The sequence below is a fragment of the Ornithodoros turicata genome, chromosome 1, assembly GCF_037126465.1.
Source record: "Ornithodoros turicata isolate Travis chromosome 1, ASM3712646v1, whole genome shotgun sequence".
NCBI classification, from domain to species: Eukaryota; Metazoa; Arthropoda; class Arachnida; order Ixodida; family Argasidae; genus Ornithodoros; species Ornithodoros turicata.
The window spans coordinates 72,556,194-72,700,372 of record NC_088201.1 but is presented as its reverse complement, the minus strand read 5'-3'; the positions used below and the strand labels follow the sequence as shown (position 1 = coordinate 72,700,372).

The following is a 144,179-nucleotide window of genomic DNA, read 5'->3' as shown; positions in this document are numbered from 1 at the left end:
CATTCGTTGCTTCACGTGCTTACAGTCGCTTGCCGTATCAGTCATTTCATCCTGCCGAACACGGCTCTTGCCCTTCCCTGGTACAATAAGCGCTCATATCTATAGTGGTGAAGCGCAAAGCTCACTGCAAAAAAAAAAAAAAAAAGAACAAAACAAAACAAAGATCGTGAAACATTACGTTTTTCGGTGACGCTAAATGAGGGCGGAGATATTAGAGAGTTTTAGTAGTTCGCACGCTATCGCCTTTGCGTACGTAAGAGATAGCTTTGCTGGTTCTGCGCACGCCCATAGCAGAAAGAGAGCTTCTGCGCAGTGCGCAGAACCGCCAGCGCAATCTATTACATACGCTATCGCCTTTGCGTACGATGCATTGTACGATGTACTAAAACTCTCTATTGACGTCACCGTCGCTCTTTTGGAAGGTGCGCAACAAACGGCGCAGCTCAAATAATTAGTTCTGTGGCGCGCGCTGCGATTACTGCCATATTTCGTCAGTGGTTCGAGTGCATCGTGCGAAACTCAGGCTTTAATATTACAATTGCAATGTGCTCCCTAAAGTCATTAATTAAAAGTTTATTAAAATATCTCTGTTAATTAGTTCCCTAACTGAGAATAAATACGGCTTCAGCCCCGTGGAGTAATCCAATGGCGAAAGTAAAAGCGTCCTAAGGCAACTCCCCTTTTTATGAAAATTTGTTGCAGATAAAAGGAAACACCCGTATTATACATATATAAAAAGAAAATTTATTACATTAATGAATCCCACGAATTTCGTAAGCTAAGCATGCCACACTTCTGCTTAGTTTTGAAAACAAACAAACAAACAAAAACACAGAGTCGTGCGTACACGGAAGCCACACAATGCGATTCGGTGCAAATATGCGAAGACGGCCATATGGGCTAGAAAATACTTACGTTTCCATTAGATATGCGTCCAGTGTTTGCGTCAACACAATAGCTGACAGTAATACAAACATGAGCGTCGTGTTATTCATTTAAGACGTGCGTGTGCTTCTCAGGTCAGATTGGTCTTGAAAAGGCACAAAGACACGTAAACGTTTCTTTTTCCGCAGTGTGGCTTTCCGTGAGGGCAGTAAAATGTGTTCCTTCTTTTCCAGCAGCTGCGTGATCATCCTCGCATGGTGGCAGTTTCAAGGCACGCTTTAAGCGCAGCGTGCGATAATTTAAAGAGGTTGCAGTCGTTTAAAGATACCGTAAAGCATTGGACAGACAGGTTATGTTGGAGGCGTAGTTTAACAGCTTGTTGCTTGTAAACTTAGCAACAACAAGTTGCACATGTTGACTGGGAACGTTAAATATCTTTAATTTGTGAGTAAAATTGCGGTAAAACTGCTCGGGGCGACGTCTGGTGGGAGATAATCCTTTATTTGTCTAGCAACAGTGATCAATGTTCACGACTGCACTCTTAAAACAGACGTGGTGGTGGTGGTATAGTGCTAGTGAAACAGAGCTTAAAACAGAACTTCATGGCATAGCACGCTCTTAGCCAACCATCATCCCGAATGACATCGTTCTCCCCACTGATTTGCTGGAAACGGGAGGCGTACGCCATTTTTGTGACAACTGAGAACTCCATAAGTGTCACAAAAAGGCGTACACTTTCAGCTTTCAAGAAATCAGGGGAGAGAATGATATCCTTCGGGATGATGTTGGCTAAGACTGTGCTATGCGGTGAAGTTCTTCGTGTGTTAGCAGGCTACTGGAAAGAATTGTTCAAAGGAGGCTGACATGGGCTTTAGAGCAAGGTCACCATTTCCCTAAACATATTGCAGCCTTCAGGAAAGGCTGAAGTACATCGGACGCAATGCTGAAGTGGCCACTGGACTAAGGCAGGCGAGAGAGTCAAATTCATTCGCCCTTGCCCTGTTCTTAGATGTGAAGAAAGCGTAAGATCCTGTAAAGTACTGAGCCTGTTTATCGACGCTAACTGAAGCCAGGGTCACTGGGCGTCTCCTGAGATTCATTGTAAACTTTTTTTGAGACAAAGTTTGACGTGTCTGTTAGCGACCTCATTAGTTCCACAAAATCTTTTCAGTGAGCTCTCGCAGGGCAGTGTACTGTCCCCCACGCTGTTCAACTTAATCATGACTGGGATCCACAAACGAATGCGTCCTACACCATATGCGCCACAACTGACCATATACGCCGATGCTACTTCTCTCTAGGTGGGGCAAAGAGGTGATAGAAATCAGCTCATTTTAAACAGGAGGAGTGTAGTTCGTGCCACATTCAGCCGCAACCGACGAAGCAACGACTCCTCGGTGCACGGTATGTGGCCAGGTACAGCATAAGTCATTAGCGGGTGAATGGATTTAAGGAAGACATTGGTGCGCCTAGCTTCTTGCTGATAGTGCTGCGTGCAGTTGGCAATAAAGCGGCGGATTTTCACCTGGCACATAGGGAACGTAAGGGGAAAAACAGTTGACTGCTCAGTGTGGTGGCAATGCCGACCGAGAGCGTCGGCACGATAATTCCCAGAAAGTCTGACGTTGCTCGGAATCCACTGGAATACCACGCCGTGTCCCAAGGATACAAGTTCGGAGTGCAGGGCGATGATCGTTGTGCAGGTGTCAGTGATGACTACTGTAGAGCAAGAGGCCAGCGCCTCTAGAGCCACTTTACTGTTGGTCAGGATCGTCCAGGCCCTGGGCGCCAACGATGATGGAACCTGCCTCAAAGCGGCCAGTATTGCGAATGCCTCGGCCTCGGCAGATGACATAAGAGGGAGTTCAAATCACTGCCTAATTCCATCCTCTTGGATGCAGAAGGCAGCAGACGACCGAACTAGAGAGACTGAAGCATCAGTGTGTACTTGGGTTCGATGCTGGTGGTGGCTGTGGAGGTGGTGCAGGGTCAGTTGGCAAACCACAACTGTTGGCACAGGATTATTTTTCCTAAGACCCGTAATGGACGTTTGTACAGCAGGGTAATGAAGTGTCCACATGAGTGGTGCATAGGAGGCCTGAGCCAAAAATGAGGGGATGTTGCACCGCAAACGAAAAATATGGGGGGGGGGGATATGGTTATTAAGAAAAAAGAAAAGAAAGGTCAGCCAGACGGAGGTCGAGGCAGGCAGATGGCATACAGTTCTGCCTCAGTAGAGGACACAGGATAGGGCAACGTGTAGGCTTGTTCGTGGTCCGTATCTGTGACGTAAAAGGCTGCCCCTGATGTGTCACGCACCACAGATGCATCTGTGAAGATTTGACGACATCAAGGGTAGGTGGAGTTGATATGTGTCAAGGAGAGCAGATGGGCTACTACTGGAGGAGCTTCGTGTTTTCCAGGAAGGCCAGGGATTGCAGGTTGAATGACAGGACGTTCAAGGGTCCACATAGCTGGCGCAAAGGAGGGAGTAGGTGTCGTGGGCGGGAGATAATCCCTTAGGCGGACAATGGCAGTACCGAAGGCGGAAGCAGGGCGCTTTCTGCAATCTGACAAAGGGGATGGGAAGGGTGGGTCAGACACCGGGCGTATATGCGCAGGGTGATTGAGTCCCGTAGAGTAGGAATAGGATGTTCTCTAGCTTCTGCGAGGACGAAGTAGGTCTCCGTTGTCCGAGGAACCCCTAGGCAGCCACGGAGGCTGCGGGCTTGAAGGCTATCGGTCTTGGTTGGGACTGATTCCATGGAGGATAGGGAGGCTATACCGTAGCGTGCACAAGAGAAGAGCCGTATGGACTCGGTGGAGGTCATGGCTGGAGGGGCCCCAGGACGCACCTGCGACACGCTTAAGGACGTTAACCAGGCTTGAAGCTTTGGCAACAAGTGTCTTCACGTGAGGAGACCATGCCAAGCCTCGGTCAACGGTAAAACCCAAGTAACGGCAGGTTGAGACAAATGTGATGGACGACCCAGCAAGGGATAATGGGTACTTGTGAAATGACTTCATTGAAAAGGCCATGGCTACAGTCTTGGCAGGTGAGATCGTTAGGTCTCGGTCGGCGAGATCATAACATATTGTGTCCAAGGAGCCCTGCAGACGACATTGGATCGCATCACGACGAAAGGCAGATGTCCAAATACAAGTATCTTCCGCAAAGAGTGTAACGTGAGTGTATTTTGGCAGCTGTGCTGAAAGGGAGGCCATGACGAGATTAAACAATAGGAGGCTGAGTACGCTACCCTGTGGGACACCTCGTGTGACGTGATGTGAAGCAGTATCCCCGTCCGTAGTGCGTACAAAGAGAGAACGGTCTGTGAGGAAGTCTCGCAGCCATGGCGAGAAGAGAACTCCTACGTTGGCATCTTGGAGTGCTCGCAAAATTGCCGTATGTTGCACACTGTCATACGCCTTGTTAACGTCTAGGAAAACAGCGGCGGACAGGAAGCCATCCGCACGAGCTTGTTGCACTTCACTGACGAGGGTAAGGCCACTATCAAGTGACGACCGGCCTGGGCGAAACCCCATCATTGTGACCGAAAAAAAAAAAAAAAACGGTACTCTCTAGGTACCAGCTGAGCCTGTTGAAGACCATTCGTTCGAGGGTCTTCCCCACACAGCTGGTAAGGGCTATCTGGCCGAAGGAATCCAGGTGGTGAAGAGATTGGCCGGGTTTCCATTGCTACCATTGCGGCTTTCCATTCCTCGGGAAATTGCCCTTGCCGCCAGCTGTCATTAAATGTGCGTAGGAAACATAGTCGCCCGGCATAGGGAAGATGCTCAAGTGCTTTGCGCGAGATCTGGTCCGCTCCTGGTGAGGTATGCTGTGGTGATGCACCTAGTGCAGCATCGAGCTCCATGAGAGTAAAAGACAGGTCTAGGGCTGCGTTGCTCGTACATTGCACTACTTCGGGAACAGCTTCGCTTGACGCAGGCAAAGCGGTGAGTCGGGCACAGAAGTCCTCTGCAATTTGCAGTTCCGTGCGCGACATGGCCAAACAGAGGGAGCGGAACGGGTGACGTTGTACTACAGGAGTCGAGAGTCCCTTGAGCACGCCCCAGATCCGAGACAGGGGGGTACGGAGCGAAAGGAGGGACGGCGTAAATCGACGCCGCGGTCCCGTGTGAGCATCTGCAGACGACGCGTATAGCTCTTTGTATACGTTTTGCGGCCTGCCGGTCTGCTGGAGAGTGCGTCGTGCCCGCCATTTGGCACGTCGTCGAAGGGCTCGGAGCCGCTCATATTCCGCATCAACGGCTGAAAATTGAAGGGGAACACGGTAGGTCCTGGTAGATGCTTGGGTTGCGCTGGATACAATGTGGCAGAAGTCCCGAGCATTGCCATATACATCACTTGAAAGGGTTGACTCGAGTGCCCCTGCGAAGTGATGCCAATTGGTCCGCTCGACGGAGTGTGAGATAGGCGAGCGGCGGGCGCGTGGGATGCCAACTAGCACAGGTAGGTGATCGCTGCCAAGAGTGTCCGCAGCGACACTCCAGCGGAGCCGGTGGGCTAGAGACGCCGACGCGACGGTGAGGTCGAGACAGGAGGAGAGGTAGGTTGAATGGATGAAGGTTGGCGAGCCGTCGTTTAACACGCAGATGTTTCTGTCCGCAAAAAGATCTGCAAGAAGCTGGCCGCGGGTATCCGTACGCGTGCTGCCCCAGACAGCATTGTGTGCATTAAAATCCCCGCAAAGCACGAAAGGTGTAGGGACGCTATTAATAAGTGATCCCAACTCGGCCACATTGTATCTGACTGCTGATGGAATGTATACAGAGACGATGGTGAGGTCAAGTGAACCGACACGAACCGAACAGCAGACGTAGTCACCGATCCCATCCATCTGCAGATTACGTTGGATCACTGGGAGGTCGACGCGGACAAAAAATCACGGCACGACTAGTCCGTCCACGAGGCTCAGACACAAAGGTAAGGTAGTTTGAGAGACAAAAGCCTGCCCTAATGCCACACTCTGAAATGCACAGTACCGGGAATTTATGGCGCCACACGAACCCTGGCGGAAGTCAGATAATTTCGAGGGCAAGCTGCGTGAATTCCGTTGAAAGATCGTGGTTGTCTGGTAGTGGGCTAGTGTAGTGCGACGGCGACCGCTATTCATTGTGCGTAGAAGGGGATGGGCCTTTGCGTAGGAGAGGTTCAAGGGCAAGCACAGCTTGGACCGCAGGTAAGTCTGCTGCTGCTGGGAGCTGCTGGACAATTGCTCTTAAGGCGCTGAAAAGCATTGTTACAATTGTACCAGATATGGTGTCCTGTCCCTCAGACATGCGGGGCGACTGTACGACAGAACCAGGAGTTCGTCGTCCAGTGACCTTGGGCAGTTGGCGTGCAGCTTGTGGTACGGGTTGCTTCACAGCAGAGGCAAAGGACTGCGTCGAGCCGTGATGAGCGTGTGCTGGTGGCGCTAGCCTGCCAGTCAGGCGCGGGAAATCGGCAGTTCTAGAGGTAAAGCCAGGAGTCGAGCAGCCATTTGATGGAGAAGTATTGAGTAATCGCCGTCGGTGTGCGGCCACTGCCGCTCTCGCGACGGTACAGGCACGGTGGTATTATGCTGACCACCACAGTTTGCGCACGTGGGATCGCGTCGCGAAGTGCATTGTCGCGCATTGTCGCGCATGGTCGCATTGTCCGCGACAGTCGCGAGCAATGTGACCAAACTTCTGACAGTTAAAACATTGAGTAGGCGGTTCAATGTATTCTGACACGGGGAAGTATGTGAACCCGAGAGGAATTTCCGCTGGCAGCGCGTAGCCAGGTTGAAAGGTTAAGAGCACACTAGACTTGACGATGGCTTTCGCGGAGCCGTCCCACTCCGAGAATAAGCTAGTTCTCGTTGAACCTCAGTGACACCACTTGAACAAAAGTGGTCAAGGAGCGGGGCCTCGCTGTAACGACGAGGGACGCAAGTGATTCTGCCGGTGATACGTAAGTAGGACTGTGGGATAGACGCTTGGACTGCAATTCCGGCGAGTACCGTAAGCCCCAGTAAGCGTTGTACGGAGTGCTCGGATGAGACATGGACGATGAGTGTGCCATATTTATTGATTCTGTGGCGGAGGACCTTCTCTTGCGTCGTAGTGAGCACTTCACGAGCTGTTAAGTCGGGGTTAACATTCCAGAACGAGTCCGACTCAGTGAGACATCTGAACACAACCGGGATCCCGTTTGGTCGGTTCTTCTTATACGTGATGAGCTGAAACAGCGACGCATCAGTCTCATGGGTAGGCTTGAGAAATGGGGGGGGGGGATATGTTTATTAAGAAAAAAAGAAAGGAAAGGTTAGCCTGGCAAAGAGCCGGCTTGCTATTCCGAAAAAAAAGGGGGAAGGGGCAAACGAAAAAGAAAAGGAAGGAAAAACAACAAAAGCAACAGAAAGAAAGGAAAGGGAAAGAAAACAAGAAACAGAACGAAAGGGAAGGAAAAGAAAAGAAACAAAAAGAAAGGAAAGGGAAAGAAAACAAGAAACAAAAAGAAAGGAAAGGAAAAGAAAAGGGAAACGAAAGGAAAGAAAGGAGAAACACAAAGAAAGAAAAGAGAAACGCAAAGAAAGAAAAGAGAAACAGAAAGAAAGAAAAGAGAAACAGAAAGAAAGAAAAGAGAAACAAAAAGAAAGAAGAGAATAAACACTAGCACAACGTTACAGGCAGTTCACGAGTCCTGAGACTCGGAGAAAACCGAGGAGAGCGGCAGTGACAGCCCACTGGTTGGGGTGCAAGACGGGGCCAAGAAGAGCGGCCAACGAAAAGTCGTTACAACCAATCTGGAGCAGACGGCAACGGAGGGTGTCCCTATGTTGAAGGTGCTGCTGGCAATACAGGAGTTGGTGTGGGATGTCCGCTTCCACTCCACAGACATTACAGTTTGGTGAATTTAGCCGACCCATCTTGAAGAGAAGTGAGGGTGTACGGGCAACATTGAGACGTAGGCGGTGGAGAAGGGATTCTTCTTTACGGCTGCGGTGGCAAGTGATGACGAACTCCATCAATGGGTCGATAGACCGTAGGAATGAGTTGTAAGTCGTTGTTTCGGCACGGAACTGCTGAGCACATGTGGCACACCGACGGCGTATGTATAGACGGCATGTTGAGGCTGTAAGCGGCAGAGGTACCAGGGCCGAAGTGTCATCAGACCCAGCGCGTCTTGCTACTGCGTCTGCTCGGGTATTTCCATACACGCCTACGTGGCCAGGGACCCATTGAAACGTGATGTTGTAACCAGTGGCGAAGAGTTCATTGAATTTTTGAAGCGTCATGGTATGCAAATCGCTTATTATACTGGGGCGAGATGACGACAACATATCTAGTGATGCCTTGCTGTCTGTAAGAATGACCCACGTTCCGTGGCCGGATTCTGTAATATGCTCCAGTGCTGCCAGGATACCAAACAGTTCGGCTTCTGTCGAGGACACTGTATAGGGGAGTTTGAAACCGTGGCCCAGGTCTTCATCCGGAATGTAGAAAGCCGCGCTCGAACTACCTTCGGTTATACCGAGCCATCTGTGTATATATGGCGACTTAGTCGATGTGTTGAGGCGAGGTGCTCCAGTGTGGGCTGGTGGGCCACGACTGTGGGGACGTCTTTCTTGCGTTGGAGTCCAGGGATGTTAGAGTGAATACAGGGTCTTTCAAGAGTCCACATCGCCGGTGCATAGGATGGTGTAGACGCGGGAGATGGAATGCTCCCTTTCAGGCGGGCAATGGCACTGCCGAAAGCAGACGCCGGGCAGTCCTCATCAATGCGACAAAGAGAGTGGAGCGGGTGCCGTGAGAAATGGGTTAGGCGGAACATCCATAGACTGAGTGTCACCATTCGTTCGCAGTGAGGACTCCCCCACATCTTGAGGGTCATCAAGAAGTTCCGTTTGCGATGTCCCTGGGGAAAGCAAACGGTCTTCACTTAAGCGTCGCCTGACCGGGGAGCGAGTCCTGTCACCCTCATTAGGCAGATCGGGTCGGGCCGGGTCAGGCGAGGCCTCAATGTCGCGGGCTCCAGGTGTACTGCGACACCGCCCGCTGCCTGTCATGGGTGCACCCCAGAAGTTGATAGAGGTTGAAGGTCACTGAGGAAAGGAAACCAAGGTAAATCGGAGAGCAGAAAGAATGCGTCCTTGCTGTTCGGCTTGATCGAATGCAGATGCGGGATAGCGTTGAGCAGTGTCACAGAGGTAATGAGCCGGATGGCAGGTAAGATAACGCGTGTACGCGGGTAAGGCAACGCTATCCCGAAGAATAAGCACTGATGGTTCCCGTGCCTCCGCAAAAACAAGGGTTCCGTAGTTTTCGGCAGTTTCAAACAGAGGCGGAGGCTTCTGGCCTAAATATTGAGCAGCTCCCGCTCGTGAGTGCTGGGGATCCCATACAGGACAGGCATGCTATAGCGCATAGTGCCAAGCAGTAGGGAACAACGCACACGGCGGAGGTCACCACAGGACAGGCCCCAGATGGATCCGCAGAGGTGCCGGAGCACTTTACTGTAGATGCGGGCGCTAGCAGAGAGAGATTTGATCTGCCACGACCATGTCAGTCTCTTATCAATGACGATGCCTAGGAACAACAGTGCGAGACGTATATAGTTCAGTCTAGAGCCACACTGTAAAAAAATACTGTGATTTTGACGGGCGCTTGCCAGGGGTTCACGACGGCGATCGTGAAAACGGCAAAAACAACGTAAAACTATGAAGAACGGGGCGTCACAATGCGGCCTGTCTACGAAACTCAACATGCACGACAGAATTACGGGCAAAAGTCTGTGAAATTGTAACGGACGAGACGCTTTCAGCCAATGGCCGATCGCTTCGAAGTAAGTGCATGTACGTACTACATAACATTTCAACTATAGGCTAAATCAAACATCGTGCAACAACAAAAGTACTGTCATTTCGCATTACCTGACTAGGCAACGCAGGGTCAATGATCGACGCTGTGATAGTACTAGTGGATGTAAATATATACTGGGCAGATAGTACGGCGACGAATTTAACGGATGTCCGGACATTGTAGCGCTATTGTCGTATATGCTTTCGCCACATCGAGGAAGACAACGGCTGTTAGGAGCCCATCAGACATCGCTTGCTGGATAGAGGAGACGAGATCGATGACATTGTCAATTGCAGACCGAGCTTGCCGGAGGCCAGCCATGGCCTCAGGAAAGAATCGGGTGTTCTCAAAATACTAGTTCAGTCGTGCAAATACCATCCGTTTCATAATGTTCCCGAGACAGCTGCACCAATGGCGTGTGGAGACTTGCCTGGCTTCAGGAGCAGCACTATCATCGCACTCTTCCATTCTGCTGGGAAAACCGCCAGCAAGCATTCTACAGCCTGAGGAGGCCGTGTCGGCCATGGAAGGGTAGATTTTGGAGCGCCTTGTGCGTACTACAGTCAGGTCCAGGAAAGGTGTGAGTAGGTGATATCCTTGGGGCAGCCTCTAACTTCATGAAGGAGAACGGAAGATCCACAGACTGCTCTTGTGAGGATTCCAAGACGACCGAGATGGCACGAGCTGACGACCCCTGTGACACCGAGGCACCCGAAGCTGTCGTTAGGTGTTCACAATATTCGTTTGCAACGTCGATTACCGAACGTGCGGTTGCTAGCGCGAGCACTTGAAAAGGGGGGCGTTGAGCAACAGGTATAGAGAGCGCCCTGAGCATGCTCGATATTCGGGAAAGTGGCGTACGCGGAGACAAAGAGGTCGCAAAGTGCGTCCAGCGGTTTCTGGCGAGGTTGGCCAGGTCTCTCTGTATGGCATTCTGAATGCGTCGCGCTTCAGCGATGTGACACGGGAAACCAGAACGTCAAACTTTCCATTCAGCCAGACAACGAATAGCAGGCAACCGGCCATACTCGGCCTCAATAACTGAGATGGCGATTGGGACACGGCGCATGATTTCATCTGCTACGACTTCAGCAGAGGAGAAAAAGGTCGCGTGCTCCAACTGCTGGTCTCTGAGGGCCGAATCTAGGGTGGACGAAATACATGTTCCAATCGGAGCTCTTGATGCAGCGTGTCAACGGAGAGCTCTGCACACCGTGAATATTAATCATCACAGGGAGATGGTCGCTGCCAAGGAGTTCAACACCAGCTTGCCACGAGACTACCGTAAGGTCCAAGCACGAAGACATGCGCATTGCCTGAATTTTTGAAGCGTGATGTGGGCAAGCTAACGCTTGTCCCATCCTACAGTTGGCGATACAACGCCTGAATAAATGAATAAATTGCCTGAATAAATGAATAAACGGTTTCATGATTTGCCACAGGTGGCGCTCTATTTTTGAAGTGTGATGTGGGCAAGCTTAGGCTTGTCCTATCCTACAGTTGGCAATACAAATGTTGGGGACCCATCGTTGAGGAGGCACAGATCTAAGCGCGCAAACAGAGACGCTAATTGCCTGCCCCTCGCATCAGAGCGCGTACTTCCCCAAATAACGTTGTGGGCATTAAAGTCCCCGCAGAGCACGTACGGAGGAGGAGGAGAAAGAGAGTTAAAGGGACAGTCGCATCGACCACAGATCGATTCCGAAACCGCAGTGGAATGAGATTCCCCGTCCTTCACAGACCATGACTCCGAAAGTCCCATCCCGATCGACGGAACACTTTTTGCATAATTCGTGTGTAAGCGGCGCTACAGCAGACGACGGATGCGGGCGTCAAGCGGAACTCCCTGCTGAGAATTTTTAGCAACGTCACAAGGAATTTGACCAATAAGAACGCGGCGAGCCAGAGGAGTCCCCGCGGCTTGCAGCTTGCATGAGCAAGGTCAGGGAGACGAAGGCTAAGGCACATAATGAGACGGCGGACTCGGAACGCGGAAGTGGCGAATCGTGCTGTTCAAATGCCTTTAGTAATAGCTCCCGTGACGAATATACATGTTTGATTACGGCCCATATTCGACTGATCCGCTTCTTCTGCAAGTCACTGGTGATGTACGTGCCGCAGCTGCGTTAGCGTAACAGAACGAGCCTCAGGACCACAGGTACGTTCATGATCGGAGTGCTCAATACTTAATCCCGTGACGCAGGAAACAATCCAAGTGTTTGTGCGGCGTCTGTGCTCCCCAGGAACCGGATGACTACCTATATGCTGCAGTGCTGGTGAAGGGGCAGAGTTGTGCAATGACGGCGAAGTACAGTGTAAGCACGCATTACACTTTCTTCCCAGCTCTCTGTCTTCGGCCAGAACTTCTGGTGGTGTATCCACCGCAGTATTGCAGCGACGATCACAGTCTTCGCCTACTGTACCCACCATAGATAGGCACGTTGAGCAATCCTTATTTTCGTAGTTGTCATCGTTGTTTGCACACACGACGAATGCCCGATGAAAGTTACGAAGGCTCTAACCAACTGTGCAACTCAAGGGCCGGGTTAGAATTAGAATGATTGTCAGGAAATTACTGTGCTACGTGTTTAGGAAAGTGTCCTTTCATTTTACAGCTACGTGAGGTTCACTGCTTATTGTGTGTTTACAAGCTGAATTTGGAGATTCCTTGGACCGAGAAACAGACGACAGATACATGGGTGTATCGTCCGCATGATTCGCCAACGTTTTTCCATCCCGGTCCTATCAGGACTATCATCTTAAAGCTTGATTCACACATGCGTTTTTTGAACGCGTTCCGCGTTCACGGCGCCGCGAAACGCGAGCCGCGGAGCGTTTCCAGCCGCTTTTCGAGAACCGCTCCCTGCTGCAGCTTCGGAGGGCAGAAACGCGAACGCTTTTCATCCAGCCAATCGGAGCGCTCGGAGGGGTGGAGGTGGCTTCCTTTTGGCGCCGGTGGTCAATGGCGGGCCTCCTGATACCGCGCTGGGATCTTTTGTCACTTGTGCGTGTGTATGTGTGTGGTGCTTCCGCGTGAGTAAATTCCTTGTCACCAATAGTTGTTTGGTGTCTGAGCTGTCAACGATTAGCTGGGAATTTGCGCAAACCACGGAATCGACGAAAATAAATACGACTTGTGTGTAACCGTGTGTTGGTCGTCGGTAGGTAAACATGTGTCTCGCTTCTTCTGCCGTTCTTTCTCTGCTATTGTGTCGCGTTTTTCATTCCAACGATTGATGATTCCAGCAGAAATGCTTCAAGATACTTTTAAAATGGAGAACATGCTTCACAATGTAAATTTTGAGGAAGAGAGCTGGAAGTGTCGGTATGATCTCGACGTAGCAACAACAACGTAGCGCGTTTTCAGGATGGCGGCTCGGCTATGTGTGACAGGCCCCTCTCGGCGGCGCCGCGAACGCTGAGACGGCGCCGCTTTTTGAAACGCATGTGTGAATGAGCCTTTAGTGTGCCTCATTTCCTGTTCACACCTACACCATAATAGACTTGCGTAGTTTCCAATTGAGAAGTGTGAAACAGAATCTGTGTTACCACAGTAATCCCGAGAAGTGCAAAGAAATAGGCAGGAGCAATAAACTACCTGGCCATAAGTGACAGTTATACTTTTAATGGTAGTGTAGTGCTTCTTATCGTTGGCAGTATTATGCATGTGAGGGATATAACACATCAAATAATTTCAGGTAACGTTTCATAACTCACTAATGGTACAGTTACACCTCATTATCATAGAAAGTGATACATCGGTCTGGGAATGTCCACAATTTGACATTCCCACGGAAGATTGTTCTGCCTTGATACAGCAAAACATATTTTGATGCCTGCCATTGATCCATTTTTTTTTTAGCACCACTGTTTTGAAAACAGCTTTCAAGACTGTAGCTTCAGTGATGCTTGGCAGAGCATTACCTCTTGTCTATGTATTATAATAATTATTATAATGACAGGCAATAAGTTACGCAAATGTGAATAAATCTTTGTGTTGACTTCGTGTTGTCCATTCAAGAGCCATTGCACAAGTCCACATCCAACTCTTCATGCACAGATATTTATTATTTGCTATGCACAGACAGTTATCAGCGTGCACCACACTGGCAATGTCCCTTGGGATCTGAAGCGGGGACTCACAAAAAAAAAAGAGAGAGAAAAAAAAAAAAAAACAGTTTCGTAAGTATATGGGTAGAAATCCAGCGAACCGGTAGAGATGTAGGAAGGGAGTTGCTTCAGGACAGAAGCCGCCGATATTTCGAACATTGGCATGGTATTTAAAGGGTTAGGTGTGACGTGTTTAAAGGTTCATGCGAATTGTGGGTCAACAGCCCGGAGGGAAGAAAGGTCCGTATGGGTTTTTACGGCGGGAGTGAATGGCTGCTTTGTTAGAGTGTGGAGGGGATTATGTGAACGTAGTGATCTAGGCTACAGACCGGTTGCAGAAAAATGGAAGGTTCACGAACACGTGGACGAAACGGGACAACAGGCAAGAATTCGCAAGCATAGCGAAAGATAAGGAGGTTAGTGGTTACGTGGGGAAAATTCCAGAACGAGCAAATTTTTTTTTTAAATATATATTTGTAATACAAAGTTGTGGCATGCAATAAAGATAGCAGAAAGCAGTAGCCATGCAGAACATAACAGATGATAATGGAGGTAGATGGGAAAAGCATATTTTATTTGTGAAGTGTTTCTAGGGTGCCTTGTGATTTGTTGATACCGGACGGGTGAAGAGCGTTGAACTTGTATATGAGATAAGACTCCCTATCACGTCTGTCACGTGTGGATCTAAACCCGGTTTCTAGAATATATAGTTTAATGTTGTCAAAATTGTGACCAGGAACGTTAAAGTGTTCGGCGACTGCTTTGGGGAGTTTGTTGGACGTGTCGGTTCTGTGTCCGGTAAGGCGGTTGTTCATTTGTTGGCCGGTTTCACCAATGTATTGCATACAGCAGTCGCCGCATTCAATGCAGTATATAACATTGAAGCTTGTGCATCTTGTGCAAGCTTGTGATCACTACGTTCACATAATCCCCTCCACACTCTAACAAAGCAGCCATTCACTCCCGCCGTAAAAACCCGTACGGACCTTTCTTCCCTCCGGGCTGTTGACCCACAATTCGCATGAACCTTTAAACACTTCACACCTAACCCTTTAAATACCATGCCAATGATGAGGACGGTGCCCAGAAGAAGAACAGTCTCTGTTCGAAATATCGGCGGCTTCTGTCCTGAGGCAACTCCCTTCCTAGTTTCGTAAGTATGTACTTCAATTGCAATGAAAATCTAGAATTCTGTGTTCCTTACATTTCTGGACGGTTTCATTATAACAGTGGTACACAGGAAAAAAACTCGGGGTGTTGGGGGGGATCTGGATCGATCTCTGGGCACAATCAATTGTAAAATTTTGGAAGGGCTGGTACATCCTGAAATTACCCTCATGCCTCAGACCCCACTACTCGAATTTGCACCTCCCTTTTACAGTAAGATGCCTCTTACTATCTACGGCATATCCTATCAAAGCTCACAGGACAGCAAATTTGGCCAATGCTTATGTGACAGTGCCTCGTAGAACATGCAGCTTTTCTGTTGAATTGACACTACATCTCTGGTAGACCCTTTAATGTCTGGAGGTAAGTGCATCATTTTACATTTAACAAGCAGTAATGTATAGCATTGTAAAAAAGGAAACAAGGGCTTAATCTCAACGCTGCATCAGCATCATTCATCATCTCACAATAACGTTGATGTTGTCAGCCTCTGCACAAAGATTTGGGTGGACCTGAAAATGACCTTTTTTTTTTCTTCTTTCAAGTTATTTTATCTTGGCATGTAGCTGTGAGATGTCAGTAGAAGCCATGAAGTCATTCTCTTTACTTCTTGAACTTGGATGAAGAAAGCACTGTTCTGGAAGATCCTAATTTGTCAGAGGCGTCGTAAAGGCATTAGTGTAAAAACCAGGTCTCTCAGCAAAATTGCCGTGCACGCACGTATATTTTTTTATGTCGTTTCATGGATGGATGGGACTTGGATCAGCAGCACCTGGTCCTTCCATAACACAGAACGTCAAAAGTGCACCTCAAGTTGGCTACGACAACCGCAAAAACCGCCGCCCTACAGCACACAAACAGTTCACAAAGAGCGAGAGAAAAGGAAACTGGGAAGTGGTTTATGGCGCTTATGTTACGGACAAAGGTACTGCTTGTATATAGTTCCTGTTTCTAACACCAGCACACAAACAGCGTCTGTTCTTCCTTTTAGTGATCGGGGTTCATAGTTTGCGAATTGTTCTGTGTCCAAAAATTGTAAACACATTATATGTATTTAAGTAATATACGTACCACTTGCGCTTGACCCTGTCGAGCTGCCTGCAGCTGTAATACACATAAAAACCAATCATGTCTACCACATTCCACAAAATCACAGGTTCAGTAACAGGGAAAGTTTTATGATAACGCGTCCGACAATGAGAAAAGCCAAACACGTTCATATGAATGACATCATGTTCTTTTAATTGTTTATTGTATTTTATTTATCTAGTTATTAATCATAGGTTAGGGGATACCTTACGTTGTACCGATTTCGTCTTTTACTGCTAAGTTACTCACGCGCAAGAGTGACAGGTCCGATTGGGAAACTATATGGACATTGTGACTTACTGTCGAAGTTGCTGGCTCGCTTTGTTCGTGGAACACTGTCGGAACGGCGTCAAGTTTCAATTCGTTCCTTTTTTGTGTCAATCCAAGTTGGACTTGCATGATGTTCTCAAACATGTACACATTATCGGTGAAATGCGAGGAGCATACACGGACAGCATGAACACTCCTTGCTTCATCTGGATACCCGCTAGTGATGTAGCTGCTTCCAACTTTCGCTTCGTCTGGGGTCTGGCTGTAGCTGTACCCTAGGCGTGCGAAATCAAACATCGAGGTTTTCGAAGGAACTTTTCCTGGAGTCAGGACCGCTGCGTCGGTTTCCAAACGACATCTCACGCGAAGGATGCAAGCGTAGAGATTCTCCCGATTCACAAAGAGTATCAGGTCTCGTGGAAATATTATTTGAGTGCAGCACTAAAGTATGAGAAGCACATATATAATGTTGCAATACGGTGCTGGTGCTTCTAAAAGAGCTCGCCGTTGTTGGCCTCACAGAGGAGGCAAGGTCACGACTAACGCTCTGGGGCGAATGTGCGTCCTGGGCCAACTTCTAAGGGAACTGTGCCAATATATGTCTGACAGGATGTGAGAAAAACCCAGGAAAAACCTAGGAAATGGTCGGAGAAAGCACATGGGGGATATATTTATTAGAACAAAGAAACAAAAAAGGGGAGGAAAAGTCAGGCAAATGACATGTCGGCTTGCTATTCCACAAAAAAAAAGAAACAAAAGAAGAAAATAAAACAAAGTAAAAGCACAAGAAAAAGAAAAGAGAACGATTGGGAAATAAAGGACAAACTAACAAAAGGTGAAAGCAAGATGAGATGACTTTAGAAGATGAGGGTAATGCGCATGAAGGTGCTAGGGGAGGGTGGGACACTGAAGAATGAGGACTTGAGTTCACAGGCTGTTCACGAGACCTATGTCGCGGAGGAACGTCAAAACTGCTTTTGTCACAGACCGCTGGGTGGGATGTCGTACTGGGCCGAGCAGAGTGGCTAGAGGAAAGCCTGTGCATCGCAGCTCGATTAGGTGTCATCTGAGCGCGGCTCGAGGGGTGCCGAATCTACGGCAGTCGAGGAGAAGATGTGCAATATCAGCTTCAACAGCGCAAGTGGGGCATTTGGGCGAGTGGAGAAGAGTCATGTTATAGAGAAGCAGAGGTGTCCTGGCGACATTAAGTCGTAGTCGGTGTAGAATGGACCTTCTCGACGCGAGCAGTGGTGCGTGGCAACGAAATCCATCGACGGGTCGATGGTCCGGAGATGATCGTTTAATCGGACAGCGCCCTCTTGAAGCTGCCGACTGCCGCAGTGGCGGATTCGGCGTATCTGTAACCGCCATGCTGAGGCGAAAAGCGGTAGTGGACAGTTATTGACGGGGACGTCCCCATGTGCTCGGCGTGCTAAGGCGTCTGCGCGGGTGTTTCCGTGCAGGCCGGTGTGACTGGGTGCCCATTGGAAACACAGGCTATGACCCGAGGATATCAGCCGGTTGTACGTTGCGACTATCATGGTGTCTTGGCCGTCGATTGTTCTGGTACAATAATTTGCCAGAGCCTCTTGCGCCGCCTTACTCTCTGTGAACACAGTCCACGCGCTGATCCCGCAATGTGGGTCAACGCGGTGAGTATGGGGAAAAGCTCTGACTAGGTAGATGATGTTTCGTAGGGGAGTCTCTGCGCCACTTGAAGGTTTTCATGTGGGATGTAAAACGCTGCCGTTGAACTGCCTTGAGACACTGATCCATCGGTGTACACAGGGCGTCGTTGAGAATAATCTGAGCTGAGGTGCTCCAGTGTAAGTTGATGAGTAACAACGGGAGGCACAGAGTTTTCTTCTTCTTTAGAAGAAGAAGAGGAATGTGGTCACATACAGGAGGTATGGCGGGCTAGCCTCCTTCTCCTTCTAGCTCCTTCTAGCCCGCCATACAGGAGGCCTGCGAAAAGACCGCATTGGCGGGGCATAGGAACGCACTGATGGTGTGGTGAGAAGGCACAGTTTTAGGCGGTCGACAGCGCTGCCAAAGCTAGAGTCCGGACAGTCAATATCGATTAGCCGAAACAGAGTCGACGAAGCAGCCAGTTTTTTACTGTCGTATCTTCATGACGTACTCGCGTGTCTAGGAAAATATGGCCCCGAAAAATCAGGTCCCGAAAACGCCTACGCGGCCAAATAAACAACGGTGTAGTTGCATATCGCCGATGAAGCACATCATAGCTGATAGGGTGTTATCATTCGATCTCCCGAGGTTGAGTTAGGGACTACACCCGAGCCCGACTACATCTGACGACACCCGCGACGGCGAGCGTGAACCTCAGGATAGTAGCATAAGCGTTTCATTTCATTGGTACGAATACAGAAGGTAACCTGCCATTTTGCTCATACCCTGTAGGATACTTCCTCTTATGAAAGAATGCGGCTACGTACAATGTAGCAGGACCATGATTAATCACCCGTGGTGAATAATCTCGTGTCATAGTCAAGATTTATTTGTTCTCCATCAGTCGCTTCCTAATCTTACCCTGTTTTCTGTACTCCGCAAAATAGAAGACAGCGAGAGAGAGAGGAACAGAAAGAAGACGCGCAATCCGCACAATACAAACAGTACAGCAAATCTAACCGCTTTTATGTTCCTCATTGAATGACCTGCATCTTTTATTGTTCATTAACATCAAGGTTAATCCTATAAAAAAGCCTGTCTCTCAATTTCAACAAATAATGAGGGTGAATGCTAGCACTTGATCGGCTATGATCAGCTGTTCAGAACGGCGCCCCTGTATTTTTCTGCGCACGGAACCCTGCTGGACCATTATTTCCGCCCACGACACCAGGGACCATTTTGTCCGGGACCAAATTTCTCGGGACCATTTTTTCCGGAACCCCGTGCTCGCTGATACTGTTCACAAAGTTCAATCAGCAAAGACCTCAAAAATCGATATCCTATCTTCGTAGTTTTTATTCTGCCATCATCATCAGCAGTAGCAGCAGCAACAACAAAAATCAAAGTTATCGTGCGGAATACGAACATTTTCTGTTTACTTCCGATCATGAACCATATCCGTATATCCTGTGCGAGTGAAGAGGCATTCGATGAAATTGTGTTCGATGAATTGGGCGGACATCGAATAGGAACTATGGAATCAAGCCGTGAGGATAGGCGAATACTGTGCTTTTCAATGTACGTCGTTGCTGAAGTACACACGAGATATGTAATGAAAATTGCAAAAAAAGAAGAGAGAAAGAAACGTGAAAAATATGATTAATTCGGCTTATTCAAGTCCAACTCTTCTTTCTCCTTGAAAGGTGAAACGCTGTCCAAACTTCTCTGGACAAACATGCTGATCATCTCACGAAGGCTCGCGATAAAATGATCCACTGAAATTATTCTCCGCCCAGAAACTGCATCGTCTTCCGTCCGCACTGAGGTGACGTGCTCTACAAGAAGGTTCGGAAGGTTGTAGCGCAACCCTTAGGTGTTTGCATAGCGGCAGCAATCTCTGTTGACGCGCAGGGTGTGCACCCCGAATACTGTACCCCGATCAACGGAAACACGCCATGGCAGCTATGTTGAGCTAGAAAGACTGGTGTGCCGTTCTACGGTTGTCACAGGTTCCCACCGATGTTCCTGCCGAGAGATGGCGGCAAGCGTATCTCGGCGCTATGCGATTGAACCGCCTCTTGCGACTTATTGCAGTGCAACTCGTCACATGATTACTTACCTGCCGTTAACCCATGAGCATGCCTTTTCTTTGCTCTGCATCCAAGATGCACCTTGAGTGTCATCTACAGCAGCAAACGAATGACACACTTAGATACCTGTTTTGATATTCCTGGGCGCGTCGCAATCAGAACTCTCAGCAATCTTAGGACATGTGTACTGTGGTAACAATAAAGACGTGTTGGAGCAACACCACCTAGATAATACAAGGCCTCTTCATGCACGCCGTGACGTCACGCCAGTTGTTCCTCCGCAGCTTCCCTCTGATACTTGGACGGTCGCCAGAGCGTGCCTAAGCAAGCGACGTCGCGCTCTTGTTGAAATCGATGTTTTAACGAACATAATGGAGTTCAGCATCAACTCCGGAACAAGGCCAACAGATGAATTAAGCACTTCTAAGGTTATATATTTATCCGAACGTTGAAAATACTACTTTACTCCTTCGAACACTTAAATGGTTACATAAAACATTAAGTGTGATGGTGGGTTGCTTTCAATGTGAAGAACATCATACACTTGTCGGTCACACTCATTGTCCAAAATTGGTGTTGGAGATGCCTCCTAACTTGCTTTCTAAGTCGTCATAGAAGACACTGAATTCTTCATCACTTCTTCTCTTCTGGTTCCTAGTGAATTTTCTAGGGCTTTCTGAAGGGTCGTGTTCTTCATCCTGACGCGTTCAGAAATCGTTGATTCACGACGAGCACGCGTAGATGACATGTAGGTCGGGCAGTTTGAATAAACTGAAGGCACAGCACCTGGGCACCAACCGTAGTCGATCGCTTTCGATTTCAGTCGTCTTCCCAGTGGCCCTGTGCGTGAGTTTCGCGACAATTCCTATTGCTGAAAATACAGTTCGCAGACCTGCGAGAGAACGAGGACGACCGTATTACAATCAACATGGAAGCAAGATCCCGCGGCGCATTTCAGCGACAGTGGCTTCAAGTTTACTTACATACCTTGGAGCGAATGCTCGGTTTAAAATCTGCGCGTGGAATCGCCTTCAGCTATGATTCCTTGAGAGCACACATGCACTATTGGGCCCTCGTCGTTGTTGTCTCGACAGCGAGGAACGCAGCACCGGCCCATGTGGAACTGGCTCACCAACATCGTTCCAGTTAACAGACACTGCCAATCTCCACATAGGGCGTTCCAAAAGCATACGTACCTGTCACTCGAGAAATCTGACACTGCAGTACGCGACGCACAGGCCAAAATCTCACGAAACAGACACTAGAAACATGGAGAGATGACCGGCAAGTTGCACAGCGCTTGCATCAGCATCGGGCCATCGGACTCGGCATCAGGCTCGGGCAACTAGCGTTACGTCACATGCCGCGAGAGCGAAGCATGAAGAGGCCTTGTGTTATCTAGGTGGTGTTGGTTGGAGCAGCCGGTTTTGCCTTTGTGTAGTGATATTTGTGATATGTGCTCATCTTTCCCTTCATCTGAGCGCCTTTTACCTTCTAGGTTGCGAGGTCCGCTAACAGGGAATTTTGAAATAACTGTTTAAGTCGGTGTTGGGGCTTTGAGCGTGATATGATATGAGCGTGATGTTAACTGCAGCTAACCAACAACAACCACAACAACAATAAATGGAGAAGTGATGATGTGCATGGGATGTTTCCCCGTGGTAGCCACAGGGCCCTACCCCACTTCACAGCGGTTAATATGAGAGGATGAATTATGATGAACGCGAAGCGACGACAGGTCGGAATTCTATTTAGAGCTCTTCGAGCTAACTAATGGAAGCGATAGCATTGCTGCAGTCTGCATATGAGCAGTCTGTAGAAGGAAAAAAATTGGCAAGACAAGAAGGACGACACAAAAAGACAACGATTTATTTATTTATTCGATATACTGCTGGTCCCATAAGGGGCCCTGGAAGGAGTGGGGAAGGTACATTAATAATAATATCCACATAATATGCACGTATATAGTGCCAACAATTCGAAAGAAACTCGAAAAACAGTCGCGGTAAAGAGGTCCCAAATTACCATTGTGTATGTGACCATCTGTAGCACGAGTATTCTACAGGGTGTCCCAGAAAACGTGTCATTGAATATAATAAAAAAAACTACACCACCTAGAGTCATGCGGTCAACGGCATTTGTTCTTATTAGGTTTTTGCCACCTTCTGATGTGAATGTCATGTATCGTAAATATAATTATGTAAATTTTTGCGACTTTAAGTCGGAAATTTGCCAAGTAAAGGTCACTTTTTTACCCCACCAATGTGAAGAGAGTGTCTAATTTACTCAAATCAACGATAATTGACAGGGATATTCAAGAGCTATCCCGTCAGAAAAAATAGCTGAACATCCTGCTCAACGAAGCTCCCACAGGATACCGCGCGATCAATTTTTCAGCGCAATCTTTGTCAGTCCGACGAATGGAGGTTGGAAACCCAGCCCACCCAGGCATCGCAGAAAGAGATAACACGGGCATGGCTTATCGCATACGACTTTCCCTGGGACAATGCATTCCCTCTCCCAATTTTAGGAACTGGGGTCGGATTCACAAACGTAAGATTCGCTACGATGTCGTAGTCTACAACCGTCGTAAGACATCGTCGCAATTCGCGCGGTTCGGTATTCACGAGAGGACCGTAAAGGCGAGGGAGGTTCATGATAGGCAGAACGAGCAAGAAAGAGCAGCTGACGTGCTTCCTGAAATGTGACCGTGGGATTAATGAGCGAGGGGGCCCGAGGGTATGTTATTGTTATAGCAACGACGTTAGCTCAACCAATGGGACCCGTTGCATCCTATGCCACATGCCACGGTGTTTGTCAACAAAATCACGCGGTATTTTCAGAAGTGTGTTCTAAAGTTGATATAGAAGACACTCATCGGGCCTCAAAGCGTGTCCACCGGTCGAATTTTACGGAGAGGGAGATAGAGACCCTCGTGAAAGGCTACAAAACAAACAAAAACGCTATCGACGCCAGTGGCCATGGAGCACACACACACACATATATTGGATGGTGATGGGGTGGGCGATTCACCGCCGCTGAGGCGGTACACTGCCCTATTTCACGTTGGGGGAGGATGAAGGGATGATGATGGGGCTTCCAAAGAGCCGTCGCCAGACCGGTGGAGCACAAGTACTCCGCCAGAAGACGAAGGCCCTGCGTCTGGTGGGCAGCGTTCGACCACGGACCGAGGATCTTGTCTAGGTTGAACGGCCGCTTTCAATGCGTTGCATAGAGAGTTCCATTAGGGCACGCTCGTGGTGGTACTGCCCACAAGCCAGGATGACGTGGCTGAGCAGAAGGAGCTAAAGACAAGCAAAAGGTTTCGAAGCACATCACTGCATCCCTCTTCGCGGTTTCGGGAGTTACACGGAACTTTGCAGAAGTAGAAGTGGACAGACTTTAAAAGCTCAAGCAAAAGAGAGGTACGATGTGGACGTTCGCAGGAACAGCACAATGGGAGAGTTCATTGGGAATTACGATAGTTGTTAGGGTGGATATGACAGAGAGGAAAGGAAAGGACGCGGTTATGAAATTTCTTAACATTCACAACTATATCAATTTCAAACGCCAGGAGCAAGTGTAGACAGCAGCGCAGCAGCTGACCGGTGACGTTACTGGAGGAAAGTGTGGTTGGGGCCATTGACCGAACTGCTATTCATGATATTCCTGGCAGTTTCGATATTGGCGTGTGTGTGTGAGGGGAGGGGAGTGAGTCCACTGTACATTCTCACCACAAATTTGTGTTAATTAATTCGCTGAGAATGCTGTGCTCAGCTCTGACTCAGCACAAGAACTCACCAATCCAGGCCCATCCCATCGACCATGTCCAACGACGCCCCTTTCAGGGAGTACGTTTTCTCCCATGTGTACTTGCCTCCAGAAAAAGCGACTGTGAATGATATCTATGTAGAGCCTGCTCAGCAGCCTCAGGCATCCGCCTCACGGTCAAGTAAGCACTCATGTTTGAGCAGGGGCATTCAGAGTAGAACCATGCGTAGAACCACAAGCATGCTGTACCTCCTCATGCTTCCTGACGTGCATTCACAGTGTACAGTCAGTTGAGTCAATAATTAGCTGCCTGTGTTCTCAGATTAGTGTGTGCATGGCATTTCATGAAGGCGTCAAGATGACAGCCGCCCCGGGGCAGAGGACGTTTTGGAGGCTCACAAGAACACTGAGAAACATTTAGCAGCCCTGCTAGTTCTGCAAAGGCGAATGCTTACCATAGAGCAGCATAAGTAAGAGGGGAACACATTGCCAGGCGGAAGCTTAAACCATGGCAACAGTGAATAGACTGCGTACATAAGTATGTGGAATCTTCATTTATTTAGTTCACTTCAGTTACGATATCAGTTACGAGTCACCCTTCCAAGTCCTGTGCGTTCTTTTTTCATTGTAGTTTGAAGCTTACCCAGGATCTCGCAGTACATCTGCATTTACTGTGATTGTGCGTGCGAGATAATCTACAAGTTGCACACAACGATAGTCCTAAAACATTGTCGGCATAGCCTTTCCAGACCAAAAAGCGAGTTTGACCTCCTTCAGAATGCTTTCACCAGGCACCCACCATGACTTCCTATGGTATTTTGTCTGAGCACTTGCATAATGCACCCACGTTTCATTAATAATAATTGTTCCAAGAAATTCATCTTGACCGTCTTGATACCATTGAAGGAAAATGCAAGCTGCATTCATTCGTTGCTCTTTACGAACGTTACCGAGCAAATGTGGCCCCCATCTCACATAACTTTTGTAGACCAAGCTGAAGGAAATTTGTTCCCATTAGTATCAGAGTGCAGTACCAGTGACCCGCCAGTCTCCGTTAACAATTCTCGGAATTTCAGAAAAGAAACGTTGTTTCGTGGTGTTATAGCTGATCTCCCACTGTACTGTTCATTGTGCAGATTTTCACGACCCTGTATAGAGGACACACCATTTCAATGCCTGTAAAGTGTTTTGTATAAACAGATGTTAACTGTCAGTGAATATTCTCTAAAGCACTCTTTTTTCCTTAACGAAAAGTAGGATAACTCTTACTTACTAGGATAGTCAGACGTACTCGGAAATATTACATCCATGCTTGAATGCGTGACACATAGGTGAACGGCACTCCATTAACCAACGTCTGCAGTGCCGGGATGTCACACCCAACTACTACACCATTCAGTTTGTCCTAGTGGTGTTTCCTTTGAATAATAAATATCGGGAAACTTATTTTTGGATGACCCTCCTAATTCCAGTTCTCTTTCTGCATTTGGCTACATTTTTTTGAGATTTCTTGTGGTGACTCTTGTGGACAGATACCAGCATGGAAGACTTAATAATAATTGGGGTTTACATTGCGAGACAACTGAGATCATGAGCGACGCCAGAGCAGTCGGTCTGTGGATTGCCCACCTGCCCTGTGCAATGAAAGCTCACCACACAACACACCGTATCTAATGTCCCTTGCGGAAGATGGCATGTCTAAGCAACTTGTATCCTGGCACTAAGTTGCTGGTGTTTTTTGGCCGGGTTCGAACCGGCGATCTCGGGATCAGAAGGTGAACACACTACAGACTCAGCCACCAAGGCCAGTTCATGGACAACTTGAACAACACAATTATGTTAACTCTGCCATCAAGTAATTCAGTTTCCTGCATATGTTTTGTAACAATTGAACTTTAGTTTTGTAAGCCTGAAGTCTAAGCTTAGAACCACCTCTTATAATTTAGTGACTCTATTTGATGTGTGAATGTGTTCACACTTCTTAAAAACCTAATAAGACAAAATCTTGATGATTTCTAATATGTGGTATATACGAGGACAGCTACAAGACGTCTACAATTAGATGTCAGTTACTAAATGTCTACCAGATGTCTAGTAAACCACTAATTTTAGACGTCTAAATAATAGTAAGACTTTTAGACGTCTAGTCAACGTCTAGTTTGGGCACTATCCCTAAAGTCTAGGGTTAGAACTGGTCTGGACGTCTAGTAGGCTACCATGTGTTCTTTGGGTTTCACGCTCAGTGCATTGAAACGTCTTCGTAGTAAAAAAAAAAAGATTATATAGGAAAGCTAAACTATCCAGAAATAATCACGCATGGGCGAGATATCATCAAGCCGAAACAGAATTTCGGACCAGTACTCAATCAGCCAAGAGCTCATTCTATCAGAGCACACTGCCTTCAATGCTACATGATAACCCCAGGAAATTCTCGAATATAGTTTGCCCAACTCAGCACGAGGTGATACGCGTATACGACTCGACTGGCTCTTTGGTAACTGATGAAGATTGCGCCATGGTACTGAACGATTATTTTGTATCCGTATTTTCTGTTGACGACAGCGCAAATGCTACCGGTGCAGTAGTGCCTGATTTCCAAGCCATGTGCAGCATTGATATATCGTACAATGGAATTATCAAGTTGATAGACAATCTGAAGATTAGTTCATCATGCGGCCACGATTGTATTAACTCTAAGATACTGAAAAACACCAAATCCATCAGTGCCGAATTTCTGTGCCTTATTCTAACCCAATCCCTTGTGAAAGGAGACATTCCTTCCGACTGGTTAATTGGAAAGATCATTCCAGTGCACAAAGGTGGTGACAAGCAAACGCCATGTAACTACCAGGCCAATCTCTCTCACAAGTATACCTTGCAAGTTCTTGGAGCACATCATAGTCTCTAACCTTGTAGGCTTCCTGGAAAATAACTCATTTTCCTTCGGGTACCAGCACGGTTTTCGAAAAGGTTTTTCGTGCGAAACGCAGCTAGCTGGTTTATCTAACGACATTTTATCTAGCTTGGGTATTGGTCTGCAAGTCGACGCTGTCTTTCTGGATTTAGCAAAGGCTTTTGATAAGGTTCCTCACACTAAAGTCTTTACTAAACTCACACGTCTTAATTTAGATCCGTTTGTGCTAGCATGGATAAAAAATTTTCTCAGCAATCGAAAACAGTACGTGTTTGCCAATTCCTCATCCTCACCGTTTTGTTCAGTAACGTCTGGTATACCTCAAGGCTCCGTCATTGGACCGCTTCTTTTCTTGATATATATTAACGATTTGCCCTTGGGTATCTCATCTAATACACGGTTATTTTCCGACGACTGTGTGCTCTACCGGACAGTAGCGGATTGTTTCGATGCCAGTAAGCTACAGAGCGATCTTGACATCGTCCTTTCTTGGTGCTCTACCTTCCAACTTCCAATCAATAACACTAAGAGCAAAGTCATGTCATTCACGCGGCGTCAACCCCAAGAGTTTACTTACCGCATTGGTTCTTCCGTTCTAGAGCATGTCGATACTTACAAATATCTGGGAGTTTACATTTCTAGCAACATGTTATGGACAGCTGACGTAGCGCATGTTGTGGGAAGCGCTAACAGGACGTTAAGCTACCTCCGACGACGACTTCGACAATCTAACTCAACAGTTAAAAAACGAGTGTACACAACGTTTGTCAGGCCGAAATTAGAATATGCGTCTCCAATATGGCACCCTTTTCAGAGCAGCTTATCACAATCCCTTGAATCAGTTCAAAACCGAGCGGCTCGTTTTATCTTCAGTGATTATTCTCCGTACAACAGTGTTTCCCTCATGAAGTAAAAGGCTGAGCTTGCTTTGCTGTCTGAGCGTCGCAAGATCGCGTCCATCACACTTTTTCACAACATTTTTCACAAGAAGGCATTACACACAGATATGCTACAGAGTGCATATTACAGTTCTTCGCGCCTTGACCATCCTAATAAAATAATGAGGCCATTTTGCAAGCACGACTTTTACCAGGAATCTTTCTTGCCTCGTTCAATACGACACTGGAATGATCTTGACCATGATATTGCAACCATTACTAATCCTGTTTCATTCAAAAAGAGAATTGTTGATTTAGTGGGTGACTTGAGCATTTAGTGTCCACAATGTCCTTTAGTTATACTGTATAATGTCCTTTGCTTGTTTATTTGTTGCTGTTCATATAAGTGTTTTTGCACTTTGCCCATAACTTATGCTTTGTACGTTGCTACTATGCAACCCTATTGCAGCCCTGCAACACGACTCCGTCATGTTATACCTATGGGCCTTTGTCGTATAATAAATAAATAAATAAATAAATAAAAATTAACTTATGACGATCTTACGACGCCCGCGCTTCGTGAATCCGCACTTTATCGCAACTTTGTCTTTCGACGGACTTGCGACAATTTTTGTCGTGAGAACTGTTTGTGAATCCGACCCCTTTTTCTACTATCACTCTGTGGGCTGGCTTTGGGACCTCCTTTCGTCGGACTGAGAGCAATTGCGCTCAAAAAGTCTTCGCGCGTTATGGTCCGGTTCTCCGAAAAGCATGATGTTCGGCTATTTTTTTCCGATGGGATAACTCGTGAATATCAATTTGAGTAAATTCGGCACGATCTTCACATTAGTGGGGTAAAAAAGTGACCTTTACTTGGCAAATTTCCGAGTTCAGTTCGCAAATATTTACATAATTGAACTTACGATACATGACATTCACATAAGGAGGTGACAAAAACCTAATAAGAACAAGTGCCGTTGACCGCATGATTCTAGGTGGCGTAGTTCTTTTATGATAATTCAATGACACGTTTTCTGGGACACCCTGTATATGACGGTAGTCTCACCTAAGCAGTAGCATTGTGCAACGTTCTTGAGAAAGAGCTTTCTCTTGACTCTAATGCCTATAAGCCACGTGCTATAAGCGCACAAGCGCACGTGAAAGTTCCATCTCAAATCGGACAGGATCATGACCCCAAGATATCTGTACTGGTGAATCTCCTTTACTAAACTACCTTTGCATGTATTATGATGTATGCAAAGCCTTTGTTCTACATATGTAACCGATATACATAGAGTAACATACATGCGACATATCAGCAAAGGCATAGTGAGCCATAAGCTAAGCACACCGAATACACACGCACACATGGTTCGCCACATCTTGAATACTAGCTGTTTTCCGTTGTGCGTCATTATGCTCCTGTTTTGCTCGACACTCAGAGTAATCATACGTCAAATTTTCTGTGGCGATCCAACAAAGAATGCAGGCCGTGGCTATAATATTTCGTTTTGTTATAGGTAAATTTATTGACGGTAACAATTTAATTTCGTTCTTTAGAACCTTTATCGAACCTGGAACCAAGGTTAGTTTACTTCGTCGTCTAATTTTGGTCATGCGACGTTTAAGATGCAAGATGTAGCAGTTATGCATGGTGTTCCGAGTGTAATGAGCGGAAGTCATCCCCATATCATCGTCATCATGTATTTCTCTCTCTCTCTCTCTCTCTCTCTCTCTCTCCGAGTGTAAACCTTGGGAGTCTTCTTGGGTACGAACTTTGTGATGCACATGCTTACAGTGGCCTTGAAAAATTTCCAGGCTACATTAACATTTCTTCCTACCACTCGCTGTGCTGTCTGAGGTTTTCGCTGGGCTTTCCGAAGACTTTCTAGACTAATGCCGGCACACTTCCCCCTGGCGTCAGCCTAGGACGCATACTAGCCCCCTGTCCCCTACTCCTTCCTGCTGTCCTCTTTCGATCTGTCCACATATGTACGCCGCTCATAGGCAGAGTTGTTCCGAGGCGCTAACACGGAATCAAAAATAACATTTTTTTTGTGGTGCTACAAATGTACAAGGATCTGCCCTAGGAAAATCGTAGAATGTCAGGATTTTAGGTCTATCATGCTTACGTAACTTTATATGGTGCGATTGAAAAAAGCCATCTTGTGATCTGAAAGTCCACCAAGTACTGGGCCGTCCCATTTCCAGTCAAAAGTGTGTGGATCGATCTTGTGATCAAGACGACGCAGACCATGAACTTTGATAACAACAGCGTGAACTGATAAGGATTCCGGAGTGCTCACACGCTTGCAAGCAGGGGGCGCTGGTGGCGCATGGGAGGGGGATATAAGCGAGTGGCGTGACAACGCAGGGGGGTCTTTTTCCTGGATATTGCCGGTTGCGGGCTGGGCTGTATTTCGCAAGCACTGAAGGTATGCAATAAATCCTCGTTTCTTGTTTGAACCTTTTCGTTTGCTGTGTCTTCCTTGGCGGACTGACGCCCCGAGGTTGTGGAAACACGGGTTTCCACAACTGGCGCCCAACGTTTGGGGTCACAGTTCGTCCGTTCGACAGTGGGGAGGACGCAGCACGCGTTGTTCATTTTTTTCGTTTGGTACGTTTTTTTCTTTTCTTTTCTTTCATTCAGGACTCCGCCGGTTTGCTTGTGTTCTTTTTCCGGGGTGTCATTTTTTTCCCTTGTTTGAGCTAGCGGTTTTGTTTTGAGTGTGTTTGCTTGTATTTGAGTGCTTTAGAGCTCCCATTCGGTGCCCGAGCCCGGTTCTGACTGGGTCGGGACTAACCTCTCCATATTTTTCTTTCTTTTCCAATCCAATCCAATCGGTGCCCGAGCCCCGGAGCCAATGCACTATTCGCCGCCAGGCCGATACGACCTCCGGAGCGGAAAGAAAGGCCTTGTACTGCAGCGGTCCCGTTCGCAGGAGACGCTGGTATCGGACACCTCGGAGCCTTCGGACCCGAAAGGACCAGCCGAGGACAAAGAGGTACATGCAGTGCCACAGTCCCAAGGTACGTTAAATACGGTACCTGCAGTGCCGCAGCTTGACTCCGCTATAACGACAGAACTATTGTCACGCATGACGGAGTTATGTTCTTTGGTGGCACAACGCCTTGATGCCAGGTCTGTTTCGCCGCCGCAGGCACAAGCGCCCCTGCGACTGAATTTACCGGTCCCTACCTTCTCAGGGTATAGCGATAAAAAGTCTGTCGCAGACTTCTTGGATGACCTCACAGCCTATCAGACTGGTATGGGAATCTCAGATGAGTTCCTGATACAACGCATCCTGCAGGTTGCTTTGACCGGAGACGCCGCTCGCTGGCTTCGGCTGCAGTTGAGGTTTACGTCCGTTCTGGACTTCCAGAAGCGGTTTAAGAGCGAATTTCTTCCCCCGGCGCTGGCGCAAGAGGCTCGCACAATTGAAGGAGACCTCTTAGGGGAACTCGAGTATCGGCCCCCGCTGCCGCCTGAATTGGCGGCAGCCGCGCTGCAAACCGCGGAATTGGCGGCAAACCGCGCTGTGCGTGGTCAGCGGGAGCAGCCTCGGTTGAGCGCCCACCTGCAGTGGGACTGGATGAGCACAACCGCAATTATTATGCGGAGCCATCACGCCGAGCACCTGATCCCTTCCGTTATGAACAGAGGGCGATCCCCGCAGGAATGAGCCTTGGCAGACCCGTCCTGTCCCATAATCATGGTCAACCCGGCTATTTAGCTGGCGAAACCCCAAGGAGGCCGCAGGAGCAGTGGCATGTTCCGCGGCAGCAACGCAGAATGCCCGCCGGCTGTTGGACGTGCGGCAGCCCTGACCACTTTTGTCGGGACTGTCCGCAGCAAAGACCAAACCCCCGTAATGTGCCGACGGGAAACGGTCGCAGCCGACGCCGGTAAACAATCGCTCAGCGACGTCGGCTATCTGCCGAAAGAGCGAACGAACGGTTGCAATCCGTGACCCTGATAATTCAGAAGCTGTCTTTGCAAGCAGCAAGAAAAAAGGAGACTCCTTGCTCTTTCCGTCCGAGATAACTTCGAGGACAAAGAACCAAACATCGCTGTTCGAATTTTGGGGAGAGATTACATCGCCCTTATCGACACGGGAGCTACGGTCTCCCTTATCGGCGATTGTGTTTATGAGCACTGCGTATCACGGAATGTGGAATTGCAATCCACAGATGTCACTTTACGTCTTGCTTCCAATGACGTGATTCCAGCACAAACTGCAGTTGTGCTCTGGCTTCGCTTTGATGGGAGACGACGAAAGCCGCGCTGCGTCCACCTTCCTGGTCTGGCAGTGCCAGTTATCCTGGGCAGAGACTTCATGATTCGGCAGAAATTTGTGCTGGACCTGCCCAATGGAGGATACGTCCACCACGGATCGTCAGGATTTTTTCCTTTCGCCGTGCCACAGGACAGCAGTTCAGCTAAGCAAGCTGCAGCGACGTCTATCGAACCGTCCCCGCTCCCGACTGTCTTGGGGTCATTCCATGGTCCGGAGGAGGAGCGCCGTCAGCTTGAACAAGTACCGCGGCAGTTTGACGGTGTGTTCACGGAGAAACCCGGTAAGTCGTCTATGTTACAGCATAGCATAGCATAGACACGGGAAACGCTAAGCCCTGGCGTTGTAATCCCAGACCACTGAGTGTGCAAAAGCGTGCTTTGTTAGACGCTGCTCTTGATGAAATCCTCCAAACCGGTGCAGTTCAAAGGTCCCAGAGCCCTTGGGCGTTTCCTGTCGTCCTGGCTCCGAAACGTGATGGTACGGCTAGGTTATGCGTCGACTACCGTCGACTTAACGTAGTAACTGTATGGCGGCAACCGCATGGAGCACTTTTGCCAACTGAATGGCAGCAGAACTTGAAAGGAACGGTGACCTACTAAGCGAACAATAGACGACGGACCGATGAGCCGGTTTCTGCTAAGGGTAGATATTTAGTCTGAGGAGAGGAAGTGACGCCACCTGACGGAACCATGTGCGCCAATGAAAACACGCTTCACAGGAAATGGCACAAGCACGTGACAAAGTCACCTGTAATCATGCCTATGACCGCTTTTTCTTTTCTTTTCTTCAAGAGGTGGCAAGGTGTGTGCAAGGCGAAGGTGACTAAATGAAACATCAAAATGTTATTTGTGGCACATGCAAAATCGGAAATGTGTGAGGAGATAACGGTAATAAAAATGCAGACTGATATTTCTTTAGTGAGCATTGCTAGAAACACTCATAAGCCAACATTCTCTTAGCGTCTCAATTTCTTGTAAACACCTGATTTCTAGATGTTATTAGCACCGTACTTTTTCAAGAACCGCTAAAATATCATTTATGTTACTAAATAATGCGTACAGCAGTTTACTACAATAAGCATTGCTACATCGCGTGCAACAAGCGGTGGTAAACGCTAGGCCGACGCTTCACCATGACAACCTCAACGTGGACATTCTGCTCCATGCGGTTGCGAGCTTCGATACCGTTCCGTTCACGCTGAGTTGGCGCTCCGTTGGCCCGATTCAGTTGGCAAAAGTTGCTCCATGCGGTTGCCGCCTAAGGGACTCTTACCCCTTTCCGTCCATCGAGTCTATTATGTATTCCCTGGGCAACGCTACAATGTTTTCAACGCTTGATTGTAGTAGAGGGTTTTTGCAAATCCAAGTTGCCCCAGAGGATGTCCCGAAAACAGCCTTTACCTGTCATAGGGGTTTGTTTGAGTTTGTACGGATGCCTTTCGGTCTGTCTAACTCTCCCGCCAGTTTCCAACGGCTAATGGATACCGTATTGGGAGATGCGAAGTATAACTTCGCGATGGCGTACATGGATGACGTCGTAGTGTTTTCCAGAAACTTTCAGGAACACTTGGAACACCTGTCAATCGTCCATGCAAGGATGAAGCAGGCGGGGCTAACCATCAACCCTCGCAAGGTGCAGCTGGCATCGCCTAGGATCAGCCTTCTCGGCTTTATGGTGCACGGAGGAACCATCAGTCCTAGCGATGACAAGCTAAAGGCGATCATGGAGTATCCGGTTCCAGGTAACGTAAAAGCCTTGCAGCGTTTCTTGGGCATGGTTGGTTTCTACAGACAATTCATTCCTAATTGCGCTGAGTTAGCGCAGCCGCTTAACCGGTTGTTGCGCAACGATACACCCTGGCAGTGGGGAGAGGAGCACGAACGATCATTTCGAGCTCTTTCTCACGCAATCGCTAATACGGCCAGGTTATATTTGCCTGACCTGAACAAACCGTTTTTAGTGCAAACAGATGCTAGCCATTATGGGGTTGGCGCAGTTCTCTTGCAGGAGCATGACGCTATTCTCTGTCCAGTGGCTTTTGCAAGTCTCACGCTGAATCCGGCAGAACGGAATTACTCCGTCACGGAAAACGAATGCTTGGCGATCATCTTCGCTCTCGGGAAGTTTGGATCTGTACCTGGACGGCACCACTTTCACCGTCCAGACTGACCACCAGGCACTTTCTTGGCTGCAGCGGCTCCGCAACCCATCTGGACGTCTTGCCAGGTGGGCCCTGACGCTACAAGGCTACTCCTTCAACGTAGAGAACAGGCGGCGCTTGACGAACGTGGTAGCAGACGCGCTTTCCCGTGCGCCTCTACCGGAGGGGGAGAGGAAGGCACCGAGGCGCCTTCTCAACTCCTGGCACCAGCACAAGTGGCACGAGACGTATCTTCGTCTTGGGGCACGGTCGTTAGCAGAGAGCAGCTCCTAGACGCTCAGAGAGCGGACGGCCTTTGTCAGCGGGTGTCTCAATGGTTAGCTAAGCAGGACTCTGCAGGCACCGGAACGACTGACGGACGGCACGACTCCTATCTGCTGGGCGAGGATGGCATCGTGTTCAGATACATACCCCAGGCGGATGACGATGACGGCTCATCCCCATTCAGAGTCGTGGTGCCACGGAAGTTGCGCAAGTCGTTCATACGTTACTTTCATGACTCAGCCTTGGCAGGTCACAGAAGTGGCAGGAAAACTTATGAAAAGTTATGTCATGTTGCGACATGGCCAGGAATGAGGCATGATGTCACTAAGTATGTTCGCACTTGTCCCGTATGCCAGAGAGCAAAACCTCGTGGTGGTTTACCCCTGGGCGCTTACAGCCTATTCAGAGTAATAGGCCCTGGCAGATAGTTGCTTGTGATGTGATGGGACCGTTTCCACGTAGTCCTGGAGGTAACCAGTATTTGTTTGTGGTTACTGATCATTTCACGAAATGGGTTGAGCTCTTTCCTCTCAGGACGCTGACTTCCCAGAGAGTGTGGGAAAGACCACTCGACACCTTTTGCCGGTTCGGGTTTCCTGCTCAGCTCATCACAGATAACGCTACCTACTTTACAAGTAAGGAGTTCTCAGATTATTGCGCTGTCTTAGGCATTCAGCACAAGAAGACTTCCCCATATCACCCTCTGGCTAACGTTACCGAACGTGTTAATCGGAACCTGAAAATGATGTTGGTTGCTTTTACTAGTCAGCACCACCGTGATTGGGATCTTCGCCTGGCTGAACTGGCGTTCGCTACACGGACAACAGTAAACAGATCTACAGGCTTCACACCGGCGTTCCTGAACTTGGGACGAGAGACACTTTTCCAGTGGAGAATGCTCTACACCTCCGGGATGGCAGTACCCAGCCTCCTTATTCAAGGTTCGCTGAGGAACTCCGGAGTCGACTGGACGATGCAGCTCTGACGGCTCGGGAGAATCTGGACGTCGCACGGTTGCACCAGGCTCGCCAGTACAACCGAGGTCGACGGAACCTCACCTACAGCGTCGGCGACCTCGTCCTTCGACGGACTCACCCGCTAAGTGATGCCGCACGCGGCTTTGCTGCTTCACTCGCAGATAGGTGGGATGGCCCCTTCGAGGTAAGTGCGTTCTCCTCCGGCATCACTTGCAGGCTTCGTCGTTGTGACATGGGCAAAGAAACTGGGCCAGTACACATCTCGGACCTGAAAACTTACCACCTCCGAGACCTCGAGGGTGAAGAAGCAGACGTTCAGCTTCCTCCTCTAGACCTGGACAAGGATCCCGTTCCCGGACCTTCCAGGCGCTACACTTTGCGTCCCCGCAGGCGGCGCATGCAGCTGCCACTATCTCCATCGCTAAACTTGGTGCTTGAGACTTAGTGTATAATGTCTTGTTCTGTGATTACCGTTTCTTTCACGACAGGTTTTCGGGGGCCTTTTCAGACCCTTGCCGTTAGGAGATGCCTCCTGACTGTTCCATTTGTGTTCGTTCTTTTTTTAGTTATGGGTCCTCAACCAAAGCATCAAGGAACGGCCCTCCGTTCTGCTCAACAGCAACACCGCCAGCCTGGGAGTTGCCGAAGTTCGCGGGTCGCCAGACCGCCTCCTCCCCCAGGCGCCCCTCCGTCGCGACGTGGACAGTTGTGGCTTTCAACCGGCCCGTTTCTTGGGCTTCCAGGGCTCGCTGGTCGAGCCAACCCAGCCCACTCCGTGGAGATCACTCCGACCAAGTCCCTCCTCCGTTCCGGGGACTGACACTTCTGGACAGGCATCCCGCGGACCCTCCGATTGATATGACGAAAGACGACTGCTGTGTCCGGTCTGCGGGGTGCCTGAAATTCACCGCTCCACTCATCGCCAGGGACGCTTTCACCGCGCCAAGATGGATGACTTGCGAGAGGCCAGAACAACAGGCTCTGATGTCGCTGCATTAGTCGCCCCTTTCTGCAACGCCACCGCCCGGACTTGTTGCGTGGACAGGACCCCCTCCACCACCTGCTGACCACATCATAGACATGCCCGACCATATTGAGGTCTAACGTGAGCCTTGGACATTGAATTTCTGTGAAGTGTGCCCCACAGTTTTGTGTGAGACTTACTCTGCGCAAAAACTTTTGATGGGGGGGGGGAGTGTGGATCGATCTTGTGATCAAGACGACGCAGACCATGAACTTTGATAACGACAGCGTGAACTGATAAGGATCCGGGGGTGCGCACAGGCTTGCAAGCAGGGGGCGCTGGTGGTGCATGGGAGTGGGATATAAGCGAGTGGCGTGACAACGCAGGGGAGTCTTTTTCCTGGATATTGCCGGTTGCGGGCTGGGCTTTATTTCGCAAGCACTGAAGTTATGCAATAAATCCTTGTTTGAACCTTTTCGTTTGCTGTGTCTTCCTTGGCGACGGAACGGGCGGACTGACGCCCCGAGGTTGTGGAAACACGGGTTTCCACAAGTGTTAGACACCATGAGCAGATCCATGTGCAGAAAATTCTTGAATTCCAGTGTAGCTCTTGACAGGGAGATCATAGCAAAATGAAATAACCACCGGCTGTGCTGTCTGAGGTTTAACCTGTGCTTTCCGAATGCTTTCCAGACGAATGTCGGCACAGTTCGCCCTGAAGTCTTCCCAGGACGCACACAAACCCCCGTGTCCCCCACTCCGTCTTGCTGTCCTCTCTGTCTGTACGCCGCTCACAGTCACAGTTGCTTCGCGGCGCTAACACGGAATAAAACAGGAGATATCCAGTCGTGCATTTCCATTCATAAAATCTCCAACTTCGGCTGAGGTTTCCTAATTTATGTTCGGCATGTTCAAATCATCCGCAAGGATACCTTTTTGATGATGTGTTAGTGTTGGAAACCATGTAACCATATATTGTGTTCAAGAACAAAGGGCATGCAACTGCTTGTCGTAGTCGGCCACGCTTCCGCGGGCAATGTGACGACTATCGCAAGGCGGGACTATACAGGGTGTCCATGCTAAGTGTTAATTTTGCAGATTTTTAAAAAATATATATAACACTTTTTCTAAGATAAAATCAATTGCAATATAGCATATGCTAAAGGGCACTCCCTAGCAGGGCATTAGCAAAGTCCAAAGGCAATGTCTTAATTAACTTTCATTCATTAACTTTTTAATTATAAAAGCTACAAAGTTGTCCCAATGAGAACATCGGTTCCTTTCGGTCACCTGATATCGTAGCCGTTTTCAGAACAAAAATCCGTTCGAGAGATCGCCCGCAAAAAATTCGTGAAGGAACGCGATTTTTTTCTTTATTTTGTTCATTGCGCTTCTTAGAAGACGCGTTTTTCTTTCACCCTCAATGTGAGAGGGAGAAAGAGCACACTATCTCCTCTCACGTCCTGGAAAAAGATTAAAAGGAAACAGAAAATGCAACCCAAGATAAGGCCAGTTCCGATAGAGTCACCCGATACATTTGTTTTTGTTTTGTTTCCGCGAGTTAAAGCTCATCTTCGACGCATGAGGCGGCACTGTGCTCCTTCCCCCTCTCCCGTTGGGGATGAAGGAAATACGCGTCGTCTAAGAAGCGCAATGAACAAAATAAAGAAAAAAATGGCGTTCCTTCACGATTTTTTTACGGGCGATCTATAGAACGAATTTTTGTTCTGAAGACGGCTACGATATCAGGTGACCGAAAGGAACAGATGTTCTCATTGGGACAACTTTGTAGCTTTTATAATTAAAAATTTAATTAATGAAAGTTAATTAAGGGTAGTTTCATTTTAAATCGAACAACGTGTGAAAGTCGTATTTTTTAATTCGCAGAGAAAAAATATATGTTAGATGACAGCTCAAACGACGCAAATCGCGCCACGTGCGACGCTCGTGCGTGGAGTAGTTTCCGCGTGGGAGAGGAGGAAAGTCTGAGGCTGCTTGAGCGCGCTTTCTTCTGGACCGACTTTGACGGGATCTAGCACGGCTGATTTTATGCCTAGGAACTGGAGGTTTTTTGTGGTTATAGGCTGCACCATAGACACTGTTGACAGCCACCCGCAGAACTCTAAGGGCCACAGATTTTCGGTTAAAAAATGCCAAACTTGGCGTAAACGTTCAAAAAGGCCAAACTTTGTTACCAATTTGCTTCATGACAGAACGTCTGAGGACATCAAGCATAGTGCCATTCGATAGGACGTTGAAAGAGCTTACGTGCTGTATAAAGTTCATTTTTCTCAGTCCAGTGCTTTCCGTGTTATTAGCTTGAGAATCGCACATGGTAGGCGAAAATTACCAATGTTGCATCTCAATTTTCTCAAAAATGCCATCTTCGATTTCCTTGATTATTTTTGAAAAGGTGGCGTCATGTCTCTACTTTAGACCCCAAGTGAGACAATCTTTTATTTTTACTTGAGAGACGCGCAGCGATTTTTTTGGTCAGATATGGTCCGCGAGACTGCAGCCTAGCGCGCCCCATCCACGAGGACACGACCTTCAACCTCTTCTTTGCTACAGGTCTCCCGCTGACGGAGTAATCAATGACCACTCTGCGTGAGCTTGTTGTAGTATACCCAGAGCATTACTTTACGTTTACCCAATGGTCTCCCAGTTCCGTCAGGCTCATTCAAACCGTGGGAGAGTACATGAGTTGCCTGTGCGCCCTTGACGAGAAGCCCCAGTCCGCGAACATACCGACGAAGTAGTGAGAAGAAACGAAGCGCTTCGTAAAGATCTTTATCCAGTGGTAATATCGTAGCTTTTGTTTCAGGTTGCCGCCAGTCCCCCAGGCAGTGTGAAAGTCACATCCATTCATTGGTAAAAGAACGTTGTGGAAGTTTCGAAAAACGTAAAATGTGCCAATTGCGAGACCCCTGCAGATCATGGCTGCCACCATTGGATTAGGATCAGCCGAAAGCTATACAGGACCTTTCACATGATATAAAGTGACTGGGTTCAGGCGCATCTTTCGTCCGCCTAGTATCGCAAAACCACGAGTGGTACGCGAAAATTTTGCATGTTCGATCTTAATTATTTCTAAAACCCCAGAATATTTTTCACGATTTATTCCACAAGGGCAGAATTATGCCTGTACTTTGCCCTGCTGGTAAGGTAGGTACCTTTTCTCTTTTTGATTGAGACCCTGGGCTACTTTTCCGTGGAGCCATTTTTCCACACAAAGGCGCTCCTCGTATGTCTACGAGCGCGCTTTGCTTCTTAGCCTTTGCTTTGTAATTTATTGCCCAGATGTTGCATTCTATACTTATTTTGCACTTATGGTACGTATGTTTATTTTTTACTTTGGAGACGCAGGGCAATACTTTCGTGGGCTGCTTGAACTTGCTATTACGCACTTTCCTGGGAGTCGCACGCACCACGTGTGCGTATGCACGTGGGCATATTCACTATTCTCCCGCACAGTGCTTGAGGCAATGCACATACGCACGCTATGAGGCTGTCGTGCGAGTTAATATAAGGAAGGCAGAACTACGGCCACAGGGGACAAAAAGTTACAACACGTGAGAATACAAATTTGTGGCCGCCTCTTAGCTTGGGCGCAATAAGTGATAGTTCCGAAGCTGTGCATCCTACCTTTAATTAGTTTTATGCCCCGTAGCGTTATTTCGGAACCACGACGAGTACTATATACAAAGCCCGTAAGACCACTGTGATGACAGTATTTTGCTGCTCTCAAGTATAACACGTTCGCCCTCCACGAGCTGTGTCAGTGCCACCGTGGGAATCAAAAATTCCGACAGAACAACGCACAACTAAAATCCTTCGTTTCCGGTAGCCGTACGTACCTTAAACCCTCGGTGTGGTCTTCAGTAATCCTTTTAGCATCCATGCGCTTGAACCCAGTCACTTTATATCATGTTAAAGGTCATATCTAAACATATCGGATGATGCTAATCCAGTGGTTGCATCCATCATCTGCAGGGGTCTCGCAATGGGCACATTTTACGTTTTGCGAAACTTCTACAACGTTCTTTTACCAATGAAAAGGATGTGACTTCCACACTGCCTGGGGGACTGGCGGCAACCTGAAACAAAAGCTACGATGTTACCACTGGATAAAGATCTTTACGAAGCGCTTCGTTTCTTCTCACTACTTTGTCGGTATGTTCGAGGACTGGGGCTTCTCGTCAAGGGCGCACAGGCAACTCATGTACTCTCCCACGGTTTGCATGAGCCTGGCGGAACTGGGAGACCATTGGGTAGACGTAAAGTGATGCTCTGGGGACACTACAACAAGCTCACGCAGTGTGGTCATTCATTTCTCCGTCAGCGGGAGACCTGTAGCAAAGAAGAGGTTGAAGGTCGCGTGCTCGTAGATGGGCCCTGCCTCGTGGACCCTGCCTGACAAAAAAAATCGCTGCGCGTCTCCCGGGTAAAAATAAAAGATTATCTCACTTGGCGTCTAAAGTAGAGGCATGACGCCACCTTTTCAAAAATAATCAAGGAAATCGAAGATGGCATTTTTGAAAAAATTGAGATGCAACATTGTCAATTTTCGCCTACCATGTGCGATTCTCAAGCTAATAACACAGAAAGCATTGGACTGACAAAAATGAACTTTATACAGCACGAAAGATCTTTCAACGTCCTATCGAATGACGCTAAGCTCGATGTCCTCAGACGTTCCGTCATGAAGCAAATTGGTAACAAAGTTTGGCCTTTTTGAACGTTTACGCCAAGTTTGGCATTTTTTAACAGAAAATCTGTGCCCTCAGAGTTCTATGGGTGGCTGTCGACAGTGTCTATGGTGCAGCCTATAATCACGAAAAACCTCCAGTTCCTAGGCATAAAATCAGCGGCGCTAGATCCCGTCAAAGTCGGTCCAGAAGAAAGCGCGCTCAAGCAGCCTCAGACTTTCCTCCTCTTCCTCGCGGAAACTACCCCACGCACGAGCGTCGCACGTGGTGCGATTTGCTTCGTGCGATTGTGCGATTTGTGCGATCGTGGTGCGATTTGCTATCCTCTAACATATATTTTTTCTGGGCGAATTAAAAATACGACTTTCATCCGTTGTTCGATTTAAAATGAAACTACCCTTAAGACATTGCCCTTGGACTTTGATAATGCCCTGCTAGGGAGTGCCCTTCAGCATATGCTATATTGCAATTGATTTCATCTTGGAAAAAGTGTTATATATATTTTTAAAAAATCTGTTCAACAATGGTGGCATTGTATTCAATGTTAATAGGTTCCATTTGGGGATTGGAATATGGGGATGTCAGCCGCGACCGTACCGGATTGGCTACGCCAGGACGCCTACAAGGGGTGAAAATACGAACAGGTGGATGTATGGTGAATGTGTTAACGTACAAAATGTAGGACAAAGGTTTCAGAAATCTAGTGAGGGTAGGATGACACATCAGAAGTAGTATCACTCGGCAGCGCCTTTTTTAATAAAGGAGGCGCTGCACTGGGGGAGTACGCCGAGCACACATTTAGCAAGTCATAGGGCAGACCTATATTAGGCTTTTCGACTTGAAGCTGTGTAATACCACGTTACGAGCGCTCTTCGGCCGCTTAAACGGTGGATAAAATGAATTTACCATGATGTTCTAGGACCCTTACTTTCGCATCAGTTCCATTCAAGCATTTTCGGTTAACAATATAAGTGTGACACTTATTTTTCTTTTTTACATATGACTCCGTTATTCTATTTAGCCACAGGGAGAGCGTGCATGCAAAGATAATACTACTGAGGAGCTACAAACACAGGGAAGGTTCTTGAGGGTCCACGTACGCCCTGTACACGCGAATGCCGCTACAGCACCAGTATACAATGAAATTTCATGTTTTACACCGTGTTATTTTATACGCGGTTAACTACACCAGGAGAGCAAAAGTATTACACAACAAATAAGACGTGTGGCGAAGTACACTGTATATAATGCGGCACAGTTTAGCTAAATGAAAATTTAGTTGAACTATCTACCATCGGTCTACGTTCTGTGACAAAATATTCCAAGCTTCCTCTACACAGCAATTCCATAATTTAGGTTGAAAGCGAAGAGTGAAAAGGAAAAAAAAACGACGAGGCAAGCTCTTGGAACCAGTAATCACTCTGTATTTTGTTTTTCCCCCGTCTGTCATCACCAACGAAGATAAGACATGAGGCCATGTGCTTGGCAACATTCCGATATATTTCCCTTGCAGGGATCGTCAGCTAGGCAGACGTGACGGCAGCAAATGCCACGTGATTTCGCTACAAACTGCGGATGCTAGTAAACGGTCAGTATAAACAAACCACAGCAGTGCTGGTCAAAATATGTTCGCCATAAAAATAGTCAAGCAAACATACACCGTCACACACAGGCCATGTTAGACTACGTAGTTCAAAGAGAACCCGTATGGTTCGCAGCGAGAGCATAGCGCCGGTGCTCAGGAGCTTGGCCTCAAAACAGGGGCATCGCACATTCTATGCACGAATTCTATGTATTGAGTGTCGCGCTAAGCACACCAGTCTTTTTAGCCCACCATATGGCAGCCGTCAGAAATCAGGTACTGGCAGTACAAGCTCATCATTCCTCAGTCAGCTTCCCGTTATTTTGGGCTCCACCTAGTACGAGACTCTGGCTGCGTTCCAATACCCCGGTTAGTCGACTGCCTAGCGGTCTAACCGGAAGTGCCGCCATGTTAAGTCTCGTTCCAAATCTCGCCATGTCCGCTATTCAGTCGGCTACCGCCTAGTGTGCATCGATGCAGTCTAGTTATACGCCTGACCATCTGACAGCCGGGATGGAGACGCGCGTTGACGGTACCAGCGTGCCCGCTGTTTCTGCTGGCTTTAAATGTAAAGTTGCACATAGTGGTATGTTTTTTAAAACTGCGTAGAGAGTTGCAACACATGTTTAGTTGTGAAGGTGACAGTTTATGCACGATGTCCTACAAACTTAGCGCATTAGAGTCCTTCTGCGCTTGCGCCGTACGCATTTCTTGCGTGAGCAACGAGATGGCGCCACAGGCGCCTCAGCTAGGCAAGCCTGTTCCAATAGTGACAAGCAAAGGGGTCTACTCAGCTGCCTAGTCAGGCGGCTTCGCGGGCGCGAGGTATTGGAACGCAGCCTCTGGCTGTGTTTCAATACTCGGCGCAGGAGAATCTGTGTGAGCGGACAGCTAGATAGACGCCTTATCGGCGGAGATTTGGAACAGACTTGCAGACTTGGCGCCGCTGTCGCCATCTGTCATGGCCCGTAGGAACATCAATTCCGCACTTTGTTTAAACGCCGCGTAATTCATTAATAAACGCTGAAATAATTCAGCTCACATGTCGATGCATTCTCCCTGCGTATCGTTATATTGCAGAACACCTAGTGACCTCAGTATCATTAGTTAGCAATGATCGGCAAAAATGCCGGCACGGCTCATTTCTATTACGGCGTACCCTTTCAAGAAATACGCGTTTCTTGTATTTTCTTGATGTGTTCATATCATTTGTATATGTCTCCCTTGCCTCAGTGTTCCTTGCATTTCGTTGTTCTTCACGTTTTGCAAAACTTCACTCCGCCATGTGTTAACCCTGGGTCCTTATGGTACTACAATAAATAAATTCAATAAAATATCACTTTTTGGACTTATTGTTGAACGCCGTAAACACGTCAGACCTAATCGTATCTATGTCGCAGACAAGTGTATTAATTTTCAAGGCTGCTGTCAATGACGACCACTCAGACGCATAGCTAGTCTGCATCGATGCAGACTAGACGAAAGACGCCTGAATAGCACTCTAGGCGGGACTGGAACGAAACTTAACATGGCGGCACTTCCGATTAGACCGCCAAGTAGTCGACTTACCGGAGTATTGAAACACAGCCTCTGGTGTTGCAGCTATGAGCGGTTGCAAGCTAGGACACTAGATGGCGCAGCAAATGGTAGACCAATTTCGTTTTCACTGACCTGGGCCAGATATGTTTCAGACGCCGTAACTTTGTTGTAAATATCTGGACTGTCCTGTAATTTTTAGGGATCGTTGCAGGCATAATTCTATATTTCCAGTGCACAGTTCGCCTGTAGCAGTATCGCAGAACAGCCAAAAACGACCAGCACATGAAATGCAGTTTTTCGTCTTTTTCACCAGAGCATTGTAAATTATCTATACGATATAGAAGATATACGGCCTTGTAGCGGCCTTTGCCTGTCATAGAACAACATGATCAAAAAACTAGATTGTGCTATTTTCTTCGGTTTTCGCTAAATCCTTTCTGAAACAGCACCAAATATCACGGTTATTGCCTTACTCTCGGCCTTATAGCACCGATGCAGAGCGATATATCGAAAAACACCTTCTGTAGCTAGGTTGGCAAAGAAACCAGCTTTCCAAAGGTGCCAATATCTTCAGGAACACACGCACAGGAGCGACGAAATCCTTTCTGGAATGTGGCCATTTTCAGGGGAGGGGTACCGCAGCCCTCCTTCGCTACGTGGGCTATAAAGGCAGCATTCTTCTGCTACTGCGATTCGCCGTTCTGTGAATTTAAGAACTCCCAAATGATTGCAGCTAACTTTACAAATTAAACTTGTAGACTAAACGTGCAACACGCTTTCCAAAACGTTAGTATAGTAAAAAAAAATATAGGACTGTTTTGCCCGTTATTTTGTTTTGCCATTTAGTATGCCGAGTCGTTCACTACTCGCAGACGACAGTGGCTGCCCATGCAGCTTACGGTGACTCGTCTCCATGGCTGCGACCGCTGAAAGGACGTTCGCATTTGGCTACGGCCGTCGAAAACACAGTCCTGATTGGCTTAATCTTAGTTGTTACATCACCTCGACGAGTAGGCTTTCACTATCTTGGTGGTGTTGGTGGGTCGCAGACGTTAATGCACATCCCAACTATTCCCGAACATCTCCGAGCAACATAACGCCACACTGGCAGGCACCACGGTGGGAAATAGCACCCTGCCACCACCACCAACTATTTAACCAAATAGCTCAAGAAGTGCCGTTATCCTTCACAGAATGTGCCATACTAATTAGCTGCCTCATACGCTATCGTCGTCCATGTGTGTCTCAAATGCGTCACGCAACACGTGGTACTTGCACACCGCCTCCCCCCGCTTCTCTCTGTGGACGTCTGCTGGTGCTGTGATCAGCAGGAGCGGTAAAAAGATCAATCTTGGAAATCCATTAGTAGGCTTATGCTTAAGGCCTGACTTTTTTCGGGGTAAACCCGATTATTCCCTCCCGAATCAGATTCGGACCAGTTCCGGTTAAACACGATTTCTCCCCGAATTCCAATCACGTATTACGTTACGTCACGTACACGATTTAGTAGTAATCTGTGCACAGGTCTCGCGGAAATATTATTTTAGTGCAGCAATAAAGTATGCGAAGCACATATATAATGCCGCCATATGGCGCCTCTCAAAGAGCTCACCCTTGTCGACCTCACAGAGGTGGGCAACGCGACGACTAATGCGCTAGGGGAATGTGCGTCCTGAGCCAACTTCTGTGTGAACTGTGCCGACGTACGTCTCACATCGTCCAAGGAAAACCGTGGAAAAACCACAGACAGCACAGGCGGCACCGAGATTCGAACCGGGTACCTTCCAGTCTCGACGTGACATGGCCAGCGGGCTAACTACTGAGCCACACGAGCTTTGTGGTGTTTTGTGACAATAATCAGAACGTGGAACCGAACCGGAACAGAAACCAAAAACCGAAATTAACCGTTATTTTTAGCTGGAACTGAACCGGAACCGAACCGATCTAAAAGCTTGGGTTACTGGTGCGGTTCGGGTTGGTGTGTACCCCCTGTTATCTACCCCATCGTCTGGTGGCGACATCCGTATAATACTCGAGATCGGGCGGTCCATTCGGTAGCGCGGGACATACAAGGCCAAGGGTGAAGGAAGTTGTCCTCTCGCCGCCGCTTATAGAAGAAACATGTTTCGTCATTCCTACCTTCGGAAGTTTGCAGCAGCAGTGCATTGTTACAGCATCATGTGGAACATTAAAAACGTCGCCAAAGAACCACTTTGTTCAATAAGGGGGGGGGGGAATATGTTTAATGCAAAGTAAAAAAAAGAGAAGGGAAAGCTTAGCCACGGTGTGGGCTTGCTATTCCCTAAAGCTTTCAAGCAAACAAAAGACGACACAAAGAGCTGGGATACAAAAAATTATGAAAAATACAGAAGAAACAGCTTCTTCACTAATCGTTGCGCATAGGGCGCATCAGAGAATGCCCAGGAGTTTAGATTCCCGAAGGAATCGTGTCAGCGCAGACGTGACTTCAGCGTGCTGGGTAGGGCCAAGTAGCACCGCGAGAGAAAGCTCGCGGTAGCTTAGATGAGCAAGGCGGCGCCGGAGACTCGATCAGTGATCTTCGTACCGCTGGCAGGCAATGAGGATGTGTGGCACATCTGCTTCTACGTTGCACGTTGGGCAAAGAGGTGATGGGTGCTGATTCACCTTAAATAGGAGGAGAGGAGTTCGTGCCACATTCAGTCGCAGCCGATGAAGCAACGATTCCTCGATGCGCGGGATGCGGCCAGGCACAGCATATGTGATTAAAGGGTCAATGGATTTAAGAAAGGCATTGGTTCGTATAGCTTCTTGCTGAAAGAGCTGTGTGCGGTTGGCAGTGAAGCGGCGGATTTTCAGCTGGCACATAGAGTACGCAAGGGGAAAGACAGTTGGATGCTCAGCGTAGTGGGCTTGCCGAGCAAGAGCGTCAGCACGATCATTGCCTGAAATTCCGACATGGCTCGGAATCCATTAGAACACCACTTCGTGTGCCAGTGATACAAGTTCAGAGTGCAGGGCGATGATCGTGGTGTAGGTGTCGCTGATGACTGCGGCAGAGTAAGAGGCCAGCGCCTCCAGAGCCCAATTTAATAAGGCTGCACTGCACTTCTGCTGCAAGTGTGCCGCGACTCGCCAGTCACAGCAGTTCAGTCCTTCTTTTGCAACTTGGAGGCGTACTTCTATAGTTTCGATTTTAAAGGTGTAGACGCTGGCCGAAGTTGTGCCAGTCTGTCAGACGCAGATACATAGAAGGCGAAAGGAAGCATGCGGAGCTGAATGCAAGTTTCGCTGAGTGAAGTCCCTCCAACTATGTATATGTTAGTGCATCAACCTAGTGACGCCGAAGAAGGCAAGTCTTGAGACTTCGATAGGACGTTGGAAGTTCTTTTGAGCAATAGTGACTAGTTCATTTGCTATATGAAGATGATACATAAAAAATACGTTCCACTTCCAGATGACCTGCTACCGTTATAATCTAGGCATATCGTTTTATTTTTGTTTTGTTTTTCGCAATTTAAATCATATCCGGGGGAGGGGGGGGGTGACATGGGATTTGAACGGTCTGCCTGCCTAGATTGGCGGCATGTTGCTCTGGGAAGGGATAAAAGGGGGTACTGTTGTTCGAAACACAGAAATAAATGCATAAAAAACGTAACTGAGAGATCTTGTATCATTTTTAGTGGCTACCTATAATTTTGTAGCATATTAGAACCTCGAATCGGTTCCGAACTAGTTTACAGCCTCTGAACCGGTTGATCGAACTGGTATTTGTGAACTTTCTTTCTATTTCTAATCTAATCTCTAATGTGAACTCCGGACCTGAACGGGAACCGAACCTTTATGGCCGAACCCGAAACAACCCGAAAAACGTTTCGGTTCGACGCGTGACGTGATGTGATAGAAAAAGAAAAAAATGGGGATTTAAGTCGCGACAAAGTCAGAGTGGCCACCCCAGACCACTTAGCCGCTCGACCAGTTCAACGCTCTGACAATAATTCGCGAGGAATGCATGTTTGACCAACCTGTGCCCCTTTGAAGTGACAGTCGCATCCGGAAACCGGTCTATCAAATTGATACCATAATGTTCAGTATCGTTCTTTGGTCTATTTGACCAATTTTCATGACAGGGAACTGCATAGATATTAAATAAACCAATTTCAAAGATCAGAGCCGCCTCCGCAGCCGCGGAGGCTCCAGCGGGCCCGACATCAATATGACGTATTTATCTAAGCGAACCAGAGGGCTGCGCTGGCTGGGAGCAGTCGACCGTGTTGTTATTGTCTCCAAGTTCGTCTGCTCTGCTTTCGACACTTGTGAATGACGGGAAATTCGCTGACATTGCTTTCACGTCTGGAAGCTCCGAAGTGATCATGTCAGGCGGTGCACGTTATACGGTCCTGGTTGTATGAAGACGCCCGCTCTTGTTCAGAGCAATATTCGATTATCACTGCCTAAAACAGTAGACTGCATAAAGCAACATCTCCGCTGTAGAATGTGACTAATCCCAATTATTATCATCATATTATCATCAATTGACGCCACATTACGATACAGTTACACATTTCAGAAACCCACAACTGTTTGCAACTTGCAGGTACTCAGACCCACTTCCTGATGCCAAGTAGGGCAAGCCTCTCACCTTCTAGCACCCTCCAACATAGTGTCAGTCGTTCTTGGGGTATGCAGAGACGAGCACAGCTGAAAGTGTGCAACTGGCATCCTTTGGCGATATCAGCTGTTCCACACCAGCACCTAGAGATCCTGATATAACAGCTGCGTCAACGTGGTATGGTGAAACGTATGTTGAAGAAGCATAATTATTTGGCGATATATACTGCTGATGTTTGAAGGGAATTGCCTCAGGACGAGAGCCGCTGATATTTCGAACAGAGACTGTTCTTCTGGGCACCATCCTTATCATTGGCGTGGTATTTAAAGGGTTAGGTAACCTTTAAATTCCATGCCAATGATCCGGAAGGTGCCTAGGAGAAATATCAGTGGCTCTCGTCTTGAGGCAATTCCCTTTATACTTCCTTATACTGGTTCGCTAGATTTGTACCAGTTTTCGTACTGGTTATGTTGTGCTGATGTTGTGTTATTTCGGAAAGGGGAAGCTCAGATCCTGAGGGTCAGTTGGGCTGCACCAAGGGAGATTAATTTGCTTTTGCCATGCTATACATGCCACAGCGATGTGACATGTATAGCATGACAAAAGCATGACCCTCAGGATCTGAGCTTCCCCCTTTCCGAAACAACAGGAGCTCAGATTCTGAAAACCAAGTGTAAGTCCTGTGCTGGTAGATCTCATATCTGAATACACCTTGTCTAGTGAGGAGTACAAAAAACAGTTACAGTCACAGCCTCGCGAAATCTCGTGTGCGTGTGATGTAGGACATACTTTCCACAGTATGCCCATAAGCTATACAGATGCTCATCCACATTTTAGATTAAATCCAAAAGAATGCTTGTATCTCATGGCTGAGTTGAGACATGTGCCGTTGGAGATAAGGAGGTGCAATAGTAAAATTTGGAGTTTTCTCACACAAAAATAAGATGAAATTGGCAATAGTGAAATAGATACAATTACATTATCTGACGCAGCAATTCAGCGTAACCTCTCTGCATCCAACCATTCTATCTGCCGTGCAGTAATATTTTGAAAGTTGACGAACCAGATTTTGTTTCCTTCTGAAGTGGAACACGACTATAGAACCCTTGTTGAAGGGCCCATCTTGCGCCAACAGCAATACTCACGTCAAAATAACAACAAGAGGCACATGGCTGAAGGCAACAACTGCCTGCAGTTGCGGCATCCAGAGCACATGGTCAAGCCAGCCTTGGGTAGAAAATAGGTCACTTGGAAGCACCCTCCTGTGCTCAGCCATTCTCTTTTATGGCATGAATGTTGCAAAGGCACTTCGCATGTTTGACGTATGGAAGTGTCTACCCAGACGAAATCCCAGTATTTAAAGGCACAAAGCAGCATTTCTTATTTCTTGCTGTGAACGACATGAGTGCATTAATGTGGTACAACTTTGGACAGTACAAGTCTCATGCTCGTAACTGTTTCTATCTCCTACATGTAATTAAGACTTATCACACTGAGAGGCGAAACTTTGATGGTGTCTTATGTGTCTTTTGTTGAGATGTTGTCATAATCTGCACAGGGCTTGTAATTCTAATTCTCCCATCATATTTGTTCTCAAGTCCTTCCATGCCCTTTAAATACCGTGGCAATGATGAGGACAGTGCACAGAAGGACAACAGTCAAAATATTGGTAGCTGTCCTCCAGAGGCACTTTCCTTCACAGTTCCTAACCAATTCGCTGGATTTTTTTACCAGTTTACATTTATGGACAAAGATGTCCAAAGTGGCATTAGGGAGAAATTGTTTCATAAACTACTTGTTATTGCGGACGTATTTTGTGTAAGCTAGTTGCTGTTTCATTTGCCTCTCCCTTGTACGGCTGTTGCAGTTCAGGGATGTGTTAGGTTGACCCTCCCCTGTGCACATCTGATGCCCATGCACCTTGGACCTCCGGGCTAGGCTGCTAGCTCTTGGTACATCAACCCATCCCACAAGCAAATGGGGACCCAGGGCCCTGCACCTGAATGCATCACTGATAAGTTGAACATGGTGGAGAACTCACAGGAACAAGTACAACAAACACACACAGCGTCCAACTAGCATCTGGTTTATTTGGACAAACACCCCGAGTCCAAATAAATCTGTTACTAGTTGAACACTCTCTGTTTGTTGTCTTTGTCCCTGTCCATTCTTCAGTATGTTAAGTCCAAGCAGACATGCTCTATAGTTGCACTGTAAAGTTTTCAAGATAAAGCAAAATTTCAGTCATGCTTTGCTTATCCTTTTATTGTGCAGTTCAATGTACATCTACACTACATTACAGAGCTGAAACAAGACATGGACAACAGGAATGAGACAGGTCTCAATGTTATGCTGCCTGACAGGAGTTACAACTGGAGTGATCAGAAAGATTTACTTGCAGCTTGTTAGTTTACAACAAAGGGATTGCTGTGGAGCAAAAGGATGCAAAGAGCAGCAATTTATGTGAAAGAAACCTGCATAAAATGGAATAAGTATGCAAACACATGTACGCTCACATAATTTTCATGTCCTACGAATACAGGCAATCAACTTCAACCAGCAAGAGACAGGGACACAAACATGTACAACAAGACTATCTACTTCACTATAGCAACTGCGTGACACAATACAACTAAGACATTTCTTTTAATTGAAGAAAAATTTAAGAACACAGGTGCAAGACCTGGAAAATCTGGGATCTCTTCTGGGAAAACTGTGAGCAGCTGCTTCTAGTAATCTTTTACTTAGTTGCTAGTGAAGCAGATTGTCTTGTTGTGCGTGTTCGTGTCCCTGTCTCTTCCGGTTGGAGGATGCTCGCTCAGTACAAACTACTCCACTTAGTAAGTTTGTTCCGAATACAGGCAAGTAGCAAAACTCGTAGTGTTAACAATATACTGCATTGTACAAAAATTGGTATCCATAGTAAGGTAAGTTATAACATGTAAATGGAATATGTTATCCTTCTGAATCTGTTAGTACCCTCATATGGCGATTTGACGAGCAACAGCACATCCAGGTGGCCCCAGATCCAGCTGGTGACTTATAGACACCTGTGAGAAAAAAAAATCCTTAAATCTACTGTGTCAATTAAAAAGGGTAAAAGCACTAAAATATACCTTGTGCCATGAAAGACAACCAAGCTAAACTCTACACAGGATATAAACATGAAGCAACATATATACAAGGTATGCCACCAAAGTGTGTTTGGTATGTGTGTGTGTGTGTGTGTGTGTGTGTCCCTTCTTAGTGTTTGTCCTGTACGGTTAACATCGTAGTTCAACATGCCCAACAAGATGTTTCACGTAATATAAAAAGCAGGGTGGGACCTGTTCAGATGAGATGCTTTTCTGAATGCAGGCGATAAAAAGTGGAGTGCTAGTCGTGGAGAAACATGCATTTCCTGTGAAATACAGCACAAAAGGAAGAGACAGACGCAAGATTTGATACGGAATTTGTAGTTCCTTTCACTTTTCGGCACAACTTTGACGTGGCACTGGTATAACTGTTCGATTACATCAGCGATGGCTGTGTGATTTCTAGCTATCTAGCTATCGTTTGAAAGTGATAACCAGTGCCCCTCAAAGAAATTGAAAAAAACCTTGTTACTGTACCTGTTGTCTGTTGGAGCAGGAAGTTGAAGCCGGTAGCATAGATCGGAGAAAAAGGAGGATGCTCCGTAATGCAATAGAACAATGTGCTAGTGCAGAGCGTCGCTACCGGGCCCACTGCACGGCAACACAAAACACGTTCGGCTCCTCTGATTGCAAAACCCGCAGAGGCAGCTGAATTGGGTTCTTGTTTTTGAAGTGGGCGACTGTCAAGCACTGAATCGAGAAGCTGCTCGTAACTGACGAACGGCGTATGATCGTCGCGACCATTTTCGTCTCGGTATCTCTCGTATACAGTGTCGTTGCAACGGATCCGTAGAATAAGGATCATTGTCCTCTATTACTGCATCACTGCTGCCCTCGCGAGGAAATCTCTGGATAGCGACGACAGGTAACATATGCTCGCGTCGGACACGTTGACATCCAAATGCCTTGCAGAGCTTGCAGACGACGGCGGATCAAAAGCGTCCCGGTCCAGATTCTGGAGGCCGCGCCCTGATTGGTTCTTAGATAAATACGTTTCCACACTTTTTGAGAGAGGGATTAGCGGAATACACACAACATCTGTCGTCTGCTCTTGTCGTGTATTCCATCGAATAACAGCCGAACAACGCCACTATTTGTTGTGGGGTTTTCGATGGCGTGCTCATCAGTCCATAAGGAATAAAATGACACTAACGTTTCGAAATCGCCCGAAACGGATGCGACTGTCACTTTAAACCACGGGCTGTTGCTGAGCTGACAGAAGAAATAATCCGATAACATCGGATTGTATCATTATAGCACCTGATTTCACCCAGAATTTCAGATTTGAAAATAGCACCCGATTCGCCCCCCCCCCCCCCCTTGAATTCGGGAAAGGCATTTAACCCGAAAAAGTCAGACCCTGCTTCGTGTATGTCATTACAAGCACCAATTTTATATCTTGGTACACTTATGCGGGTATTTGAAACATTCCTACAACGATTCATTCCCCGCTTCACCTCCAGCAATGGGGTAGAGTATCGCCCCAGGCGATGAAACTCCCCACCCGTCATCCTGAGATAAAGTTGTGTTGTTGTTTGTTCCTACAACGATTACCATGCCAAATAAAATTTTCTTAATGTTTCGCACAAGTAACGCATAGAAGTAAATGCGCAGGTGTCGCCACTGTGTGACAACGGCAATTATGGCTTTTGGATTTTTTTTTCTTTTGGGCCTGATTGGCAGTGTTCATGCTTTTTTTTTTAGGGGGGGGGGGGGAGTTGTAACATCTTTGGCGAGGCGTTAGGGGGTGCGGGGAGGATCCTTGGGATAGCAGTCCTGGTGAAGCAGCGTAATACCTGACGCCCAATTTGTGAAGTGGAGTCATGTGAAATAACGGGTTTATCGCCATGCTTCGAAGTTTTTCATGCTTTTTTTGCGTGTTGCCATTTTGCTCGCATTTCTGACCCAAAAACACACACACACACACACACAAAGAAGCAGTAGTCGTATCATTTCTTCTTATGTTGAGATTCAGCATTCAACACATTTTAATAAAGATCGTAGCAGATTATTTGAATCGAATTTAAGTAAATTATTTAATTGAACGGAAACTCAAGATTTTCCACCAGCTGTTCTTCGACAGTACGATTCTGCTGTATTCATTCTCTCGCGATTTAATTGCTCATAAGCAACCCGCTCGATCGAAGACATCCCGTAAGGCCGGGTCGTTACACGTTTCAATTAAAGCCTGAGGAATGGTGCCTGTGAGCACCTCGTGGAAAGTGTCTCTGGCCAGTTGAGCGATAGGAAACACGTACGCGTCAACATCCTTCTCCTCTATGGTCACGGTACCAATGTCCATATCCAAGTAGTGGCTGGCGTAAACATGCGTGTCTCTGGCTGTGTAATGTAGCCCTAATCCAAAGCGCACGTTTTTTGCCGCCACAATCAGATGCAGCCACATTCTGTCGCCGTCTGAGCTCTCGAAAAGGTCGTAGCTCCTCAATGCCAGCAGAGGTACTTCAAGATGAACCTGCAAGATAGCACGTGCGTTCTTTAGTGGCTGCTATAGCATATACGTCCTCAATGAGGAATTCCAATGGTTGAGGAGCGAACTCGCGAACACGACATGCTATAAATGAAACGGAATAGCCAACCACCGTTCCGAATGGAGGGGGGGGGTTGTTTAAACACTGAAAAGAAGGGGAAGGTTACCCATGATGTAGGCTTGCTACTACCAAAAACAACGGGAAGGGGGGGGGGGGGCGTAACAATTTGGCTACCCCAAAGTCTCTTTGGTCACTCTGCTCGGCCCAGCCCTGCACAACCAGGGGGCGGTTACGACTGTCCTCTTGAGCTTTCTTGATGCCTCCGGCCTCTCGGCAAACCTCTAAGGTCCCCCTTTTTTTGTGCGTGCGCCCGTGTGTGTGTGTGTGGTTTTTGTTTCCCTTGTTTTCTTTCTTAAAGGAATAGCAAGTCGGCCTACGCCTGACAATAAACCTTTTCCCCTTCCCCTTCATGATTTTCTGTGTCTCTGCTGCTTCATCTCCCTTTTGTTTGTTTGAGTATGTTTTTGGGAATAGCAAGCCCACATCATGGTTAACCTTTCCCTTCCTTTTTTTTCAGTATTAAGAATATCCCCCTCAAAAAAACACACACACAAATAAACAAAAGGAAGATGATCGATCGAAGCAGCTGAGACACAGAAAATTAGGAAGGAACATCCTGTTTTCAACGAACAGGGGACAGTATGACTGGGCATGATGGTGGTCGTGGTGCTTCTGAAAAAGCTCGCCGTTGTCTTCCTCACAGAGCTGGGCAACGTCTCGACTAACTCTATGGGGGAATGTGCGTCCTGGGCCGACTTCTAAGGGAACTGTGCCGGATATGTCTGACACACTCTGAACATGACCGCGTGGTACGCTGAAGGCCAACGAATGCACAAAACACTCTGAGGCAAAACACGGTAGGCGTACGCCTACCGTTTTCAACAAGTCAAGGCAGATAACGATATCATCCGAGATGATAGTTGGCTAGGAGCGTGCTTTGCGGTGAAGTTCATTTTTAAGAGTGAGTGACACCGTTATTACTCCCGATTTGTGGAAAGCGCAGAGCGTACTGCTCCGTAACTGCATGAATGTCACAAACAGGAGTACGCCTCCTGTTTTCAACAAATTAGGGGAGAGAACGATGTCATTCGAGATGATGGTTGGCTAGGTGCGTGCTGTGCAGCGAAGTTCGGTTTTAACAGTGTGAACATGATTTGCATAGCAAAGGCAGTGATGCGTATTGTACTTGCTCTCCTAATACGTATTTTCCGGTGCATAACGCGCGCATTACACAGTAAAAAAGTGGTCTGAAGAGGTCCTGCGTGTTATCTAACTGTGCGCGTTATACATGGAAGTATTTTCATATATACACTCTTAAAAATGAACTTCACCGCATAGCATGCTCCTAACCAACTCTCATCTCGAATGATATCGTTATTTGCCCTGATTTGTTGAAAACGAGAGGCGTTCGCCTTTTTTGTGACAATTATGAACAGCATAAGTGTCACAAGAAAGGCGTACGCCTACCGTTTTCAACAAATCGAGGCAGATAACGATATCATTCGAGATGATGCTTGGCTAGGAGCGTGCTATGCGGTGAAGTTAATTTTTAAGAGTGTATGGTCAGTTAACAAAGCCAGTGAAAGGGCGCTGGACTTCATAAAAATTAATGATGCTGATTAAGGATGCTACTGAGCAGTCAATAATACTGAATTCATGTCAGAAGGCTGGCGTGATTGAGAAGGGACGCGAAACTATGTTTCAAATAAAGCATACAGGGTGTCCCAGAAAATGTGTCATTGAATTATAATAAAAAAACTACGCCACCTAGAATCATGCGGTCAACAGCATTTGTTCTTATTAGGTTTTTGCCACCTCCTAATGTGAATGTCATGTACTCCAAGTTTAATTATGTAAATATTTGCGAACTGAACTCGGAAATTTGCCAAGTAAAGGTCACTTTTTTACCCCACCAATATGAAGAGCGTGCCGAATTCACACAAATTCGTGATAATTCACAGTGATATTCACGAGCTATCCCATCGGAAAAAATAGCTGAATATCGTGCTTTTCGGAGCACCGGACCATAGCGCGCGATGACTTTTTGAGCGCAATCGCTCTCAGTGCGACGAAAGGAGGTTCCGAAGCCAGCCCACAGAGTGATAGTAGAAAAAGTAACAGTTCCTAAAATTGGGAGAGGGAAAGCATTATCCCATCGGAAAGTCGGACGTGATAAGCCGTGCCTGTTTTATCTCTTTCTGCGATGTTGGGGAGGACTGGGTTTCCAACCTCCTTTCGTCGGACTGACAAAGACTGTGCTGAAAAATTCATCGTGCGCTATTCTGTGCGACCTCCGTTAAGCATGATGTTGGGCTATTTTTTCCGATGGGATAGCTCCTGAATATCCCTGTCAATTATCATTAATTTGACTAAATTAGACACGCTCTTCACATTGGTGGGGTAAAAAAGTGACCTTTACAAGGCAAATTTCCGACTTAAGCTCGCAAAAATTTACATAGTTAAACTTACGGGTCATTCAGCTCAAACGTCCCAATGGCGTGGCTCGACCATCGCCGATTTTCGTGAAAAAAATATGTGTCGTTCTCACTGACGTACATACGTTCTGTGTGAAATATTTCCTTTGGGATCCGCACGGAATCGCCGCTAGGGGGCTTCGAATTTCCGCTCCGAATCCAAAACCGTAATGCGTTTGAGCAGGCGCAGAGGGTGAACGGCTTTAGATATCTGAAAGAATTCAAACGGGACGCGCATCCGAAAAGTTCAAACAAGTTATCATCGGATTTGCAGTCCCCGCGAGTGGAGAAATAGCGAGCTACGCTTCCGCGAAAGAGGGGGAAAATCGAACGAATTCAACGTTTTTCTAAAAAAAACACCATGAGTAGAAATTGCTAAGTTATATTTTTTATTTGTAGGGGCCTACCAGTACATTCCACCAAAAAAGTTGGACGCCAGAAAATTAAACTTTTAGGCTGTAAAAAAATGCGAAAGTCTGTAGTTTTAGGAAAAATTGAAAACTTCGCCGAAGAAAAAGTGCCATTGGCGGACGTTTTAAAGGAACGAAATGTCCGCACAAATGTAGCATAGTTTCCCAGTTATAAGGACAAACAATTTCTCCAGGGTGTTTTTTGTTATACGACCGCGACGAATTTTTAAGTTCACCCTGGTGCGCCTCTCGCGACGCGACGCACGGGATGGGTTGCCTTGCGGCGCCCTTTTCATTCTGCACAAAACTCAGCGCAGAAACACTGGCCTTGACAAATTTCAAACCGTTACTGAACTCTGATGCACGATTAAGCATTTATGAGACTGACGGTGGTCCTGGCCTAGAAATAATAATAAAGCAAGCAAGGTTTCCCCAACACCCATTTGCGGCCCTCATAAAAGGGGCTTTGGAGCAAACCCGTTCCAAAGCTGCGGAGCGCTATCTCTCTTAGCCCACTCATAGGAAAATGAGCATTTTGCCTACTTGTCAGTCTCTACATACCATTAGTTCCGTAACTGTTCGTTGCTTCTTCATGTTTGCTTTGAGTAACATGATGTCGTAGAAGCCGATCACGCTTCCGTACTTCAAAGTGAGTGAGTTGCTGTTCATAGACTCCGTGTAGTCCCACACTGAGCAGTTCAACATCGTAGGCGCTTGGCTCAAGAAATGTACCAGGACTCTGCCACACCACTCGGCATTTTCGTCTGTTAAGAAGATAGATAAAGATTGACAAATAATGAATACGTTTGAGATGGCCTGACGTAATTTTCGCTGTTCAGTAAGGTATTCACGCAGTTTAGTCCATAGTATAACATCGTGTGCCATCGCGTTGTATTTTGTATAGCATGCCGCAATTCACTTCAGCTTTGCTGTTCAATTAAACTTAGCTTGAAAAGTAGAGTAATGTGTTGCCTTTTTTCCTTCCTAAAAGAAAGACAAAAATACGAAGAACATTATGTTCCACGCCAGTACACCATATCCCAAAAGTTTTCTCCAGAAAGTAGAAACCCCCGCCAATTAGCTTTTGCTTTTTAAGCATCGCGCTTGTCGAAGGCCTTTTCTCGGTACTTTCGCTTCTTATTCAGCGACGTTTCCGCACGCTACATTGTGCTCCAATAGCATCCGGAGGATGTCTCCCATCCGAACTAAGCCGTCCCGATAGATAAAGTATAAAAATGCCGTCAAGTCCACGAAGAGGATAGTACTGTGGTACTGGGGTAGTCAGACCGATTTAGTCGTGACTCATCTGCGCATTTTTTCTATCCATCATCATCATCATCATCATCATGAGGGAGCCATAGTAAAATTCAAACGGTTAGGGTAATCCAGAGATGGGCATATACATTCTTTTACTATTTAAATGTAAATACAAAATACTTTGTTGAAATGGGTATTTAAATAGTCCTTATAAATATTTCTCAACGTGAGTATTTCAATACAAAATATAAATACAGTATTTAAATACCGTAACTCCTACCATAAATATTGTGAGGAAAATGTCATCTGGAATTACAGACATAACGATGATCATAACAACAAATCAGTAACAAACAATAGCATTTATTTGTTAGATTATCGTGGCGATTTTGATATTAGAAGCTTCTCGGGGACTGTATCTTTTAGGCATCTTCTGTTCGGGCGTACAATCAGATTCGCAAAGGAGAACAGCATCTCCACATGTGCCGATGTGCTTGTATTAAATTTGACGAAGATTCTTTGTACAGCGAGGTAATTGGGTAGTCGCAACCGTTGTCCGCAACAACACAGACAGTCTCGAAGAACTACTTCACTCTCTTCCTCCTCCCTACGTGCTCTGCGGGGACTTTAATGCCCACAACGTTATCTGGGGAAGTACGCGCTCTGATGCGAGGGGCCGGCAGTTAGCGTATCTGTTTACGCGTTTGGATCTGTGCCTCCTCAATGATGGGTCACCAACATTCATTCAGGCAATGCGCCTGTCTTCGTGCTTGGACCTTACGGCAGTGTCTTCATCTATAGCGCGGCGCTTCTCGTGGCAAGTTGGTGCAGAACTCCTTGGCAGCGATCACCTCCCTGTGCTGATTAACATTCGTGGTGCGCAGCGCTCCCCACTTACACGCTGCATCAAGAGCTCCGACTGGAACGCCTTTCGGTCCACCCTTGAGTGGGCCTTCAGAGACCAGCAGCTAGAGCATCTGACTTCTTCCTCCTTTGCTGAAGTCGTAACCGACGCGGTGACTCGCACTACAACGGCGCGCCGTGTCCCCATCGCCTTCTCAGCTATTGATGCAGAGTATGAACGGTTGCGTGCTATTCGTCGTCGGGCTGAACGGAAGGCTCGTCGTTCCGGTCTCCCGTGTCACATCGCTGAAGCACGACGCATTCAGAAGGCCATACAGAGACACCTGGCCACCCTTGCAAGAAACCGCTGGCGGCGCTTTGCGGGCTCTTTATCTCCGCGGACGCCACTTTCCAGAATATGGAGCATACTCAGGGCACTCTCTACACCTGTTGCTCAACGGCGCCCCTTTCAAGCACTCGCTCTAGCAACCTCACGCTCGGAAATCGACGTTGCAAATGAATACTGTGCCCGTCTAACGTCAGCTTCGATGTCTCAGGGATCGTCAGCTCGTGCCATCCCGGTCGTCCTGGAATCCTCGCAGGAGCAATGTCTGGATGTCCCGTTCTCCTTCATGGAGTTGGAGGCTGCCCTAAGGAAATCACCCCCTCACACCTCTCCTGGGCCTGACTGTATTGCGTACAAGGCCCTCCAAAATCTACCCCTCCATGGCCGACACGCACTCCTTAAGCTCTACAATAATTGTTGGCGGGATGGTGTTTTCCCAGCAGAATGGAAGAATGCAATGATAGTGCCGCTCCTGAAGCCAGGCAAGTCTCCACACGCCATTGATGCCTTCCGCCCAATTGCCCTCACCAGCTGTGTCGGGAAGGTTATGGAACGGATGGTATCCGCACGATTGAACTGGTATTTTGAGAGCACCCGATTCTTTCCTGAAGCTATGGCTGGTTTCCGGCAAGCGCGGTCCGCGATTGACAATGTCATCGATCTCGTCTCCTCCATCCAGCAAGCAAAGTCTGATGGGCTCCTAACGGCCGCTGTCTTCCTGGATGTAGCGAAAGCATACGACAGTGTTCTCCATAATGTTGTAGTCGCGTCGCTTCAAGAAGCTGGTGTGGGTGGCTGTACCCTTACCTGGTTGCAAGCCTTCCTCTCTGACAGGTCTCTGTTCGTACGCACAGCAGATGGTGACAGTGCCAACTACTTTGTGCATCGTGGAGTTCCACAAGGGAGCGTCCTCAGCCCGCTCCTGTTCAATGTCATCCTGGCACATCTCCCTTCTCTTCTGCCCAAGCATACCAATATCACGATCTATGCCGATGACATTTGCATATGGACCTCTGCAGCGCGCCGTGATGCCATTCAGCGTCGTCTGCAACGTGCCTTAGACCTTCTTGTGGCACATCTTGCTGACCGTGGGTTGTCGGTCTCGCCGGCTAAGACAGTAGCTATGACATTCACGCGGCGCTCCTTCACCAAGTACCCCCTACTGCTAGCTGACTCTAGACTGAACTACGTCTCGCATTATCGGTATCTAGGCATCATCATTGATAGGGGACTGACATGGTCGCGGCAGATCAACTCCCTTTCTGCTAGCGCCCGCATCTACTGTAATGTGCTCCGGCACCTCTGTGGATCCACATGGGGCCCGTCCTGTGCTGACCTCCATCGTGTGCACTGCTCCCTGTTGCTTGGCGTTATGCGCTATAGCCTGCCTGTCCTTTATGGGCTCTCCAACACTTACGAGCGGGAGCTGCTCAATATTCAAGCCAGAAGTCTCCGTCTCTGTTTGGGAGTGCCAAAGACAACCGAAACCTTCTCTGTTTTGGCGGAGGCACGCGAGCCATCGGTGCTTATTATTCGCGATAGTGTCGCCTGTGGTATCGGCGAGGCATCGTCATGATGGCTCGAGGCGCGTGCAATAAAAGGTTTGGGAATGGAACGATGGAGTCAGGCTGCGTAACTGGGCTCTGCCCTGTACATTCGGTGTAAGACACCACACCATATTTTGGCGACGAGCGGGAACTACTTACAAGACGGGAACTACTTACGACTTGCTACAATGTCTGGTCTTCCGCCGCCACCATTCTTTCTTCAAAATCCTGGTAAGCCTCCGCAAACCTGGCTGTCATGGCGGAAATCGTTCCAGAATTACCTCATCGCAACTGGACTGGACAGTGAATCCGCAACGCGTCGCAAGGCGATTCTTTACCACTGCTTGGGAAGCGAAGGTCAACGGATCTTCGATTTGCTACCATCGGGTGATCCTTCAACTACATCATCAGGTTCGGGAGACTCTACTGGCCAACCGGATATTTTCGCAAAGGCTTTGCACACGTTGGACGTGCACTATGATGTCGCGACAAACGCAATCGCCGAACGGCATAATTTTCGACAACGTCGTCAACAATCTGGTGAAACGACGGACGACTACCTCATTGCACTTCGTCAGCTAGCTAACAGCTGCGATTTTGGATCCACATGCGACGCAATGCTCAGGGACCAAATTGTGGAGAGTACGAATGTTCCTCACCTCCGTGAGCGCTTGCTGCTCGAAGGCTCTGGCCTTACCTTGGATAGGACTCTGGCTCTCGCGCGTCAGTTTGAGCAAACACAGAAGGAAGTGAAACAATTCCACAAGTACGAAGAAGATTTCACTGTACAAGAAGTTGCCAAGCGACGATTCAAGCAGACTGCTAACAAGCAGTTCCGAACTGGTAACAGACCATCGGCACCGACGTCAGGCACACATTGCTTTCGTTGCGGGTCGGCGGATCATCTCGCGAACTCACCTTCATGCAGAGCAAGAAACAAAAAGTGTTTGGCTTGCAATAAGATAGGACACTTTCGGTCGGTCTGCCGATCTTCTGGCCGAGTTCGTACATTAGCTTCGGATCCGAGCACTTCTGGGTCGACCTCGCAAGACGACAGCCCAACAGTACTCCAACTTGCATCACCCGAAACGAGGCGCAAGACTGGAATATATCTTACAGTAAATGTTGAAGGCACCAACGTCGATTTCCTGTTGGATACAGGTTCGTCAGTATCCATTATTTCTGCAGCAATTTACAACAAGCACTTCTCTGGCATTACATTGAGGCCGACGTCCATCAACCTCTTCGACTACTCAAGAAGCCGCATCGCTATACTCGGTTGCTTCCCAGCATCGGTAACCCACAAGAACCGCACAGTGTCTGTGATCTTCTACGTCGTTTCGAGCGGTACAACTCTACTGGGCCTTGACGCGCTCACCGCACTGGAACTTAGGATCGACGGGCTCCACCTTACGTGCTCAAACACAGTATCTACTCCATTACCGTCAGTACTCGCTTCAGATTTCGAACACCTGTTTGATGGTACGCTAGGAATTGCAAAGAACTACGTGCACAAGGTGAAAGTGCGGTCGGAAGTCAAGCCCGTTACTGGTAAATTGCGACGGCTACCGCTCACAGTTCGCGAACAAGTTTCAGACGAACTGCGACGACTAGAAGAGCAAGATATAATAGAGAAGATTACTGCGTCGGAATGGGTATCACCAATCGTGGCGGTGAAAAAGAAAGATGGCTCCATCCGCCTTTGTGTGGACCTCCGGGAGCCAAACAAGGCAGTCATACCAGATTGTTTCCCCTTGCCCCATACAGATGAACTGTTAAATGCCCTGTCTGGAGCTACGCGTTTCTCCAAGCTCGATTTAGCTTCAGCATATCATCAAGTTCCTTTACATCCAGACAGCAGGGATCTAACAGCATTTATAACCCACGATGGCCTCTACCGTTTCAAACGTGTATGCTTTGGAATTGCATCCGCTCCGTCAGCGTTCCAGCTTATGATGTCACTCCTACTGCAAGGCTGTCAAGGAGTATTATTCTATATTGACGACATCATCGTGTACGGGCGAACTGAGCAGGAGCATATGGACAACCTTCGAGCAGTTCTACAACGACTTTCGCAAGAAGGCTTGCGGCTCAACCACAAGTGCATTTTTGACGTCCCCGAACTGACTTCCTTAGGACATACTGTGAGTGCTCGAGGGCTCTCACCTTTGCCATCGGCTACGGAAGCCATCGAGAAAGCCCCTCCGCCAACCGACATAAAATCTCTTCGGTCATTTCTTGGCCTTGTCGGTTATTATGGCAAATTTCTTCCGCATTATGCACAGGTCCTGGAGCCACTGAGGAAGCTCTTGAGAAGTGGAGAATCATTTTCCTGGACACAAGAAGCAGAAGAGTCTTTCATTCATATCAAATCAATGCTAGCTTCATGTCCCATTCTCCACATGTTCGACCCCCGTCTACCAGTCGTAGTAAGCACCGATGCTTCTTCTTGTGGTTTGGGTGCCGTTTTACAGCAGCTGCAGGATAACCACCTGCGCACTGTTGCTTTTGCATCCCGAACGCTGTCTGCCCAAGAAAGGAAGTATTCTGTAGGCGAACGGGAAGCATTGGCGTGCTTGTGGGCGTGCGAACACTGGCACGTATACCTATGGGGACGACCGTTTACACTACGCACCGACCACCAGGCTTTGGTCACACTCCTGGGTTCACAGGGAAGTGGACACCGGCCCCTTCGCATCTCACGGTGGACTGCTCGGCTCTTCTACTACAATTTCACCATCAAATACAAGAAAGGCGACCAAAATTGCGTCGCGGATGCCCTATCCAGGCTACCGTTGCCTGCTCAAGATAGCTTCGACGAGGAAGTTGTCTGCGTAGTTTCGTCTGCAGTATCAAAAAACGAAATGCAGGAAGCTTCACGAGTCGATCCTTCGATTACTGCTGTTGTCAAATTCATTGAAGACAACTCGTGGCCTTGCGCCAATTTACCGACATCACTGCTTCCGTTTTACCGTTGTCGAGATGAGCTTTCTTCCGTGGACGGACTACTACTACGAGGAGATCGCATTGTCGTTCCTCAGGCTGTGACTGACCGGCTCCTAGCATCTGCTCATGACACCCATTGTGGTATTGTCCGCACGAAGCAGAGGTTGCGAGAGTACTACTGGTGCCCAGGCAAGAATCTGGAGTGGGACCACTTCGAAGTGGATTATCGGACAGGAACCACTTGGAATGTGGAACCATTCAATGGCTGGGACCAGTTAAAAGTGGAACCAGTTTCACGGTGGTACCACTTGTAGTGGAACCAATGGAAATTATCCAGTGGTCCCCTCTGCTAAGTGGTCTCGGATCCGACCACTTAGCAGATGGGACCACTAAATGCATGACCGAAAGTAATGCGTAGAAAAGCACATACTGTTGAAGTAAATATTGTTTATTCTGCTATGAGCATACACTAAGGATAAAGAAATAATCGATACATCTCTCACGTACTAAGTCGCACACGGGTAATCACTCACTGCGTTCAGACGAGGCATGTGCTTGTGTTGAATTTGCGATGCACTCACGGACAACAGGGAACATGGCGTTTTGTTGACCACCTCACACCTGTATTTTCTCAGAGAAGATGACACCTCCGTCCATGTAGGTCGCGGCATGTACCATTTTCCTCTTCACCAAACGATCCTAATCTTTATACCCGTTTGGCGTTTCATCGTCCGGTTCTTCTGCGGACGCTGTGTCTTCCTAGCGTCGAAACTTCTCCGAGATATCGCCAATATGTTTGACATGACTCGTTATCATCACGTTGTCTTAGAAAACGCACTAAAACCGCTAAAACCACGTAAATAGTGCACAGGAGATGCCCGATATCTGCCACGGCAGCCGAAGAGAAAAAACGACCTCGCAACGACGCGTCAAGTTTCAACTGACGCGCTCTCTCTGCTCCCTCTCGCGGCCCGCCGTTAGAATTTGAATTGAAAGCCTCCCGCCGCACCGGAGCGCCCTCATAATTATTGCATCTGCTATGGGTCAGCCCGTGCAATTACCTCTTTGTTTTTAGTTCTTCTAATTATTGGGCGGAGTGTGTCATCTTTGGATTGTGTCTTTTGGCATTTTGCTGGTACATTTTATGACATTTGCCTTTAGATGAGAATATGAGCACGAATTGAAGTTACAGCATATATTTTATCGAAGACGTAAACTGATAAAAAACCCAGAAATATAGATCATACGTGTGCTAAAATACATCAAAATAATGGCTAAAAAAGAAAAAAAAACAGAAGGGTATATGGCAAGAGTGGACTCTTCTTCCCCTACCGGATCTCAAAGGGGGAAGCTGCCCAGCTTGGAATCTAAAGTGGTTCAATTGACCATTGTGGGAACTAAATGGTACCTGTGAGGCTCCCACTGTAAGTTGTGGAACCATTTGAGGCCAGAGTGGTACCACTGATTTCACCAATGTGGAACCAGCCACCCCACTTGCGAATCCAGCTGGGACCACCAAGATTCAACTGGAACCATTCCGGAACCATCCACATTCAAATGGAACCAGTCCAGATTCAAATGGAACCATTCTGGAACCAGTCCAGATTTTTGCCTGGGTGGCCAGGCATGGATTCTCACGTGGAAAAGATGGTACGATCATGCTCTGTCTGCCAGGCTTGCGATAAGTCCGCGAAGACCGCCCAGCAACCTCTTCATCCAGTACCATTCCCTAAAGCACCGTGGTCGAAGCTGGGATTGGACATCGTTGGACCATTTGAGCAGAACCCACAGCCGTATCGCTATGCACTTACTCTGGTGGATTATCACAGCAAATGGCCGGAAGTTTCTTTTTCATCCACCGTTACAGCGAGGACAGTAACTACGTTCTTGCAACATCTCTTTAGCCGTGAGGGATATCCGGAAGAAGTTGTCACAGACAACGGGCCACAATTCCTCGCAGTCGAATTTCAAGACTTTCTTCGCAGTTGTGGAATACGTCATACTCTGGTATCGATCTACTACCCGCAAGCCAACGGCCAAGTTGAGCGTTTTAACCGCGTCCTCAAGGACATCGTGCAAATCGCCGCTAATGAAAATAAGCCGCTTAGGACCACCGTGCTGGAGTATCTGACCGTGTACAGGTCGACACCCCATGCAACTACTGGAGTTTCACCGTCGCTGCTTCTACACGGCCGCAACCTAAGAACGAAACTGCAGCCGACTGGCATTCCTATCATCACGCCGAAACTCGACGTGCCCGCAATTCGGCGTCGTGTAGCAGCCCGACAAACCAAACAGAAAACAAACGAGGACAACAAGAGACGTGCCGTCAAGAAACGATTTCATCCAGGGGATTATGTGCGCGTTCGCCTGCCTGGTAGGCAAACCAAAGGCAATTCAAAGTATTCAGCTCCTCTTAGGATTGTAGCGCCCCGTGGTCCACTCTCGTACCTCCTCGAAGACGGGAGAGTGTGGCACTCATCAAAGTTTGCACGGGCTCAGCCACGAGAACCACCTGCGGGCGACAAAGTGGACACTTCGTCACGGCATGGCTGGTGGACTGTTTCAATTCCCGAAACGGAATCTGCGCCGGTAGAGCAACCCCAGGATGCCCTTGAAGCACCAGCACCACCACCACCGCCATTACGACGTAGCGCGAGAAGTCGTGCACCACCTGTGAGATACCCGAACAGCACTCCAGGAACATAAAGTGGACATGTCATTTCGCTGGACATATACATTGTGGAATGCTAGAGCATTTGCCGTCTTGTGTGCTAATTTGCAATTGACTTTGTTTTGGAAGTTTGTATGTCATGGGATTGTCTTTTTCAACAAAGGGGGATATGTGGTATCGGCGAGGCATCGTCATGATGGCTCGAGGCGCGTGCAATAAAAGGTTTGGGAATGGAACGATGGAGTCAGGCTGCGTAACTGGGCTCTGCCCTGTACATTCGGTGTAAGACACCACATCGCCTTACACGCGTACACACGTTATCTTGTCCGCCATCCAGCCCATTACCTCTGTGACATTGCGCAACGTTATCCCGCATCTGCATTCGGTCAAGCTATTTGCCGTTTACGAAGCAACATCCCCTCAACTTCCGCCCGGACTTCCTTTGCGCCACCCATGTGGACACTTCACTACCCCACTGTACAAACGTCAATTCCGGGCCTTAGGAAAAAGAAGGTTGTGCCAACAGTTGTGGCCTGCCAACTGACCTTGTTCCACATCTACAGTCACCACCGGCATCGCACCCAGATATACACCGATGCTTCAGTCTCTCTAGTTGGGTCGTCTGCTGCCTTCTGCATCCCAGAGGATGGAGCTGAGCACGGCTTCAAGCTCCCTCTTATGTCATCTGCTGAGGCCGAGGCATTCGCACTACTGGCCGATTTGAGACATGTCTGCTCGTGTGCGCCCAGGGCCTGGTCGGTCCTCACTGACAGTAAAGTGGCTCTGGAGGCGCTGGCCTCTTACTCTGCCGCAGTCATCAGTGACACCTATACCACGATCATCGCCCTGCACTCTGAACTTGTATCACTGGGACACGAAGTGGTGTTCCAATGGATCCCGAGCCATGTCGGAATTTCAGGCAATGATCGTGCTGACGCTCTTGCTCGGCAAGCCCACGACGCTGAGCAACCAACTGTCTTTCCCCTTGCGCACTCTATGTGCCAGCTGAAAATCCGCCGCTTCACTGCCAACCGCACACAGCTCTTTCAGCAAGAAGCCTTACGCACCAATGCCTTCCTCAAATCCATTGACCCTTTAATGACATATGCTGTGCCTGGCCGCATCCCGCGCATCGAGGAATCGCTGATTCATCGGCTGCGGCTGAATGTGGCCCGAACTCCTCTCCTCCTATTTAAGATGAATCAGCACCCATCACCTCTTTGCCCAACGTGCAACGTAGAAGCCGATGTGCCACACGTTCTCATTGCCTGCCAGCGGTACGAAGTCCACCGATCGAGTCTCCGGCGCCGCCTTGCTCATCTAGGCTACCGAGAGCTTTCCCTCGCGGTGCTACTTGGCCCTACCCAGCACGCTGAAGTCACGTCTGCGCTGACACGATTCCTTCGGGAATCTAAACTCCTGGGCATTCTCTGATGCGCAACGATTAGTGAAGGAGCTGTTACTTCTGTATTTTTTGATAATTTTCTGTACCCCAGCTGTTTTCTTCTGTTTGCTTGAAAGCATTAGGGAATAGCAAGCCCACACCGTGGCTAACCTTTCCCTTTCCTTCTTACTTTGCATTAAACATATTCCCCCCCCCCCCCCGCAACAACCGCAAAAAACTTGCCATCTAAAATAGTTTGTCGCATGCTAGCGCAAACACGGCACAACTGCGCCCCGAACTCGCCCTTCTTCCCGTAAGGTCAAATGCAAGGTAACTTTAGGATATGAGTCAGTATATACACTGTATTTAGGAATATTTACAAAGTATTTACAAGATTAAATACCCCAAAAATTGGTATTTCAGTATAATTAAAAATACATTTTTCAAGTCTGTATTTAAATACAAAATATAAATACACGTATTCATATTTTAAATAGTATTTTAATGGTAATGTATTTAAATACTACCCATTCCTGAGGTTATCAAGCTTTGAATATAACGCCCTCTCTGCTACAAGTCGCGGCGAAAAAAATGCTCCCAGTTTTCGCTGAACCATTGGTGCGACGCGCTAGTGAAGTGTTGGCGGGTCGCAGTGGGGTATTCGGATAGCATGTGCCTTACCATTATCAATTACCGTCATGGCTTGGACGGGTGTGCAACGTGCATTTGTTATTGAACAATTTATCCCAAAACAACGATTCTGCAATCGCCACGCTGAGAGCTTTTCAAACCCGCTTCGCACTCGGTCAGAATGCTGCTGTACAGAGAACCAACAAGTATAGATACTGACGATTAGATGGGGGTGACAGCAAAAGCACAGTGTTGTCGGTTCGAAATTTCAAGACCACTGCTTCGACGTTAAAACGAAAACCAGCTGAAAGACTGCGGAGCGTTCGGACGTCAATGTCAACGCTGTGAAACAGTCGATTGTGCATCTCGCACATGTGTAGTTCGTAAGTATGCTTCGTTGAATTTTCTGATCAAATTGTGAGGAGAATTTTACACGCTAGCCTGAAATTCCATCCATAAAAATCATGGTTGTTTAAGATAGGTTCAACAACAACAACAATGCATGCTGTTTTTAGCGCTTCCGGTTTGGTGCCAAAACGACACCCGGTTTCACAGCAAACACGCTTTGCGCCAACCATGTGTCGATTGATACACGCTCTTAAAAATGGACTTCACCACATAGCACGCTCCTAGCCAACAATCATCTCAAATTATATCGTTTTCAACAAATCAAGGCAGATAACGACATCATTCGAGATGATTGTTGGCTAGAAGCGTGCTATGTGGTGAAGTCCATTTTCAAGAGTGCAGTTGTCGCTTCTGATTTGAGGAGAGAGAGGGTCGTATATGCCTTTTTGTGCCATTTCAAATCTCCACAAAAAGGCGTGCGCCTCTCGTTTCCAACAGATCGAAACATATAATTCTGCATGGCCGCTGCATGCGTGGTTCCGAGTGTCCTTAGTCGCGGAAGGACCGGAAGTTGTGGCGGTGGCTTGTTCGTTTACCCGAGAATTTCATGTGTAATCAATGATGGAAGAGTAAAGATGACACGGGATGCTGGGTTCAAAAAGCGCATGTCGGTCGCAAGTGCGGTCTTTTGTATCTTACGACAGAATCCAACGAGGGCCGCCGAGCTGACGTAGAGCTAATGCTGGACAAAAGTTTACGGAACACGCATTCCTTCCTCAGAATAACACGTTAGTAGCGAATGGGACCGTACGGACTTACCCCCGACAAGTGCCTAAGTAGCCCAGTTACTTGTTTGCAAGTCTGTACAGTACCACTCGCTTGTAGCGTGTCAGTATGAGGAAGGAATACGCCGGAGCGTGTTTCGTTATCCTTTGTCCACCACTGTACGTCGCCGTACGACCGTCACGGCTGCGTACTTGACAACATTGCAAATCGAATCTCAAACCACTTTGCGGCATGAGCGAGCTTTCAAACCATGGACAACGTCAGTAGATATATCTGAAAGCTACGTACACTGTTATGACTGACTTCACTTACGTCAGTGTGTAGCTAAAGCGATAATTTAGACCTGCGCAGTTGATATTAGAGACTGACAGTTGAGAAATTAACTGCAGGGCTTTACGGCGGCACGAATGAATGCCAGGATGAGATGACATAGTGATAGCAGATGAAGGAATGATGGGGCAGTCACTGTAGAGTTGGCGAGAACAAGACTTAAACAAGACTCCACCACATAGCACGCTTTTAGCCAAACACAAAATGGGACGAGGCGCCTAGCTTGGACACATTATGCGCGTCCAAGTTAGGTGCCGCCTCCTGTTTTCGAAAAATCAGGAGACATAATGCTATTATTCGAAATGGTGGTTGCGCTGGAAGGGGGCTGTGTGCCCCCGTAGCATTTTTATGCTGTTCAAGGAGACTGCGAGTAATCCTTCGTGGATGAAACGAAATGAATTGCAACGACAGATACCCCTCAAGAGCGTAACATCAAAAGGCTTCGCGTTTCAGGGTTCGGGATTTGGCGTGCGGGAACACTACGACGTTAATTAGCCGTATACAGTCAACCCTCGATTTATGAACCTTCGATTTATGAATTACCTCGTTTTATGAACAGGAGCATGAGGAACCAAACTTTTTACATGAATTTTCAAGCAAGCGGTCAGCGATACAACGGTTCCATATGGAAGTACTCCCTAGCATTGTGGGTCCGGGGGTCAGCAGTGCCGGCGAACGTCGTAGTCGGCACGCCACCAACGTGGTGTCGCACCCCCCCCCCCCCCCAGCGTGCGCCGCCTCCACATCGGATTCAGCGGGCTCCAAAGCGCACAAGAGTGTCCTTGAGAGAGCCAACGGTTAGCCTGGATGCCCAACACCCCCTGACGTCTTCGTCTCCCTTGCGCCAGACCTACATGGATGTCGTCAAGAGGGCCGCTGTGGTTCCACAAATTAGTGCACATACAAGCACACCGCTCGCTCCACGCCTGAGGCAGTCTGAGCGACAAGTGAGCGGTGGTGCCCCGGCAGCTGTGATGGTCCCCCTGATTCTAGCCGTCCTTAAGGCCATCTTAGCGGCGTACCCGGACGCCGCTGGACTCCAGGAGGTTCAGGCCTTGCTCGCTGCGGAAAAGTTTCTGACCGCGGGTCATGGACCATCTGTATAAGCGAGCTACTATTCTCCAGTGGAATGCGCGTGGTCTGCGTACGAAGCTACCGGACCTCAACTTGTTTTTATTGAAGTTCTGGACTCCAATTGTGGCCATCTGTGAAGCATACGTGAAGCCAGACTTCCGACTTAGTAGATATACCGTCTTTGGTCAGCAGGGGGTGTCATCTTGGAGGACAGTGCTACGTGTGCGACGAGACTTGGCTGTGACGCAAGTACACACGGCGAGTCAGTTGCCTTTCGACTGTGTCCGCTGCAAGATTCTTCTTGGGAAATTTTCACTGGCTGTTCTGAGCGTGTACGTGCCGCCGTCAGTCCAGCCGACAGCCCATGACCTAACACTAGCCCTGGCAGAGGTGGGTGATCCCTTCCTTGTTGTTGGGGATATCAACGCTCATCACCCCTTGTGGGGGAGTCGCAGACGAGATAGCAAGGGGTCCCTGTGGTGCGATATCATTGAAGACCTGGATCTTTGTGTCTTAAATGACGGATCTCCAACATTCCTCCGCCGGGACTACTCAACAGACGTATTAGACATTTCGCGTTGTTCGAGGGACGTTTTTCCGTACCTGACCTGGTCCACGGACCTGGACGGAAGAGGTAGCGACCACGTTCCTATATTTGTCTCCTACTCCAAGTACGCATCCGGGGCAGGCCGCAGAACCGTACGGCTAACAAATTGGCAGTCCTTTCGTGAACTGTGCAAAAAGGACGTGCGCGTGGGAATGACCGCAGGCGAATTTACCGGCCATATTGTGAACTCTCTGACGTCTTCCACCACGACTGCAAAGATCAGCGCTAGCCACGCAGGTACGGATCCGGAGGTGGAGCGTTTGCGTGCCATTCGGAGACGGGCAGAGCGGAAGGCTCGGCGATCCGGCCAACTTGCAGATGCACAAGTCGCGCGTCGTGCGAATGCATCGGCACAGAAAGCCTTGAAGGCTGTCGACAAAAAAAGATGGCGTCAGTTTTGCGTGTCTCTGACTCCGTTTTCAAGCCCTGCGAAGGTCTGGCGGATTGCGCGGAGTCCCCGGGAAGCTCCTCCCGTGAGGAACCCTAGAAGGCCAGCAGCGGCGAAGCAGTCGAAAACGGCCCGTAGCCGCTCCAAATGTTGGGGAAATGTCTGAGAGTAGACGATGACATCATCCAAATAGCAAAGGCAAACATGCCATCGAAGGCCACGCAGAACAGTATCCATGAGGCGCTCGAAAGTCGCAGGTGCGTTGGTGAGTCCGAAGGGCATTACTTTAAATTCATATAAGCCGTCCGGCGTAGTGAATGCCGTTTTTTCGACATCATCGTCCGCCATAGGAATTTGCCAGTATCCCGAGCGCAAATCCAGAGAAGAAAAGAAATTAGCATCACTGAGGGCATCCAGGGCATCATCAATCCGGGGCATGGGGTAGACATCGCGACGTGTGATCTTGTTCAGCCGACGGTAATCAACGCAGAACCGTATGCTGCTGTCCTTTTTCGTTACTAAGACAACAGGCGACGCCCAAGGGCTGGATGAGGGCTGAATAATGCCCCGAGAAAGCATGTCCGACACCTCCTTCTCGATGACCGCGCGCTCTGACGAAGAAACTCTGTACGGGCGCTGATGAACGGGAGGGGAGGTGCCGGTGTCGATGCGGTGATGCACGCCTTTTGCGACTCCCAAGGGTGGCTTGCCAAGATCGAAGAGGTGGGAATACGTCGTTAATAGTGAAATGAGGGATCGCGGTCATCAGAGGAAAGAGTAGAAGCGATCATCGTGGTCAGGGAAGTAGGATCGACAGGCGTGTGCAAGCGAGCGGGCTCCGGCGTAACGTTGAGGGGAGCAAGGACGTCGAGGGGGTCACAGTCCTCGGCAGTGGCGACGACGAAGCCTGCGGGTAGGAGAGCAGCCACATCGGCGGTGTTGGTTATGGGAATGTATGCCCGGCCGTCTGTGAGTGAGGTGAGACAGGATGGAGCAGCGAGTCCTTTAGAAGCGAGTGCGTGAACGTTGGGTGACACAATGATGCAGTACGATGCGCGGGAAGACGACGACAGGGTCGGAGTAAGAGGCGCGAACGTGACGGAGCGAGGAGGCAGGATGAGGGCAGCAGGAGCAGACAGCTTGCAAGAAGGCGGGACGTGGGGCTCGGAGTCAAAGCACGGCACGGCACTGAGAATGACCTCTTCACGAGCACAGTCTATGACAGCGAGATTGTCACGCAGGAAGTCCCAGCCCAAGATTACGTCGTGGCCGCAAGGCGACAAGACAAGAAATTCAACGGGGTACGTAACGTCTCGGATAGTGACCCGTGCGGTACAAGTGGCAAGTGGAGAAATGATAGTCCCGGATGCATCCTTAAGGTGGCGTTCGTCGTAAGCAGTCGTCACTTTGTTTAGGCGGCAACAGAAATCGGCAGTAATAACAGATCTAGCGGCACCGGTGTCTATTATTAAAGCAGCAACAGCGTGGCAATCAACGAATGCGGGAACCAGGTTTCGAGGGGAGGAAGGGGGTGGTTCGTCAAGCTTCGTGGTCGCAGTCCGCCTTCGTCTGACTGCGGCTACTGGTTTTCCGGTCGCGGCGGACTCGGAGGGCGAGGAGACAGCCTTGACAGTGATCGTCCCGGATACTGAGAAGGGGAGCGACAACGTGATGATCGCGAGGAAGGCGCGAGTTGGGAACAATTATATCCTGGGGACATCATTCGAGGTCTGGAGGTAGCTTCCATGGGTAGATCTGACAGGGCGTGGGGTCTCGGGGCGCCGTAGCCGGCAGGATATTCATTTTCGCCCCAGTATCTTGGTTGCATATCACGACGGCGTTTACGTCAAAATCGGGCAAGGTGTCTCCGAATGCCACAATAGAAACAGGTGCGTTGTTCGCGCTGGCGATAAAAAGAAGTCCCGACCACCGGGGCGCCAGAGCCAGGTAAGTCGTAAAAATGTCCGAGTGTTCACAAGTCGTACTTCGGTGCTCGATTTAGTCTCTTCGGTCGAAGAAGCGAAGGCACGAAGAAAAATAGCGATGGCTGTCTTCCTGGACATCAAACGGGCGTACGATTCCGTAAGCCATCCTTGTGTTATTCATGGGTTGTTGCAGGCCCAGGTGCCTCATTGGGCGCTGACGTGGCTCTCCGACTTCCTCCGTCAACGGAAGATTTTCGTCACTACAGGCGACGGGGACACGGAAAAGATCACTGTGCCACAGGGAGTTCCTCAGGGAAGTGTCCTTAGCTCCCTGATGTTATTCAACATTGTCTTGATGGGCCTCAAGGGGTGCCTTCCTCGGAGAGTGCATCTGTCCATCTATGCTGATGATATTTGCGTCTGGACGGTTGGCAAGTCCCGCCCTGCAATTCAGCGTCGGCTCCAGAGCTCACTTGATGCCATACATGCCTATTCCTGAACGTAGGTGATCGACATCTCCACTGAGAAAAGTGCTACCCTTCCGTTTACCCGGAAAGAGATGCGCCGGTTCCAAGTACACATCGGGGGATCCCCGTTAAGACAGGTCATGCACCACAGGTTCCTCGGTGTTGTGTTGGACCGCAACCTGTCGTGGGCAAGACACATTGACTATCTCACTTCAAAGGCGCAACGTTGGGGAAATGTGATACGTCATTTTGCCGGCTTGCGCTGGGGATGTACTGAGCGGGATCTTCTTGCACTCCACAAAGCACTTGTTCGAGGGTCAGTAGTCTACACCCTTCCTGTGTTGCACGGACTATCACGGACGTCCGAACACAAGCTCCGTTGCGTCTTGGCGCGCAGCTTGCGGACCTGTCTTGGCGTTCCGCGTTGCGCTGAGACGAGGATGGTGGTAGCCGAAGCCAGGGAACTCCCAATTGGCGTCCTCCGCAAGAGAGAAACTTTCCGCCACTATTTGCGATTGCACGCTCACCATCGCCGCCACCCACTGGTACAGAAGCTTCGTAAGCGGAACCGCAGCAAAATCGCGCAGTGTGCGCAAGAACTAACGGACCATATGGCTGCCTTCACTGTTGCTCCAACCGCTTCTTCAGTAGCACCATGGACACTGCCAAAACCATCCATCTCGTCTCACATCCCGGGGATCAAGGGGCCGAAGAGCCAAACCCCTGCTCCAGTCCTCAAGCAGGCTACTCTGGAGTGGATGGACGCTGCATACGGAAACCAAACCGCCGTATATACGGACGGTTCCTCCACTACTGGCGGCTCATCTGCGGCATTTGTAATTCCAGAGGAGTCAATTTCACGTGGGTTCCGCCTATCGCACCGCACCTCGGTCACCTCTGCGGAGTTGTATGCCATCCTGCTATTCCTAAAGTCTATTTTGGATCACCGCCCCCGCCTCTGGGTGGTTTACCCAGATTCGCGGGCAGCGCTGCAGTGCATAGACAACATGGGCATCCGTGGCTCCTTGGCTCCGGTGGTAGTGAACATCCTGACGACGCTCAAGGTTCTAGAAGACAGGGGCCACCGGCTCACCCTCCAATGGGTTCCTAGCCACATTGGCATAAGAGGCAATGAAGTAGCGGATCGGGCAGCTGCAGCGGCTCACCATCGCCGCGTAGCAGTCCCCATCATACTTTCGAATGGGGATAGGCGCTCCCTCTTGTCCGCGTTGACGTCGCCTTGGGTCCATGAGGAATGGTGTCATGACATCACCCGGTGGTCGCTTCTGTATGCTGTTGACCCAACGCTTTTATTTGAAATGCCAGGCGGTTTCCCTCGTCTCTTTACGTCTCTCGTGCATCGTTTACGACTTAGCGTCGCATTCACCCCTGCACTCCGGTATAGGCTGGACCACAGCAACACGGCGCTGTGTACAACTTGTGGTTTCCCGGCAACAATCCGACACATTCTCGAAGACTGCAGCCAGTACGTATGCGAGCAACGGGCCTTTAAATGTCAACTTGAAATGCTGGATCAGAGGCCATTCCACATCTGCAAAGTTCTCGGCCCATGGAGTAACCCTGGACATCAGTGTCGTGCACTTGGCGCTTGTATTTCCTTTCTGAGGGCCACCGGCCTCCTTCACGAACTGTAGGGATTTCCTTCCCTCGTCATTCTTTCATGCGAACCTTTTTGGAATGGGGTAGGGTCCTGCACTCAACGCAGGGAAACATCCCACATCATCATCATCATCCATTCATCTATGTTGTTGTTGTTGTTCCCCTCGTTTTATGAACCTTGATATCCGAATAATGAATGGGATTTCTGGGAACCAACTACACTCTTAGAAATGAACTTCACTGCATAGCACGCTCCTAGCCAACCATCATCTCGAATGATATCGTTATCTGCCCTGATTTGTCGAAAACGGGAGGCGTACGCCTTTTCTGTGACACTTATGCTGTTCATAATTGTCACAGAAAAGGCGTACGCCTCAGTTTTCAACAAATCAGGGCAGATAACGATCGCAACTTCCACTCGCACTGCACCTGCACGTCCCCATTCCCTTTTGGAGGAGTGCTGACCTCAACCCACACGCGAGTTCCCGTTTTCGTTGCACTGCGTGTCTTCGCCGTGCAACCGGAAAGAATAGAAGAAAGTTCACTGGCGGCAGACTGATCAGATGACCAATGTTTCCGACGCCATGTTCTGTAAAAAAAAAGAAAAGAAAGAAGAAAGGCAGCCGTTTCTGATGCGCATGCGTCTCTCGACAGAAGAACGCGCGCGAAAGGAGCCCGCCGTCACCTTGACAATTGTCCGTGTCAGATCGCAGCCGAGGTCACTTGCGAGCCTTAGGAGTGGACGCAACGTATAACGTCACATCGTGACGGAGGTCCCCGTCATTTCTCACGTGTCTTCCACAAGAGTAGGAGAGAGCTCTCCGCACTCGTGAGAATCAGTCGACTGCTGCGCGCGATATTTTTCTGCTACACTCATATTTCTTGCGTGAAAACGTTATTTAGTGATCGGACATTCCATCACGATCAAAAACTTTTTTTTTTCTCTCGGTCTTAGACTGCTCCTTTAAACCCGGGAAAAAACGAAACCACAAGTCATAGCAACCTCGGACCACTTCAGCTGCGTCTTTTTCGACATGTACTACAACCTCCTCATTGATATCTGAGAGCTAAAACCGATAATTAAAAGGTTAGAAAATTAATTACCGCTAATTAATTGACAAGTGGCTATGAAAAATATATTTTTGGATAGACCACACAACTGCCAAGCACGTACAGTTGGTTCCATTTATGTAGAGCACTCCGTTTTTTCTTTAGCCCTTGGCCCTTTTTCGGTGGGACACCCTGTATATGGATGCTGATATGTTTCATGAAATTATAACTAACCACCACTCCCCCTGTATGGTGCTTTGCCTTGAGGATATTAATAAATAGATAAGGGTATATTAGTATTATCTCAGTCTCATCAGTGACTAGGTCGATTTAAGACGGTCTTCTCCGCTCTTTGTTTGCGCGCTTCTATCGAGGGATGGCAGCACCGCCGCGAAATTGTGTTCTTCATATTTTTTCCCCTCGGCGCTGGGGGCGGAGCATCCCGCTTGGGCATGCGTCGCAGATCGCAGTGGCTTTGGAGGAAAAAGACCTCTACCTGTTTGTAAACAAATGACGTCATAATGTTCGACAGCGCTACGAGTTTGGTAGAGTTGAACTACGTTCAAAGCTAGTGGTGAACAAGGTCGCGCCTGAAAGCCACGGTCTTAAGGGGATTACGATGGTCTCTGAAAGGGACGCGACCTTCGGTCCTACTTTCTTTCAGCCGAACAATTACTCATTCGTGGAACCCAGCTTTCCCCTTCCGATCTGTTTTGGTTTCGGTCTGTCTACCAACGTCATGATGACGTTTGTCGGGTAGAGGTTTATTGTCTTCTGTCTCTCGCGCGGCGGTCTTTCGCTCGGAGGGAACGTGGCAACGAGGCCGGTTTCACACAAGTTTTCATGCGCCGAGCTCGGTCATAGTTATGTGTACGGGGTTGTTCACACAACTGCTGTTCTCAATTCCACATGTTTCAATGGGATCCGTGTTGCGTCTGTGAGACGCACAGACGAGAAACTCTCCTGACGCCGCTATTGCACCGAAACTTTTCTCGTTTCACTGGCGCTTTTTCGTTTTCCGCAGTATGCAGTCCAAGTTTGCGGACTTTGTTTTCGTCGGCCATGACGTCGTGCGTACGTCCAGCGTGTTACATCAACCCCGGGCTCGTAACTCAAGTTTCTACTCTGCGCATCACATTCTCATCATGATCATCATTACAGATCTCATAACCCCTGTGAGCCATTGGGTAGTGGTCCAATATTGTAGTGGGGAATTTCCTCAGTCATCATCATCAGGTATGTGTTGATGTGGCTGTTTGCAGACTTGAAACCCTAGAGTTGTAATGATTCGGGAAAAATTCTGATTTTTAGAGAGTGGAATGAAATGGTGACAGTATCAAGAGAGGGGAAGCATACGCATACCGCTGCTTCAACAAAATGGAATAGCCTGGGTGGCCCTTTGAGAATTGTTCTTTCGAACACACGACCAGTAAGGGAACAATATTAGGGATCTCCTAGGCTTGAGATGTAAGTGTGTAGATGAAACAAAAAATCAATCTGTGTAAAAAAAGCTACTTTTCCTGACTGTATTATGCGCAATCGAGAAAGCTGAGGTTTAGGTTTAGTTAACCTCGATTTAGAAGTCAATTGACACTTAATTGTTAACGGAATGGTAAGTTGATGCAACCCAGGCAGCACAGCGCGACGACCCAACGTCGTTGCGCCGGCGGCGACCGACCCGACCATGGTCCGGCATACGGTTTGCAACACGGGGATGTTAATGGCCCGTTATCGGCAGCCTGTATCGTACCCCAACGATTTCCCGAGGTGCAGCCAACGCACACTTACGGGTACCTCCTACCCCTCAAACAAGAGTCAATTTGCGCGATTTTTAAAAACAAAATCAATATGTCACTGTAGAAAATTCTTTATTGCATCATAGTCACAAGATACATGGTTCTTTATGGCATCACTTCACCAGCAATGAAAAAAATGAGTGTTACATTGAAAGTATACAATCACCAGTCCCGCATATGTACTATTTACTTCACAAATATTCACTTAACAGAGGTTATATGGAACAGAGATAGAAGTTGGGACTCGTTGCCGCTTAAGTTAGACTGTTGAAAGATAGAAGTCACTGAAAAGGTTAACCAGAACATAATTGTAGGCCGGTTCCACGTTAGCTCAGACAGGATTTTCATTATTTTTTATATATATTTAGAAGCTCATCGTACATGATGATCAACATTGATAAAATTAATACTTTCCGTGTAAAAAATCGAGAAATCAGGCCCTGAATTCGATTGTTGCAATTTTGCCGTGTTTGTACGTGTATACATCCTGAGTTTTAAAAGATATCGTAGTGAAATCTTTTTATACTTTAGTATGCCTACCTACCAGCAGTCCGAACGAAATTTTGGCGCACAGGTGCAACACTGTGCTGTATAAAAAGCGGCGAACATGCCCTGTCGCGCAGTTTTGTTCCAGCTTCGACGCTTCTTGCTCTGGCTGTAGATATCTCCGACAGGTTCGTACGCAGTAGGGCCGCGTTTTAAAGCGCTAATCACAAGTATACGCCTTTGGAGAAGAATTTTTTTGCGTTAGATGAAAGGCCTAACATCGGGCTATATCCTGGCAAAATATATACGAAATCAAGTGAGACACTTTTGAGAAATACACGCTCAAAATCCATGTTTTTTCGAAATACGCCTAAACATTTGCCTATTCCAGCACATGCCGCTAGGAAGTATATGCAGGATAGATGTATCAGATGAAAGAGCATTAAAAGCTGAGTGAGCTGATACCAAGTATGGCAATCGGGGACATCTATAGCCAGAGATATCACGCGTCGAAATTGGGACCAAACTGCGCGAGAGGGCATATTCGCCATTTTTTATACCACACAGCGTTGCACCTGCGCGCTAAAATTTGCTCTCTGACAGCTGGCCTATAGGCATAATAAAGCATCAAAAAAATTCACAACAACATCTTTTAACACCAGGGAGATATACGCGTACGAACACGGCCGAATTCAGGACCGGATTTTCTCGATTTTTTTGCACGAAAGCTACTCGGCAAAAATGATTCATTTTTCCGCAGTTGATCATAATACACGATGAGCTTATAAATATAAAAAATACTGAAAACCCAGGAGGTCGCTCGAACCTCCCTGCCTGAACTGACGTGAAACCGGCCCGTAACTAAATTTCAAACCCAGTTACACGTAATAAAACGTAACGAAAATTGACGTAAAGTTCCTAAGCTACTTTAGAAATGTAACAATTTACCTTCAAGGTATTTGCTACTCAATATATATACTTTTTAGTTCTTGACCTGTCTATATGGTTAATTCAGACCTTGCTGTCACAATGGGCGATTCAAGACGTTTCAAAATAGTCTTGATATACAAAAACGATATCAATATCTGCTACGACAAAAGAAGCCTACATTTATAGGCTACTTTAGGGAGGGATTTGATGATTTTGATCTCGTAATAAGGTACGTGAAAGGAGCACAAAGCGCACATATCGTAGAACCGTGCCAAGTTTAAACCCTGCTACTCAATGCCCTCTGTCATTATCAATATACTGCTTATCGTTAAGATGCGTGATACCTCAGCTTCCTAATGCTCGGCTAAAACATAATTTGTAACATTCACCATGTAACAACGGGAGTTAGACGTGAGAGAACTGATGTTCTGAGGTTAGACGTGCCGTGCACGTGTCATCTTCCATCTCAAGTCATGGGGGGGGGGGGGGGGGGGACTCAGCCTGCGATGTTTGTAGACCAGAATCAAACAAAGGAACTTGGAACTTTCTTCAAGTTACTTTGACAAATTTAACCCCCCACCCCCTAAACGAAAGAAAGGGGAAAAGGAACGAACTCCTCAAGAAGTTACTGGAGCTCAAAAGCAAAGAGCTATGCAAAAAGTTACTGAAATTCGCTAAGCCGAGTAGCCTGGTTGCAGGATCGAGTTACTGGTAACGAGTTACCCCCAACAACAAGGAACACGTGAACAACTTGAGAATCCGTACTACATATGTGGTCATGATCGTTCTATACCCTCTTGAAGAAAAAAGAAGAAAATATCTGCGCACCTTTGCTAATACGAGCGCAACATACATACAATTTGAGAACCACAATCTAAGAAAAAAGGGTGTGATAAGATAGTAACTTCCTTAGCTACCTCCTAGGTCAACATAGCGTCTGATAAAGGGTGTAAAAGGGTGGTCAAAGATATTATTATCCATCCAAATTGCGACAAAAAGGCGTACGCCTCCCTCGCTCACCGAATCAGGGGGCTTAATCACTTGCACGCGTTAGGAGCTAACGAGAGGCGGGGCACTCGTGGAGAAGGGCACGTGATAAAACACGTGCACGGGGCTCTTGGCGCGATACGTGAAGGGCGTGGGATACGTCAGGCGCAATGTGTCACATGCCCATCTTTTTGAATTTCCCGCCGCTCGTTAGTTCATAACGACTGTAACGACGATGAAGCGGTTGAGCCCCCAGAAGCGCTAGTTCTATCATTCGTAGGTAGCAGGTAAAACTTTGCAACCTTTTAGGCACAACATATGCGACAACTATTACCTCCTAAAAGGTATAATTGCTCCACCCTTTTTTCTGAGAGTGCAGTACGGCACATGTGTGACTTGTACCTTTGGCTTTAGGATACTGTGAGAAATATTAATGTATCAAGAAGATGCATTTTCTTATACATTGGCTTTCTTGCTATGAGGGCCTCTTATTATGGATACCCGAAGTCCTTTTAAAAGAAAAACAACAGCATACCAGATTGTACTCCCTTCAAGCAACATCACAGCGCGATAGGCTCATAGTGTTGTAACCGAAGTGCGAAATACGGGGTGGATTATGAAAGTGGAAGATAGCTTGATGTCAGGGTTACACTGAGAAAAGTACACCACACCACAAGACGCACACGTTATTGAATCCAGATCAAATAGCTAAACTTACACTTTTTAGCATCACATGACGAGATCCGCTAGAAAAAGCTTGACCATCATCATTGGCTCTGAGGCAGAGATCTGGTGGTGGGCACTTCAGTGATACCTTCATCAAGGCATTGATTTCTTTAAGCACACTCTGGTAGTGGTCCAGCATGACATTCTGAATGAAAGATCAGGATAGCTTTCATTCACTCACAATTTCTAACAAATTGACATATCATACGCAAACGGATTAAAGCGGAATAATTTATTCACTTCGGAAGTTCTTTTTTTTTCTTTTTATTTAGAATGAGTACAAAAACGAACCTTGAGCTGAAGTCCAGCATTCCAGTTTTGTAGGCACGCAGGAGGTGGAAAGTACAGCTGCAGCACGCAGTCGTCCTGAGAAATGGTTATATTTCGTTTGATGTCAAATACACAATACATACGATTCCACACTTTACTTAACCATATTTTCACCAAAACGGAGTCCATTATCCTAAAAGCAACCCATAAACCACAAAGGATCACTGAAATCGAAACTATGCGATGCTGCGCTGCCAAGTTTCGAGATAAGCCCTCTAGAACGGTGTCACTCATGTGGAAAAGCATCTATGAGTAACGTTTATCAATGCGAGGAATACCACCCAAGAAGAAATAGCACTTACCCCTCGGTAATTCGCTTAAAAATGTCGGAATTCCTCGAAAGTTTCGGGAGCACGGCCGGATACGTTCGTTTCTCGCAGCGAGGGTGACGGGGACTCCGACAGTGCAAACACGGCTGGACGATCGAGGAACATCATTGGCCAGATTTGAAACTGTCGGTCACGTGATTGCAACACTCGGCGCGTGACAGTCTGGGAAGAGAAATCCGTTGTTGCACCCCGGTCATGTGACTGATTATCGTGAAGTGATCAGATCAGCATCGAGGAGCGATTCTATATTTTGGTCACATGACCAAGATCAGTCCAGACCGGGAAATGATCAGAGCAGCATCGGGGAGCGATCCTATATTATTGTTTACATGACCAAAACGGAGTCCATTATCCTAAAAGCAACCCATAAACCACAAAGGATCACTGAAATCGAAACTATGCGATGCTGCGCTGCCAAGTTTCGAGATAAGCCCTCTAGAACGGTGTCACTCATGTGGAAAAGCATCTATGAGTATCGTTTATCAATGCCAGGAATACCACCCAAGAAGAAATAGCACTTACCCCTCGGTAATTCGCTTAACAATGTCGGAATTCCTCGAAAGTTTCGGGAGCACGGCCGGATACGTTCGTTTCTCGCAGCGAGGGTGACGGGGACTCCGAGAGTGCAAACACGGCTGGACGATCGAGGAACATCATTGGCCAGATTTGAAACTGTCGGTCACGTGATTGCAACACTCGGCGCCTGACAGTCTGGGAAGAGAAATCCGTTGCTGCACCCCGGTCATGTGACTGATTATCGTGAAGTGATCAGATCAGCATCGAGGAGCGATTCTATATTTTGGTCACATGACCAAGATCAGTCCAGACCGGGAAATGATCAGAGCAGCATCGGGGAGCGATCCTATATTATTGTTTACATGACCAGAAGGAGACCAGAGCGGGAAATCATCAAGGCACCGTAGGGGGACTACCTTATCTTGTCTTGCGTTCTACCTCCTCAGTTCCCACACCGCTGGGAACCAGTCGGGCACTATCGCCCGTTCAGGAGCCGAAGCCCCCATTGCGTTCCCTTTTCCCGAGGGTTTGTGCTGCCTGGGAATCCACTAAACTGGAAAAAAAAAAAAAAGAAAAAAGGAAAGGAAAACGTGAAGTACGCAAAAATATAACGAAATCAAAAAATAACGCAAAGTGACGTCAATCAGCGGTTTAAAAACAAGACAGAATAAAAACACAGGCCGTTGTTCGTGATCCCTACATTCGTACTCTTGGTGAGCGATCCTTTCCTGCACTCAACGAAGTAGTGGGACACTGGACGTAAGCTGCGGACTGTGAGTCCAGTCCTCTACAACATATTAAAAAACCTCGATGGTGTTTTTCGTATACAAGATAAAATATTTTTCTTTTTTTCTTCCTTTTTCTCTTTCTTTCTTCTTTTTTTTTTTGTCGAGGGTATTACGGCCACAGTGACCCAGTTGCTGGTATCCGGTGGGGTGCTATATTGTTTTTTAGGCTCCTGTTTTAATTCGCTTTATATCCAAATTGTTTTCTAGTCTTGTTGGGTTTTAACGTGCAAGCAATATGCTGTGGCGCATACTTGTGCAAAGTTCGGGTTGAATTAGTTGTCACCCTAGAGTACAGATGTTCTAAGACCCCACTGTGCATGTTCCGACACTATTTGCTCACTCAGGAAGCGACCGTGAAGGACAATATAAACAACGACATAGTGAGAGGGTGCCCCGCAGATTTTCGCAGGCAAGAGAGCTGGCAGCAGTCATCAATTTGCCTTTTCTCTCCTACTCACTCCACAGTAAGTGTGAAAGGCGTATTGGCGAGGATGCCCATGGTGCGTTGCTGGGGTCTATGGAAGCTGCTGCAGCTGAAGATATCCAGCTAGCAAAGAAGCGGGGTGAAAGCGCTAACGCGGAAGGCTACTGGGAAATACCAGTAATAGTTGGTGGTGGTTGGAGTAAGCGGTCCTTGGTTCATGGGTATAGTGCAAGCAGCGGAGTGGCCATTATAGTGGGAAGGTTCTCAAGGAACATACTTTTCATCGGCGTCCGAAACAAGTACTGCACTGTCTGCCGTTACTCAGAGTCCCAAAACGAGGTCCCGTCAGCGCATGTTTGTGCAGGCAATTGGACATCGTCGTCAACATCCATCATCATTGTACAGGGCTTCAGAGAGAGCGAATCCACCTATAGGATCAGGTACGCTACACTCATCGGCGATGGTGACAGCAGTGTATTTGTTGCGGTGCAGAGCAATGTTCCGTATGGAAGAGACGTTCGAAAAGTGGAGTGCAGCAACCTCATGATAAAGAACTACACGAAAAAGTTATACCAGATTGCCAAAGATTGGAAGTCTTTCGGTTCCGCTGACGGCAGGGAAGCGAGAAAGTTGATGTCGTCTGCCAACATCACAATCCTAAAAAGCTTAGCCCGATCCACGATAAGGCGAAACGCTGGAACCATCACCACTATCACACCGGACGCAATAAACGGCCTTCGACATCAGCTCAAGAATGGCCCGTACCATGTATTAGGTATGCATGACGGGTGTCCATGCGAGCATTGTCCCGTAAAACGGGGAGACGCGGTTGAGCTGGGAAAACGAACAGAGAAGGGGAAGCTACTGGTCCGTTCAAAAGTAATGGGCGAAATTCAGAAAGCGGTGGACGTCTTTGCTGATAGATCCGACATGCTGCTCATGGACATGACAAGTAACGCTGCAGAGACGTACATGAGCCTGGTTGCCCGTACGGTGGGGGGAAAGCGTGTGTACTATTTCAAGGGAAGTGGCTACGAATACCGGTGTCATATCACAGCCCTAGCCCAACATGCGCGGTCCCAAGTGGCACTTCTGTTTTACGTAGAGGACAGTCGGAAGGAGCCCAGGTTCTGCCATGAAGAAGTTGATCCAATCCAAAGCAAAAGGACAGAGTCATAGACGGTGCAGGAGAACATTAGATTTCGGAAAGCCCACGACGTCCAACGATCCCAAATTCAGGAGCGTTTCTGGAGACAAGGATTATGGTTCGCAGTCGGAGATGCCAGACTTGGACAGTACAATCTTTGTCACAAAGGCAGCGGAGTTCCTTTCCAGTATAGCAATTACCGCAGAAGAAGCTGAGAACGTTGAAATGTCTACAGTGGAGCAGAGCAGATCGGCGCTGTGGCATGAACAACGAAGAATTAGGATACCTTCAACAGCTATTTGCCGCCCGCACAGAGCGCATTTCAAACACTCCCGCATAGTTCACGAAATACTGTACCCCAGGCGAAACAATCCCAACATCAAATATATAATTGATCACGAGAACGATGCTGTTGAAGTATTTCGATTCCAGTATCCACACTTCAGACTGGTTGTCGATCCTGCAATACCGTTTCTGCGTACGAGCCCGCACAGGCTTATCGACGATGACGGAATCCTCGAGATAACATGTCCCGCCTCTGCCACCAATTACGACACGATCGACGAAGCCTCGAGGAGACATTCCATCGGGGTAAAACTCCACAAAAGCATACTGAAGCTACCGAAGTCGCACAAATATTTCTATCAGATTCAAGCGCAACTAAATATCACTCGCCGAAGGTTCTGCAAGCTAGCTGTGTGGTCCCCGTCTGACCTCAAGGTGATTCATATTGACCGTGATGAAGAATTTCGGCAAATGCTTCTTCCTGAACTGAATTTTTTTGGAGTACTTGTTGCCCGAGCTAGTCGACCCCCGAGTGAAGAGGAACATGAAACTAAGGCACGAACCAAGCCGTCATGATGAACTGCGTGACAGAATATAAGAACGGAAGATAAACCCAGTCGATGACATCGCATCGGGCTTTCGTCTGCGTATGAATGTAACCGAGCATCCTTGCGCACCGTTCTTGTAAACGTAAAATGGCTTACATAGTGGCTATTTGGGTTGTCAATCCCGAGCCATTTTTGCTGTCCCGGGATTTCGGGATTTTTTGCTGTCACTTCCGGGATTCCGGGACGGGATTTCTGGATTGTGACGAGTTTAGATGGTGCTTCCAATTATAGTCCTGCGCGGGTCGGGATTATCTGACCCGCACCCGAACCGTGCCCACAGGTTCAAATCCGCACCAGATACGCAGCCCGAGTCCCGTTACAAACTGAGACCCGCATCCGTCCGCAGCCCTCATATTTTTTCAAAAAGTTCACTCTCACCCGACCCGCTACCCGCAGCGCGATGAACGCGATACTGGGCAATGAACGCACAGTAAACTGAGAGTACTCCCTGGTTTATGCCTGATGACTAGATGTGTCTGTGTGCATGGCTTCTTGTACGACATCAGCGCAGGGGGCAAAAAGGTGCGTGTTGGTTTGTGACTCGAGGCAGGATGATACGAAGCGTGACATGGACAAAGAACAACACACGGGCGCTGTTGCACCCAAACGGTGTGAGCGTTTGTTCCGCCCTTGTAAGCGACGTTTTACGTCATAATTCGAGCGATTGCAGTACAGACGCGTAAAATATCGAGCAACTCGGTGTACTTTCTAATAGTGTTTTGGTAAAATGCATCGACCGTACCGGACCCGCTACCCCACAGGTCCCGCGTGCCGTGCAGGACTGTACTTCCAAGTCCATGGCACCTCAAGTGACGATATCGCAGTACACGTGTGCTTTGTCAATTCTACCTTTCCCCGAAGGAAAGCACTCGAAAATTCGCAGTGTAATTACATTGGTAAAATGGTGACGGCGAAATGGTTACATTTTATTTATTTATTTATTTTTGCTATGACAATGATATATGATAAGCAGTGAGTCTGTGCCTGATGGCCCGCGGGTGTTTGATTTTCCTGTCATATTAGCCCTCACGAAATCCCAGGACTTCGGGATGTCAAAAATTGGCCGGGATCCCGAGATTTCGGGATATCCCGATTGAAAACCCTAGTGGCTATACATAGTGTAAATATGCTGTAGTTTTAGCTTGCATGAATATGTTGTACATTTCTATAGATACGTGTATGCACGTTGACTTCATGTAGAGAACTCCATATTGACTTACTTTCTTTAGGTTCAATTTGTTTTCATCGTGTCATTATTTGTCAAGTTTAGAGTGTGTTATTTCAGGAAAATTTATTGCACGAACAGAACTACGCACATGTGCGTAGTTCTGTTCGTGCAATAAATTTCCCTGAAATAACACACTCACACAATGCGTGAAAAAGAGAATGAAAACTAAGTGATGAATATGATGTATAAATGTACATTTCGTTATTAAATGTTGACATATGTAGCGTCCGTGCCGATGTTCTTCTGTGTTACTCATTGAATGTGGTTTCCTGCCTTTAGCTTGGAATAATACATTCACACTGATTAATGTGACTGCAATTCTTTTATAGCTCAAACGTCACTTTCATTCCCAACAATTCTAACTTGGGATGCAGGCGTACACTGAAGTTGATACACGTTAGTCGATGTTACATAGGCACTTTCCCAAGAGGAAATACTTGCTCTAGCAACTTCTCTTACTCAGGTGTGCCGGTCCTACTGGCTGCCACGTTAGGTAGGCTGACGCCAAAATGAAAACAACGCTACGCACACATTTTCTATTTTTTGAAAATTTGGTGCAGCCAAAACACCCCGTACAACGATTGCAATACTGAAGAGCCCTAGCAGCCATGAGATGCAAACGGCGCATGAGACCAGCGAGCGCAGCTGCGAGGAGCAAGTTCAATTTGGAGCCGACCCAGACAACATGACCAAGTATCCTGGCCTGGCACGATATTGCACAACCCCCTGTTCGCCACGACGAAGAAATGAGAGAAAGAACGTGTTGAAAATGCCAGCTGAGGACCGCCCACTCCAATCGAGGTGAACGGTGGTGGCGCTAGAGACCAGAGCATGCTAGCAGACAGCAATACACGTTGTAGAATTTCGCACACTACTCACGAACCACATTACACTGAAGCAGTTTCTTGAATTCTTTAGGTTCCTTAGACACAACTTCACCAAGTAACACCATTTTCTAGCGGATTACAAGGCCGTGAGCGTTCAGAGAAGCAACCTTTTCACGGTTCCCGTAGACCGCCACGTATTAAAAATATGACAAACTTTAATTCGTTAAAAATCACTGGATCGACTTTATGCATTTAAAAAAAGTATCACTAAATGCAGAGGGACATAATGAACACTCTGATATGCATCTCGCAAGGGTGTTCCGCGTTGTTCCCGTTCCGTGTGCGAACAAAAATTCCCCATAGGCTCACTGAAGAAGTCATTCCGCCTTAATGGGGGGGGGGGGATCTGTTTATTAAGAAAAAGAAAGGAAAGGTCAGCCAGACGAAGGTCGGCTTGCTATTCCAAACAAAAAAAAAGGCAAAGAAGGGGCAGAGAAGGATGGGCCCCATCGCAAACCAGCGAGGCAACGAACAATCTCCACGTAGCTGTTGATCTTGGTTGTGAGGACCTTAATGTGGCGAGACCAGGAGAGGTCACGGTCGAGTACCACGCCCAGGTACTTGCAGTACGGGACAACATGGCAGTGGTGAACCTTCAATGACGAGCGGGAACCTCGTGAATGATCGACGATTGAACACCATGGCCACAGTCTTGCTGGGTGAAACGGAGAGACCGCGGTCGGCGCGATACGCGACGATAATATCTAAGCCTCCCTGCAGTCGATGCTGAATGGTGTCGCGGCGAGCGGCAGATGTCCATAAGCAGATGTCGTCGGCATATAGCGTGAGGCGCGTGTGGTGGGGCAGCAGGGCAGGAAGAGAGGCCATGATGACATTGAAGAGCAGGGGGCTGAGCACACTTCCTTGAGGAACGCCTCGGCTAACAGGGTGGGGGTCAGTGTCCCCCTCAGTGGTCTGAACAAACAAAAAGCGGTCGTTCAGGAAGTCCTGGATCCAAAGAAGGGGAGCGCCTCCGATACCACTTTCTTGCATTGTCGCGATGATGGCACAATGAAAAACGCTATCGTACGCTTTCTTTACGTCCAGGAAGACGAGTCATGCAATCTTCAGCTCTTGCCTGCTGCGTCTCAGTCACTATGTCGATAACATTATCTATCGCCGACAGACCCTGCCGAAAGCCTTGCATTCCTTCGGGGAAGAATCGGTCTCGAGGTACCAACTCAGGCGGCGGAACACCATGCGTTCCAACGTCTTGCCCACGCAGCTAGTAAGGGCAATCGGACGGAAGGAGTCAATGTTGCGGGGTGATTGGCCAGGCTTGAGAACGGGAACCACCATAGCGGTCTTCCAACTTGAGGGACGTGGCCCCTTTGCCAGCTGGCGTTGAGCATCCGCAGGAGGCAAGCACTACCTGAATCCGGAAGGTTCCGAAGTGCTTCATAGGTGACTTGGTCCGGCCCGGGGGATGTGTGCTGAGGGGAGTCCCGCAGCGCAGAGTCCATCTCCAGAAACGAGAATGGAACATCCAAAGCCGGCTCCGCGTACGACGCCAAAGCAACTGGAATGCCGCGGGCCGATTGTTGGTCGGTTGAGGGATCGGCTGCGAGGCGAGCGCAATATTCCGTAGCAATATCCAAATCCGTGCGTGCGGTGGCTAGGGACAGGGCACGGAATGGGTGCCGGAGCGTGACAGGAGAAGAGAGTCCCTTCATTACGTTCCAGATCCGGGTCATGGGGGTGCGGGGGGAGAGAGAGGACGCGAAACTTCGCCAGCGGTCCCGCGCAAGCTTGCGTAAATGGCGCTGGACGGCCTTCTGGAATCGACGCGCGTCTTGCTGGTGCGCAGGGAGTTGGGTGCGACGGGCTCATCTCTCAGCACGGCGACGTACAGCACGGAGTCTAGCGTATTCGCTGTCCACCGCAGAGAACTGCGCAGGTATACAGAAAGCCGTCGTAGCCGCCTGTACAGCGTTGGTCACGGTGTCCCGGAAAATGCGCTCGTCTCTCAGCGTGCCGCTCAGAGGGACCGAGTCGATGGCCGCCGTGTACTGTTGCCAGTTCGTTCGCCTGACAGGATGGGACGTTGCGAGCTGGCGAATGCCCTAACGCCGATCAAAACGGGGAGATGGTCGCTACCGAGTGTGTCAGCATCCACGCGCCAGACCAGCCGCCGCGCTAAGCACGCTGAGGTGACAGTGAGGTCCAGACACGACGAGAGGAAGGCACTAGAGAAACGTGGGTGAGTCGTCGTTGAGGACACAGGGACTGTGGTCTGCAAAGAAGCTTGCGAGCCGCTCTCCTCTTGCATCGGTGTGGGTACTACCCCAGATGGCATTATGAGCGTTGAAATCGCCGCATAGCACGAAAGGCGGGCGAAGGCTGGCGAGGACCGCAGCCAGATCATCGACATTGTAGTTGACTGCCGGCGGGAGGTATAGAGATATTAATGTGACATCCAGGGAGCCCAGGCGAACTGAGCAGCAGACGTACTCGCCGAAACCTTGCGCCTGCACGTCGCGCTGAATGGTCGGAGTGTCAGAACGAACGAAAATGGCAGCGCGGCTTCGTGCACCATGGGGCTCCGAAAGGTGAGTAACATAATTAGACAGTCGAAAGTCAGGCGAGAGTCAACATTCTTCGATACATATGGCAGGGAATTTATGACGCCATGCAAACTGGCGGAAGTCCAATATCTTCGACCGTAGCCCTCTGGAATTCCACTGGAAGATGGCCGTGGTTTGGTAGCGCGCTGACGTCGAGTGGTGCATCCAGTTATCCATTATTGGTGGCAGGGGCACGAAGGCAACTGTTGAGCAGTGGCTCCAGAGCAAGCACAACTTGAACGGCTGACAGACCAGCAGACGCAGGAAACTGGTGAACGATGGCGCGCAGCGCAGCGAAGAGCATGGGGAGGATAGCGTCAAAGTGGGTGTCCTGTCCCTTGGGCAGCTGGGAGGAGCCTGCTACAAAAGGCCCAGATACTTGGGGTCGATCGGCATCGGACGTGCGAGGGCCATGTACTGTAGGAGGTGGAGGCACTGTTGACTTGACAACCGAAGCGTAGGCCTTGGGTGTTGTTTCTCGTAAGGGTTGTTCCCTCCTCAGAACGCTTGGGAAGGCTCGGGAAAGCTCGGGAAGTGGTCCGCAGAACCAAGGGACGGTCGCTTGTCTGGCGGCGCAGAGCTGGCCTTCCCATTCAGGACCCATCGCCGACGGGCAGCAGCAGCAGCCTTGGCAACTTTACACGCCCGAAAGGTCGCAGTATGTGGTCCGGCACAATTGGCACACTTCGCTCGCGCCGAGCAGTGCACTCTTTATAGTCATGTGGGCCAGAGCACACTTTACATCTTTGTGGCCCGCGACAGGCCTTTGCATAGTACCTTGCTTTTGACAGTTGAAGCACTGAACAGGAGGGTCAATGTACTCCGAAACGCGGTAATACGTGAACCCAAGGGGAATCTCTGCAGGGAGCATAAGGCCCGGCTGGAAAGTCAATAGGACGCTGGACTTCGTGATTGCAGTGGCAGATCCGTCGCTTTCACGTGAGAAGGCCATTTCTCTATTAACGGCGGTGACTCCACGGGGCTTGAAGAACTCCAATAGCTGGTCCTCGCTGTAACGGCGGGGAACACCCGATATTTTGCCCGTGGTACGAGTATATGAAGCTGGTATACGGGGTTCGACAGGGATGTTCGCAAGCGACTTCAGGCTGAGCAGTCTGCGCGCCGAATGCTCGGAGGAGACATGAAGGATGAGAGTGCCCTGCTTATTGATTCGATGATGGAGAACTTTCTCCTGAGTTGCTGTTAGGATGTCATGGGCGATAAGATCAGGGTTCACATTCCAGAAGGAATCCGAGTCGCTCTTGCACCTGAAGACTACCGGGATGCCCCCTGGGCGATTCTCTTTGTGGGTGACGACTTGAAATGGCGGCTCACCCTGTTGGTGACCTTGTAGGTCGCCGACAAGCATGCCTTCCGTGCGTAAGGCGCTGTCTGGGCCCTGCAGGTCAGGAGCGCCGTCGAGGCCGAGCATAAGCTCCGTTGTCGATGACCGCGGCCCGTTATCGCCCCCAAGAGCGCTGCTCTGGCACCTGGCAACCGGTGACCGGCTCCGGGCGCTAAGCGGCTGAGCAGACCTCCGGGAGTCGCCGCTGGCGCTGGATGCGCGGCGTCTCGCTCTGTCCACGTCTACCCGACGGGATTGGAATTAGCAGTAGACCAGCAGATGCAGTAATTCAAATCAGAGAAGAGAGCAGAAAAGGAACACGTCCGTCGGGTTCGAACTTCTTCTTCGTCCTTCGGCCTTCGCCTTAATGGGGAAATACACATAGAAAATGCAAATGATTCATGCAGAGAGATTCAGGCGGGAGGATCACTAGCTTCTTGGGATGCTAAAAAGTAAGTTGGTGCCTGAGTCTGGTGCCGAGCATACACGCTTAAAAATGAACTTCACCGCATAGCACGCGCCTAGCCAACCATTATCTCGAATGATATCTTATCTGCCCTGATTTGTTGAAAATGGGAGCCCTACGCCTTTTTTTATATGACAATTATGAACCGCATAAGTGTCACAAAAAACGCGGATGCGTCCCGTACGCCATCGCCTTTGCGTATGCAAGGGATAGCGGTTGTGGTTCTGCGCACGCGTAATACATAACCAGAGCTATGCGCATTGGGCAGAACCACTCCGCTATTCCTTACGTACGCAAAGGCGACAGCGTACGACATATTAAAATTCACTAATAGTGTTTCCGTTTCTATTCCGGTATACCTAAGAAATTCGGTAACCTACCCTGGCTTGTATAACGCCAAGCGCCCATTTCTTCCTCAACCTATCAGCAGAGCCATGTCCACTTCAAGCGTGAAATTTTCGAAGGTTGAATTTCGGGCTGTTATGATGCCCCTGTTCATGCAGAAGAAATCTATTATTAGGGCATGATGCAAACAGTGACGAGTGTTCGTCATACTCAACCATTAAGAAGTGTTATGCCAACTTTTAGCTTCGGGATTGCGACACCGAAGAAGCCGGAAGATCAGAGTAGCCTTCAACGGTGTCAACACACGAAATTGTCGATTGTGGGGGGGGGGGGGGGGGGGAGGTTATACGTTTATTTCGGAAAGGTCAGCCTGACCGAAGGTCGGCTTGCTATTCCTAAATCAAAATATATCACAAAGATGAAGTAAAAACAAATATAAGATGATGAGGGTGGCGTGATGTGTAGATGACATGAAAGGTCAACTCATAATTTGTTCATGAGGTCTGTCGTGTGGAGAAAGTGGAGGAAAGCTCGAGTGACGCACCACTGACGGGAGTGTCGGACAGGGCCAAGTAAGGATACAGGAAGGTCTATGTATGTGTGTCCCAGAGCAGTCAGGCGTCCTTTGAGGGTGTCGCGTGCAGTGTCGTAACGTCTGCAGTGCAGTTGTAGATGCGCTGTGTCTGCTTCCACCCTGCACGTTGTGCATACTGAGGAGTTCAGTTGGCCCATCTTGTATAGCAGTGACAATGTTCGGGCTACGTTTAACCGTAAACGGTGTATGATAGTTTCTTCCCGTAGGGTGAGCCGCAGAGGGGTCGTGTATTCCATCTTCCGGTCGATGGAGTGTAGGAACGTGTTTTCAGGCACAGCATTTTCTATTAAGTGTAGTGTATTGCGGGCGCAGAGCCGCCTCACCTGAATTCTGCTGGTGGACGACGACATCGGTACTGATGCAATTAGCTCACCTTCCTCATGAGCGTCATCAGTATATGCGTTCCCGTGCAAGCCAATATGGCCTGGCACCCACTGGAACCAGACACTGTGGCCTGAGGCGAGTAATTCATTGTAACGCTTTGCGATCCTTGTGCAGATGTCGTTAATCGTATTTGCACAGTATGAGGCTATCATCTGTAATGCTGACCTGCTGTCAGTGAGAATGGTCCAATTGTCCGCTGATAAACGCGATATGTATGACAATGCTGCGTAGATGACGTAGAGCTCTGCCTCTGCGGAAGATGTTTCATGAGGAAGCTTAAGTCCTTGCTGGATGTTACAACTCGGCACGTAGAATGCGGCCGTTGAACTGCCTGGTACCACAGATCCGTCAGCGTACACTTCCCTTCGTTGGTGGTGCGCAGCGGCTAAATGTTCCAGCGCAAGTTGGCGCGCGGTGATAGGGGGCACGTTACTCTTCTTTGCTAGGCCAGGGATGTCCGTGTGGACTGTAGGGGTACAAAGTGTCCACATAGGTGGAGCAGATGAGAAATGTGCAGTGGACGATGGTACGCAGCTTTTTAGACGGGAGACTGCAGCTCCGAACGTAGACGAGGGGCAGTTCGACTCGATAGACTGGAGGTAATGTGATTGGTGTCGGGTGAGAAATCGCGTGTAGGTACGGAGTGTCTCTCTCTCTCGCAGGACATGCGCCGGTGGTTCCTTCGCCTCAGCTAAGACGGAGTATGTCTCAGTGGTCCTAGGAACTCCTAGGCATACTCGGAAACTACGTGCTTAGATCCGTAGGAGCTCCATCTCTCCGTTTCTACTGAGGCCGTGTAGGGCCAGCAAGCTGTACCTTAGGGTTCCTATTATGAGGGAGCAGTGTAGCTGACACAGGTCAGCATACGTCAACCCCCAGGGTCTCCAGCGACGCGTCGTAGCACGTTGGTATAGTTGTTGGTTTTGGTCAAAATTGACTTGAGGTGTTTCGACCATGTCAACCCTCTGTCTATGATGATGCCCAAGTATTTATAATGCGGGACAAACTTCAGCGGTAGACCCCCAACATGTAAAGGGTACTTGCTAAAAGAGCGGCGCGTAAAAGCCATGGCTGCCGTTTTGCTTGGTGAGATCGAGAGCCCGCGGTCGGCGAGGTAGGATACAGTAGTGTCTAGAGCGGTCTGCAGACGTTGTTGGATCGTATCGCGGCGGAAAGCCGAGGTCCAGATGCATACGTCGTCAGCATATATTGTTATGTGGATGTGTTCACGTAACTGTAAGGGGAGTGAAGCCATAATGATGTTGAAGAGCAGTGGACTGAGTACGCTTCCTTGTGGGACGCCACGGTGAACGGGATATGTGGTCGTATCTCCCTCTGAAGTGCGCACAAATAGGAACCGATCAGAGAGGAAATCTTGGATCCATATATAGCGGCCGTCCCCCTACCCCAGCCTCTTGGAGTGTGGGGACGATGACGCTGTGGAGCACGCTGTCGTACGCCTTCATCACGTCGAGGAAAACACCAGCTGTTAGCTGTCCTTTAGTCCGAGCTTGCTGGACGCTGGAGACAATGTCTATGACATTATCTGTCGCCGATCTTCCTTGGCGAAATCCTGCCATGACTTCTGGGAAATAGGCCCTGGTTTCAAAATACCAGTTTAAGCGTGAGTGGATCATGCGCTCCATGATTTTGCCTATGCAGCTGGTAAGGGCTATCGGGCGAAACGAGTCGAGGTTGTGCGGCGACTTTCCTGGTTTTAATATGGGAATTACCATGGCGGTTTCCCATGGACTCGGAACAGTTTTCGTGCACCAAGATTGGTTGATTATATTGAGGAGTGTTTGTCGTCCACTCATTGGAAGGTTTTGAATGGCTTTGTATGTGACCTGATCTGCCCCCGGGGTGGTGTGCATTCCGGAGTGTTGTACTGCAGAGTCAAGCTCTTTGATCGAGAAGAGAACGTCTACAGACGGTTCATCCGATGACTCCAGTACGATGGGAATCTCTTTTGCAGCTGCCAGTATGTGATTAGGAGTTGCAGTGAGGCGAGCACAGTACTCCTCTGCGATCTGTAGCTCTGTGCGTCCCGCAGCTAACGATAGCGATCGGAATGGCTGCCTCTGAATCACAGGTGCAGAGAGGCCTTTGAGCACGGACCAAATCCGAGAGAGGGGTGTGCGGGGAGAGAGGGACGACGCAAAGTTCCTCCAATGGTCGCGTGCAAGCTTGCATAAATGTCTATGGACTACCTTTTGTATTCGTTTGACTTCTTTCCAGTGAATTGGAAGGCCGGAGCGGCGGCGGATGGCACGAAGCTTCTCGTATTCTGCTTCTACAGCTGTGAACTTCTCGGGGACGCGGAAGACCTTCGTAGCGCTTTGGGTAGCTCTGGCTACAGTATGGGTACGCCTCCTCAGGTATGGGTATGAGTACGCCTCCTCGCTTGCGGGTGTAGATGCCACAACAGCGTTCTCGACCGCGTCACGAAATACATGCCAGTCCGTCCTTTTGGCGTAATGAACGGAACGATGCCGATGCGCTCCACAAATGCTGATCAGTACAGGTAGATGGTCACTTCCTAGTGAGTCTACATCAACATGCCACCGGAAGCGGCGTGCAATTGATGCTGATGCAGCTGTAAGGTCCAAGCAAGACGAGAGGAGGCTGGTCCTGATAAACGTTGGCGAGCCATCGTTAAGAATGTGAAGGTCACGTTCTGAGAATATGTCGCCCAATCGCTGTCCCCTGGCATCGCATCTTCTACTGCCCCAGATGGTGTTGTGGGCGTTGAAGTCGCCACATAATACATACGGTGATGGAAGTGTGTCTAATAATGCTACAAGGTCATTCACCTCGTAAGTGGATCCAGGAGGAAGGTAGAGGGAGACAATTGTGAACACAAGATCCCCTATGCGTACCGTAGCACAGACGTATTCACCCTCTCCTGAGGCTCGAACATCTCTCTTTATAGCCGGTATGTCGGATCGGACAAAGAGTGCAGAGCGGCTTTTCGACCCCTTAGGCTTAGAGACAAACGCGACGCATCCTGAGAGACGAAAGTCCGCTGAAATTCCACACTCTGATACACACATTATGGGAAACTTGTGTCGCCACACGAACTGACGAAAGTCCGGTACTTTGGATTGGAGGCTTCTAGCATTCCACTGGAAGATCGTTGTCTCTTGGTATCGCACAGTGGTCGAAGTAATGCTTGTGGTCATGATGAGTACGATGAGGCCACCATGGACGTCTAATCCCTGTGGGGATCAGCTATGACAATGGATGTGACAATATTTTCTAGTTTTATGATCGATTGAACTTCCTCGAGGGCGGTATATTCAGGGCACGCATTTACGATGGCTTTGAGGGCTGCAAAAAGGAGACGTATAACGATTACGGTCATGTCTGTATTGCGCGGTCGCACCAGTGCCTTCCTCTGATCCCAGGAGCGTGGCTGTGATGAGCCACTGCGTCCCTTGTTGCTGTTCTCAGATACAGCATTACTTTGCTTGTTTTGGTGACCTTGCGGTTCCAGCAGAGGAAAGTCACGCTCGGTGAATGGTGCTGGTTGTTCTTTTTCGCGACCAATCATACCGGACGACTGGATTCCAGTCTTCTGTGGGTTCTTTTGTATATTCCTTTGCCTAGGTTTTCTTTGGCGCTGCTTCGTTCTGACCTTTGCTTTTGCCTCTTTGTAGCTGGTGTTGGACCTGGACCTTTCCCTGGTAATGTGGCATTGCTCCCGGAATTTCGGGCAGTCTCTTGAGGTGGCCAGATGCTTCCCCTTGCAGTTGATGCAGAGAGGCTCGGAAGTGGGACAATCAGGAGCCTCGTGATGCGTACCGCAATTATAACATATTTTCTTACGGGTGCAACACGCCGCTACATGACCGTACCTCATGCAGTTATTGCACTGTGTCGCTCGTGGCAAGTAATTCCTGACTTGCATTGTCAGGAGGTGTAGACTTAGCTGCTTGGGAGGAGTCTGGCCGAGGAAAGTGAGCCTGACCGCCCCGGCGTCCTTTCGTATTCTTCGCGCTGCGAGAGTGGGCGGATCAGACTTAATTGCTTCCAGTATTTGGTCATCAGACAGTGATGTGTCTACTCCCATGATGACCCCATAGCACGAGTTGAATGGACGTGGTACGTATGCGCGGACGGCGATTGAGCATATATGGTCCAGCTTCAAGAGGAGTGCCTTTGCAGAAGGGGCAACAACATCGACCGCAATTATGTTCTTGAAGTAGTTTGGTCGTATCTCCTTGACCCTCCCAGGAAGTTCTGAGGTGAGGAACTGGGAAAGCTTGAGGTGGTTTACCTTGGCCAGGTTGGCATTCCGGTCCACGGGGGCGAATATCACCGTAGTTCCTTCTAAAGAAGTGGTTCGAGTGGAGCTGCGGTTGCGTCCCTTCCGTGCACGCTTCGGAACGTCTTGAACGGTTGTTCCTCCTCCGAAGACGAAATCGTATGGTCACCCGTTCTCACAGGTAATGTCATCCCCGACCTTACTGTGCGATTGCTTGCAGAGGAATCAGTGTCAATTCCACTTGCCTCTTCCGTGGAGGACGAAACGACCTCCATGTTGTCGATTGTGTTCGTAAGCTCATACACTTTGATGTCGGATCTCGGCTGAAACAATTACGGATACCTTAGGCATGTCCAGCTACACACTCTTATTTATTTTATATATTTATTTATACTTCTAGCGTCTTAGACGCCAAAAAAGGAGTGGGATTACATACACACGGAGAAACATCTTGCTCCGTAGCAGCCGCGGATATACAGAAAATTTAGATGAACCTCGAACACATGTATATACCATATATCAAAAACCATCTACACACGCATACAACCTTCACATAATATTACAACAAACGTAGCAGCACACTCTACCTATAAATTTGCGATCGCCAGCATAAAACTCGACAAGGTGTCACACCGTACCATTTCTTCCGTCAGTTCGTTCCATGCCTGAATGGACAGCGGAAAGAAAGAGTACATAAGGCAGTTAGTCCTAGAAAATAATTGTTTTATGGATTTGCTATGTTTCGTTCGGTGGCTACCAGTTGTGTTAAATGTAATATAATCAGAAGGCCTAATACAGGTATGGTTATTTATTATGAGCCATAGTATAGCTTAAGTCGCTGAATTCGAGTCCTTTGATACAATGGTGTCAGTCCCGCGAGGTGGAGTAATTGCGAGGGGGAGTCATAACGCGAATATCTGCCATAAATAAATCTAACAGCTCTTCTTTGGATCATTTCAAGCATATGTATTTTGTTCTGCTGCTCAGGGAACCATACCACCGAAGCGTAGTCCATAACTGATCGTACTAGTGCTTTGTACGCAATTAGCCGCGTGTGAGAATCTGCGTCGTTTAAGGTCCTACGTAAATAATTGAGGCGGGTACCGGCCTTCCGAACAGTCTCTGTTATATGACTATTCCAGTTCAAGCTATCGGTAAATGTTATACCTAGATATTTATAATTTGATACTCGATTCCTTACCGCACCGTTTATAGTATAGTCATGTATCAACCGAGACCGTTTTGTAGTCACGCTCATAACTACGCTTTTGCTCCTATTAATGCTCATTTGCCATAAGTCACACCAGCTCAAAATTTTATTTAATGATAACTGCAGAGCTTCATGGTCGTCTCCTGAAGATATTTCACGGTATAACACACAGTCGTCCGCGAACAACTTGATGTTAGCACTAATGCCTTCAGCAATGTCGTTAATAAAAGTTATGAATAGTAATGGACCCAAAACTGAACCCTGAGGGACCCCAGAAGTGACCGACGTCATAGCTGAAGGGCTGTTTTCAAAACTGACAAACTGGAAACGATCAGATAGATAAGACTGCAAACAACCACATAGCTTGTCGTTTTTAAAGATGGCCTTGACCTTGAGTAGAAGTTTAGAATGTGACACCTTGTCGAAAGCTTTTTCAAGGTCAAGAAATATAACATCAGTTTGTTTGTTTCGATTAACGGAAATAGAAAGGTCGTGTACAAATTCGACTAACTGGTTTACAGTACCTGAGCCAGATCTGAAACCATACTGATAACGAGAAAGAAGTCTGTGTTCCGCAAGGTACGAAGCCATGTGTTTACTAAGAATGTGTTCGAATATTTTGCAGCTTGTGGACAAGAGAGAAATAGGTCGATAAGACTGAACATCTCTTGCTGCCTCTTTCTTGGGAACTAGTATTACCTTTGCAACCTTCCAATCAAACGGTATCTGACCTGTTGTGTAAGCTCTAGTAAATATTATTTGGAGATACAGGGACACCCAATCGGCGTATCTTTTCAAGAAGTGATTATCAATCCCGTCATAGCCTGGACTCTTCTTTACATCCAAATTTCGGAGAAGAGAAAGTATGCCCTCGCTGCAAAACAAAACGTCCTTCATAGCAGGAAAACCATGACTTGCAAAGGAAGGGACAATTCCGTTCTCCACCGAAAAGACGGAAGAAAAATAGGCATTGAAAGTATCTGGAAGGTACTCATCAGATCTTGTCATAATTTGGGTTTGAGGTGCTTTCTTAGGAGTGAGGTACCTCCAGAACTTTTTTGGAGAGGACTGAATAAAAGTTGGTAAGGTAACTCTATAAAAAAGCTGTTTATTTCTCGCTATTGTTGCCTTCAATTCTGCCCGTAGACTCACAATAGCCATGCGACTAGCAGGACGACGTTTGTGGTGTCGATTCAGACGACGCTTAATGTGGATAACTTCTCTGGTAATCCAGGGACTCTTTCGAAGAGTCCTCTTTTTACTTAGGGGCACATAGTTGGTTATGCAAAACGTAACGGTGCTTCGAAAAGAACACCAGAGATCATTAATATTGACGTGTGTCGAAAGAGATCTGAATCTGTCAAATTCCCTCTCCAAGAAATCAATTATGCTTACGTCATCAGCACGCACAAAATTAGGAAAGAACAGGTATTTCCCTTTTTGGTTCAAAACTGGTGTTACTTGTAAGGATAGAATAGTCATTTTGTGATCAGCGAGGCCATCTACAAGTTCACAGGTATAATTATTTAAGTGGCAGCTCACAAACACGAGGTCTAAAAGGGACGATGAATTATCTGTTACTCTTGTGGGTTCTCTCAGTAACTGGGTCAAGCTGAAATCTGACATAATGTTTAGCAGAAGGTCCGCACTCTCTCTTTCCCTACAACTTCCAGTGAACATAGCATCCCAATCAATACCGTCGAGATTAAAATCACCACACAGTACAATTCCAGCATCCACACCAAGTGAGCTGAACATGTATCGACGTAAACTATCTAATACTTTCTTATTTGAAGACGGTGGCCTATAGACAACACCTACATATACGTTCCCTCTGTCAGTCTGTAATTTACACCACAGTGTTTCACAATCACATGAAGCTGGTGCGATTACAGAATACGACAGTGACTTAGATATGAGAAGCGCAACACCAGAACGAACTTAAAAACGAATCTTAAAAACGAACTTCACCTCAAAGCACGCTCCTATCCAATCATCATTCCGAATGACATCGTTCTCGTCCCTTATTTGTTCAAAACGGGAGGCGTGCGGCGTTTTTGTACCGCTTACGCACGCATAATTGGTACAAAAATGGCGTACACCTCCCGTTTTCAACAAATCAGGGTCGAGAACGATATCATTCGATAATGATGGTTGGATAGGAGCTCGGTATGAGGTGAATGTCGTTTTTAAGAGCGCACCGTTGAAACAGAACTTCACCACACAGCACGCTTCTATAGCCAACCACCATCCCGAATGATATCATTCTGTTTCCTGGTTTGTCAAAAACAGGAGGAGGTGCCTAACTAGGACATAATGTGTCCAAGTAAGGCGCTTCCTCCCATTTTATGGTTGGCTAGAAGCGTGCTATGTGCTGAAGTTGTCAGTATTTATGTTGTAATGTACTGTCACCTGGTGGTGTAGTCGTATTTTGGGTTTTCGTTTTTGACACCATTAATTTGTCGCGAGCTTTCTTCTTCCAGACCTGCACACATTAAATTGTTGAAGCCTATATGAGCCACGTCGTTCTTTGGAATTACGCACTGCCTACACTTGTCTAGCAGATCATGGGCCCAGGACGACGCATCAACTAGGGTTTCTAAAGCACCGAGTGGAATCTTCTGGCATTTTTGTAACAACTGCGACGACATACATTGAAGAAACCTTGTTCAAGCAACATCGACTCTGCTACTGAATGGTTGGCGCCTAAGTCCTAAGGATGCAAAAGGGCTCAACACAGTGACGTTCAAGAAGTTTCTGGCAAAAGGAACGGAGTACGGTGAACGCTTGGAAGGAGCGTACATTTCACGAGAACCACGTTTTTTTTTCTTCTTTCTTTTGAGCTGCGACATGTATATCTCGGACTGTCGAGTTTAAACTTCTCAAGTTGTCGTCCAACAACTACCACCCATGGGCTATACGTATACGAGCCGCACTTGTACAGAAGGGGTGCTGGGAGACAATTGATCCTGGCTACATGGGAAGAGGGATGAGTGAGCAAGAGAAGCAAGGAACGACAGCGAAGCACTCACCTTTCTATTTCTTGTTGTGGGAGAGAACTACTTGGACGACATCGGTGAAAGCCCTACACGAAAGCGGCCTGGAACACGGTGCATGGTATGGTATGCACTCGAAGTTTGGAATCCGCCACATTCTTCAATTGACGAGTGATTTTTTTAATGTGAAAATGAAGGCGAAAGAGCAAGTGAAGGATTATCTAGGAAGACTTATGGAGATGGCACCAGAAGCAGTAACATGCAGGCTACACCTTCACAGATAGAGAAGTGCATGGCTCTGGTGATGCTCATGGGACTTCCTGAAACGTACGAGACTCTCATCTTAAACCTATAACAGGACGAACAGATGTTGACAGCAAAAACTGTTAAGACGAGACTTCCCATAGAAGAGAAACGCAACCACCGTCGTGACGACGAGCATAGCATTGCTGAAGACGAAGGTCAGACAACGGCTCTCCTCACTAAGAAATATGCTAAGAAGGACGATAGCAAACAGCTGCGAAGCAAATCACCAAAGTATCAAGGCACGCACAAAAGAAGAGTGCGATGTTTCGCATGTGAAAAATTGGGTACATAGCCAAAGACTGTGACCAGTTCCCGAGCACGGTTAACACCGACAACCAAATGAAGTGCGGTAGCACACAAGCCAAAGTTGCAGTGCACAAAACACTCTGTGTCCAAAATTGTACCCTTTCCTCTTCACATCTTAATGTTTGGCATTTTGACAGTGAAGCTACGAACCACATGACATCCTGTCGAGCGAAGCTCACAGCCATATCCAGCCATGCGATTCAGCTGACGCTGTCCGTCTCCTGTGTGGTACAAGCGAAGACCACTGTGAAGCAGACAGGTGCAAGACCCGTTGTCTGGGAAAATTGAGACGACGAGCTTTCCCGAAAGGTGAAGCAACTCGAGCTTCTGCGCCTCTGAAGCTGGTGTACTCCGACTTTGTTGGCAGAATCACGCCTATACGTCTAAAGGAGGCTCCAACTATTTCGTGACCTTCATGGACGATTATTACAGGCACACTGTGACGTATCCGATGAAGACCAAATCAGAAGTGCCCCCCAAATCCGATGAGTTCAAGCGAGTGGTTGAAAACCAACACAGCAGGACCGTGACAGCATTGCGCTGTGATAACGGAGGTGAATACACTAGCAAGGATTTCGCGGAGTACCTTCTCAAGAGAGGCATAAGACGTCAGCTAACCATCCCTGGTACACCTTAACAACATGGAGTTGCTGAGCGAATGATCCAGACCTTGCTTTATATGACAAGGTGTCTTCTCATATAATGCATGTACTGTCACCTGTGGTGTGGTGTTATTTTGGGTTTTCGTTTTTGACGCCATTAATTTGTCGCGAGCTTTCTTCTTGCGGAACGCATTAAACTGTTGCAGCCTATGAGCCACGTCGTTCTTTGGAATCAGGTCGCACAGCCTACACCTGTCTAACTGAAGTTTTAACTGTGTACACTCTTAAAAATTAACTTAACCGCATACCACGCTCCTAGCTAATGATCATCTCAGATGATACCGTTATCTGCCATGATTTGCTGAAAACTTGAGGCGTACGCCTTTTTGTGGCAATTATGAACCTCATAAGTTCATTTTTAAGAGTGTGTACACTGTTAAAAATGAACTTCACCGCATAGCACGCTCCTAGCCAACCATTATCTCGAATGATATCGTTATCTGCCCTGATTTGTTGAAAACAGGAGGCGTACGCCTTTTCTGTGACAATTATGAACAGCATAAGTGTCACAGAAATGGCGTACGCCCCCCGTTTTCAACAAATCAGGGCAGATAACGATATCATTCGAGATAATGGTTGGCTAGGAGCATGCTATGCGGTGAAGTTCATTTTTAAGAGTGTACACTCTTAAAAATGAACTTCACCGCATAGCACGCTCCTAGCCAACCATCATCTCAAATGATATCGTTATCTGCCCTGATTTGTTGAAAACGGGGGGCGTACGCCTTTTTTGTGACAATTATGAGCAGCATAAGTGTCACAGAAAAGGCGTACGCCCTCCGTTTTCAACAAATCAGGGCAGATAACGATATCATTTGAGATGATGGTTGGCTAGGAGCGTGCTACGTGGTGAAGTTCATTTTTAAGAGTGTAGGGCGCCTGGCTAGTATATGTTCGCCACCAGCTCTCTGGCCAACAGTGGGGCCCTACCTCGACTCCCTGCTAGTCTACCTACGCAGCCATGGCGTGAGTTTGCCACAACGCTTCACATCCACACTCTTAAAAATATGTTGTGTATGCTATGTGTGTGTTGTGCTTGTTGTATAGTACCATGTGAAATCCGTCTAGTAAATCTCTCCCACAAATAAAATTAAAAATGAACTTCACCGCATAGCACGCTCCTAGACAACCATAATCTCGAATGATATCGTTATCTTCCCTGATTTGTTCAAAAAGGTGGGCGTACGCCTAGGTAGGCGTAAAAAATGAAACAGACAGAGGAGGGACGACACGACACGTTCTCGTTTCGAGAACGTGTCGTGTCGTCCCTCCTCTGTCCCTTCCTCGGGTTCCACTTTTTCCGCCATGTACCAGCTGGCCTGCACCCTTGTCTTTTGTCATGAACAGCATAAGTGTCACAAAAAAGGCGTCCGCCCCCCCCCCCATTTTCAACAAATCAGAGCAGATAACGATATCATTCAAGATGACCGTTGGCTAGGAGCGTGCTATGCGGTGAACTTCATTTCTAAGAGTGTACCACTCGCGTACTCTGGTGTTCACAGATGGCTCCCACGACGACCGTGCCAAAAGCGCTACCAGTGCGTATACTACATTCCACCAATGAACGTGGCCTGACAAGGAAAATCAGCTCGTTGCCATATACCTTCTACGACTGCCGAACTCCTGGCTCTTCTGCACGCAGCTGCTGCGGTCCAAGTGACAGGAATAGTTGAGGCCGTTTTATTTACTGACTCCATAAGTGCCCTGTGTAACGTGAGGAACCCCATGTGCGGAAGCACCCTAGCCCGCTGTATAAGAAGATCGTGTGCCCAGCATAAACTAATCGGAGGAGATCTTACTTTCCAATGGATCCCGTCTCATGTCAGCATCAGAGGCAACGAACGAAGGGACTAGCTAGCATCCTCAGCACCCCTCAGCTGCAGCCCTTCCTTACCAGCTCCGGCCGACACCAACAGCAGGCACGTGGCCGTTAAACAGCTAGTGGAAGTGCGTCATCCTGGTATACAGGATATCATGCAAAATCGCCGACCCAATTCCAATGCAGCCAATTACTGATGACTGAATTTGATGAGTTGATAAGTAAATTTAAAAAGATGTGGAGAGATTGAATTCGGCACCCGACCAACTCTGCAACCCAAACAAAAAACAAAAACAAAAACTACAAATTGAATTTGAGAGCCATCGTTTAACCCCATTCGATTGATACTGCTGTGACATGTTCATTCACGAGGTGTGGAGAGGTGTAAGAGCGTTCACTTCACTTCCTCGCTCTTTAAGGTACATTCGTGCCAGCGTAAAACCTGTATTACAGCTAAATTATATACACTATCGCTCTGTAGATACCAACAGCACCGGCGTAAATTATCGCTTTATAGCTACGCACTGAAGTACCCCTACGTGGTAGAAGGAAATAACAGAGGAAGTATAGCTTTCAGAGATATCTACTAACGTTGTCCATGGCTTGAAAGCTCGCCCATGCCGCAAAGTTGTTCGAGATTCGATCTGCAATGTTGCGAAGTACGCATCCGTGATGGTCGTACGGCGACGTACGAATACTGGGTGGCCTTCGTTGGATTCTGTCGTAAAATTCAAAGATTTTACGACCCGCACGCGCTTCTTGAATCCGGGCTTTGACGTATGTTTATATAAGCACAGTGAAGCGAAATTTTGCCGCGACAGATTTTGGTGAAGAAGAATTCGTACCTGAGCATCCGTAAAAGCTACTTATGAAAGCGCACGCATTTTACGGATTGGGCCATGAAGCCGACTAATTTTCATCCTCTCATTTTTTACTCCTCAAGTAATCATAATGTGTTTAATACTCCGGCTTAACGCAGCATTAAAGACCGTAAAGGCATAGACGTTTCGCCACCAATGCAGGCAGCATCGTCAGTACAAATGTGGCTCTTCTCAAGCAAGTCCGGGCAGATCTGGGCATAAGACAGGCTTTACGAATGCGGGAATGGCTTACCATACCAGTCAGATCCCGCAGTGGCGAAAAATACGACATTCAGCACAATTAGCCAGTACGTAACCATCATACGTGAGTTCGTCCGCTCGCACTTGGAAGAGATCTCGTGCATGCGTGCTTGTCCTCACACAACAGCTTCCAGCTTTTGCGATTGGCACTCATCTAAGTAGCACAAATTGGGCAAATGATGAGATGCTAGGCATCTTCGTGACAACACGCGTTTCTAAAATGGAAACCATGTTTTACGATAGACACCTTAAACACGCGAATATATGTGTACTCACAAACAGCCATTGAGGATGTACAAACACAGTTAATGACTTTTGTCAGCATCCAAACGCCCGTGGTGACACATGAGTAAGTTACAGTTGTTATGCACTAGGTGTCAAACAAACAGCACACTAGGGCGTAGCGACGCAAGTATGCGTCAATTTCACAAACAGGTATGTCCCTGCTCTTGTACACTTATATATAAGACGGTCGTCAACAGCGAGTCAGCACGAGCAAAATATTCTTTGAACTTCGAATACGTTTTCGCGGGGGTCTTATCAACTTCAAAGCGCCTCACCATTATCTTTCCTCCCGTCGCAGCTGTATATACCTACCTATCATTTCCTCTTACACTGGTGGTTACCAACCGGGGTTCCGCGGAGCCCTGGTGTTGCGCCCACCTTGTCCTGAGGTTCCGCGAACATGACAATGTCGAGCTTTTGCGAGCGATACTGGAGGGAAGGCTGGCCCTCGGGCAGTCCTTCACTCTTAAAAATGAACTTCACCGCAAAGCACGCTCCTAGCCAACACATCATCTCCAATGATATCGTTATCTACCCTGATTTGTTGAAAACGGGAGGCGTACACCTTTTTGTGACAATTATGCTGTCCATAATGGTCGCAAAAAAGGTGTATGTCTCCCGTTTTCTACAAATTAGGACAGATAACGATACCATTTGAGATGATGGTTGGCTAGGAGCGTGCTATGCGGTGAAGTTCATTTTTAAGAGTGTTGGTATCCGACCGTTGTCATCGGGCTGGCGGATAAAGAACACAGCAGCAGATGCTCGTTCTAAGGAGCTATCGTCATCATCATGGGCGTTCGCAGGATTTTTTTGAAGTGGAGGGGGAAGTGCTTCCAGGGGGTCAAAGCGTGCACCCCCCCCCCGCCTCCTCTCCTGGAGACGGACGCTGTGGACTGTGCACGTGTTCAGAGATTCATTTATGACATCTCAGAATAATCATGACGACCTATGACTAAAGAGAGCACTATTTTCACAAGTTACATTAGAGCTCCAGGGGAGGTACCCCCTCTAGGTACGCCCACGGTCATCATCTGCTGGCTCAAACGTTAAGGCTGCGTTCGCAAGCGTCAACTTTCTCCACCGACTATGACCAACTCTGGAGTTGGTCCCAGTCGACCGACACCACCAACTACGACCAACTCGAGTTTTCCGAATCGGTGTCCGACCGAAAACTTGAGGAAGTTGGTGGTGTTCTAGCCAATCAACGTGAGCAACATTGCCACGTGATTCCTGAGGGCGTAAGCGATTTCGTTCGTGCCGTGCTGTACCGTACCGTACGTGTGCAAATGGCCACTTAGGTTTTCCTGCACACACCCTGTATACATGACATTCTCGGGTAAGCATAAACATGTCCACGCCACAACTTCCGGTGCCACAAGCACTTCCGGTCCTCCTCGACTAAGGACGCTCGGAACCAGCCGCCATGCAGAATTATATCTTTCCTTTTCCTGATTTGTTGAAAACAAGAGGCGTACGCCTTCTTTCCTCTCAAACCAGGCCCTATTCCGAGCTACCGATTGCGCGTGACCGACACTGTCGGTAGGCGAAGATCGCTCGCTCTCGATCGACCTTGTGGGAACGACCCATGCAACTTTTGATATTCCGACGGCGCGTCTAACGATAGCGTGCTTGAATCGCGAGGTGCACCGCTCGAGCAATCGAGCTGTTTGCAACCGATGGCACGTGATGCGTAATGTCACGTATCGACGGCATCGAGCATTTGGTATTTCCTTGTCTTCTAAACGTGTCACTTGTGAACGATGCTATCAGCTGAGTGTCGGTGCACGAGCGATTTCTCGGACCCAGTCGTTTGGCCTGTCGAGTAGCCAGAGCATTCAACGGAGATGGCTGCAAGTTACTTCGCGTGGCTGCTATCGAGGCCAACACGGTCGGAACTTATGTGCAAGTCGACCTGCCTTCATCACTCTGTGAGGCAGAAGCTGCCTCGGGCGGTGCCATATAAATGATCGTTGATGCGGACTCCGAGGTCGGCAGTGCCCATATCCCGAGTCTCCTGCATCCCGGTTGTCGCCACTTGCCCAATCACAGAGGCCAGCCGCTCCTCCAGCTCAGAGGGCGATTCTCTTTCGGTGGGGGACCTCCTCCCGTCTCCCGCGTGTGATGTGAGATGCGAGCTGCCTTGGCTTTAGTGGCGCTTTTCCATTTGGTCCACGTCTAAGGGTTCCCATTGAACACAACTTCAATCAAGTAGTGGGATATTGCAACAAAAACAACATATATATTCTGATGATGCATGGGGGCGGTTTTCCACTCTATGAGTGGAAAGCTACCCCATATCTAGGGGTTCTGATATGAGTGGTGACAATGATGAGTGATGACAATGAGAGATGACGGGAATGATCGGAGCGGCGATGGCGATGATGAACGTGATCGTGATGGTGGAAATGTCCGAGAGCGCTGGTGGGGTCATAATGAGTTCCTTAGGCCTGTCGCCTCAAAAGAGCCAACTATTCATGACGGAAGGTCGCCCTGGAGTGGGCTGCGGTGTCCCAAGGGCCGATGACGGGGATATTGCAGTCGTCACTGCTGCCGCAAATTTTGAGATTTTTGTTGGTGTTTCGTATCTGATGTTAATTTACGCACCTTTCTCCACCTCTCAACGGGTTTCACTGCACCACCGCTGGCGTTCAAACGTGTAGCCAGCTCGCACCACTCCCTATTTCTGTCTTGCGATGTGTAGCCAGCGGACAGCCCACCCGTAAAGAGATTACGGTGCTCCCCCACATAGTCGAGCACAATGTGAAACTGCTCTGAGGTGGGACGTGAAGCGCGTAACGGTGCAGATAGAGGAAATTATACAAAAAAAAGAAAAACAAGCACCGCTTTTTTTTTTCGTCGTCTTTTATTGCCTATGTTTGCTTTTATCTCAAATGCACAAAGTTATATTTGCGAACGCGCTCGTGCAATCGCTTTGTCGTCGTCATCTGGGATGCGCGTGACAGTGACGTTGAACACCTCGACGGGCTGAACGATAGTAAATAACCCAAGCGCTCGATCGTTAGACGTAACCCGAAATACCAAAAGCGGCAGGTATCGTTCCCGCCGCCTCGATCGCTTCGCCTACCGACACCATCGGTGGTCCGGAACTACATGTGGTAGCTGGTCAACGGATTGGGAGGTTGTCAGTGGTTCCTTTGCCTTTGCCTTTCGCACCTCCGACTGCTTTTCACTGCATGTATTCACTGTCAGCCGTGGAAAAATTTGCTAGAGCGGGAAGCCGCTATGGAATGTAGCAAAAAAAAAAGAAAAAAAATCATTACACACGTTGCTAGCTTATGAGGGTCAGAACCAGGCGGCAGTCGCCTTCTGGTGGTTCGTGTTGAAAGTTGCTCTTTTTCACGTTCCCTTCTGCTGAGCTCTCCCCGCTGAACAAGCGTGCGCATCGGTCAAACGACAGGATCGTTCACGCGCGGCTCGTCTGGGAGCACTGGAATACCAAATTCTCGGCGCTGTCGTTCGATGACATCACGCACCACGTGCCGTCGCTTGCAAACGACTCGATTGCGCGAGCGAGGCACCTCGGAATAGGGCCCCAGAAGCGATAATTGAGCCTCTGTATGCAATAAGGGGAAATGTCGAATTATCCCCTTTTTAGTATTTTTGTTGCAATGACATCTACATACCAGTATGTACCCGTCAAAGAAAATTTAGGACCATATTGCAATTTCTTGACTCGCAATAGGAGGGTAAATAAATAATTGGGGGATTTACGTCGCAAAACAACTGGGAATAGGAGGGTAAGACGGGAAATGCATGCGTGTCAATGGGATGGACAGCCAGATGAGGCACCTTTTCTACACACGCATACAACTGGTGTAGCTTAAACTTTGCTACGATGCGGAAATGAGCTTCGAGATCCATTCGAAAAACATTTTCCTCCTATACCTCACGTGACCGTGTCAGCAGAGCTACTGAGCGTGGTAATCGGAAAAACGTGCGCACTATGCTATTAAGTCAAATTTTGCTAGCCGTACAGAACATTATTTTAAAGATTGTGCTCGTTTAGCAGCAGGGTAATCACGACCAAGGCTGCTCCACTGCACAAAGCTAACTTCGTCCGTCCTGGCACGTTCGTTCGTCCAGCAACGATGCTAACGGGACATGCACGTAGAGTAGACACTTGCATATAGTATATTACACGTTTTCCATTTGCGTTATTCGACGAAACTCATCCGCAATTACTTTACCAAATATTCACTTGCAGTTTTCTCGGTTTGGGATTTTACGACTTATCCCGTTATTGCATACAGAGGCTCAATTGCATCAATCGGCACGGTGGTTGGCGCAGAGCGTGTTTGCTGTCAAACCCGATGTCGCTTTGGCACCAAACCGGAAGCGGTGAAAACGGCATGTATACTAAAAGACCCTATAGTGAAGATGGGGTACTCATGTTATCCTCTGTGAACAGGGACAACTACCTTACGGGCCGCGGCACACATTTTGCGTCTTAGAAATGCGGTTGTGACCCATAGAACTCTGGGTTAAATTGGCCCAACACGGTTCCACTGCACCACTCTATCGATGATCCTACGGATTGTATCGTGCCATGCCTTATTTGCAGTTGTAACATAGCTCACTTCAAGCACTGGAGAGATTTAAGCGTAGTGAACACATCTGTACGAGGAACGTCTCACGTTAATTACTGCTCATCATAGCTCACACCTACATTTCCAATTGTCTTCTCTTTTGATGACTGTGTTTATGAAGCCAGAGTCCTAAAAGAATCCACCAACTGTCGGTGTTCCGGGAAACTTCAGCAGAAACACACAGCAGCCCATGTGGTGCTTACTAGCAGAATAATTCCGAAAACAGTACAGTCCATGCCGACGAAAGGCGTGTTCAACATATACGGCGCAGTTGGTGGGGTCAGATGCGGAGAAGGGAAGTCGTCCGCTTATAGGATGTACATTTTTTACTACATTGTCTGTATCTCTTTTTGGCCTCTCTATTTCCTTATATCTTTGGGTCCAAAAAGTATACGGTTACTGACTTTCGAATCATCTCCAGGCAAAGCGCAGTAAAACGCCTGAATGCAAAAACTGCAATAGGTACGTGCACTGTTGACCTGTGTCAACACCTGTGACCTGTTTGGTGACCTGTGTCCCATCAGTCCTCGGTCGACATTGAAGGACATCGTGTCTCATATCACAATGACATTTACTTTTTTTTTTGATTGCGTGTTAGCGCCGCGAAGCAACTGTGGCTATGAGCGGCGTACAGATGTGGACAGACGGAGAGAGGACAGCAGGAAGGACAGCAGGTGGGGGACAGGGGGATTAGTATGCGTCCTGGGCCGACTTCAGGGGGAACTGTGCCGACATTCGTCTGGAAAGTCTTCCAATGACATTTACCATCTTCCGGTAGCCTGCATTAGTCGGAAACGTATAGGGCAATTTGCGAAAGTATGGAACGTGCTTATCGATCCAAAGGTGCGTCACGATTCTCATTTTTGGTGAACTCACCCTTATTCAACGAACAAGGGACGCAGTTGGTGCTGAGCGCCTCGTATTTTACAGCTCTCCTCCGAACATACGACAACTAATAAGTATACGTCTGTCATGTTTTCGAGGCATCAATACGAGCGTATAGAATAGGGCTGTTGTACACGCATTTTACGCCTTTCGACAGCTTTCGAGGACACCTTTCGTGCAATAAGAAACGTGTGCTTTTCAACATCACTAACTCGTATGGCGTAGCGATATTTTACGTCATTTTTCTAATCAGTGCGCTTCTAAGTGGAATGCGCTAAAATGCGCAAAATAAACGGCGTTTGGACGACAGCTCCATTCTATATCGAGACTGACTGCTCTGGGTTAGGTGGTTGTGGTAACAGAGCACACGATGCCTAGGAAGTGGTTAATAGCGTTGCACGCCGTCTTTTGCATCGCCCACGGCAACGCTAGACATCGTGAGTGTTTCGTTCAATTTAATTCAACGATATCGTGGGACGACGCGACACTTTTTTGTCTGTTCTGTCTCACGCATTTATACTGCCCGTTAAGCTTGTGTATTTCTATTTTGTAGATTACGACAGCGACGGTGAGTTAGCGTTATTCTCAATACCCTTCTACGCATAACACTCTAAAAAACGGAACTTCGCATCATTTTGCGCCATGGTTTTATGAGTGTATCAGTGAATGTGCATGCATAACACCGAACAACAGTTTTGGAGTGTACACTGAGGCCATTCTCGAGAAGACATCTTAATGTATACAACTGCCTCGGAAATTAAGCTTACCCGCATCAAATATGACTTTCGAGCTTATATAATTGTAATCTGATGACGTCACAGCTTTGCGACATCGAAAACATGGTGACGTCACTTCCATGGGGATTTTCACAAGTACCTTTATATGTCGATTAGGTGGCGCAGGCTTCCTCACTAACTCACCCAGTGCAGGACGGAACGTGGAACGTACGAGACCGTCACACGTGACTTTGTGTAAAGCTGGTATAGTAGTATTGTGGCTACGTCCGCATGGCTCAGTTGCAGTCCGAGGTAGGAACGGTCACAAAGGTGTAAGCTTGAATACAGCCACTGGAACTCGCTGACCATCCTGCTGCGGAGCCCTTTTCTATTTAACAGACAGGATGGCATATACGGAAGCTAGCTGGAGTCTGGGCAAGATCACGACCTACTAGACTATAACGTGTCATAATTGGCAACCCCCATGAGGAGCCCGTCCGCAGGATCCTCCGGGACCCGTACTCATCGGCCCGCAAGATCTCTTTCATAATTGGACAATGGAAATTTGAATTTTGAACGCGCAGAAGCGGACGTACTACTACGGGAGCAGACGACAGCAACAGCTTCTATGAAAACGCGCAGAATGATGATGATGATAACTGTAAGAAAGAAGTATCTTCCGTGGGACATCCACCGCTTGTGCAAAAATACTAAGGTAGGCTGGAGTACAAAGGATTGCACAAATTGAGTAAGCAATAGCTGGGCTGATAAGTAGCCCCAGTGCTTGCTTCTAAGTGTGGCGCTGGGAAGGATCGCCTATGACATGGTCGTTATAATCTAGTAGGTCGTGGGCAAGACAACCAAGGACGTGGTTGTCAACCAACCGTGGAAGACAACCAAGGTAAGACCTGGGCAAGACACACGAGACTCGTGTGTGGTTGTGTGTCTTACCCAGGCTCAGGCTTCAAGTATATGGCGGAGCCCTTTTCTACTTTCTAACACACGCGTTTTTTCTTCTCGAATTGTGCGTAACAGAATGACAGCAAGGGATAGATATTTAATATGCATATTGTGTTCGCATGTGTAATTTTGCTTCTCTGTGGGTTTGCACGGTGGCGCAGAGCACGACGAGGAGGCTGCTTGGAAATGCGCGCAAATCGTGGCCGATTACTTCTCAAATTCTGAGGACCTGAAGAGTTACTACGTCGAAGACTACTCGGAGAGCAGTGGTGGCAACAGGCTCAATGTAAAGCACGCGTCCCTCTCTGGCTTCTACGATATCGTGGCAGAAGAGGCTGATCTCGTTCATAAACGGAGCGTTAGTGAGCTCACGGTGAGTATACATGCTGTTCCGGTTTCACAGCAGACACGCTCTGCGCCAGCCACTGTGCCGATTGATAAAGATATTTCTTCTGATTTAAGGAGAGGAATGATCGTAAACGCCCTTTGGTGGCAATTCAAATGCGAATAATTAATCGGTTTCGGTTTACATATTTCTTGCGCGAAGCAGTGCACCAATGCGCTCTTTGGTTCAGCTATCCCGCTGTCAATTTCGTCTTCATCAGCTTGGTTCACGCAGGGGCCGAATTATTCACTCGGGAGACTTCCGTGAAACACCCGGTGGCTGTAATATAGCAGTGGGACTGGTGGCTTTTAAAAGTTGGTGACTGTGGTTAAAAGTGAAATAATGCATGAGAGTGAGAGAAGACCATGTACCGAGTCTAAAAATATAAACATTATAAAATGATGTGGTCTGGAACCTTTTTTACATGCATTTCATTAACACAATCTAAAGCACAGAAAAACACGGCCATGCTAAGCCTAACGGCTTCGGACGGGTGATGTTGCGAAAGGTATGAGCCTTTAGTTAGGTCAGGTAAGCGTATTTTAGTTAGGTTAGGTCAGGCTAGGTTACACAGATTGGGGGGGGGGCGCCGCCCCCCAGGCACACACTAGGCAGTGCGGGCATCAGACTGTGCCTGACTAAAGATGGCGGAAATCAGTCCCATTGCTATAGTATATCCCACCCGGTATATCGAAACACATATTCACCTGCCCTATCACGTGATGATGATGCTGCGCCGCTGCTGCAACAACTGTGCCCGTTCAGCAGACATCCACAGTGTTAATGTTCATTTCTTCGTCCGCCTCTTCTTCTTCTTATTATTTAAAAAAAAATGGAAGTGCGCATAGCTCATTAGAATTTGGCCATGGAACACTGGTCCGCCTCAAATGACACCTTCCTCAACATCCCTATACGACCCCTATAGCGTACCTCCCATCCACTGTGCACTTCTCTCTCATCGAGTTTCATTCATCGTGTACACACCCCACCTTCAACCCCCATCTTCATCTGTTTTTCTGTGTCGCTATAGTCGTGACGATGCGCACTGGCGCGTGGCCAACAACAGCAAGCCAGTTTCGACATTACAGACACCCCCCCCCCCCCCCCCCCCCCGATGACAAGCGCGCGGAGGTCTAAATCTTTGACTAATTGGTGGTTGTGCTGGAACAGCTTGATGGAACTGCTCTGTCTGGATGGAAAAGCAATCTACAGGCAAAACGCACATACAAAAACAAATACGGTCCCGAGAGATTGTTGTTTCGTTTGGCTATTTTATGTTGGTTGGTTCGGGTCAACGAAGACGAGGTCTCAGGCGGTGTGAGTATAATATATTTACTGTTGTAAGCTGCGACCTGTCCTGTGTGCTTCCTGGTCACGTCTTCGTTTTCACATGCTCAGATGGAAACGCACCAGTCAATTGTTCTTCGTCAGGTTGTTCCCAACACATTCATTTTACACCAGCAAATCATTTTACACCTTTATTCGCTCAAAAATGGAGTATTCTTCTAAAAACACATTTTTCTATTCCGCAAAGGGTGCAAGAAAAACATTACTAAAGGTGTAATATCGACATACACCACATTTTATCCAATGTCGATCATTCATGGTGTAAAGTGGGGCGCTGGAACAGGTGTTTATGTCCAATACACAGTTTTTTTACACACCATTTGAATTGGGAATATGGTGTTAATAATGGTGTTTTAATTCGTGAGAGAAAAATTATACTGGTTTCACAGCAAGTAATCACATTACAGACGATAATCTGAGTTAAAAACACAGTATTTGACAGGGAAGGATGCCAGGAATTTCGCTGATATCTTTGACTCGTTGCAAGCGTGGGTGTTAATTGCAAAAACGCATTCCCACCACCGCTACAAACGTTTCCCGCCCGATCACATTTAACGAACGTGCCCCAACAAATTGTATTTCAGTATATCATCCATCCGATACGCCAATATAGGCTACTGAGTGTGCCCAGCTGGTCTCTTCAAACCTCGGCACTCACGTTGGTCCCACAGTGTTACGAAACTAACGACGCGTGCTTGTGACGCATTGCGCTCCGGATGCAACCACGGCAGGAAGTGTGCCGTGTTCAGGGTGGTGCCTGCCATAGGGCATGCTGCCGCGGAAGCTCGTATTACACTAGCTATTTGAGAGGGAATATTTGCCAGAAAACAATTCCATCCCAAAAGGTGTTTTCAATAGAATACATCACTTTTAAGGGTGTTTTTGTTTTTAAACGCCATTATAAGAGTGTTTTATTAGGAATACACTTAACTAAAGGGTGTTTTAGAAAACACCCATCATTCGAGTGTAAAGGCAACACCAAAAAGGCGTTCGCCGTGGGACAAAAAATGCCTGTGTCTGTGCCATGTGTGTTGTGTCGTCTTTTGACTTGTTCCCCGGCACGGGGGTTTTATCGCTTTTAAAGTACCGTGGGACAAGCCATTTGCACCAAAAAAGTGTAAAACAGTTTACTGTGAAGAGTGATATTTCTAAATTACACCCTGAAAGTACTAAACCGCTTACCAGGGCATTCCCGTCTTCTGTACATCCACAACATATTAGACTTGCCACCTCGGCAAAGCGTAGACGACTTCTAACGGGAGAACATTTCAGATGGTCCTGGAAGTCCCCGAACTGGAGCTGAGCAGCTATGACCTTCTGGAAGGCAAGGGCGGCTCCCACAAGTGGCTTCATGTTAACACCGCCGCAAAAAATGTACGCTTTCGTTTGGGAATTCGCTACGATAACAGGGGCATCGAAGTATTCGACTGCTCCTGTGAAGGCTACGACCGTCCCAGCGTTTACATAGAGGAGAATGTTGCCCAAAACCAGAAGAAGGTCGTCTCGGAACTGAGTAAAAGCATTTTTGCTGCGGTACTGAAAAGGACGGTGCCCCAGGCCCTCTCCTTGGTCGGCGCAGAAGTAGGGTTGCTGGACCAACTCATAGCGCATGACAGGTACTCGTGAACAGCAACGTTGTAATGAATACACATCCGTATACACATCCGTAGCTCTTGTACTACTCTGGAATGACTGTGGAACTAATACCCTATATAGAACGGAATGACATTTATTTCACCTCCTAACCAACCATCATCTCGAATGACATCGTTCACTCCCCTGATTTGTCGAAAACAAGTGGCGTACGCCTTCTCTGTTACAATTATGTTCTGCATAATTGAACATCTGTATGCAATAAGGGGATAAGTCGACTTATCCTCTTTTTACTATTTTTGTTGCAATTACATCGGCATACCAGTATGCACCTGCCAATGAAAACTTAGGACCTTATTGCGATTTGTTGGCCCGCTACAGCATGGTAAAAAAACAGGAAATGCATGTGTGTCAATGGGACGGACAATCATATCAGGCCCCTTTTCTCATTTTGGGATTTTTCGACTTATCCCCTTATTGCATATAGAGGTTCAATTGTCACATTCAACAAATCATAGGAGAGAACGATGTCATTCGAGATCATGGTTGGTTAGGAGGTGAAGTTACTGCCATTTCGTTTAATGTATCAAGTTTACTGTGTGGCTATGGTTTTACTGGACACGAAATAAAGCTGTTTTGCATTCTGAAAGCCGGGCGTTCGAGACTGATCACTTGCTCCTCCCTTTCTACGCTCTTGAAGCAGATCTTCACCGCTTGCACACTGGAGGTCAATCATTGCACGGGATGATAACGTTGTCGTTCCTGATTTGCAGAAAGGTTGGGACATGCGCCTTTTTGTGTATGTGTGTGACAATTGATATAACCGCGGAAGTGTTATAGCCAGTGCAATAGCCAACCATCACCGCAAATGACAACGTTCTCTTCCTTGATTTGATGAAAGCGGGGTCGTACGCCTTTTTGGTGCAATTATGAAGTCCATAACACCACAAAAAATGGCGTAAGCCCCCCATTTTCAGGAAATCACGGGCAGAACCATGTGACTCAGGATGATGGCTCGTTATGAGCGTGCTATGGGGGTGACGTTCTTTTTGAACAGTGTAGCACATCATCCCGAATGACATCATTCTGTCCCCTGATTTGTTGAAAATGGGAGGGGGTGCGCCTTTTAGCAACAATTGCGCCGTACATGACCGTCAGAAAAAAGGCATACACGTCCCTTTCTCATCAAGTGATGCACTCCTAAAACAAAGCTTCACCACACAGAACGCTGAAGGCAAACCATTGCACTCTTGATTTGTGGAAAGCGTACGCCTCTTTGTTATAGTCAACATTTCCGCATAAGTGTCACAAAAAGGCGTACGCCTCCTGTTTTCAACAAATCAGGGCAGATAACGATATCATTCGGGATTATGGTTGGCTAGGAGCGTGCTGTGTGGTGAAGTTCATTTTGAAGAGTGTGGAATACAACACGCTTAAAATTGAACTTCACCTCATAGCACGATCCTAGCCAACTATCATCTCGAATGATATCGTTATCTGCCACTGTGTCAACTGAAAAAAGTTATATCGCTTCTGATTTGTGGAGAAAAGGGTCGTGTACGCCTTTTTGTGGCAATTCAAATTACCACAAAAAGGCGTACGCCTCCCGTTTTCAACAAACCAGGGAAGCGAAAGATACTCTGCATGGCGGCTGGTTCTGAGCGTCTTAGTCGCAGAAAGACCGGAAGTCTCTGTGGCACCGGAAGTTGTGGCAGGGGCTTGGTTATGTTTACCCGAGAATGTCATGTATACACTCTTAGAAATGAACTTCACCGCATAGCACGCTCCTATATAGCCAACCATCATCTCGAATGATGTCGTTATCGGCTCTGATTTGCTGAAAACGGGAGGCGTACGCCATTTTTGTGACAATTATGAACAGCATAAGTGTCACAAAAGAAAGGCGTACGCCTACCGTTTCGAACAAATCATGGCTCATAGCGATATCATTCGAGATGATGGTTGGCTAAGAGCGTGCTATGCGGTGAAGTTCGTTTTTAAGAGTGTAAATATTGCCGACGTTAACGCACATGTTGTATTTCACCGATCTATCTGTTTCTTTTCTTGCGTTCGTGTCACGATAGTGCCAGCTAAGGCAGGAATTGACCACAGGCTATGATACACAACACTGCTAAAACAGGGAAGGAGGATAATGTCGATATTGTGGGCGTAAGTAAGCATCGTCACGACTATGACCATAAAGGGACGAAGATGAGGTTTGGAGGGTTGGAGGTGTGGCAGGATGGATGAATCCGATGTGCACCGTTCAAACACAACTTCATAAGCGGCATGGCCGCCTTGTACAGTCATAGCTTATTTTAACGTCTGTAAATAAATGTTATTACCTGGTGGAAAAAAAAGCGGCATGGCCGAGCGGGTTAAGGCGATCCGCTCGGTGCACTCTTAAAAATGAACTTCACCGCATAGCACGCTCCTAGCCAACCATCTCGAATGATACCGTTATCTGCCCTGATTTGTTGAAAACGGGAGGCGTACGCCTTTTTTGTGACACTTATGCTGTTCATGATTGTCACAGAAAAGGCGTACGCCTCCCGTTTTCAACAAATCAGGGCATGCAGATAACGATATCATTCGCGATGACGGTAGGCTAGGAGCGTGCTATGCGGTGAAGTTAAGAGCGGGCATTTTTAAGAGTGTGGTTGTGTATAGCCAAGGTCGTGCTGAAGACTGGGAGGTGATGGGTTCGAATCATACCCACCGGCTGTGCTGCCTGAGGTTTTTCTGTTTTTTTTTTCCGAAGACTTCCTAGACGAATGTGGGCACAGTGCCCCCTGAAGTCGCCCCAGGACGCATATTAACTTCCCCCCCACACACGGTCCTCCACTCCTTCCTGCTGTCCTCCCTCCATCTGTCCACATCTGTAGGCCGCTCATAATCACAGTTGCTTCGTGGCGCTAACACGCAACAGCAACCAAAAAAATCAAACAGAGGGGGTAACGTCCTATTTGGCTCGTTGTTGTTGGCCGGGTATCGTCACGGCTATAACAAAAAAAAAAAGGAAACGGATGGGGGGCGAAGGGTGGAGATGCGTGGAGGGTGCTCAAGTGCGTCGGGGAGTGCAAAGGGCTAGAGGGGTCGTTGGGCAAGACCCGCCTCCTGCAGAAAGAGAACAAGGGTTCTTGGTTTAGCGGAACGTTCGGCATAAAAACCACCGAGGCAGACGATGTCCGCTAGCGTGCCAGAACAAACAAACAAACAGAACTTCACTATAACGCGCGCCTAGTCAACCACCATTCCGAGTGATATTATTATGTCTCCAGATTTGTTGAAAATCGGAAACAGAATGATATTATTTGGAATGATGATCGAACAAGTTGATAAAAAAAACTTGATGGAGGCAATTTATTATGTACCCACATGTTAAGAAGTGAAGAAGAAAAACGTAGCGGTCTCCCTGCTGATGCAACGAGGAGTAATGCGATAGGAAACCGTTGTTGGTAACCAATCTCTTAGAACTGCTAAGAAAATGCGGAGATAAATTTGCTGCGCGTAATGGTTTCCAGATATGGCTCAAATGTAGGAGTATAACGGCAATGGGTTATGATGTAATGCTAGAGACGGTTTCGCGCTGTGGGGTTTGGCGTGAAGAAATAAGATCCACTGACCCGAATTAGAGGATAACTTGTTTGTCCCTTTGCCGTTATGTGCACTGGTTTACATATGCGCAGTCGTTTTACATTTCGTGCAGTCCCGTCAGCATTGGCGTAGTGGCCCACAGCCCAGGTGGCGAATTTCCCCACTCGTCGTCATCATCAGTATAATTATTATTGTTGCGTTATGAGTGCTGAAATACGTATTTTGGGAGCCATGGATTTTGGTGATCTGAAGCATTCACATGAAACCTTCGGGTATGACGACAGGCCTAACTGGATTCACTACAACGCGGAGACGACGGCCACCATCGTGGGAAGTCCGAGAACGACCGTTTGTTCATGTCGGGAGGCCCATGCCATCACGACGACGCAAGACGTCGCTCTCTCGCCTTGGCAGTCTCGCTTGCAAGATATATAACATATTGTAATGCTTTGGGCATTGGAATGCTATACGTTATGTTACATAACGTATAGCATTCCAATGCCCGCAGCTGCCACGCGATAACCTCACCTACACTCTTAAAAATGAACTTCACCGCATAGCACGCTCCTAGCCAACCATCACATCAAACGATATCGTTATCTGCCCTGATTTGTTGAAAACGGGAGGCGTACGCCCTTGTTGTGACACTTATGCTGTTCATAATTGTCACAAAAATGGCGTACGCCCCCCGTTTTGAACAAATCAGGGCAGATAACGATATCATTAGAGATGATGGTTGGCTAGGAGCGTGCTATGCGGTGAAGTTCATTTTTAAGAGTGTAGTACACACCCCCTGTGCTATGCTTTAGTGGGCGCTCCTAGCCGCCAGCGGGGGAAAGGGAGGAGTCACGTCGAATGCCACGTGTCACAAGGCGACAAGGTTGTTTTGTGCATTTTTCTCGTTTAACAGTTTTTGCGAGAGTCAATTTAGAAGAACACACTCTGGTTCGGTGGGTCATGACATCTTCGGGTTGCTCAGATTTATGGCATCCAGATGCTTGGTTAGACACGTGGAGGAACAGCCCCGTTGAGAAACCCGACACTTCGACGCGACTGTGTTTGCGCCCTCCGTGTTGTGCTTGGCACCCCGCGGCGCGACCAGTGCTGGTGCTTTCGGGTCATTCGGACCTTGTACATTAACCAGATGCCACGTGTTGTAGTATAGAATTGTGCTTTAAGGTCTAGAACTTGAGGGTGGTCTTCGCAATGATGCGTTGACAGAAGTTTTCTTTTTTGTGTGTGTGTTGTTGTTATTGTATCTTTTTTGCGTAAAAATACCAGGTGTGCTTTGGGACAGAGGGGTGATTACCTTTTCTCAGAAAAAGGGGGGATGCTCCGTGAAGTAACATTTCGAAACCCCGTTTCCCGAGTAATATAAAGAGCAACTGAGGGAAAGTGGGGCAGTCGTCGCAAGGGGTTAGTTAAGAGTCCCAGCGAGAGAGTGGTAGGGAAGTTAGAGGAGTGGCGGCAATGTACTGCAGGTGGACGATTACATAAGTTAGAAATGTGCGTGAAAGCTGACTGAGTTCGGCAAGTGTTGTGACGCGTGTGAGTGAAGCGACGACTCAAGGGACCACCGAGAACCACCGTCGGAAGTAGGCAGCGATTGGCACCCTCCAAGACATCGCAGAACTGAGCTAAGTGTGACTGTTTGGTTGGAAGTGTTACCGGCTTTGTGTAATCTCGGTTTTTGTAACATTATTGTAGCATGAGTAAATACTATGTTGTTGATTGTAGCTCTGTGTACGTGTGCAATCGTTCAGCCACTGACTGCAACCGCTTGACCCGACGAGTCCGAATCATAATTAGTCACGGAATTCCAGACATTCCGTCAACCGAACCCGTGACACCATGCCATAAACTTTTCTACGCCCACGTAGGGAGCCTACATACGCGCTTATGTAGGCTTCCTAACGCCCACGGCTTCCGTGGCGCCATCTATCGCCCGAGCTGAGTTTTCCGCGCAGACCACAGGAATTTCTGAGGGGCTAGCCCAATAATGCTATCACATTAAAACGATTCCTTGCTTCGCTTCTTTGGTACTACTAACCAAACGTGTCGTGCGCAGAAGGCTTCCTATGAGCATGTTTATGCCAATCTGTCGACAGAAGCGAGAGAAAGTTCGCAGTGAAATAGAGGAATACTCGATACTGATCATCTGTAGTATACGCTCAGAAAAAAAAAGTGTGAAAAGGTCATAACCTCTATAGTTACCACCTAGGTCAACATGGCGTCTGATAAAGGGTGTAAAAGGGTGGTAAAAGCAATTATCAGATATACAAATTGCTACAAGAGGCATACGTCCCCCTTGCTCACCGAATCAGAAGCGGTTACATTATCATTCGTGGCAGAGAACGAGGTAGCAGATGGAACATTGCAACCTTTTAGGCAAAACATATGCGGCAACTATTACCTCCAAAAAGGTGTAACTACTCCACCCTTTTTGTCTAAGAGTGTAGAAGTTGCTGCCGTCTACTCCGTTGTGTGTTGTCATCGGCTTTACTAGCTTTAGCTTGTAGAGGACGATGGTCTTCCTCTACATGAGTCCTGACCGGCGATGATGCAATGTCCCAGTGGGCAGATGGTCGTGGCCTCACGCTAGGACGGCGCCGGTAGAACTGGCTGGCAAGCGCAGTGGCGCGCGCCAGCAGATGCACGTCTTCATCGTCTTCCACGGGCCGCCACATCGCTCCCCCCTCAGACGCGGAGCGGTGTACAGCCAGCGCTGGAGGCCCGCGTCGATACGTGAGGAGAAAGAGCGGCGACACGTGGAATAGGGACGGCTGGGCTTGGCGTCTTGTCCAGAAAACGCAGTAGCAGCAGAATATCTCGTTCGGGCAAGCGCTGACCGGGCGATTTCCAGGAGCGGTGTGAAGGCAGGTAGGCCGAAGTAATTCGGAGAGGGGCGACAGAACCGCGACCGGTTCGTGAGCGCTGGGCTCGTAGCGTTGTCGCAAAGGAAACGGCGAGGAGGACCATCCTGAGGCATGGGGAAACCGGAAGTAAAGCTCACTGTGGCCTCCGTGCGTGTCCCCGGTGGACAGAGGTGGGCACCCTCACGAGGGCGTGCGAGGGTGAGGGTTTCCTCACCCTCACCTCACGATATTTGAGGTGAGGTGAGGTGAGGAAATTTTTCAAGAAACATTTTGAGGTGAGGTGAGGAAATCTTTTTTAAAATTTTTGATGTGAGGTGAGGTGAGGAAAATTTTCAAAAAAATTTGAGGTGAGGTGAGGTGAGGAAAACTTTATGAACTCGCAGTTTATGAAAACGTTTTCCGCGCGTACACGGGATATCGCATACACGGGATATATCATACACAATGGCTTTTTACGAAAAAAAGTTATTGTATGACTATGACACACTATTGCAATATTTTCACCTTCACCCACTGGCCACACGTCGCTCTATCGCCGACGCCCTATTTCTGTACAAATGTGTCCATGCCCGTGTTGATTCGCCACTCCTGCTTAGCCTCCTAAACTTTTGTATTCCTCGCGCGGCTTTTCGTAATCCACCAGTCTTCTACGTTAAACGCTTCTGCCCCAGCGATCCAATTACCCGATGCCAAATTCTTCTGAACTCGCTTCCCCCCACATGTGATATCTTCCACACCTTAAGCGCATCCCTTAAACGCGACGTTATTTCGTTCCTTCATCAGTGAATTTTCAATCGTGATATTCTTTCCTTTGTTTTCTACAGTATATCGTCTCATTCCACCTTATTACTTATGTGCTGCGCGTAATCTATGTGTTGTAATTTTGTTGGTGATATTTCATTGCATGTACTGCGTGGTATACTTGTCTGTAAATATGTAAGTACGTATGCGTGTCATGTAGCTTTGTTGCTGATGTTTCATCTCGTGTACTGCGTGGTATATTTGTCTGTAAATATGTAAGTACGTATGCCTGTTATGTTTGTAATGTACCTCTGCCAGTATCCCACTGTATATGTATTATATATATATGTCTGTACATAATTATTTGTGCGTTTATGTCTGTATTGTATCCACTGTGAGTTATGTGTATTGTGTGCGCACCTTTTACGGGTATAACAATCGTTCCACGAAGCGTTTTCTGTGATTGATTAGGCAAAAAAAAAACAAAACGACTAAGCATTTTCATGAGTTCGTTGGCAGTCACTCAAAGCCAACGCGACTTTAATGATGAAGATTCTTCAGTCCCTGCGAACGCCACATCGAATACACAAATAGCTTGAAAACACTGAGGTGAGGTGAGGAAAATTTCGAAAAAAAAAATTTGAGGTGAGGTGAGGTGAGGAAGATTTTTCTCCCAGAAAATTGAGGTGAGGGCGAGGCTCGTGAGGGCAAACGCCCACCTCTGCCGGTGAACGTCTTGTGTGGAAGCCTGGTGGGAAGGCGAGGCGGACTGGGTTCTTGGACCGCTAGCGTAGCGGGTGGTGTAATCCACAGCGGCGTACCGCGACCGGTACAGGAGCGTGTGGCTCGGGAACGTGCCGCTGGTTAATGCCCAAGGATGACCGTCGTGAAGCTTGAGGCGGCGTGACGCAGTGAGAGTGACCATGGCGTGTTGAGACTTGAGAGTGGTGCGGTGCGGGAATGGCGTCGCGATATACCAGGTCGTTCAATGCTGAGCGAAGAGCGTCACCGCCTCGGGGGAACTAGGCAACGTGCCTTCTGTGATGGCTTCCGGAGTGATTCGCTGGTCGGTCGTTGCAAAATTTGGGATTGGAAGGGGCCGAATTATGCCGAACATGGTGTTCGTTGTTCGGGTCACCAAATGTAGAGGACGATGGTCTTCCTCTACAGGCTGAATCGGATTTGCCGAAGCAGATGACCCCGGTGTGTCCGCAAGCTACGAAATATAGGAAATACTGAAAGAAAGCGTACCAAGGAAGCCCTTCGTGGACGGCATCCTATGAGCTGTGACATCAGCGAACATTCTGTACAATTACAACTGCACCTGAGGGAGAAGCGTGAAATGGAGCAGGAGGGCTATATACGTCCGATTTCGCATCATCCATTTTATCGGGTTATTCATGTGGAACGAGTGACTGCCCTTAGGCGAAACGGGGCTGCCACCAAGTCGGCGTTACATGCCTGTCCCGCACCGTCTTTGATTCACGTCTGCAACAACTACTCATGGGGTCCGCCTTCAAATGGTTCTATACAAGAACCCTTTACATTTACAAATTAGGTTGTATGCAATGTCACTAATCATGGTGGAGGTAATGTTTGGTTGATTATTATCGAATAAAACTTTTTTTGTGATATATGAATGGATAGAAGAATTAAAGAGAGCGATCGGTTTCCTTATAAACTGCATGCCCAAGAATTAGGGACAAAACGTAAAGCAGGCTTCACCTAAAACGGCTCCCATAGAGCCTGTGTATTCTGGAACGAAAAGCGCGTGCTACATATTCTGCTGGCAGCGCTTTGCATTCGTCCTCTAATGGCTTCTTGCCTCTGCCAGGACAAAACTTTTGAGCAATTTTTGGGCATGAATAGTGGCATCTTCAAGGTTCCATTCGGGTTCCAAATTTTTAACCTGTAAAGGAGCCTTCCATCGCCGCACGATCACGTTGCGGCGAAGCCTACGTTCAAGGCCACGCGCAACCACAGGTTTGGGAAATGGCTCAGCGCAGAAGAGACTACAAGAGAAGACAAACAAGAAATAACAATAAGGGGAGCAAAGATTTGTGTGTAACATCACGTGGTAAGGGTATAGGTTATAAAAACTTGACAGCTGTTAGGAGAACTAACATCGTTGAGGTTGTTATAAAGAGCAAACGTGTGTACATTATGGCTGTTACGAAATCTGTTGGTGCCTGCTAAACTGTGAGCAATCAAACAAAACATAAAATAAAGGTGTGGTCGGAGTGAACGGCACAACAACAACAATAAATGATGACAATGAGATGGGGTGTTTCACCGCGGAGGCGCCTACCCTACACCACTGCACATGGAACGTTATGTGAAGATGATGAAGGTAGGATGCAAATACAAGAAAGAACAAAAATTAACGGCAGAAAATGGACCAACGACAGCTTAAGACGACATGTACTACTTTGCGCAGGAAAATGTGATATCTGAGGTTCTACGAAGTGCTAAGGTTGTCAAACCAAGTTTATCGAGGATAGGTTATAATTATAGACACCAATATGTCGGTCATAGAGATTGTACAACGACTCCAAGGGCTTCGATGCTGTCATTGGGTCAATCTTTGAAAATTAGTGAAGCTAATTAAGTATACCATTTTAGTTAGCCATCGAACACTGATGCGACCGGCTAGGAAAGATATCCGAGACGCTTCGTTTTCGTTTCCTCTTTCTCACTCTCACCTTTTTCTTTTTTTTTCAGGGGGAGGGAGAGGGGCGGGGGCTTATTAATACCTGAAGACAGTTTATGATACAGCTATAGGATGTCACGATTCCTCGCGAACGCAGGAGCCTCTCAAGCGAGGAAAACGCAATTGTAAAAGGCGGTCATGCACTTGGCTCATTTGTATTATAACGCATTACTCTGCTCTCTTTTGATCACAATAATGCTTGTTGCCTTGTCAATGTCATCTGCATTTTTTAGATACTGTAGATTTGTCGTTCACCTCGAAACTACAACGACAAAAAAAAAAAAAAAAAGTTAAGAGATCACGACTTTCTATTGTTTGAGTTTGAGTTTGATTTGCGATTTTCCTGCAACTTTCTGTTGTTGTCATCTTTCAAAATGTATGTATCAAAATCCATCAAAATAAGCACAATTTCAGACAAGGAAATATTGTTCTGCGTCCCTGTCTTTTATTTTCCATACTTAATACAGCTAACGCCGTAGTGGATCAAATCTATCCCTATTGCCGCGTGTTTTTCGACAGCCGTACTCTTGGCTTTTCTTTTCGTCTGTGGAGAGGGTGCTAGCAGGTGTGTTGTCTTATCAGTGTTCTTCTGAAGATTTACAATCTTGATCCAGCCGTACACGCTCGCGCTTTCAGCAGTACTGCTTGGGACTGTGTTGTTCGCTATCGCGTCTTTTTTCATTCGTACATCTTTGTTTCTGTAGGTGTGAAGAAAAGTTTATTGACTGATTGATCAGCAACTGCGTGCACCACGTAAAAGTCAGTTGTGTAGCATCGATTGCTAGTACGTATGAGTCGAAAAAATACGAATGAAGCACGCTTTGTTGAACGCACGAACGAATGAAGCACGAACAGTTGTTTATATTTATTTTAACATATATTTTAGCCCATCCGATATTGCGTCCCATTTGTTTGTTCGCCGATGATGTAGGTTCTCTAAGGCGCAATTTTTCTTTTCTAGTCCTTGGCTATAGGCCATCCCAGTCAGCGCTGCTGCATGTGGCTCATCGCGGCGTGATGCGAAAAAACATGTATCTACGGGGTCACGCTCTCCTGTCCGTACCCCTTGCATTTGGTTCCCGGATCTAGAAACATAGTTAGGACGTTTAACGTCTCCTGACGCAGATCTTTCCCTGCAGGATCTTGCCCAAATTCTTTAACCACACCTCTGAAAAGATCCCATAACAATTGTGCTCGTTCATCTCTGGTGTCCGAGGAGAGGCCTAGGGTCACAAGGCGTGGTAGATTCTCAAGAAGTAAATCGACATTCTTTCCTGTTAATGATGTGAATTTAGCAACTTCCGCTTTGCTGTCAGTGAGCAGTCTGACGTTCGCACCAGATCCCTTTATAATGTCCACCAGCTTTCTCACGGATGTGTAATATATTCCTTGCATATTCTCATACAGATTATGGATTACGGTTCTAGCAATTATTCGTTCTACGGCGTACAGGCAGTCTGAAGACATATAGGAAAGCCCATCTGTTCGTACTCCCGTCGCAGACTCCCAGAATTCTCAGCCGCAGAGCTATACGGGCACAAAAGCTCTTGCATACAATAACAATATAGCAAGAACGCGCGCAGAGCGAATAAGCTTTGGCAACGTCCTAGCATTCTTCCTACTCAATGCAAGACCGCAGTGCTATCAGCTCCAAGAGATATCTTGATGAACAAGGAATGATTTCCTTGGATGAGTATGGAAGGGAAAAGATCACTAAAATCAAACAAAACAATAAATCAGTCGTTACTTTTGTGCATGGGTTTCGTTGATAGCTGCTGTAATCGCCCTCGCCTTTCTGTCTGTCATATGGTTAACGCAGAAGCCGTGATGAAGCGGGCAACTCTACAAGATACAGATAAAACAATAATTCCGCGCTTGATGTCCCGGTACGAGTACATCATGAGCCGTGCAGCAGTGGCCGGTCTGCAGCCGCTGTAAGAAAAAAAAAAAAGGAGTGAAACAGAGAGAGATTGAGAGAAACTTCAGTAGTTGCGTGGCATCGGCGAGTCCCGCAAAAGAAGCTGATTTATCGCTCTCAAAGAATTTGTACGCCGAAGGTGGACGGTTGTTGTGCTGTGAGACCTCCAGACTAATTTATTTATTTCCCCTCGCGGCCATGAGGCAATACAAACGGGAGGTTAACATTTGGTAGAATAATGTTAACATAGCAGCATACAAGGTTTACAACCACGTGAAAAAATTGCGCAGATACGTGGAGGTAAATAAACAGGTACATGAAACATTTTGGTCAACTGGAGCAAACAATGACAACACGTACGAAGTGGAAACTGAAAAATGACTATGCAGCGCAACGGTCATGTCAGCCAGACGTGTGAGCCTTCCTCTTCATCTCCCCCTCTTCGTCCCTTCACCGAGCAAAGTGCCGCCAGTGTAGGCAGGCAGATCGCTCGAATTTCCACGTCACCCCCCCCCCCCCACACACACACACACAAACACACACACACACAGCGGTCGCATAAACATTTCTTAAATTGTTTGGCATCGGTAATGGAATGCATATAAGCTCTTGGATTAACGATCCTCTTAGGAATTATTATGATAGTCAACTTTGTGAAACAAACACTCACAAGTTACTATTCGGCGAGTGGGAAGCAGACGCAGATTGAGGTTATCAGGTTAGGATTGAGGTTATTGAGGTTATGTATGGTAACATGAAAAACTCAGTGCGGCATCCCCCATTGTTCTCCATAGAACCCCGCTTCATTGTCCCTGATGTTTTGCACAGGAAGGTACGAATAGTCGAGCGGCTTCTTGAAAACCTGCTCTTGGAAATGCAGGACGTATACACTGCTAATAAGTGCGCCACCCGAACGGATAAGACACGTCCGTGAGAAATCTGGTGGACATTATAAAGGGATCTGGTGCGAATGTCAGACTGCTCACTGACAGCGAAACGGAAGTTCCTAAATTCACATCATTAACAGGAAAGAATGTCGATTTACTTCATGATAATCTAACCACGCCTTGTGACCCTAGTCCTCTATTCGGACACCAGAGCTAACGAGCACAGTTGTTATAGGATCTTTTCAGAGGTGTGGTAAAAGAATTTAGCAAGATACTGCAGGGAAAGATCTGCGTCAGGAGACGTTAAACATCCTAACTATGTTTCTAGATCTGGGAACCAAATGCGAGGGGTACGGACAGGAGAGCGTGACCCCGTATATACATGTTTTTTCGCATCACGCCGCGTTGAACCACATTCAGCAGCGCTGACTAGGATGGCTTTCTAGCCAAGGACTAGAAAAGAAAAATTGCACCTTAGTGAACCTACGTCATCGGCGAACAAACAAAAGGGACGCAACATGGGATGGGCTAAAATATGTTAAAGGATAGAAGAAAATTCATCTGCGCTACAGGCTAGGAGATATCAGAAACGTTACGTCACGTACTCTGAAGAAGGTGGCATCCAAGAGGAAAGAGGCCCCGTTTAAGTGTCGAACTCGAACTCGAACAGCGCGTGTCACGCATGTTAGATGTCGACTCTATGACGCGAGGTGAGCTAAGAACGGAAATCGGGAACGACGTCCAAAGATCCAGACGACGGCAAGCTGAGGCAAATGTTGCATCACAGTTTGAGTAAGGTGGTTTGAAGTGCCCCTGTTTATTTTGGCTTCAAAGCTAAAGGAGGACACTGTGATCGCATATGAAGCCATGCGAAGTTTTTCCCAACATGAAGAGACACTAACTTTGATGTGTACAAATGTTCATCGTGCTTCATTCGTATTTATTCGACTCATACGTACTAACAATCGATGCTACACAACTGACTTTTACGTGGTGCACGCAGTTGCCCCCCCCCCCCCTTATCAACCAGTCAATAAACTCTTCTTCACACCTACAGAAACAAAGATGTACGAATGAAAAAAGACGCGATAGCGAACAACACAGTCCCAAGCAGTACGGCTGACAGCGCGGGCATGTACGGCTGGATCAAGATTGTAAACCTTCAGAAGAACGCTGATAAGACAGCACACCCTCTAGCACCCTCTCCACAGACGAAAAGAAAAGCCAGGAGTACTGCTGTCGAAAAACACGCGGCATTAGGCTGCAATATGGATAGATTTGATCCACTACAGCGTTACCTGTATTAAGTATGGAAAATAAAAGACAGGAACGCAGAAACGATATTTTCCTTTTTTTCGTTGTCTGAAATTGTGCTTATTTTGATGGAGTTTCACAGATACAATTTGAGAGATGACAGCAACAGAAAGTCGCCAGAAAATCGCAAATCAAACTCAAACAACAGAAAGTCATGATTTGTTAACTCTTTTTTTTTTTTGTTGTTGTTGTTGTTGTTGTAGTTTCGAGGTGAACGACAAATCTACAGTACCTAAAAAATGCAGATGACATTGACAAGGCAACAAGCATTATTGTGATCAAAAGAGAGGAGACTAATGTGTTATAATATCAATGGGACAAGTGACCGCCTTTTACAATAGCGTTTTCCTCGCTAGAGAGGCTGCTGCGTTCGCGAGGAAGCGTGGCATCCTATAGCTGTATCATCAATTGTCTTCAGGTATTAATCAGCCCCCCACCCCACCCCACCCCACCCAAAGAAAAAGAGAAAGGAGAGAGCAAGAAAGAAGAAACGAAAACGGAGCCTCTCGGATATCTTTCCTAGCCGGTCGCATCAGTGTTCGATGGCTAACTAAAATGGTATACTTAATTAGCTTCACTAATTTTCGAAGATAAGAGGTTGACTCAATGACAGCATCGAAGCCCTTGAAGTCATTGTACATTCTATATTGGTGTCTATAATTATGAAACCATCCTCGATAAACTTGGTTTGACAACCTTAGCACTTCGTAGAACCTCAGATGTCACATTTTCCTGCGCAAAGTAGTGCATGTCGTCTTAAGCTGTCGTTGGTCCACTTTCTGCCGTTAATTTTAGTTATTTCTTGTATTTGCATCCTACCTTCATCATCTTCACATAACGTTCCATGTGCAGTGGTGTAGGGTACGCACCTCCGCGGTGAAACACCCCATCTCATTGTCATCATTTATTGTTGTTGTTGTGCCGTTCACTCCGACCACACCTTTATTTTATGTTTTGTTTGATTGCTCACAGTTTAGCAGACACCAACAGACTTCGTAACAGCCATAATGTACACACGTTTGCTCTTTATAACAACCTCAACGATGTTAGTTCTCCTAACAGCTGTCAAGTTTTTATAACCTATACCCTTACCACGTGATGTTACACACAAATCTTTGCTCCCCTTATTGTTATTTCTTGTTTGTCTTCTCTTGTAGTCTCTTCTGCGCTGAGCCATTTCCCAAACCTGTGGTTGCGCGTGGCCTTGAACGTAGGCTTCGCCGCAACGTGATCGTGCGGCGATGGAAGGCTCCTTTACAGGTTAAAAATTTGGAACCCGAATGGAACCTTGAAGATGCCACTATTCATGCCCAAAAATTGCTCAAAAGTTTTGTCCTGGCAGAGGCAAGAAGCCATTAGAGGACGAATGCAAAGCGCTGCCAGCAGAATATGTAGCACGCGCTTTTCGTTCCAGAATACACAGGCTCTATGGGAGCCGTTTTAGGTGAAGCCTGCTTTACGTTTTGTCCCTAATTCTTGGGCATGTGGATGCGGAATGGGACGTACCTGCTACAGTGCTACTACTGCGTAAAGCTGGCACACACACGTTTTTCGTTCTACTCAGAGGATTGCATGTTGTGCTAATGTAGTCAAACGGCTTCGCAGGGTGTTTTCAAAGTATGAGAAACGTCTTGTACTTTTTTGTTTACCATTCCACAAGTTATTACAGTCTCCCAGGCCGATAAGAGTCGTTCTCGTTTTCTTATTTGAAGCGACGTTTTTCAACATGTACGCTCAGTTCGGGGTTTTTTTCTAATTTCTAATTTCTAATTTTTTTGCGCAAGTACTTCCCTTGTCCGTGGATTATGCATGTTGGTCAGCTGTCAGACATCTGCTGTCTGCTCAGCATCTGCTGTCAGCATCAGACATTTGTCAGCTGTCCTTGCTTCTTCTTTTTTTTTTTTTTTTGCTTTCTTTAGTCATGCGCCCTCCCCACCACCCTGAGGAGGTCCTAGCCCTCGCCGAAGAAAATTCCTTGTTAACAATATGCTCGACGCTGTGGGATTAATTGGTTGACTGCAAAAAAAAAAAAAAAAGAATGTGGATATGGTTGCGGTGCTACATTTAATGCGTATTGGCCGAACACTTTTGCTACAGCACGTATTCATTATACAGGGTGTCCAAGCTACCGTGTACCGCGGTCTAAAAAACAACACGGAGTGTCGTAAGCGATCGAAAACTGCAGACTATTGTGAAGAGTCGTATGTCCTAATCGGACATACGACTCAGGCGACTACGACTATACGACTATCGGAACTTTTCCAGGGGGCCCACGCCCACTCCGGGAAGTCTACCCAGCTTGCAAGATGATGAAAGTTTCGAGGGATATCCTAAGAACTGTGTGTTTCATGCGAGTGATCATGAACATTTTGTAAAAATTTACCTCACAACGTCGCAACACGGAATTACGCCCGACCTCTGTGCACGAAGGGGGTGGGGGAAGTCTTCCTCGGCCCCCTTCGGCAGATTGAAAACTCTCCGCCTATGACTACATCCGTTATCTGCCGAGGAACGACTTTCAAAATAATAATGGTGCCGTGAAGTTACACGTAAGGTTTGTCTGCCTCTAGGCCCACTTCTATTTGTAAACAAGAGGGCGCATCCGCGCATGCGCATAGAGCAGACGTCGCTGGTGGGCAAAAAGGACTATACGAAACCGCATGGTGTGTTTGGCCTTTCTGTACCGCGTAGCACGTCCAATAGCTACACCACTTTGTGGCATGCCTTTAATAGCGACAAAAACACCTAGTGACTCGATCATGATAGCGCGATTTTTGTCCACAACGCAGGACTGCAGCGACACCGCATCGCTATGACGTCGCGCAGTGACGTGAGCCTATAGTATGGCGACATGTTGTACGTGCCGCAGGGCAGGACTGCGGGTGGGTGTATGCTGAAATAAACACTTAAAAATAAAGCATTAAACTAGCTACGGTTAAAATTCCCCCAGCCAAAATCCATCTGCTGATATAAACCATTTAAGAATACACGCGGGTAAAGTCCACACTGTCAAAATAAATCACGATCTACCTTAGCCTGGCCTAGTCTGACCTAGCGACGAAGCCTGCCGTACGTTTGTTTGTGGGCCACAGGATGTTCTGTTCAACGCAATCCACAAGTGCTGATAGTGCTGACTTCGTTGTAGCTTTTTTTTTTCGGGCCCACCGCCATCTTTTGTTAGATGAAAACGGAAAGAATGAAAAAAAAAAAAAACATTAAGGACAATGGGATGAGATGATTCACCGCAACAATTGCGGTAGCATACCTCAGTGTATGTGAGTTAATATATAAGCGGGATGACGATGAAAAAGATAAGGCATACACACTTGCACACACATACCGAACACACAGTACTGACGTTGGATGTATTCAAGTCTGTTTCATAATTAACTATCTTTCTTCCAATAATAGTTGAGGAAATCGAAATATCCGGTTTAAGGGGGGAGTGAGACGACGGCACGTATGAACCTAAGAATAACACACACATTCCTGAGTTGAGCGAATGGAACAATGCCATTCCTATATACGTTGGAAGGCCTCATTGTATAAAGGGATCACTGTTATACGTTTCTTGGTTCATTCCCTTGTTTTTTCCCCACACTCAGGGATATGCTGCCCACGTAGTGATGACACGTGGAAGTGGCGGATGCATGGACGTCTACGCGTGGGTTCAAGCTAGCTGACGCTTCGAATCCATCCCCTTCTTTACTGTTCTCCTTTAGAGTAAAAATACAAATACACGAAGTACGTAGTCACGGAGAATGTTCACACAACCCACTTCCAGCAGAGCGAATTTGTCGTTTTGAGCGCTCGTTCCAAGAGTGAAGAGCGTACTATTTTCCGACGCGGACGTAGAAAGCTTCGACTGTCCACCAATTAGAGAGGGTGAATTTTGAAAGATTTATTTCGACGCGTTATTTTTCAGTTTATTTTGACCACGTTGGTATTTACACGATTTATTTTTGAAAGTGTATTTTGGAAGTTGGATTTTTAAGAGATTTGTTTTTCATGGTTTTATTTTTAAATTGTTTATATCAGCGCCACCCCCTGCAGATAATTTCGACCACCTGGGGTTCTTTTGACGTGCGCTGGAAATATCCGACGCACGGGGCTGGAAACAATGTTTACCTCCCCCACATTTCTACCGTCCACGGCCGGGTTTGAATCCGCGATCGCTTGTACAGTAAGCCAACATGTTACCGAATGAGCTATAGAGGAGGGCAAGCGGCTTTCAGGTGAGCCCTGACCCGAAGGTCACACATAACGGATTTCCGGAAGATAACGGATGTAGTAGTTCTTCTGTACACTTGAAAGTTCTGAAATCGAGGCCAGCGCGTGTGACACTTTAGACACGTGTGACACGTGTTACACTTTAGGTTTTCGCGCGCGATCTTTCTTACCAGGAGAAAAACTCCACGCAAGGCAGACGCTGTAAAAAACAATTGCGATGGGTGTTTCTCGACACGCTATAAGACGAATAATTACAAAATAGCTAATTAATTTATCAGCCGCAATGAAAAGATACAGGGTTGGGTGAACATTTCAGTTGATTGGTAGATAATCCGCCACAGAGGACTAGTGAAAATGGAAAGACAGGTACACCAAAGTCATCGTTAGAATGCATCAAAAACGAAATAAACGTCGACGATTCTTCACGTGAAACCATTTGCACGAAACTGACAAAGCGTATTTCATTTTTCAGTTCATGTGACACTTTCCTTCGGGTGAATCATAGGTTATGGTATCTCCGCCGCGCCCTTTATGTTGTCAGAACCTGAAACGTGTAACGCGATCAAGTTGTGCGACAGCTATTTACCTTTCACACCCACTTCAATAGCTTCTGTGTCGTAAAACGGGACTCATCCTTTGACAAGCAGTCGGTTGTCAACAAATGCATTCCACATTGCGATCGCCCCCGTCTTATAGACAGAACATCATTTCAATCAAGACGGGAGAAACAAGAAAAAAAAAACGATCAAATAAAAGGCGATGGGAGTCCTCTGATCACGATTGTCAACTATCGAGACCTGTACGAGATATGAACCGTTTGACGGGCACCATTTTCGGATTTTGCTTACTTGTGCTGAAAGCCATACTTTACATTGCAGCGCAACCTGCCGAAACAGGTAAATAATTTATTGTCATCACTGTTTACTGCTCCTTTGTTCACTGCAGAAGGAAGCGGAAAATTGTGCGGCTACTACTCACTAGAATAACACCTATAGCGAATGTACCTTCCGTTGTATACAAGCACAGGGTGTCAAAGGGTGAACAATTGTATGTCTGTTATTAAAACAAGAAAGCACTGGAGCAAGGCAAACAGAGGCGGGCGGTTGCCCCTGTCTGCTGGAGTATGGTGCAGCCTCACGTCTTGTTTATGTACCCATAATATTTACACTTTATGCGGTGATCAAGTTTAGGACAAAAGACGTGTTTTCCCCTTTAATTGCAGTTTTTAAATTGTTAAGTGCCCTTATTACGTTATAACGTGGCTGAGACAGCTCAAGTTATCAGCCGTATAGCTAGTTTTTCTGTGGGCTAGTATTTATATCGGCAATAGTGTTCGGAAATTGCCAACGTTCTGTTTCACCACAACAAACCAAACATTACGATAATTTCGTCGCAGGGTCCTGCACTCAACGCGGGGAAACATCCCACATATTCATCATCATCCATTCATCTATGTTGTTGTTGTTGTCTCGCGCTCCATCCCTGCTCTGTTTGCGTTAGTTGAACTTTTTTTTTTCCGAAACGAACGAACGTCTACAAGCTTGGAAAGCCGGCTCCAGACACAAAGAAGGGGTGCACCAAAGAGAACAGGTGCATCCAGTGAGCTGTGACGTCATCAGACATATGTCCAATAACATTACCACCCGTAGGAGAACGAGCGCAAGGATGAGCGGGATAGTGAATCTATAGACATGGAGAGGAATGTCAGAGAAGTCAGTACCACGACCGTGATCAGTAGCTCCGGTTAATTATAGATTTTTGCGTTTTATTTTATGTCATGAGAATCATCGGATGCCGAGTCATCAGATGTCAATGTTCATCTTCCGCCGTAATTGTACTTGAACATTACAAAACTACGGTGCAGTTTTAACACAAGTAACGGCGGTAATATATGCACGGAGTTCATTCAGCATTTCCCATTTGAAGAATAGCTAGCTCTCTACCAGAAGACACACACACACTAACACAAACTCCCGCTTACATTTCGCCAGCTGTGACCCTAACCTCGGCAAAGTGATCGACCCCGATTACTTTGTGTCTAACCTGTAATTGGTCGTTACATGAAGAAGGCGTGAAGGACAGAGATTAATGTCACGCGCCCTCAACCAATACTCGAGCACTTGATCCCGCATTATTCTATTCATGCTCTATGTACCCTACCACGAATATGATACGATCAATAGCTCGGCTAGCGGTTGAGGACGCGTGACATTCATTTCTGTTGATATTAACATTGCCTTGAGTTTGAGGGGAAAAACACAGGACGAACACAGGACGAGATGAACAGAGAGACTCACTCAAACTCAAGGCAATATTAATATCAATTCAACATCAGCTAGCTTGCCTGCTCCTGCTATGTTCATCATTTCTGTTTTTCACGCCTTCGTCACGTAACGGTGAATGACAGGCGAGACACAAAGTAATCGACGAGGATTACTTTGACCAGAATAGGGCCCCAAACCGAATAGCACTGCCACCCTGGGATTTTTGTTTTCGCACTGTTAAAACAGAGCTTCAGAACATAGCATGATCCTAGCCAGTGGCGTAGCCAGACCTCCAAGGTAGGGTGGGCTTGATACGAACCCCCCCCCCCCCCCACCTCCCCGCTGATCCTGTGTGGGACAACAACACACATACTGGTGCACACCGCAAAATGTGGATGACAAAAAAGAACGAAAATAATCGTTTTGGACGTTCACAATACGATTACATGCATAGGCTGTCATGACCAATGAGGTGGTGTCACGAGATTGGAAGTATTTTGGAAAAGCTCATACTTTGAAAACCATTCAAGAGTGCTGCTTAGATAGACGCTATGAACTGCAAGAACTTTCGCGATCGTCACACTGATCCCCCCCCCCCCCCCAACACACATATATTATTTTCTCCTCGGAGTTGTACGATTTGCGTGGGTCGGGCCGTGGCAGGTAGGGGGGGCTCGAGCCCCCCTAACCCCCCCGTGGCTACGCCACTGATCCTAGCCAGCCACCATTCCGAGTGATACCTTTCTGTGTCCTGATTTGTTGAAAACAGGAGGACGCTCCTATCTGGGACATGCATAATGATATCATTCGGAATGATGGTTGGCTAGGTGCATGGGATGTGGTGAATTTTTGTTTTAACAGTGGTACAAGTATACTCTAAAAACAGAACTTCACGGCATAGCACACTGTGCGCCAACCATTGCCACGAATGATAGGATCATCGCTGGTGATTGGAAGACAGAAAGAGGCGTACGCCTTTTTGTGGCAATTTTCATATATCCCAATTGCCACAAAAAGGGGTACGCCCCCCTCTCGCTTCGAATCACAAGCGATAACCCTATCATTCGTGGCAACGGTTGGTGTACAGTGTGCTATGCGGTAAAGTTCTGTGTTTAGAGTGTACTTCCGGTGATGCTTCCGGGATGATTGTTTCTGGGAGTGGTTTTCTCTCTCTCTTCCTCTCAGTTGGGGAGGGACACGTTTTCCCTAGACGCGTGGAAGCGCGGACACTGTCTGGGCTTGGTGTGAGGTAGGGAGGGAGGCTACGTGAACTTGTGGGATCCTCCTCCCTTAACCACAGTGGGTTTTCCTGCCAACCCGTCCTGCAGCCCCGGAAAACACGTACGTTGTCGACGGCAGCGGAGGTACGAGGCATTGTCAAGGCACTCATTGCATTGTCATGCCCTCCGCAGAGGTGGATTTTTCTCTTCTTTTTTGTCTGACTCGAAGGCTGAGCTTGGAAGCATTTCTGGGCTTCCGTGGGCCGCGGTCCCCAAATTATGTGCTTCTCCATGCTGCGAGAACCATTCATCATCGTGTAGTGTTGGGTGGACATTACATCATCTTTCTTTGGGTTCCTGGACATTATGGCATCGTAGGCAACGGCGCAGGAGATTCTACAGCTTTTGCTGCCCATAACAACGCTGTGTCTCACGCAATACAGTTTTCGTGCACAGATGCCAGCCTCTTCCTGCGAGAGTTTGCTGCTGATGAGTCGTTGAGGTACACCAGTCTGTGGCAGCACTACATGACTATGGGAGAAGCTGACCCCAATATGGATTTTTCTGTCCCTCGTGGCGCAACAAGACAGCATGAGTCCTTCGACTCCATCTGAGTGTTGCCCACACGCCTCTGAGGATGTACAGAATGAGGAAATGTTGGTCCCAACATTGTTCCACCTGTCGTACACTAGTGGACACGGAGCACATCTTCCTACACTGTGCTGCATATGAACGGCCAATATGCTGTTTATGGTTGGCTTTGCGCAAGATTACCACCGGCCCATTATATCTGAATGTTCTTCGAAGGCCCTACAATCCAGCGTCTCAACCCTTTACGATAGATGCCCAGATACGATTCCTGACGGGCATGGGCTGTGTTTCTCTACTTTGACTGCGTCGCGACGTTGACTAGTCACCCTGTGACTGACCCTTTATCTGCGACAATCCCAGTGTGCTAGTGGAGCGTGGGTTTCCATGTGTACTCCTGCAGTCACAGCAAATGAACGTCGAGTAGCAGGTCCCCCTGGTTGCGACCAACCTCTCCCCATATTTTAACTCTATAGCCCCTCCCCCCCCCCCTCCCCCGGTCATAATTGCCGTATGAGGAAACGAAGCTCAAATGGTATTTTACCCCGAAAATCGAAAATCGAAAACCGTTTTTCATGTTCCGAAAATTACAGTACGAAACTCTATTTTGCGTAGAACTTGACCGTCGAAAGGAGACGTGGAAACAGCGCCAAAGTTTCGATATGCCCAGTAATTCTTTTTGTTTTCATTCGTTTTCTTCCTTACTGTACAGCACTCTCGTGCAAGCATAGTTAGATCGTTCTAGACATTGGTGGTCCCAAAGAGTGGCTGTACATTTCAAGCGCCCAGAAGGAAATTGATTTCCAGCGCTGCTCATGCACCATTGAAAAAGAGCGGAAAGATATGCCCCAATTGCTTTTTGACAATTTTTTGCTAGAGTGGACTCATTGTATCTCACGCAGTGCATTCTTTTATTGGTGTCTCGCAGCGGTTTCCCGAGGGCAATCTGCAATGGTACGAAATATATATATATATTTTTTTTGTTGTTGTTCGTTTTCAACTGGCCAGGTCCTCATGCAGGCCAGCTTTGATTATTCGGTTGATAGAGTGTGATTACTGCCTACCGAAAATAGAAACCAAACGAACGCACAACACAAGCTATGCTGGGATTCGAACCCGGTTCACCTTCCAGTCCCGGCATGCAAGGCAGTGACCCTAGCCACGAGGTCACGGGAGCTGATAGTAGCTCTGCACTGGGAATTTCGTGGGCTGTTTCTAGGTGTCAAACATGATCCTTCCGGAACGAGCGTCGAAATGTAGGGTAGTTGGTAACAGTACATAATGATAAACGGAAGGCAGCCAGGGGTGCGCTTCCTCGTCCTTGTCCCTGGCTGTCTTCCGTTTATCATTGTGGTCCTTCGGAGATGTTGCCAAATCAGATTCTGCTCCAAGCATGGGTCCAAACAAGAAGGCTCCGAAATCTTTCTGGACGACGATCATACACTTAATACTTATGATAATGCTGCAACAGTAAACTATTTGTGTAAGATTAATTAAGAAAATTATGAGGGTAGTTAAAACATAAGCGGGAATTTACGACTCGATCAGAATCCTTCACATACTACTTTCGAATGCGAACGAAAAAGTTTACGAACACTTTTGACTGCAGTTATCTTTTCCCGTCGTTTTGGAGGTCTCTCTCTCTAGCACCTTACTTATAGCTATAATAATATCATACAGCTTCATATAGCTTCAGCTACGCAACTATCATATAGCTTACTAATATCATCCATGGACAGCTCCGACCACCTTGTTGTCGTTGTCGCGGTGTATCATCTGTTCATGGGCATTCCAGGTATGGACTGGAAGAAGTGCGGCAAAGTCCTGGTTGATTTTCTGGCAGATTCGGAGACACTTCTGAAGTTCACCACAAGAGACTACAAGGAGACAACAAACGGCAACAGGCTCTATCTAGAATTTGGAGTCCTCTTCGGTTTCAATGACATGACACTTAAGGATGCAGATATATCGCTGGTTGAACAGACGGTAGTTCTTATGGTAAGTCTGACGAGTGATGCCTATATAGGAACGATTCGGGTAAACTGACGTGTATCTCTTAAATCTAGGCTAAACTGTAACATTTGTGTCTGAACATGCCATATCAACTGTGGTCCACATTGTGCGTGTCGCAACGCGTAAGACGCAGCGCGAAAGCAGCGAGCAGAGCGAACAACGTGTTCGTATAACCAGTGGCTCTGCATAATCTGGTGTCCTCAAGGCGATGTCATGACTGGCGTGGAAGCAAAAGACGGCTACCTGTGGTCCTTGGTTACTGCGCATTCACGACTGCTACACGCTGCGTCAAGATCAGCACCCTGTTGGCGGGCTGTTCCGGAAATCCATCCCATGCGTGAATTTTCACGCAGCACTGGGTAACCTAACCTAACTGTTGCTGCTTTTGTAGTAAATCAGTTGCCTCCCCTTCCTCAATAGAGCATTCAACGCCTGACGTGTGCCAGTTGAACAATTTTCGCAATTTCTCGGAGCAAAAAGTTCTCTCCCCGGCAATACAATTTGCCATAAGCCTTGCATAGTGGATAAATAAGCTGTACTTTTTATTGCAACTTTGCAGCGTAATCGGTGCAGATATATTTGTACCTGTCATACGTCATGTCCTGTTATGCGCGCTCCATTTACGTACCATGTGTTATGAAATATTCAACGCCTTGTTTAATACTTCCTAACTTAGGTATGATGCAATGCTGTAACAGCATTGCGATGTTATCTATGTAGTCATTCTTCCATATGACGACGCTTAACTGAACATGCCGTTCAGTTTTAGTATAACGTACTGTGTCGCCTTTGCGTACGTAAGGAATATCGTGGTGATTCTGCACAATGCGCAAAGGTTTGCTTGTGTTTTGCGCAAAGCCACTAACGCTGTCCCTTACGTACGCAAAGGCGATAGCGTGCGATATACTAAAACACACTAATATTTCAAGTTGGCGCGCTCCAAATGTCACGCGGGGGAAACCGTTTCTGTTGGCCTGGATTTCAAAGAAGCGGCACGATTGGCCATCACGCGCGAACTCGTGACAAATCATAGCGAAGCTGTCCATTTATTGTACCACCACCGCCACCACCACGAAAAGTTGAGCATCGAGCCCCTGACCCGTCTCTCTTCGCGCGTTGAAACGCATACTTCGACTGGCGTCCCCCGCGATTTTTTTTCTCATCTGGTACCAGTTGAACTGTGTTATCGAACAGGGACCAGTTCAAGTGGAACCTCTTCAACCAGTCGCAACTCAACAATCAGTTTTGGAACCGGTCCCAGTCTCTAGTTGGGCCAGCTGGTACCAGTTGAGTCTGGGACAGGCAAGGAACCAGTTGAGCCAACTGGTATCAGTTCATCGAACTGGTCCCAGTTCGATAACACAGTTCACCCAGTACCAGTTGCAACCGGCCACAGTTGAGACTTGGACCGGTTAGAAGCCAGTTGATCGAACTGGTCCGGGTTCGATCAACTGGTACCGGTTGATCCAACCGGTTTCTGGCCGGTCCCAGTCTCAACTGGGACCGGTTGCAAATCTGATTGTTGAGCTGGGAGCGGTTGAAATACTGGTTCCACTTGGAGTGGTCTCTGTTCGGGAATACAGTTTAGCTCGTACCAGCCCAAGTGGCATGTAACCGGTGCCCCTTTGAAGGATCGCTGTTCCCAACAAAGGCA

The 144,179-nt window shown here is 47.7% G+C and overlaps 4 protein-coding genes and 1 long non-coding RNA gene across 5 annotated transcripts in view; 3 read left to right on the top strand and 2 right to left on the bottom strand.

Annotated features, from left to right (window-relative positions):
• LOC135400692 (venom serine carboxypeptidase-like) overlaps positions 1 to 1,143 on the bottom strand; it is a 21,133-nt gene extending 19,990 nt beyond the window's left edge. The window contains exon 1 of the mRNA XM_064632537.1: positions 916 to 1,143. Coding sequence (XP_064488607.1) covers positions 916 to 995 — 80 coding nt within the window. The 5' untranslated portion in view covers positions 996 to 1,143. The remainder of the gene's footprint in view (positions 1 to 915) is intronic.
• Positions 1,144 to 30,054: 28,911 nt separating this feature from the next.
• On the top strand, positions 30,055 to 36,697 carry LOC135400687 (uncharacterized). Its single transcript, XR_010424631.1, has 3 exons — positions 30,055 to 30,094; positions 34,917 to 35,017; positions 35,148 to 36,697. It is a non-coding gene; the product is annotated as an uncharacterized LOC135400687 (long non-coding RNA).
• A 17,132-nt stretch (positions 36,698 to 53,829) lies between these two features.
• LOC135400678 (uncharacterized) lies at positions 53,830 to 107,527 on the bottom strand. The gene is made up of 3 exons (XM_064632517.1): positions 107,379 to 107,527; positions 57,873 to 58,075; positions 53,830 to 54,351 (listed from the first exon to the last, which is right to left on the bottom strand). Exons 1-3 carry the CDS (start codon positions 107,488 to 107,490, stop codon positions 54,001 to 54,003), a joined length of 666 nt encoding a protein of 221 aa, XP_064488587.1. The 5' UTR covers positions 107,491 to 107,527; the 3' UTR covers positions 53,830 to 54,000.
• A 5,890-nt stretch (positions 107,528 to 113,417) lies between these two features.
• LOC135400670 (uncharacterized) lies at positions 113,418 to 118,816 on the top strand. The gene is made up of 4 exons (XM_064632504.1): positions 113,418 to 113,603; positions 113,720 to 113,734; positions 115,004 to 115,215; positions 117,847 to 118,816. Exons 1-4 carry the CDS (start codon positions 113,537 to 113,539, stop codon positions 118,198 to 118,200), a joined length of 648 nt encoding a protein of 215 aa, XP_064488574.1. The 5' UTR covers positions 113,418 to 113,536; the 3' UTR covers positions 118,201 to 118,816.
• Positions 118,817 to 137,211: 18,395 nt separating this feature from the next.
• LOC135400661 (uncharacterized) overlaps positions 137,212 to 144,179 on the top strand; it is a 12,598-nt gene continuing 5,630 nt past the window's right edge. Inside the window, exons 1-2 of the mRNA XM_064632494.1 lie at positions 137,212 to 137,336; positions 142,308 to 142,510. Coding sequence (XP_064488564.1) covers positions 137,249 to 137,336; positions 142,308 to 142,510 — 291 coding nt within the window. The 5' untranslated portion in view covers positions 137,212 to 137,248. The remainder of the gene's footprint in view (positions 137,337 to 142,307; positions 142,511 to 144,179) is intronic.

Coding starts and splice junctions, on each gene's coding strand:
- LOC135400670 (XM_064632504.1), top strand. CDS start 113,537: ATGCCTAGGAAGTGGTTAATAGCGTTGCACGCCGTCTTTTGCATCGCC. Junction 115,216..117,846: donor GGAGCGTTAGTGAGCTCACG/GTGAGTATACAT, acceptor AGAACATTTCAG/ATGGTCCTGGAAGTCCCCGA.
- LOC135400678 (XM_064632517.1), bottom strand. CDS start 107,490: ATGCACGAGATCTCTTCCAAGTGCGAGCGGACGAACTCACGTATGATG. Junction 58,076..107,378: donor TGCGGGATCTGACTGGTATG/GTAAGCCATTCC, acceptor TCTTCTTAACAG/ACGAAAATGCCGAGTGGTGT. Junction 54,352..57,872: donor GAACAGTTACGGAACTAATG/GTATGTAGAGAC, acceptor GCTATCTTGCAG/GTTCATCTTGAAGTACCTCT.